This window comes from Grosmannia clavigera (assembly GCF_000143105.1).
Source record: "Grosmannia clavigera kw1407 unplaced genomic scaffold GCSC_156, whole genome shotgun sequence".
NCBI lineage: Eukaryota > Fungi > Ascomycota > Sordariomycetes > Ophiostomatales > Ophiostomataceae > Leptographium > Leptographium clavigerum.
Window position 1 is genome coordinate 842,696 of NW_014040784.1, and position 134,699 is coordinate 977,394.

At 51.4% G+C, this 134,699-nt stretch overlaps 39 protein-coding genes across 39 annotated transcripts; 20 read left to right on the forward strand and 19 right to left on the reverse strand.

Moving 5' to 3' along the window:
* Positions 1-109: 109 nt before the first annotated feature.
* Positions 110-1,914, reverse strand: CMQ_2198 (heat shock protein DNAj; the record flags this gene model as incomplete). Its single annotated transcript, XM_014316156.1, has 3 exons — positions 110-340; positions 400-1,709; positions 1,809-1,914. 3 exons carry the CDS (start codon positions 1,912-1,914, stop codon positions 110-112), a joined length of 1,647 nt encoding a protein of 548 aa, XP_014171631.1.
* Positions 1,915-2,570: 656 nt separating this feature from the next.
* On the reverse strand, positions 2,571-3,464 carry CMQ_2313 (NAD dependent epimerase; the record flags this gene model as incomplete). The annotated part of the gene is made up of 1 exon (XM_014316271.1): positions 2,571-3,464. One exon carries the CDS (start codon positions 3,462-3,464, stop codon positions 2,571-2,573), a length of 894 nt encoding a protein of 297 aa, XP_014171746.1.
* A 1,720-nt stretch (positions 3,465-5,184) lies between these two features.
* Positions 5,185-6,759, forward strand: CMQ_2253 (squalene synthetase; the record flags this gene model as incomplete). The annotated part of the gene is made up of 4 exons (XM_014316211.1): positions 5,185-5,252; positions 5,317-6,376; positions 6,448-6,600; positions 6,655-6,759. 4 exons carry the CDS (start codon positions 5,185-5,187, stop codon positions 6,757-6,759), a joined length of 1,386 nt encoding a protein of 461 aa, XP_014171686.1.
* A 798-nt stretch (positions 6,760-7,557) lies between these two features.
* CMQ_2351 (subtilisin-like protease) lies at positions 7,558-8,862 on the reverse strand (the record flags this gene model as incomplete). Its single annotated transcript, XM_014316309.1, has 1 exon — positions 7,558-8,862. The coding sequence occupies one exon, from the start codon at positions 8,860-8,862 to the stop codon at positions 7,558-7,560; it is 1,305 nt and encodes a 434-aa protein (XP_014171784.1).
* A 1,810-nt stretch (positions 8,863-10,672) lies between these two features.
* Positions 10,673-12,650, forward strand: CMQ_2473 (uncharacterized protein; the record flags this gene model as incomplete). The annotated part of the gene is made up of 2 exons (XM_014316431.1): positions 10,673-12,236; positions 12,394-12,650. 2 exons carry the CDS (start codon positions 10,673-10,675, stop codon positions 12,648-12,650), a joined length of 1,821 nt encoding a protein of 606 aa, XP_014171906.1.
* A 255-nt stretch (positions 12,651-12,905) lies between these two features.
* On the reverse strand, positions 12,906-14,397 carry CMQ_2247 (mannosyltransferase; the record flags this gene model as incomplete). Its single annotated transcript, XM_014316205.1, has 2 exons — positions 12,906-13,467; positions 13,520-14,397. The coding sequence occupies 2 exons, from the start codon at positions 14,395-14,397 to the stop codon at positions 12,906-12,908; spliced, it is 1,440 nt and encodes a 479-aa protein (XP_014171680.1).
* A 325-nt stretch (positions 14,398-14,722) lies between these two features.
* Positions 14,723-15,722, forward strand: CMQ_2318 (translin-associated factor; the record flags this gene model as incomplete). Its single annotated transcript, XM_014316276.1, has 2 exons — positions 14,723-14,940; positions 15,074-15,722. The coding sequence occupies 2 exons, from the start codon at positions 14,723-14,725 to the stop codon at positions 15,720-15,722; spliced, it is 867 nt and encodes a 288-aa protein (XP_014171751.1).
* Positions 15,723-16,229: 507 nt separating this feature from the next.
* Positions 16,230-20,644, reverse strand: CMQ_2287 (ABC a-pheromone efflux pump; the record flags this gene model as incomplete). Its single annotated transcript, XM_014316245.1, has 3 exons — positions 16,230-19,382; positions 19,464-20,084; positions 20,168-20,644. The coding sequence occupies 3 exons, from the start codon at positions 20,642-20,644 to the stop codon at positions 16,230-16,232; spliced, it is 4,251 nt and encodes a 1,416-aa protein (XP_014171720.1).
* Positions 20,645-21,349: 705 nt separating this feature from the next.
* CMQ_2194 (duf757 domain containing protein) lies at positions 21,350-22,142 on the reverse strand (the record flags this gene model as incomplete). The annotated part of the gene is made up of 5 exons (XM_014316152.1): positions 21,350-21,422; positions 21,514-21,550; positions 21,655-21,939; positions 21,996-22,020; positions 22,086-22,142. The coding sequence occupies 5 exons, from the start codon at positions 22,140-22,142 to the stop codon at positions 21,350-21,352; spliced, it is 477 nt and encodes a 158-aa protein (XP_014171627.1).
* A 1,097-nt stretch (positions 22,143-23,239) lies between these two features.
* On the forward strand, positions 23,240-26,007 carry CMQ_2390 (alpha beta hydrolase fold protein; the record flags this gene model as incomplete). Its single annotated transcript, XM_014316348.1, has 3 exons — positions 23,240-24,527; positions 24,759-25,020; positions 25,080-26,007. 3 exons carry the CDS (start codon positions 23,240-23,242, stop codon positions 26,005-26,007), a joined length of 2,478 nt encoding a protein of 825 aa, XP_014171823.1.
* Positions 26,008-26,922: 915 nt separating this feature from the next.
* On the forward strand, positions 26,923-27,520 carry CMQ_2079 (small nuclear ribonucleoprotein; the record flags this gene model as incomplete). The annotated part of the gene is made up of 5 exons (XM_014316037.1): positions 26,923-26,972; positions 27,052-27,079; positions 27,160-27,222; positions 27,295-27,388; positions 27,465-27,520. The coding sequence occupies 5 exons, from the start codon at positions 26,923-26,925 to the stop codon at positions 27,518-27,520; spliced, it is 291 nt and encodes a 96-aa protein (XP_014171512.1).
* A 541-nt stretch (positions 27,521-28,061) lies between these two features.
* CMQ_2143 (phosphatidate cytidylyltransferase) lies at positions 28,062-29,728 on the reverse strand (the record flags this gene model as incomplete). Its single annotated transcript, XM_014316101.1, has 5 exons — positions 28,062-28,103; positions 28,163-28,624; positions 28,684-29,030; positions 29,095-29,473; positions 29,585-29,728. The coding sequence occupies 5 exons, from the start codon at positions 29,726-29,728 to the stop codon at positions 28,062-28,064; spliced, it is 1,374 nt and encodes a 457-aa protein (XP_014171576.1).
* A 955-nt stretch (positions 29,729-30,683) lies between these two features.
* CMQ_2192 (DNA repair protein) lies at positions 30,684-33,354 on the forward strand (the record flags this gene model as incomplete). Its single annotated transcript, XM_014316150.1, has 2 exons — positions 30,684-31,802; positions 31,867-33,354. 2 exons carry the CDS (start codon positions 30,684-30,686, stop codon positions 33,352-33,354), a joined length of 2,607 nt encoding a protein of 868 aa, XP_014171625.1.
* Positions 33,355-33,667: 313 nt separating this feature from the next.
* On the reverse strand, positions 33,668-34,720 carry CMQ_2396 (uncharacterized protein; the record flags this gene model as incomplete). The annotated part of the gene is made up of 1 exon (XM_014316354.1): positions 33,668-34,720. One exon carries the CDS (start codon positions 34,718-34,720, stop codon positions 33,668-33,670), a length of 1,053 nt encoding a protein of 350 aa, XP_014171829.1.
* A 995-nt stretch (positions 34,721-35,715) lies between these two features.
* CMQ_2282 (3-ketoacyl-ketothiolase) lies at positions 35,716-37,134 on the forward strand (the record flags this gene model as incomplete). The annotated part of the gene is made up of 4 exons (XM_014316240.1): positions 35,716-35,780; positions 35,841-36,021; positions 36,076-36,652; positions 36,710-37,134. The coding sequence occupies 4 exons, from the start codon at positions 35,716-35,718 to the stop codon at positions 37,132-37,134; spliced, it is 1,248 nt and encodes a 415-aa protein (XP_014171715.1).
* Positions 37,135-38,693: 1,559 nt separating this feature from the next.
* CMQ_2368 (beta-glucanase) lies at positions 38,694-39,667 on the forward strand (the record flags this gene model as incomplete). The annotated part of the gene is made up of 3 exons (XM_014316326.1): positions 38,694-39,470; positions 39,531-39,578; positions 39,635-39,667. 3 exons carry the CDS (start codon positions 38,694-38,696, stop codon positions 39,665-39,667), a joined length of 858 nt encoding a protein of 285 aa, XP_014171801.1.
* A 1,758-nt stretch (positions 39,668-41,425) lies between these two features.
* Positions 41,426-43,812, reverse strand: CMQ_2251 (transcriptional regulator medusa; the record flags this gene model as incomplete). Its single annotated transcript, XM_014316209.1, has 2 exons — positions 41,426-43,716; positions 43,776-43,812. The coding sequence occupies 2 exons, from the start codon at positions 43,810-43,812 to the stop codon at positions 41,426-41,428; spliced, it is 2,328 nt and encodes a 775-aa protein (XP_014171684.1).
* A 9,950-nt stretch (positions 43,813-53,762) lies between these two features.
* Positions 53,763-61,838, reverse strand: CMQ_2166 (gyf domain containing protein; the record flags this gene model as incomplete). The annotated part of the gene is made up of 6 exons (XM_014316124.1): positions 53,763-55,822; positions 55,978-56,770; positions 57,131-57,408; positions 57,463-61,162; positions 61,250-61,652; positions 61,750-61,838. The coding sequence occupies 6 exons, from the start codon at positions 61,836-61,838 to the stop codon at positions 53,763-53,765; spliced, it is 7,323 nt and encodes a 2,440-aa protein (XP_014171599.1).
* Positions 61,839-62,742: 904 nt separating this feature from the next.
* CMQ_2254 (uncharacterized protein) lies at positions 62,743-63,231 on the forward strand (the record flags this gene model as incomplete). Its single annotated transcript, XM_014316212.1, has 2 exons — positions 62,743-62,883; positions 62,956-63,231. The coding sequence occupies 2 exons, from the start codon at positions 62,743-62,745 to the stop codon at positions 63,229-63,231; spliced, it is 417 nt and encodes a 138-aa protein (XP_014171687.1).
* A 672-nt stretch (positions 63,232-63,903) lies between these two features.
* Positions 63,904-64,164, forward strand: CMQ_2097 (uncharacterized protein; the record flags this gene model as incomplete). The annotated part of the gene is made up of 1 exon (XM_014316055.1): positions 63,904-64,164. The coding sequence occupies one exon, from the start codon at positions 63,904-63,906 to the stop codon at positions 64,162-64,164; it is 261 nt and encodes an 86-aa protein (XP_014171530.1).
* A 582-nt stretch (positions 64,165-64,746) lies between these two features.
* CMQ_2418 (uncharacterized protein) lies at positions 64,747-65,502 on the forward strand (the record flags this gene model as incomplete). Its single annotated transcript, XM_014316376.1, has 2 exons — positions 64,747-64,854; positions 64,915-65,502. 2 exons carry the CDS (start codon positions 64,747-64,749, stop codon positions 65,500-65,502), a joined length of 696 nt encoding a protein of 231 aa, XP_014171851.1.
* Positions 65,503-66,111: 609 nt separating this feature from the next.
* CMQ_2319 (uncharacterized protein) lies at positions 66,112-66,984 on the forward strand (the record flags this gene model as incomplete). The annotated part of the gene is made up of 3 exons (XM_014316277.1): positions 66,112-66,154; positions 66,232-66,718; positions 66,810-66,984. 3 exons carry the CDS (start codon positions 66,112-66,114, stop codon positions 66,982-66,984), a joined length of 705 nt encoding a protein of 234 aa, XP_014171752.1.
* Positions 66,985-67,282: 298 nt separating this feature from the next.
* Positions 67,283-74,675, reverse strand: CMQ_2072 (sulfate transporter; the record flags this gene model as incomplete). Its single annotated transcript, XM_014316030.1, has 9 exons — positions 67,283-68,005; positions 68,067-69,213; positions 69,448-70,029; positions 70,627-71,173; positions 71,233-71,385; positions 71,453-72,723; positions 73,061-74,234; positions 74,293-74,492; positions 74,548-74,675. The coding sequence occupies 9 exons, from the start codon at positions 74,673-74,675 to the stop codon at positions 67,283-67,285; spliced, it is 5,925 nt and encodes a 1,974-aa protein (XP_014171505.1).
* Positions 74,676-76,287: 1,612 nt separating this feature from the next.
* On the forward strand, positions 76,288-76,895 carry CMQ_2376 (gcn5-related n-acetyltransferase; the record flags this gene model as incomplete). Its single annotated transcript, XM_014316334.1, has 2 exons — positions 76,288-76,330; positions 76,384-76,895. 2 exons carry the CDS (start codon positions 76,288-76,290, stop codon positions 76,893-76,895), a joined length of 555 nt encoding a protein of 184 aa, XP_014171809.1.
* A 63-nt stretch (positions 76,896-76,958) lies between these two features.
* On the reverse strand, positions 76,959-78,035 carry CMQ_2422 (uncharacterized protein; the record flags this gene model as incomplete). Its single annotated transcript, XM_014316380.1, has 1 exon — positions 76,959-78,035. The coding sequence occupies one exon, from the start codon at positions 78,033-78,035 to the stop codon at positions 76,959-76,961; it is 1,077 nt and encodes a 358-aa protein (XP_014171855.1).
* Positions 78,036-78,650: 615 nt separating this feature from the next.
* Positions 78,651-81,871, forward strand: CMQ_2428 (alpha-ketoglutarate dehydrogenase complex subunit; the record flags this gene model as incomplete). The annotated part of the gene is made up of 2 exons (XM_014316386.1): positions 78,651-81,261; positions 81,330-81,871. The coding sequence occupies 2 exons, from the start codon at positions 78,651-78,653 to the stop codon at positions 81,869-81,871; spliced, it is 3,153 nt and encodes a 1,050-aa protein (XP_014171861.1).
* A 490-nt stretch (positions 81,872-82,361) lies between these two features.
* Positions 82,362-83,783, reverse strand: CMQ_2152 (WD repeat protein; the record flags this gene model as incomplete). Its single annotated transcript, XM_014316110.1, has 1 exon — positions 82,362-83,783. One exon carries the CDS (start codon positions 83,781-83,783, stop codon positions 82,362-82,364), a length of 1,422 nt encoding a protein of 473 aa, XP_014171585.1.
* Positions 83,784-84,466: 683 nt separating this feature from the next.
* On the forward strand, positions 84,467-87,330 carry CMQ_2162 (apses transcription factor; the record flags this gene model as incomplete). The annotated part of the gene is made up of 3 exons (XM_014316120.1): positions 84,467-84,895; positions 84,958-86,671; positions 86,729-87,330. The coding sequence occupies 3 exons, from the start codon at positions 84,467-84,469 to the stop codon at positions 87,328-87,330; spliced, it is 2,745 nt and encodes a 914-aa protein (XP_014171595.1).
* Positions 87,331-87,748: 418 nt separating this feature from the next.
* CMQ_2484 (vacuolar segregation protein) lies at positions 87,749-89,143 on the reverse strand (the record flags this gene model as incomplete). Its single annotated transcript, XM_014316442.1, has 1 exon — positions 87,749-89,143. The coding sequence occupies one exon, from the start codon at positions 89,141-89,143 to the stop codon at positions 87,749-87,751; it is 1,395 nt and encodes a 464-aa protein (XP_014171917.1).
* Positions 89,144-90,430: 1,287 nt separating this feature from the next.
* CMQ_2214 (siroheme synthase) lies at positions 90,431-92,707 on the forward strand (the record flags this gene model as incomplete). Its single annotated transcript, XM_014316172.1, has 4 exons — positions 90,431-90,526; positions 90,591-91,072; positions 91,138-91,229; positions 91,683-92,707. The coding sequence occupies 4 exons, from the start codon at positions 90,431-90,433 to the stop codon at positions 92,705-92,707; spliced, it is 1,695 nt and encodes a 564-aa protein (XP_014171647.1).
* A 419-nt stretch (positions 92,708-93,126) lies between these two features.
* Positions 93,127-94,769, reverse strand: CMQ_2382 (aminotransferase class 3; the record flags this gene model as incomplete). The annotated part of the gene is made up of 4 exons (XM_014316340.1): positions 93,127-94,273; positions 94,331-94,446; positions 94,503-94,516; positions 94,586-94,769. 4 exons carry the CDS (start codon positions 94,767-94,769, stop codon positions 93,127-93,129), a joined length of 1,461 nt encoding a protein of 486 aa, XP_014171815.1.
* Positions 94,770-96,858: 2,089 nt separating this feature from the next.
* On the forward strand, positions 96,859-97,277 carry CMQ_2310 (uncharacterized protein; the record flags this gene model as incomplete). The annotated part of the gene is made up of 2 exons (XM_014316268.1): positions 96,859-96,980; positions 97,070-97,277. The coding sequence occupies 2 exons, from the start codon at positions 96,859-96,861 to the stop codon at positions 97,275-97,277; spliced, it is 330 nt and encodes a 109-aa protein (XP_014171743.1).
* Positions 97,278-98,915: 1,638 nt separating this feature from the next.
* Positions 98,916-100,433, reverse strand: CMQ_2182 (ribosome biogenesis protein; the record flags this gene model as incomplete). Its single annotated transcript, XM_014316140.1, has 2 exons — positions 98,916-99,914; positions 99,990-100,433. The coding sequence occupies 2 exons, from the start codon at positions 100,431-100,433 to the stop codon at positions 98,916-98,918; spliced, it is 1,443 nt and encodes a 480-aa protein (XP_014171615.1).
* Positions 100,434-100,656: 223 nt separating this feature from the next.
* CMQ_2432 (cell cycle control protein) lies at positions 100,657-102,381 on the reverse strand (the record flags this gene model as incomplete). Its single annotated transcript, XM_014316390.1, has 1 exon — positions 100,657-102,381. The coding sequence occupies one exon, from the start codon at positions 102,379-102,381 to the stop codon at positions 100,657-100,659; it is 1,725 nt and encodes a 574-aa protein (XP_014171865.1).
* Positions 102,382-103,377: 996 nt separating this feature from the next.
* CMQ_2384 (uncharacterized protein) lies at positions 103,378-106,389 on the forward strand (the record flags this gene model as incomplete). Its single annotated transcript, XM_014316342.1, has 7 exons — positions 103,378-103,568; positions 103,641-103,657; positions 103,735-103,824; positions 104,103-104,461; positions 104,568-104,677; positions 105,082-105,164; positions 105,254-106,389. The coding sequence occupies 7 exons, from the start codon at positions 103,378-103,380 to the stop codon at positions 106,387-106,389; spliced, it is 1,986 nt and encodes a 661-aa protein (XP_014171817.1).
* Positions 106,390-106,594: 205 nt separating this feature from the next.
* CMQ_2140 (uncharacterized protein) lies at positions 106,595-107,733 on the reverse strand (the record flags this gene model as incomplete). The annotated part of the gene is made up of 3 exons (XM_014316098.1): positions 106,595-106,619; positions 107,254-107,477; positions 107,539-107,733. 3 exons carry the CDS (start codon positions 107,731-107,733, stop codon positions 106,595-106,597), a joined length of 444 nt encoding a protein of 147 aa, XP_014171573.1.
* Positions 107,734-107,772: 39 nt separating this feature from the next.
* Positions 107,773-108,681, reverse strand: CMQ_2245 (uncharacterized protein; the record flags this gene model as incomplete). Its single annotated transcript, XM_014316203.1, has 3 exons — positions 107,773-107,922; positions 108,006-108,138; positions 108,482-108,681. 3 exons carry the CDS (start codon positions 108,679-108,681, stop codon positions 107,773-107,775), a joined length of 483 nt encoding a protein of 160 aa, XP_014171678.1.
* Positions 108,682-109,572: 891 nt separating this feature from the next.
* On the forward strand, positions 109,573-110,057 carry CMQ_2445 (uncharacterized protein; the record flags this gene model as incomplete). Its single annotated transcript, XM_014316403.1, has 4 exons — positions 109,573-109,580; positions 109,625-109,723; positions 109,811-109,874; positions 109,935-110,057. The coding sequence occupies 4 exons, from the start codon at positions 109,573-109,575 to the stop codon at positions 110,055-110,057; spliced, it is 294 nt and encodes a 97-aa protein (XP_014171878.1).
* Positions 110,058-110,228: 171 nt separating this feature from the next.
* CMQ_2240 (uncharacterized protein) lies at positions 110,229-110,811 on the forward strand (the record flags this gene model as incomplete). The annotated part of the gene is made up of 2 exons (XM_014316198.1): positions 110,229-110,383; positions 110,592-110,811. The coding sequence occupies 2 exons, from the start codon at positions 110,229-110,231 to the stop codon at positions 110,809-110,811; spliced, it is 375 nt and encodes a 124-aa protein (XP_014171673.1).
* Between the last annotated feature and the right edge of the window lie 23,888 nt (positions 110,812-134,699).

Here is a 134,699-nt window from a genome sequence, read left to right on the forward strand (position 1 = left end):
TTTGTGTATGCGCATACTGTCCTAACCATGCTTGCTTTCTCCGCTTCTACCTCCCCCCTTCCTCTCTCGTTCCTCTCCCCCATCTCGACCGCTGGTCTGTCCTCTCCCATTATACTTTCGGCACGTTCGGGAGGTCTGCTGCCGTTTCCGCCGCCGACGCCATATGCGCCTCTGCCCCAGCCTCGCCGCTCGATGTCTCGCCCGCCTTGTGGATCCATGTGCTGCGACGATCTCGGCTCTTCTCCTTCTTCTTCGACTCCTTGTCCTTCTTGATGGCCGCCTCGGCCACGAGCTGCTCAAACGCCATGTAGTCGCCTTCCTCTTCCGGAGTTCGTTGTGCCTGAACAATCAGTTTGTGGTCTCGCGAGGTCAGAAAGTGCACAAAGAAAAAAAACTCACCCTGTTGCAAATGTCACCGATGAGCACCAGAGCCTCCGCCCGCTCCAGCCGCTTCGACAGGTGCACCTTCTTGTCGTTCAACACCGCGTCGCACACGTCGCGCAGCACGCTCTGGATCTCAAACTTGCTGCCGCGCCACGCCGCCGTCAGGATCTTGCCCGTCACCCGCCGCTCGTACTCCGTCTTCTTCTCGTCCGTCCACTCCTCGCCGCCGCGCTCCTCCATCCGCGCCATCTCTTCCATCGTCTGCTGCGCGTCAATAGCCGAGCTGATCGTGTTCCACGTCTCCTTCACAAGCGTGCCCTTGTCGCGGATCCGGCTAAAGAATCCGCCCATGCCGAAGAGCTTCTGGCTACGAAGCACCGCCGTCGCCTTGCTCACGTACGTGTGTCCGATCGCGTGCAGAATGTCCAGTCCAAACGATTCCATCTTGAGCTCCTCCACCTCCAGCCGGATCTTCTCCTGGAATGACCGGGTCACGTCCCGGCCCTTGTCCGTCTCCGTCCACAGCGACACCCGGTCCAGCAGCTTGCGCACCAGCATGTCCACCCGTTCCTGTCGAATCCGCGCCCGCTCGCGCTCGTATGCTGCCAGGTGCTCGCGCTGCTCCTTCGACAAACCCGCCTTCTTCTTGTCCTTCTTCTTCATGTCCTTGCTATCGTCCTCACTGCCGGCCATCGCCGACGGGCCGCCCGTTTCCGAGTGCGGCCGCTCTGGCAGTGCCGGTCGAATCGGAAGCATCTTGCGCCCACCCGGCGTGCTCTGGCCAGAGCCCGTGGGCAGCGGCGATGTCCGGCCCGAGGGAGGTGACGCTTTTGCTGCAGGCGGTTCGGCGACAGGCTTCCTGGGTTCCGACGATGCCGCCGTCGCTCCGCTGTCCTTTTCGTCCTCCACCACCACAGCGGCTGGCTTGGCCGCACCCGCATCGCTATCGGTAGCCGACGCAGCCACCGCTGTGTGCTCTTCCCCGGCCGCGTTCTCACTCTCCTTCATCGCCTCCTCGGTGCCGGGAAACTCGCCGTCCTCGGCGGTGGCGGAGCCCTCTTCGCCCTCCTCAGCTGTCCCAGCAATGTCCATCGTAGCTGTCAGATCCTTCATGAGAGATATCTCGCCAATCCAGTCGGCAAATGCGTCCCCGCCAAAGATGCTGGTAAAAAACTCCGCCGGGTCGACAAACCCCTCACTGGGTTGCGATGCATCCTTGCCGTACTTGTCGTAGGCTTTCCGTAAGTCTGGGTCTGAGAGCACCTGGTACGCTTCGCCGATAGCCTGGAACTTTTCGTGCGCTGTCGGATCGTTTGGATTCTTATCTGCATCAAAAGTGTCAGTGGGGAAAAGAGGAGAAGGCGGAGGAGGCGGCAACAGGGACGATTCCGAGGAAGCAAAAAAAGAAAGATGTGGTTGCTAACCTGGATGGTGAACAATCGCCTGCTTGCGGTATGCCTTCTTGATCTCGAGCTCCGTCGCCGTCGGCGAAACGCCCAGCTGGTCGTAGTATGCCGTGTCGACCACCATGGTTTCGGTTGTTGGCAATCACAATAGGCGCAAAAGTGCTCCGTTTCAGCCGAGATAGAGACTTTCACTGTTTGGAGTCTTTGGGCGAATCGTCTGAGCCCGGAAATGCAAACGGGTAGGAAAAATGGACGGGAAGATGATATACCAAAGAAAATGACAAGGATTGCGGTATTGTGATTGTCCCCTCCAAAATTAAAAAAAAGATGGCAGTATGCCCAAAATCAGGTGCCTAAACAGATCTCCGAGGTCGTTGTGGAGGTCGCTGTGGCTTCGTCATCGCGCAGAAACGAACTTTTCCTAGGTAGGCGGGGCACTGAGCCACAGGGACCTTTTCAAGGGGTCAGCCGGCTATCACGTGATGTCACTTTTTGTGGAGGGGTAGGTACAGTGTCCAGCGTGCTCACATAGTAATTTACAGTGCTCCTTACGGAGTGCATATACCCATATTCTCAATATACACACACGACTTGTCTTGTTGGTATCTTATAATATTCTATCAGCCAATTGGCGCATTAGTCCGCTGATGCCGTGCAACATATATAGATCTAAGCAGCCTAGCTACAAGATGCAAGCATATCTCGGAGAGAACCTAAGAAAGACCGGGAAACATCAAGAGGCATCTGGTATTGGACCAATACGTAACCGCTGCGATGCGCTTACTGCACACCGGCAGCCTTCATGCGCTCGAAGCACTTGCGGTAGGCGACGTGGATCTCAGGGACCTCGTAGCCGTACTCCTTGAGCTTGGTGGTGAGCTTGGTGGTGTCCAGCTCGCAGTTGCTGCGACCGGCCTTGATGACCTTGGCCTGCTCCTCGAGCGAGAAGTTCTTCCAGGTGAACGCGGGCCGGACAATCTCCTTGAACAGGGCCAGGACCTCGTTGTGTGAGATGGCACCGGGGTTGGTGAAGTTGTACACGCCAGTGTCGCCGTGCTCGGCCAGCAGGACCGAGGCGGGCAGCAGATCGGTCAGGATGGTGTTGCTGTTCGGGATGTCGACGACGCAGTCGTACTTGGAGATCTTGGTGACAAAGTTGCGCGGGTTCAGGTCGTCGCTGACCGGCATGCGGAGGCGCAGAATCAGCACGTTCTTGTAGTGCTTCATGACCTGCTCGACGTGGGCCTTGGTCTCCGAGTAGAAGCTGCCGTCAAAGTTGGCCAGGTCGGTCTCCTTGAAGCCGGGGCCGCCCCATGGGTGGGCATCGTCGTACTGGTAGATGCAGCCGGTCGCGTAGACGGTCAGGTGGATGCCCTTGAGGAAGCAAGCATCGGCCAAGTTCAGCGTGCCGATGACGTTGGACCGCATCGTGGCCTCCTTGTTGTCCTCGCACCAGTCGACGTTGGGCCGGCCCGTGCAGCCGGCCGCGTTGAAGACGTGCGTGGGCTTGACACGCTCCAGCTCGGCAATCACGGCCTCGCGGTCCTCCATGCGGATCGTCGTCGTGGACACCTCCTTGCCAGCCTTCTCGAGCAGCGTCTTGAGGTGGCCGGCAACCCAGCCCTTGCCACCCCAGATGAGGTAGCGGTTGGCAGACGAATCGGTGGAAGCCATTTTGTTCTGTTTTGACGTTTATCTGGAGTGGGAGTGGTGGTAGGTTGGAAGGTGTGCGTTTGGTCGTTTTGTGCAAAAAGTGAAGGAGGATGAGGACAGGTTTTGAGAAAGGGTGCTTGCTGTCACTATGGAGGAATAGACGGTGTGGGAGGGGAAGGAAAGTGCCTTAAGTGGAGCCGACCCCCCATCAGACGTCCAGCAATGCTGATGCAAGGAACAGGGGGGCAAAGCGCTAAACCACACCAAGAAAAGGCATTTTGTTCGCACTACGACGTACTTCGTATACAACCAAGTTTGCGGAGTACAAATTATGTCTAATCGAATCGCAGAATATCTCACAGAAACAGCATAGGTTCTTCAATAATTCTGGCTTCGAGTATGCATACCGTAAATTTGAGTGCATAGGGAAGAAACATTTTTTTTTTTATCAACGAGACTGCTACTATTACGACGTGGGTGTAGACAGAGAAGTGGCTTATGTAATATATATATATATATATATATAGTGCGAAGACTCTACTTTCACCGTGCGATTAGCATTCCTCAGCAATTTAGCCACATTCTTCGAGAGGCGGGGCCAAAGCTTGGGGCTAATAGGAGCCAGACCACTCAACTGCAGTGACAATGTCGCCAATGGCAGTCGGCCACAAAATCAAAAACTCACGACCGCAGATAGCAATACGACATATCTTGTGCATGCACTCGTATCCCACGCGAGTACGTGTGATTCTTACGAGTACTCCGCAATCGCAGCCAATGTTTTCAGCCACACTCTAGCAGGCGGTGCAGAAAGGATGTCGCAGAAACTGTACTCTGTATTATGTGCAGAAACTTCAATGTGCTACACGACGTGCGGCGTACGGAGTAGTACGGAGTATAATCACGGAGTTTACCTATAGCTTAGCTTGCTAATCAGCGGCCGATTGCAAATCTTGCAGCAGTCAGGCCTAGATTCGCCGTCTCTAATATGTAGGATACGAAGTACGAGTACTCTGTATATTTTGCAGGAATACCACATACTCTGTAATTACGGCGGCTTCCGACCTCCCTCGCTGCGCTTATCGAACCACTCGAGATATGGCGGCTGCAAAGGCGGCTCGGATAATATGTGCCTCACTCACCAGGCACACCGCTGGTCGCTGCCTGGTTGTGCGATACATCACGTGCCCTGTAGCTGGGCAAAACGTCCGGTCGAAAAGTCCGGTCAGGGGCTCTCACCGCCCGCCATTGGCCAATTGAAACCAGCATTAAGCCCAATCCTCCTCTCGGATCATACAACCTTTTGCGACCTTTATTTATCACTACAACATGCACTCTGCACATTTCATTTCCAGTAGATGCTGTCACTGATACGCGGATGCCTCGATAACAGTATGTAAGATTCTTGAAGATCCTTCACGCTGCATGCAGACATGGCACCACTCTTAGCCGCGTCCCCAATTGGGCGACCACCCTGCTGCTTGGAATCGAAACTGACTGTAAGGAAGCATTAGACAGAAAGAGACACGAAAGTGCCTCAAACATTCTTCGCCCATTGACTATCCTTCAAAGGGCTTACTGTCACTGCTCCCTGCTCCTCAGTCTTCGACTAGTTTCTTGATGTCACCACTTCTTCCGACTCACATCCCACTGCTTCTGATTCTTCATCCGCTTCAATTTCTTTCTCTTCTCTTTCCCTATGCTACTATTCCCATAATTACTCATATTTTCACAATCCACAATGCCTACCACACGCCAGACTCTGTACCTTCTTTGCCACCCCGAAGAGCTGCGAGCGGTACTTCAATGGTATGGTCCTCCCTCTCGCTGCCACTTTGAAACATGTTCAAGCTTTTGCTGACCCTATGCATAGGAAAGTGTGGCATGAGCCTGTCCACCGCCGCGACGCAAGCAAGGAAACGCCAACCGAGAAGGCATGCTTCCAGCACCTTGTGCTGACATCGCGCAGCTTTGCGGCAGTCATCCAGGAGCTGACGCCGGAGCTGCTCATGTCCGTGTGTCTGTTCTACCTGGTGCTGCGCGGCCTCGATACGATTGAGGACGACATGACTATCCCGCTGGAGAAGAAGGTGCCGCTGCTGCGGGGTTTTGACGACCTCATGGAGCAGGACGGCTGGACGTTTACGGAGAACGGGCCGAACGAGAAGGACCGTGAGCTGCTCGTGCACTTTGACGACGTCGTCACTGAGCTGAAGCGGCTCAATCCGGCCTACTATGCCATTATCCGTGACATCACGACCAAGATGGGCAACGGCATGGCCGACTACGCTCTGAACGCGGAGCAGAGCGTGAACGGCATCGCCACGATTGCCGAGTACGAGCTATACTGCCACTACGTGGCCGGCCTGGTGGGCGAGGGCTTGACGCGGCTCTTTGTGGAGTCGAAGCTGGCCAATCCGCAGCTGATGAATCGGCCGCAGCTGACCGAGTCGATGGGCCAGTTTCTGCAAAAGACAAACATCATTCGCGACATCCACGAGGATTTCGAGGACGGGCGCCGCTTCTGGCCCAAGGACATCTGGAGCAAGTACGTGGACCGCTTTGACGACCTGTTCGACCCGGCCCACCTCCAGCAGGCGCTGTATTGCCAGTCGGAGATGGTGCTCAACGCGCTGAAACACGCCGAGGATTGCCTCTTCTACATGGCGGCCATCCGCGAGCAGAGCGTGTTCAACTTTGTGGCTATCCCGCAGACCATGGCCATTGCCACGCTGGAGCTAGTCTTCCAGAACCCAGACGTGTTCAAGCGGAACGTCAAGATCACCAAGGGCACGGCTTGCCGGCTCATGCTAGACTCGACGCAGAACCTGCAGGTGGCCTGCGAGGTCTTCCGGCGCTATGCCCGACGCATACACCAAAGGAACGACCCGCGCGACCCCAACTTTGCGTCTATCAGCCTCCAGTGCGGAAAGGTGGGCGATGCACTTCCACCCCCAATGCGCACATGTATCGACAGAATGAGACTACTGACACTCGTATCTAGATTGAGCAATTCATCGAGTCGCTGTACCCAACGCAGGATGTCAAGCAAATTGTGCCGAAGCCGGGCCCAATGGAGGAGCAGATGCGGGCCTCGGACGCCCTTTTACTTGTGGCCTGCACTTTCGGCATGCTTCTTGTGGTTGGTGGTGTAATGGTACGTCGCCGTGGCACTTGCATGTACATCCTTCTCGAAGCTGACACGACGCAGATTGGATCGGCTTGGATCCTAGGAACGAACTTTGACAAGATCTCGAACATGCTTGGCATTGCCAACCCATCCAATGCAGCAACCCTCGTACACGAGGAGCTTTAAATGAAACAAGACCCAGGGGAGGCTTGTGCGGTATCGTCTTATCCCTTTTCTAACCTGTTGTTTTTATCTATCATCATTTCCTCTGTCTTTTGTTACATACCCCTCCCCATCTTGTTTCATATTCAGCAGAAGCAGCGGTAAGCTTATGATTGCGACAATTCAAGATGCGTGACGTCCTCATTTGAGCAGATATCTTGATCTGCGCTCTGGGAAGACATACAAAAGACGCGCCGTTCTGTTCCCGACGTAACGTGACATGAAGACTCGGAGAGAGCAGCAAGTTGGAGCCAAAACTAGCACGGATGTCAAATTGCAATTCAGTCTACTTTCCCGTGACTGCAGTTGTGCCGAAGATGTGCTGATATCAATGACGAAGAGTCGGTTCTCACTCGAGAGCTGTGTTTTTCTAAAGTAGCAAGCAGCCTGGAATCCGGGCGCGTGGCGAACGGGACATCGTAAGGTTCTCGGCCGCACCGAATTGCGCACATATCTTTTCGTAGTGCTTTGTGTATACCAATATGCAGCAGCAAAACGTTCTTTACTAGTTTAGTCATCGTTCGGTCATGGTGGGCGATTGGATGAGGAAGGAGCCAACCTCGTATTTTCGGTAGCTACTTCTTTCACGTTCAGTCAACGAATAGAGCAGACAGATAGTCCAATACAGTCAATACAGTTGTACGTGAAGACAAGCGCTTTATGACGCCAAATGGTATTATGGGTGCATGATATATTACAGAAGAGGTGTGGAGCGTCGGAGCAATGCCAGGTCTACCAGTCGACATGCCACACACGGCCAGATCACTGATTTCCATTGTTTGCAATTAGGTCGGTGGTGGCGCCTCTGTTGCCGGTGACATCGGCACCAGTGAGGCTGGCCAGGGCCTGGATGCGGGCCTGCACGGCAGACGGGTCAGTGATGTTCTCGAGAGCCATGAGGTAGGCGGCTAGGCCGGCGATGTGCGGGGTGGCCATGCTGGTGCCGGACAGGATCTCGGTGGCGGTGGAGCTGGTGATGCCAACAGAGAGAACTTTGACACCGGGAGCGAAGATGTCGACAGACTGGCCAAAGTTGGAAAAGGACGCGCGCACGTCGGACGTCTGGTCAATGGCGCCGACCGTGATGGCATCGGCGGACGAGGCGGGCGACTCAGTCTTGGCATCGACGTTATCATTGCCGGCGGCGACACAGGCGACAACACCGGCGGCTTTGATGGCAGACACGGCTGCATTGATAGAACGACTGCGGGAACCACCGAGCGACATGTTCATGACAGCTTTGCCGGCGAGGCCGCTGGCGGTAGCGTTGGCAGCCACCCACTCGAGGCCGGCGAGGACGCCGCTATTGGTGCCTCCGCCGTCAGCATCGAGCACCTTGACGGCGACCAGCCGGACATTCTTGGCCACGCCAAAGGTGGTCCCACCAATGGTGCCGGCCACGTGTGACCCATGGCCGTTCTCATCCGTGTTGACGCTGTTGACAAAGTTGGCCCCAAAAGTGGCACGGCCGGCAAACTGGCTGTGAGTCACCAAGATGCCGGTGTCGACGACATAAGCCGTGATGCCCTGGCCGGCCGAGGCGTCAAAGACGTAGCCGCTCGAGCTGTTGCCAGCGGCGGCATGGCTCAGTCGCACCAGTCCTGACGTCGCGTCGGTCTGGGTCGTCAGCGCCTGCGTGCTCACGCGCGCGTCCTGCTCGATATAGTGGACCGTACTCGAGCCGGCAATGTCGACCATAGCGTCGTCTCCGGCCGCCTGCAGCGACAGGGCGCGCCAGCTGCCGATGCGGTGCGTGCTCACGGACATGTCGCTGCTGTTCTCGCTGCTCGTGTTATTGCAGGCTGCCCGTCGTCGCAGGTTGTGCTTGGCCACGGTGGACTTGACGTATTTCTGGTGAGCATCAATATCGGAGTCGCTAGAGTTGGCGTTGTAGACGACAATGTAACAATTCGAGACGCGGTTCAGGGCATTGGAGTTGACTATCGGCACACCGAGCACCCGGTCTGTCCTCTGGCCAGTCCCGTGTCTGGCAGGAATGGGCGAGGGCAGGCCGAGAGTAGCCGTTGCCAGCAGGCCAAGAAGAAGAAGAAATGCTAATGGGCCCATGGTGAAGAGTGACGGAGAAGAGTGGTAGAGAAGAGAAAAGGCCGAAAAGAAATGAATGAGAAAGGGAAAGAAAAAGGAAAAAGACAGAAGACTTGCTTCTGGTATCTGTGATGTGTGCCTGCCACGAAGAGGATGAGAATGAAACAGCAAAGAAGAAGAAGAAGCAGAACAACGTTATAGGGAGAGTGCCAGACTAAGGGGACCAGACTCTCTTTAAAAGGAGCGAAGAAAATCAAAAGCCAAGAGAGAGCCAAGATTCAAACTGATATGCAAGACAGGGGGAGGATCTCATCGCAGTGTTGCCAAGGATTGCTTCTTCGTTTGAGCCTCCTGGCCCGTGGCCGACAGTGCCTTGCAGGCCAAGCCATCCTGAGGAGGACACGCAACGGGGCCCACGATTTCTCTTGCGCGGCCAGGCTTGGCCAGAATGGCAAGGAGCTCTGAGAGCAGAAACGGGCAGCTCTGGCGGCCAGAAACCCGTCTCAATGGACAGAAGGGGAAATGCCAAGCCGCCAAGTCCTCCAGCCTACGTAACTCGTATTAAGACAGCCCCGTGTTCTCTCTTCACTCCCAACGTGCGGAGGCGAGGTGGGATAGCAGAGAACAGAGACGGACTGGGAGTGGACGAGACGACATTTCCAGTCTTCACGAGACGTCTAATACGGCTCATTCGGACATTAGGAGGGCACAACCGCCGCTATTTGCCTGGAGGTAGTTTAGCTGTGTGTCTACAAGAAAGGACTACCCCGTACCTATATATGTGCACGGTTTTCTCGGCTTGGCAATATGCCATTGTAGTGTAACATAAGAACTCGGCTGTAGGAATGGAAAACTGCCTGTGCATCGAGAGTAAGCCATGCACTCCGTATTTTTAGTTGTTTCACCCATTTGTTTCGAAGGCGCTGTGCTCGTTGAGCATCAGCTCCCGGAAAGGCTGTCTGGCTGAAACACGGGGCGATCTAGCGGCTATGTAGGCGGCAGATGGCAGTCTCATGCCAGCACGTGAGCAGGCCTGACAGCCTGTGGCTGACACAACGCTAATTTCAATTAAACGCGTGTCGGCTGCAGAACGGCTGCCATGTTCTCATGCCGTAGCGTCGGATCAGACGAGGAAAGCACGAGTCGGACAAGTGTGGCTTGAATGGACAGCCCGCCCATCTTTTCCCCCCCTTTGGCCTTCAATGTCGTGTCTCGAAATGAGACTCATTTAAACAGAACGGGGCCGGATACTGCGCACCCCCTCTTGGCCCATCTTCGTCTGTCGTCTGTCGCCTGCTCTGCGGCAGCCTCGGCGCTACTTTGCTGTTCTCTTGCACGCTGCCTGGCGCTTCTGGAGCCTGATCTCATCATCGGATCGCTCATCGATCGCTCTTCTCCCTGCTCCATCCTCTCACATCATCCCTCGTGTCTACCCCTTCGCCGGCCCTCTCTCATTTTCTCGTCCTCCTCCGGCCCTGCGTCGTTATCGCTAGCTCGGCCTGCTCCAACCAGACAGCTGCAGCGCTCCAGTCCGCTCGCTCAGCCGAGCCAATCTGCGCTGGCCAAGTCAGGTTCTCACGCGACCATCGCTAAGCTGCCATCGAGTCTGTGAGGCCACTCTCGCCCAGTCAGAAGCTGGAGACGGACCCATTTGCCATTCGCACCCGACCGGAAAAGTCGTTTCTCCCCCAAGCCCAATCGTGCCACGCCACTGCCTGAATTTCCCTCTTCGTCTGCTGTTCTGCCCACACACCGCAATCCTACCTGTCTCCGTCTCCGCCGATCGCCGTGACGCTTTGTCGAAACCAAGGACCCAAGGACCCCAGGAACTATGGACTCTCGTCTGGAGGCATCGGAAGCCGAAGCCGATGGCCGCCTCACCGCCCCCTCGCACCTTGTTGACAGTCGCTCGCTGCGGCCGCCGCGGCTGCCTTCCTCCATCACCGAGCACGATGCCGGTCATGCAGCGGTCGAGCTGGCGTCCATCATGACGGTCACGTCCAATCCGGTATCGGCCGGGCCGTCCAGCCCACCGTTGGAGCAGGACCATCGGCCGCAGGACTTTACGCCGCCAGCGCGGCCCAGCAGCACGCCTTTTCCGCAGCCAGAATACCGCACTGATGACCTGCGGTGTCTGAGCTGTCCGGCCAACGATGACGCTGGCACGGCCGTATTGGACGCCACCGATCCCGACGGCTGCAGCCAGACGGCCGACGAGATGGACGTGGACGTGACCACGCCGGACCTGCAGAGACTGCACCTCGGACCGTCCGAAGCGCCGGCGCCGAGACGACGCTCCGTCTTCCTGCACAGCCTACCGATGGAGCTGCAGGGCCTCATTCTCGACCGGGTCTTTGACGGCCGCGTGACGCCGATGACAAAGAGCTCGCCGGAGAAGCGGCTGACGCGGCTGGCGTGCATCAGCACGGTCTGGCGGGTGCTCATCCAGCAGCGGCTGTACTGCCGGATCAAGCTCAAGGCGACGAGCGCGACGCTGAGCGAGGCGTTGATCCACTTTGCGCAGCATCCGCACCTCAGCGCGTACGTCAAGCACGTGGAGCTCTGGTTCCCGGTGTTTCAGCCAAAGCCGAAGCCGCCGGCCGTGTCGGACACGGCGATGCTGCCGATGGTGACGCACGAGGGCCTGTCGAACGCGTCGTACGTCCTGCCGTCGGACAATTGCTCGCTCGAGGAGGCCTTTTACTTTGTCAGCTCGACGTTTGCCGATGCCAGCGTGCTGACGCTCGAGGGTGGCGAGCGCAAGAAGGCGCCGCAAGTGCGCCACTTTATGCCGGGCATTGCACGCAGCGAGACGGATCCGCCACGGACGATGCCAGCGGTCACGACAGTGCGCACGCTCCTGTGCAAGGGCCAGTGGAACCTGATCCGGTCGGAGGAGGACTTCCACAACATCGCGTCGGCGCTGCCCAACATGACGGAATGGAACGCGTCCTACAGCAAGCCCAAGTCGAAGAGCTACCTGACGATGGCGTCGATCCTGCCGAACCTGCCGGCCAGCCTGACGAGCCTGGACGTCTGTCTGGAGAGCGACTACCGCCAGGAGATCTCGTTCCCGCCCTACTTCCTCAAGGTCTCGGACCGTGTCCACTTCTGCAGCCGTCTGGCCGAGGCCACGCCTTCCCTGCAGCACCTGTCCTATACCGGCCGCGTGTGCCGCTCGTTCTTTGACGTGGCCGCTCGCCTGGCCGATCCGCGCAGCACGCGGCTGCGGTCCATTGACCTGACGGTCAAGAACTGCTGTCGCCATGTCAGCCACTGGCAGGAGTCTGGGTCCGGCATCACGGACCTCAATTTCATCCGTGCCTTTGAGGCCCTGGTGCTGTCGGCCGTCCGGTCTCTGGGACGGCTGTGCAAGCTGGAGCACCTGCGAATCCGTTATGTCGATCTAGGTGGGTTTCTTTTTTCTTTCTTTTTCTTTCTTTCTTTTCTTTTTCTTTTTCTTTTCTTTTTCTTTTCTTTTCTTTTCCTTTTTCTTTTCCTTTTTCTTTTCCTTTTTCTTTTTGTCCTCCTCTATCCCTACTGACCTGCTAGACTTTCCGGTGCCACCGCTGAATCCGTTCTTCCTCCTGCACAACGGCCGTGCCTCGGGCGTGTGGAGCGACACGATTGTGGCGGAGCTCAACCGGGTGCGGCCAGAGAGCCAATGGGAGGAGCTGTCGGAGACGTTTGGCGAGATGACCGTCAGCAAGGACGGCCGCATGGTGATCAACGCGGAGTTCCCCAAGAAGCCGGTGGTCTCGCTGAAGCTGAGCAACTACGACTATCTCGCGGCGCTGGCCACGATGTGAGGCGAGCAAAGAAAGCGTTTTATTTCCTATTTCATCAAGCAAGGCGTTCACCCACTTTCGGTTGGACGCAAGCGGAGACGAGAGGGCGGGAGGGACGTTCTTCTGGTCCTTGTAACGGGAGTCTCGGGATATCGGCGGCGTTGGGGAAAACGATTTGACACATTTCTTGGATACCACTTGATATTGGTTTATATTAGTGCTAGCTAGTTCAGACAATGGCCTTGATAGAGGCACTTTTCCCTTTCCACTGTAGCTCTACGCGACGCCGCCAACAATGAGGCCGAGGATCCAGCTGTTGATGGCGAAAAAGGCTAGCGACGACAGCCAGAGTCCGGGCACAAAGGTGCTCCGGCCCAAAAACTCCAGCTCGTATCCCTGCTGCAGCCAGGCGGCCTGACCGGCCACCCAGAGGGCGAGAGTGGCGATGCCGAGCCGCGGATTCCGGACAAACGGCGAGTGTGGCAGGTAGACGGGCAGCAGCACCATATACCACAAAAAGTACTGGCTAGTGCAGACCTTGTTGAAGGTGACAAAGGCAAAGGTCTGAGCCAGCATGGACGTAGCGAGGTCCTTCTTGGCGACGACGAGGGGGATGAGGACAGACGAGAGCAGCAGCTGCGGCAAGAAGGCGAGGGACTCGACAGGAAGAGCAGGCTGTGACGAGCTGTCCAAGGTGGCGTTGCCGACAGCGGTGCCGCGAGCAGCAGACGCAGCCGAGGAGAGGTACAGCTGCGTGTTGTACGGGCTGAAGTTGTGGCGGTGGTCGATGCGGCTGACGTGATGGAGGAAGGTGTGCTGCAGAAAGGGGAAGCCGTAGCTGGAAGGTCAGCGGGAGGTTGAGCGGGACGGATCTGAAATGGGGGACCTACATCGACAGCATGACCGCGTTGAGCCCGAAGAAGGTGGTGAGGCTGGCGAGAGCCAAGCGCCAGCGGTCGGGCGTGAGAAAGGCGGCGAAGGAGCGTGAGCGTGAGCCGGCTGGACGCTGGCGGACGACGTCTGCGTCGGTTGATCCTGGGTTCATGCGGTCGGCATCCATCCACCAGACGATGGCGGGCGCATAGATGAACGGGTAGATCTTCAGGTGGACGCCAGCGCCGAGAAGGACGCCGGCAAGGCCGGGTCGCCGGGCCACTTGCACGGCCCAGAGCAGCGCGGCCACGAGGGCACCGAGCAGACCCTCGGAGCTGCCACGCGTGCTGATCGTGGCCACCATCGGGTTGAGCAGCCAGACGCTGGCATAGAGGCGAGCGCGCGCCCGGACAGAGATGGACGGAACGTCTTGCTGGTGGGCCGGAGACCCCAGCTGTTCCACTAGCACCCGCTCCAGCAGCCAACCAGCCACGAGATCGGCCGCCGCAAACAGCAGCTTGCCCGAAGCCAAGAGGGCCACATCCGTCCAGAGGCTGCTGCCATCCGAACCAGCTCCTGCTCTTCCGGCTGGCGTCAGCAGCCAGGCCAGCAGCGGCGTGTAGCGGTACGTCTCGCGCGCGTACGGTGACTGGCCGCGCACCACGAAGCGCGCCGCGTCCGTGAAGACGAGATAGTCAATGTCCGTGTACTTGATCGGCGAGCGGGCATCCTGCCAGAGACCATAGACCAGCAGCACCAGCCGCAGAACCGCGGCCGCGCCGTAGACTGCGGTCGCAGAATAAAAAAAGCCAGGCACGCCGCTGGCCGCTGGCCGAGCCCGTCGGTCAGAAGATGACGAGGCTAGTTTTGGTCCTGTCAAGGCTGCGGATGCCATGGCGACAGGTGTGTGATGCTGGAATGGGAATGGGAAATGGCAGCTTCGGGAGAAACAGTCTCGAAAAGGTGCCCACATTTTGTTTCTACAGTGGGACGCGCCTGTGCCACAGCCTGAAAAGGCCACTTCTCACCCTGAAGCTCGCTGGACCGCAGACGGCGACGAATCAGAAACGCCACCCAATACCGGACCTGCTCCAAACGGCAGACTTTTTTCGCTGGCCAGCTCGCTCCTTCCCTCGGTGTAGTATCCAACCAGCTCATCTGCCCGTTTCCCTGTCTGCTCCATTTCCCATCTCTCCTCTTCATCCTCTTCCACACCCGCCATGGCTCCAGAAGCAAAACGCCCGCGGCAGGGCGACGGCGGCCGTGGCGAGCCATCTAAGAGACCTGCTCGCTCGGCCACATCTTCTGCCCCGGCCGGCCCACGCACCGCCTACACGCCCATGTTTGAGCGTTTCCGCGACCACATGGACGCTCAGCAGGATCGTCGTGAACGTGTCGTCAAGGCATCGCGGGACATTACGGCCCTGAGCAAGAAGATGTATGTCGCCCATGTCGCCCGCCGGCCGTTCCTGTCGTCCAGCCGCTGACCAGTCTCAGTATCTTTGCCCTGCAGCGGTAAGCACGGCGTGCGGTGGGACTCGCTCTCAAACGACCATGCTGACCACGAGCAGGGTTCGTCGCATCCATCCGGACCTGCCGGCAGATGTCGACAGGGAGGTGCAGTCGCGCCTCGCCGAGATCAGCCGCCTGCTCGCCTCGATCGCCCCCGAGTTGCAGGGCATCCACCGTGGTCGCTACGGCCGCGTGCTCTTCGGCATGGAAGAGCTGATCGAGGCCCTCACATTTGCCTACTATCTGCGCACCCAGTCGCTCCTCAGCCTGGAGGACGCACAGGCGCAGGTCGCTCAGCTGTGCCGCCACGGCCACGCCGCAGAGGCTGCTAAGGCTGCGGCGCCCGTGCAGCCCAACGCCCACATCCCCGTCATCGGCCCCGACGGCAACGACTACATCATGGGTGTGTTCGACCTGTCTGGTGAGATGATGCGCTTTGCCACCACCACCGCCGCCCTCCGCGGAGAGCTGGCCAGCGACGGCAGCCAGAGTGGCCGCACTATCGTCGGCGACATGCAGGAGCTGGGCAGCTTCTTTGAAATGCTCCCCCAGCGCCACGACAAGTCGTGGAAGACAAAGATGCAGGTCATGCAGACCTCCGTCCAAAAGGTCGAGCGCCTCGGCTACGATCTCCGCGTCCGCGGCAGCGAAAGACCCAAGGGCTGGGTACCCGATGCCACCGAAATCGAGCCCCAGTCGCCGGTCTAAAACGCGCTGCTGGTCCTGTCTTGAAAAGGCAGCCGATTTCACCGCACAGTCCCGCCAACCTACAGGCGTCGGTATCGGGATCTGGTCAGACCAGCCTGCGAGGTGCTGGCATTTGTGCCGAAGGAATGGCCTCCAACGAGGACGAGGGCCCAGCGCTCATGCGCTTGGACGCGAGCAGGACTGAGCTAATTGACGTCGTTCTCGGTACATGAGATTCCCTTTGAACTGCCAGCAGCAGGGAAGTGCTACTCGACAAGGCCAACAACGACTGAAGATGAGACTGGCAGGTACCATGTTCGACGATTTGCGTCCGACATCTGTCGAAGTTTCTCTTATTTTCTGCACCACAGCATTGATACCAGCTCTGAAAACGCTTGAGAAATATACTGCCTTGACTGATCCAATATTTCGCTGATAACCGAAAATCGTGCTGCATGCACAGGACTTCGCCAATACTACCCAACATAAGATGCCTCTCCCGTGCCCATCTCATCCAGCTCCAGCGAGCTAATCGTCATATTCACCCACCAGCCTCGCAAACGTCTCGTCGTGCTGCAACAACTCCGCGTACGGCCCACTGGTCACCACCGTACCATCCTGCACTACCACCACCCTGTCACAAAGACGCATCATCGCTTTGGAGTGCGTAGCGACCACAATGGATCTTCCGCTTCCAAGGTCTGCGAGTCCTCGCAATGCCGTCCGGATGATCTGCGCCGACTCCGCGTCCAGTGAGCTGGTCGGCTCGTCGAGCACCAGCAGTTGTGGCCGTCGCAGCAGCGCTCGAGCAATGCATACTCGCTGGGCCTGGCCGCCGGACAGAGAAGACATCGAACCATTCGTTGAACTGCAAGGGCCGTTGCCAGTCCCACCGGCATTCTCACCGGACGTCTCCTCTCCCACGACGTCGCCCACAACTGTGTCATATCCTTGGGTGAGGGATGACACAAATGTGTCAATGCTGGCGGCTCGTGCAGCATCGGCCACACAAGTTGCCTGGCACAATGGCGATGCTTCATCCAAGCCATAGGTAATATTAGCCCGGACCGACGCCGGGAACAGATAGGGGTGCTGGGGCACATAGGCCATGCGCGAACGAACCGCCTTGGTATCCAGCTGGTCTGCAGGCATTCCGTCAAATGTGAGCTGGTTGCCTTTATCGCTTTCATATAGGCGCAGAAGCAGCGACAGGATGGTGCTCTTCCCACTGCCTGAGGTTCCCACAATGGCCACAAAGTCGTCGACACGTATCTCCAGGTTGATGCCGTGCAGAATGGCTGGCTGCAGGGAATTGAAACTGTCTCCGACAGCTCTCGCCTCCTTTCCAGGGTATCGGAACACAAGGCCATCCATCCGAACGGGGAACAACTTCTTTGGCCGAGCAAGGACTATGCGCGAGTGCTCATGGCTTGCGTGCAGAGATAGGCTGGCATATTCCAATATTTGCGCAGCCACAGCTTTGGAAGCTGCTATTTGGGGGACGTTGCTCAAAAGGGACGCGGCCGAGCCGATACTGAACAGCAGCAGATTGACGACCTGGACGACGTCGGACACCGATATCCGGGCGCCATCGCCAGATGTCAGCAGGCTGACGCCATAGTAGAAAACCAGAGCCGTCAGCCAGTCCGAAAGCGCCTGGTTGAGGCCATACAAAATCCCCGTGCGCCAAGCACGCGACAGGCCCGTTCGAAATGCTTTTTGCACTGTCACAGCCAGTCTTCCAGAGAAATGTGTCTCCAGTGTCAGAGCCCGCACGACTCGGATATCGGGAAACACTTCGCTGAACACCCCGCTGACAGTCTCGGCCGCCCAGTTCGACCGTGACTCCCACTTGTTGCTGACACGGGATGCCAGATGCGTGACACTCACAATGATCGGCCCACTGGCCAGGGCTACGAGCGTGAGCCTCCACGACACAGCGAGCGACCAGCCCACCGATGTGATCACCATTCCCGCAGCCATGGTCAGGATCGGCACAAACACGCTCACGAGCTTGCGCATCTCCTCTCCGCCTCGGTCGAGACACTCCACGATTCGGCTGGGAGAGGGAGACTCACCGTCTTGTCCTGCCTCTGGATCGGAAGCGGACCACCACGACCTGGGCTGCCGCATCAGCCGTGTCAGAGCCTCGCTTCGCAGCGCATTGACCCAGGTCTGGCCTACCCGCTCGGCCAAGTAGAACGACCCAAATACGGCAGAACCGTCGACGATAGAAAGTCCGATGAGAATGAGCGCCCACGGTCTTCCCACGGCCTCCTTGTTGGCTTTGGGAGACCAGAACGATTCGAGCATCCGTGCGAACACAAACGAGAATCCCGGATTGCTGCCGGCCACGACTATGCAACACAAAAGGCCCAGAATGGCCTCGATACGGTTGGCCTTGCCGAGGAGCGGCCATACCGTCCGAAGAACTGTCAGAAGCGTTGGAATCGCGGGCTTTGGTTTCGGGGGACTCGTTTCACGGTCACAACTGGTGGAGCTCAGCGCCCGTTTTCTGGTCAATGCCACCGCTTGTCTTTGCCGCTGCCCAGATTCGTTCCAGCTCTGTCGATTCGCCTGAGCCTGGTGACCCTGGTCACAAACCAGATCGACGCTAGATCGCGATTCGATAGATTTCGGGCTCTCTTTGGCTTTCAAGGTGGGCTCCGGAGCTGGGAGCGGCCAGTTGACAGCATGGCTTGCTTGGGCGGACTGCAATGAAAGCCGGTGTATGAAGTTACCATGTGCAGCTGAAGATGCCAGAAACGGTCCTGCGCCAAAGGAGCTGCCTCGCCATGTTTGTGGTAGCGGCCATGCCATAATGGCCGGCTCATCGGCTTGGTTTCCTCCGACTGCGGCTAGCTGATCGTCAACACCATCTTCTTGGTTGCCATGCCCAAATTGATCATGTCCAATTTTTTCGACAGGGCTCAGACATGCAGTAGCGACATCTCTAGCTCCGCCCACGGCTACCGCATTCAGAAGAGTATCCAGCATGCCTCCGCTATCTTTAGCCAGCTGGAAATATGGCCCCTGTTGCACTAGACTGCCACAATCCATAACATACACATAGTCTTCCATTGCGATATTCGAGATGTCGTGTGTGATGATGACTGTCGTCTTCTCTCGCCGCCAGATGCGCACTGCTTCTAGTACCATCTGTGCACTCTTCGGGTCGAGCCCGCTTGTTGTCTCGTCTAATACTAAGACGGCAGGATCACGGATCTTTGCCCGGGCCACAGCCAGCCTCTGTCGCTGGCCACCGCTTAGGGCGACTCCGCGTGGGCCGACGACAGTGTCCAGTCCCTGTGGTAATCCGGCGATGGTCGACTGCAGCAGAGCAGTCTGGCAGGCCGTCTTAATACTGGACTCGTTTATGGAATCAGGCGTGGAACTGCCCAGAGACACGTTCCAGCCAAACGTGCCATTAAAAACGGTGCTGGATTGTTGAATCAGGGAAACGTTCTCGCGCAGCCAGCGAACATCCAGCTCTTCAATGGGGCTTTTGTCAACAAGAATGCGTCCGGCCGTGGGATGGTAAAACCGCACAAGAAGATCGGCGATGGTGCTTTTTCCGGATCCGCTGCGCCCGACGACAAAGGAAACCTGCCCAGAAGGAAATAGCATAGAGCAGTCCTTTAAGACGGTCTTGTTCGGATTGGAAGGGTACGCAAAGCTGACCTAGATGGAGCGAAGAAAATAAAGTCAGCAACTTGATCAAATCCGCTTCAAAGGGACTAGGAATCGAGCCTGTCAACCTACATTAGAAAGCTCGATGCCTCCTGGGGCTCTGCTGGGTTGTGACTTCGAGAACAGCAGTGCGGATTGAGATCCGGAGAAGATCATGTCTTCCAAGGCCTTTCCTGATACAGTCCCTTTGAGGACGGATACCCATTGGGTGCCCAGCGCCTCAATCGATTGGAATGCAATGAGAACGGCATAGAATGCCGTCAGGACATTGCCAGCAGTGGCTTGGCCCTTGCCAACCAATATCATGCCAAACCAGAACCCGATAACAAACAGGTTGACCATCCAGAGTTTGACGAAGCCCATTTGGAAGCATGCACTCAGGGCCTGCTTTATGTAAAAATGTGCAGCGAGTCGGATGCTGCTGAGGTATTGCCACATCACCGTATCGTGGCCATCATACACCTTGACCAGATCGATGGCTACCAGTGCTGCTGTAGCGTGCTTGGCAGCCTGGTTGAGCATTTCCCGTTGCTTCTCTGCAGCCGGGTTGAGGCCGCGGCCAAGGAAGCTGAGTACGAAGACGGCGATAGGCACGGACGCGAGCAGACCCAAGGTCAGCTTCCATGATTTGACAAGGGCCACGACGAGGCAGGCCACACAGACGACACAGTCGGTGACGAGGACGCCCATTAGCTGCGATGTGGCGACTTGCAAGTCCCGGATTTGGCTGGACGATGCAGGTTAGTACCGAGCTGTCTGCTTTAACTTGTCCACACTGAGGCTAGGACTTGCGTGTTTTGTTCGGTCATCAGACTCGACATGCCGCCGCGTCGTGTATCGAACCACGCCATTTCCTTTTCCAGAAGCGACTGGAAAAGCTGTAGTCGCACGCTTCGTGCACGAGACTCGCCGTGGGTTATCCACATCACCATCATCAAGAAGGAAATCAGGGCCTTGCCAGCCCCTAGCCCGACAAGGCCTAGACACCACGTTGAAATGGTACGCACAGTGTCATGGACACTCACACGACCGCTTCCAAAGTCGCTGATCGTCTGGAATATCTCGCCGAGGATGAGAGCATAGGCAGTCTTTGCACCTGCAACAACAGCCGAAGCTGCAACGGCTGGAACGAGGATCGATAGCTCGCCGCATGTCCATGCTACGAAGAGATGCTGCACGCTGGCCGCATGGTCTCCTGCCGGTCCTGTTGTGTGAAGATTCTCTAGAGGCAACGACTCTGTGACTGGTTCCATGTCGATTATGTTGGACCTTTCCTCTTTTTTTCGCAACTCTGGAAATTTTGTCTCTGCTTGGTCTTGTGGAGATTCCATGGTATTTATTATGCACTCTTTGTTGAGGCTGGCAACATTCAAGTGTGGCATTTCGAACATTCGAAAAGTATAGAAGGGTATGATGCCGTAATTCTAGATAACAAGGAAAACTCGCAGAAGCAGGACCAGCCATCAAATAAGGATGGGCGTTTCTCAAAGAGACGCATGCGGCCGGGACAGAGGGCAGAATTTTCCGGCCTCTGCCAAGACACATCATGAGAACGCCATGGCGAGACGAGATAATCTGAAAGCGCCCATTGCGTCATGACTTGTTAGCGAGGTGCAGTGCTTTCATTGAGGCCGGTGGAGTTTCTTTGGTTCAGTGTTGACATTGTGCCAGAGTACTATTTCCTAATACGGAAGGATAATAGCAAGTCCGTCGACAGGACCGGATTCGGCAGTGCGTCACAACAAAGAAATATTGCGAATCAAAAAAGCAGGTGCGAAACATATAATAACGAGGACAACAAAGAATGTTTTGAAATAAATGTGTATCTCCCCATAGCAAATCTAATCAGCTCATGCAGCCTTTTCCCAAACAGCTCGCAATATATATACTACAGATGTTTTCTCGTACTGAGATCCTTAAGCAGCATTTAGCCATGTGGTATATGGCGCTCTATCCGTTCATTTCTTGTTGCTTCCGGACTTGGCGGCCTGCGCCTTTTCATAAATCCAGTCGTTGAGCCCTTTCCGGTTCCTGGTGATGGTTAGCGAAAACGAGTGAAAGAAGAAGGGGGAGATGCAGGGAGACGGCAAGGAATGCCTTTCACGTTGGTAGAGTCCCTTACCTTGCAATTTCGACGGCATAGAACTGCATTCTCGGAACTGGCGATGTTGGTTAGCACGCGGAACATAAGCACCGTGTTGGGAATCAGTGGCTCGTGCACTTTCTTTGAAAGTACCACACGATTTCGAATGCCATCACTCACCAAAGATGGTTGTGTCCTGGTCGTATTCCCACTTCGGGTTTGACCGGAGCATGGTGCCAAAGTTGTAGTCGTCCACCTTCTTTTCGTAGGCCATCATGAACTTCCGCCACCGTTCCTTGCCTTCCTTGCTCTTCATGTTGTCCTCGTCGACCGTCTCGGATGGGTCAAAATCAGGAAAATCCTTTGCCAGGTGCTCATGAATGTCGTCGTCCATCTTGGTCAAGCGCAGCGTCGAGCCGCGGACACGTTCCAGGATGGCCCAGTATGTCTCCATGTGTTGGACAGCTGGGCTGGTCAGCAGGGAGGTTCACCAATTTGCATAGACTGTCGCTTGCACTTACCCTTGACAGCAAACTGCTTCTCGATCTAGAACGTCTGGTCAGTCTCTGCTGCGGACCAAAGCAAAGGAAGCGGGGCTCATGCGCACTTACATCCTCGAAGTTGTCAGCATTTTCGGCATCGAAGTTTGATGGTATTTTTTGTGCCATGGTTTTTTATTCTTCTTTCGTCTTCGGTGTGCCTTCTGTGCACACGATTTGGTTTCTTGGTCTGTTGGCTACCAGGCTTTCTCGTCGTGAAAAAATTGCCATCATAAGCAGCTTAGAGCTCTCTGGGGTAGATGCGCATTTTTAAGGCTATCGCGGGGCACTTTAGTGGCGACAGACGTGGTCCCGTGACTCGTCCCGACTGTTCTTTGATTGGCTGGAGGCATCTAGAAGAAGCTCACTGTTTCTGTAAGTGACCAGAACCAGCTCTGCCGCGATGCGAATTTGATCAATCGCTTTTCCTCCTCACGAGTCTACCACTCATCTTATCACGCTCAAATTCGACTATTGAGAATCAGCTCTGGTTAAGCCCTTCTATCTCAATTCATTTCTTGGCGCTGTTATTTTCTATTTCTAACAGATGAGAAAGTGACAGTCTTTATGAGTACAAATCTCAGCCTGTCTCAGCCCAATAACTTATTGAGTCCACATATCTGGGCGACAGACAAAAAGAACCTTGAAGGGTAAGACACTTGCTAGAGGCGTCTCCCAGCCTCTGAAAGCACCACTCAACATCCTCGGAGAAAATTAGAGCACTTGCTGCAGGCCTGTCTTGTTTCACCGCAGCTTTTCTCCACTCGTGTTTATCTGAGGCACTGGATAGTATTGACGCCCCTCCGGGACACGAAGTGACACAGCAGCCCGTTTAATGTATCCAAAACAGCAATAATAATGTCTGCAGAGCACAATCTTGCTAGAGCATAAGGGGAACCGACCTGGACCAGATTGTGCTACCTCTGATGTGTGCCTGCAGGAATATGGTATCAGAAGGTATCTCTTCCGTGGCCCCTTCCGGTTGCCCTTGGGAATTGGGTCGGTCAAGGCCCATAAAATCGGTCAGGCACGGGCTGATGAGAAGATGCAGGGAGAACAATGGCTTTTTTCTTTTTTCTTTTCGACCATCTCTTGACCGGTCTTGCCTCCGCTGGTTACATCTTCAAGACGCCTTCGCACGCAGAGGAACATGTCTTTCTCTGATCGTGCTTTTACCAGCAGCTTCCAATCAGTATGTGTCCTGAACGGGTTTATTCTCAGGCTCGATGCTGACATCAGTCTCAGTGCCATCCCCAAGAGCCGTCTTGACGAAGTCGCCGGGCGAGACGAGAGAGCGTCGCCCGACCCTCAAACTATCGACCATACTGGAAAAGAAGCCAGAATTCGATGAGCCATTCATGGCCATTAAGCCTCCGCCATGGGATCGCATCCATGACATTGGATTTTACAGACAATGCGGCGGTCCGGAAAATGTGCGAGACACGCCGTCACGAGTGGATACATTTGCTCGTTCGATCGACCTACTGCACGCACGGTCTGGCCATCGATACAAGCCGACGAAGGGGAAGCTGCCAGATGGCGGGAGCATGTTCAGTCCAAGCCGCCTGTTCCAGCTACCTTTGGCTGTCCGCCTCCAGATCTACCGCCACATCATCGGGACTGTTGGCGCAAACAGCGGCTCTCGGCCGATCCGCTTGAATGCCATGGTGCACAACCGGCTGGCCTGGCCAGAGGATGCTTTCGACTCGCTTTCCGACGTTCTCGCGCCTCTCCGAGACATTCTTATCGCGTCTTCAGCCCTGCGCATCGAGCTGCTGGCCGCCCTCTTCCTCGAACGATCCGTCCACGTGACCTTCTCGCCGTACGTGCGACCAGCGACCTCCCCACTAGCCGTCACCTTTACCAACCAGTATGGATGTCTGATGCAGCGAATAACGCTCGAGCTGGACTGCACGCGGCTTGGTTATGGCATGGATGCAGCGGCCGCTGGGCTCGCGCCGGGTATGCTGCACATGGACAGTCTCGTGCATGGCTTTGTGGCCGGCCAGACAGCACGAGCCGGTTACAGTACGATGGAAAGTCTGGTGGTTCTGTGTCGCCGATTCCATGGCAACCGACCGTCGATCGAGGACCAGACAGCTGTGCCCTACACCGGCCCAGAGTACGAGCAGGTGGCCCAGCAGCTGGCGGGACTGTGTGGCCTCGTGGATTCGGCACGCATCGTCGGCTTCTCGGCAGCGTTCTCGAACGCTTTAGCTCGACGTCTCCATGGCGAAATGTCTGTCTCACCTACGGAACAGCGACAGCTTGGCTACATTTGGTGCCGCACACCGTCGGATGCCTACAAACTCCTGCCAGGACACCGAGCTTATCTGGACTATGGACCGGGCGTCGGCGTGCGTCTCAGCCCCCGGATATCCCTACCACCATCACCTCCGTCGTCTGTGACTTCGCCGTCGATATTGACATCGGTTCTCCCGTTTCGCCCTGCCGCCGACGTCGACATGTCGCCGGCCTCCAGCCGCCCACCATCTCCCGCTTTGTCGACGCCCAGTAAGCGAACCAGCTTTGTCGTGTCTCTTCTGGACAGGGGCCTCTTGGAAGGAAAGCTGTCAGCCAATAGCACATCCGGAGGATCAAAAAGTGTCATCGTGGCAAAGCCAAGAAAGCTGCGGAAGAGGAGGCCAACAAGCGCAGTCTGATCCTACATATGCACATATGTGGTATATGCATAAAAAAGGGCAACGCTACACTTATTACACCAGCTTCTCCTCATCTCCACAGCATCTTACCACTTCTCCTGCCTAAACAACGCAATCATGACGATCCCGTCTTCCCAGGCGCCTTCTCCTGGCTGGAGCAGACTCGACTCGTATCCGAAAGTGCCATGGGGGAGGCAGGTTCTGTATGCCTCTGCCGCATACGCCATTTATGGCCTCAACATTCTGGCCCACCACATCCAGATAATCTGGTACAAGGTTGGGCCGGCCAGGAAAGGCCCAGATGAAGTTCGGTCATATCCGTGCCGGCCGTCACTGTCTGTACGGTACGTATCTGTTTTTCGGGCGACGAACGCCAGTGTGAAGAGGCTCTGACTGCGTTCAGTGTCTTCTTCCCGTCTAAACATGTGTCGGCCTCGGCGAAACTGCCGACCCTGTTCACTATTCATGGCGGTGGTTTTGTTATCGGAAACCCAGAGGACTCGGATGTGTGGAACTATGACTTTGCACACCGCCATTCGATGCTGGTGGTGGCCCTGGACTATCGCAAAGCGCCCGTGTGGCCGTTTCCATGTGCCATCCACGACGTCGAGGCGCTCGCCTTGGCCGTGCTGACTGATACGTCGCTGCCAATAGACGCATCGCGGGTGGCAATGCTAGGCTGGTCGGCCGGCGGCAATCTTGCACTTGCGGTGGCATCTCTGCCTAGCATGAAGGGCAGCATCGATAATGCCAGTCGCCCACGCATTCACGCTGTGGTTCCCATATATCCCGTGATCGACTTCAGTGTCCCTAGAGCGTCCAAACTGCGAGCGCGCCAGTACAAACCGTTACCAGGTATGCGTGGCCACAGGACGGACTTGCTGCGCCCAATGGCACCCGTGTTCGACTGGGCCTATATACGCGGCGTAAAGGACGTGTCCGGGATACTGCGGAATTCGCTTCTGAGCCCCGCCTACTTGTCGCGCGAGGAGCTGCCGCCGTTTGTTTTCTTCATCGCCTGCGAGCTGGATATGCTCTCCATGGAGTCCCTACGCAAGGTGAGCCAGCTTGCCGGCCGGCCACAGCCCGACGACGATGCCGTGGTCGGCTGCGGCGAAATTGGCAAGCCAGATGAACTGATCCTGAATGATGAGCGGTTTTCGTTTGAGACTCGAACGGAGAGCAGCAGCTACCGGTGGCTCCTCGTCCCTGACTCCACACATGGGTTCGACCAGGCCTTCGCAAACTCCACAGATGCGCTGCAGAAATTGGAGCTGAGCCAGGCTGTCATTGCGGAATGGCTGCTTTCTGGCCCGTTTGCCGAGAAGTAGGCGGATTTGAAGGGTGGCTGGTGTTCCTATCTTGGTCGCGATGTGTGTAGATCTTCGGTTCAAACTTTACGATATATGCACTTGATTATCAACTAGGTATGTCACAATTATATCCACGAGGTGTAAACGTAAATGAGTAACAGACGGCAATTCACCATACCCCCATCTTTACTGGGAGAACAGACATGCAATGCGTGATCGCACTATACAATCGCGCAAGAGGTGTGTGAGCTTATCGCCGTCTTTCATCGCTCTAACAAACATGATAGACGACAGTATGTCCATGATTCGTCGACTGGATGGAGACTACACTTTGCGAGATGTGCCAAGCTCCAACTATCGCAGTCTGATCGTCCTCTGGGATGAAAGACGTGACTTATCTTTTCTTCACCAGTTGGCGACTCCCTGCGTAGACATTTACTAGGCAACGCTACTTTTCTGAATATTCTTGACAGGTCTTTCGATAGACAGGGTGACTTTTATGCGTGATATCAATCTTCGTTCCGACTAAATTGGCAGTGGATTGTGGCTGTCTTTATTTTATTTGGGCTTTTGCCTGTTCTATTCTTCTTCTACAATTCGACGGTGAATTCTGTAGTAATATACTAGCTCACTTAGAACAAGGAGAAATTATTTCTATCTTGAGCATAAAAGCTTTGTGATGATGATGGCGATGTTCTGCCAGTCAGCCGTGATGTCATGTGATTACCCACGTGATGTCCGGCTCGGCAGCACATTTCTCCCCTTTCGACAGCGCGGCTCCACAGCCGATTTGGCGCCCGGGTTTTTCTTCCAGCCTGTGGTAGTCTCGCTTCAGACGACGGGTGAACCTGACCGCGGCGATACAGACTCTCTCCGCTGAGGACCCTACACACCTTTCCTCCGTTTTCTCAACCCCCCCCCGCCTACTATACAATGACTGGCCGTGGTGGAGGCGGCGGGCGCCGCGTGTTGCTGCCGCCAATGTGAGTTTTTTTGGCTTCTCCGCCGTTTCGCCCTTGCTGTCGTGTGAAAGCCGCGTTTGACTGACCGGTGGCGATGCAGCAACATGATCTTCAAGCTTCTGCAGTCTGTATGTCTGGTCGCCACCCCCTCCATTCCTCTCGGTCGCCTCTTTTTTCTTGATCGAACCCTGCTAACAGCTCCCTCTAGCACGCGACTGTAAGCGTGTGGCTGTACGAGCAGCTGTCCTTTCGGATCGAGGGCAAGATTCGGGTAGGTCATGACGCGTGTTTCTCTCCGGCTCCCCGCCGCTGCAGCCTGGTCCCAAGTGCTGACACAGAACAGGGCTTTGACGAGTTTCTGAACCTCGTGCTGGACGACGCGGTGGTGGTTGGCCAAATCACAAAGACGCAAGAGGAAGAGACGCGGAAACCGCTCGGTACGTTGCTGCCGGTGAAGCTGCTATCCCAACTCTCACACCCGCGCGCCTGCATTCCGTGCTGACATCGAAACAGGCCGCATCTTGCTGAAGGGCGACAACATCTCGCTCATCCAGGGCGTTTCTTCGTAGACTTGTCCTCGGAAGAGCACAGCGCCGATACCGCACGCCTCTACGCAGGTTGTTCCAGGGCGGATGCAAAAGACGGTTGGGCCGTTGTGGTGGCCCATGGCCTGCGTGGGTACGTCACGAAGTGGCCCCTGAACGGGCGAGGCCGGCATACGGCTGTACAGGGCCGTGTCGCATCACAAAACAGGCCTAGAATTTTGGGGCACAAAGGTCCTTCTGGACACTGTCAGTGCGTGTCTTTTGAGATAAGCTCTGCAAAGAAAAAGCGTCCTGCATCTACTTTCGAACACAAGAAATAGAGAGAAACACATTATACCCATGCCAGCAGAGCTTGCTTTCAATCATTCGAATTAACGAGCCAATCTGCCGCCCACAAAGCCGAAGACAAGCGACTTCGTTGCGGTATCTCTTGCACTCCCAGTGTATAGAGTCCCATTTTGTCCAATCCATAATACATAGAGTGCTCCGGCCCATATTACCGCCGTAAAACTTCCAGGAAAACCGGCGCCTACCCAACAGGACCACCATTCGCGAGATGAGCTCGTCATCTCTTTGCGGGGAGTGTGACTTCCAGACAGGACAGTACCTGCTTCGAGTTAGTATAGAAACGCAAAGCCGGGACCGTTGGAAGCGAGAATCTCGTACCTCTTCGCCGATAATGCCCTGATTCCGCAGATAATGGCCAACGCCACGAAGGAGCTCGACCTGCTCCTTGGGCGTCAGGCCAGTGATGGCCAGCTCCAGGACCCTACCGACGCTGGCCTTGTGCGTGGCAATAAAGGAGTGGTAGTATAGGTAGGCAAAGAAGCCCATGATGAATTGGCAGTCCATGCGGTCGGTCATACCGCCGTGGCCGGGGATGGAGTGACCAAAGTCCTTGATCTTGAACGTGCGCTTCAGGCCAGAGGCGAAGAAGCCACCAAACGGCGCAATCAGGGAGGCAAAGGTGGCCAGGATGGCCGAGTGGAAGTGGATGGGCGCAAAGGTGACGCTGGCCAGGTAGTAGCTGTCGGGCAGGAAGAAGAAATGCGGGAGGGTGTAGGTGTGGGGAAGGAAGACGGGGTTGATGTCGCACTCAAGGCCGGTGAAGAAGCTTGCGCCCAGATCCTGGAGCCGGTCAGCAAAGCGAGACACATACAAGACAGAAGCAACAAGGGAGCACGAACGTTGACGGGGCAGATAAAATATTTGCTCTTAGTAAGGATGGTGGTCAGGATGAAGGAGGAGAAAACAGTCATGATCCAGGCGCCGAGGAAGCCCTCGACGGTCTTCTTGGGCGAAAGCTTGATCAGCTGGGTGCGGCCAAAGGTGATGCCGCAGACGTAGGCAAAGATATCGTTGGTGATGACGAGCGAGGCGGGCAGGAAGAACCAGATCATGCCCTCGAAGATGTTGTTCATGACAAAATGGGCCTGGACGACGATGAGGTAGAGAGCCATGTGGGTCCAGGCAAAGTTTGTGAACTGGAACTTGTAGTGGCCGGCCTGGAGGGACATGACAAAGAAGACGAAGCCTGTGAGGACCCGGCCGGTCAGCCGAGAGGTCAGAGGGGACACGGGATCGGGGGGCGGGCCTACCGATGACATAGAGGACAAAGCTAATGAAGCGATGGTGGGTTGCCAGGGGCAGCAGGACCTTGTCGACCAGGACAATGTGCTTGAAGTAGTAGATGACGCTCTCGCCGTAGAGAAAGTACATGGTGGTGGCCAGCCAGTACCAGTTGAGGCTCTTGGTCGAGTGCAGCTGGCGAGCTCGGCTGGGGACATTGGCAATGGCGATGACTTCGGAGAAGGAGACGACCTGGACGCCGGTGACGATGATGACCATGTAGATGTGGCCCATGAAGAGAGCGGCGAAGAAGCCGCCGATCATGACAAAGGTCCAGAAGGTGCGGGTGATGAAGTTCTGCTTCTTCTTCTCGTACTCGGCCGCCTGTTCCTGTGCGGCAGTCGGTTTCTGTTCGCGAGCCAGCAGGGCCATTGTCAGCATCACATCTGTTCTTGTTCCTTGTTCTAACGGGGGGGCCGACAGGGCACAACGGCCGCTCCGTCAAGCAGGATCGCGCACCTCCACGATGCCGCCAGCGGAAGCGCCGTTCTTGGACTTGGGCGACGAGCCGTCGTCTTCACTGACGTCGCTGAAGCTGGAGCGGCGCTCGGCATGGCCGTTTGCGCGGTTCGGAAACCGGACTCCTCTGCGAGGTTTCGCCATTGTGTTGGATCAGTGGGCGAAAAGAGAGCGAGCGGGAGCGAAGGCGGCAAGGCGTACGGAAAAGGAGTAAGGAGTAAGGAGTGAGGTGGCGAGAAGAGAAGGTAGAATAACGGCGCCGAAAGATGAGGCTATGAATCAGGTACGTTTTTTTTTCTTCGTCGGGGTTGGAGGGGGGCTGTCGGAAAATCGGTTGGTATTATAGCGCGTTAGCGGGTCTGGATGGAGATGAAGTCGGGGGGGCAGACAGCAGACGCAGACAGCCGGGGAACTGCGATAGGGCGTCTGTAGTGCTGACGGTGGCCGGTTTCGTCATGAGAACCCGACGAAGAAATCCGCTTACTCCGTCCTTATTACCGGTTCTGACAGCTGCTGCGCTAGCAGGCTGGACACGCTATAGGATACGTATGCTCCCTACAATTTGCTGAACCGCAATCCAGCACTTTGCTATGTCTCTGCAGCCTGCTGCTGCTGCGGTTTGCCTCGCCCCTCTACGGAGTGTCATGCGAACCAGACTCATGCTCGCAGCTTGCTGATAGCGGTTCGGATGTGCCGGCTAGCTGGCTAGCTGGCTGGCTGGCTGGCTGGCTGACCCGAACCATACGGCTCTCTGCTGGAAAGCTGGCTTTTTCACATGCCAAGAACCGTCAAATTGGACAGCGCTACTATCAAGGCTGAGTCAGCGGGGTCGACGCGGCCGAACGCCGAGACCCCGATTGGCCTGCCCCTCGACCAGCGCGTTGCGGGGCTGCAAACGCGCGCCTGCGAGAGAGTAGCGTGTTCTGAGCCGTTTCTGAGGCCAGAAAAAGAAGACATACAAAAAAGGCGGAATCGTACACAGCACGACGCCTAGCAAAGCGGACATCAAGGCTGAGCAAGCCATCGTCAGCCACATCTTTGCAATGCCTCCACCCGTATCACGCCTGCCGTATATGCCATCTCGTCGTCGCCAATCGCAATGGACGACTTCTCGGACGACGGCTTCGACGAGCTGAACGTGGCCCTGCTGCAGGAGCTTGAGAATAACGCGCTCGAGTCTCTGCAGTCCCAGCGGCCGCGCCAGCCGAATGCCGGCCCCGGCGGCCTCTTTCGCTCACAGCGACTGCCTGGTGGGGCCGAGGTGATTGAGATCGACGACGACGTCGACCAGGCCGATGCAGAGATGCTCCGCGAGCTGGCCCACGTGGCCCATGTGCCAGCCCAGCATTCGCGGTCCAGCCGCCTGGCCGTGGCAGCGGCACCGCCACCCCTGCCGCTGCCAGCCTACTCCCAGCATAGCATCGCCAACATGCCGCTGCCGGCTGCCAGCAGGCAGCCGCCACTGCAGCCGCAGATGCAGACACAGGCACGGACACGACCAGTCCACCCGGTCGTTCCAGCAGGCGGACGAGGGCCGGGGAGGACCATCACAGTAGCGAGGAGGCCATCGGTCGCGGCCGGATTGATGGCCCCGGCTGATTGTGCAACCATTTCGGATCTGCAGACGCGCGTCCGCCTGTTGGAGACGGACCTGTACACTGCCAACGGCAAGGCATCCGTGATCCAGACACTCTACAACAAGGCGCAGGCCGAGCACGAGGCCGAGATCGCCCGCATCCGGAAGCAGAAAGACGACGAGCTGGCAGAGCAGCGTCAGCGGGCCGAGGTTGCCGTGGCTGCCCACCGGACGGCCGCGACCGAGCTCGAGTTCGCCAGACAAGACCTGAAGGAAGAGGTGGAGAAGAGCAGAAAGGGTCGCCGCAGCGAACGTGTCGGCGATGGGGCGCCCACCACGCCGCGCAAGGATAGGTCAGCCCGGTCCAACTGGGACGTGGCCGACGGATTCGACGACGTGGAGCTGCTGCCGAGTCCGAGCAAAGGTGCTGGCCGCAGACTGAAGGATGTCAGCGGCGGGGCCACCATTCCGGCCCTGGAACGCACGCCGACAAAGGGAAAACGCCGCCGGCCGGTGGCAGACAGCCCGACCGGTAAGCCGTTGGAACTGGTCGCAGTCGCTACAGACGACGCGGCTGGCACCACCAGAGATCCACCACTACCAGCACAGCCTGTTGTGCCGCCCGAAAAGCCCCCGCTTCTGGTGAGTATCTGGCCCACAGAACCGGCTACCTGCGGCTCTGCTGACATTGGCTGCCGGCTCCCAGTTCCTCCAGGAAGTCTTGGGCCACCAGAGCCACCCCGACGAGCCTTCGACGATCGAGCTGTTTGCTCAGTACAGCTTCCCGTCCAATCGGAGCCAGTCGCTGGCCTTCTTGATGCTGCAGCGGATCCCGAAGCTCGAGGGAACCCAGGGCACAACGCGTCTGATGCTCGACTTCTGTCAGCTGGTCTTGGGCATCTGGTCCCAGTGTCTTCGCGAAGAATACTACTCGCCTGTCCGGGCCCTGGTGTCGCTCTTGACCTACATCCTGACGGAAAACCCGACCGATCTGGCATCCCACATCCTGCACTCGCTGTTGCCCCTGGCCCAGGAAACCAGCTATCTCGTCGCCGGTCCGGCTTTCAACTGTCCCGGCGGCAGCCTCGCCGACCATCCCGACTATGCCGTGCGCCAGCTTGCCGCCGAGATCGACACTGGTGCCATCATGTCGCTCCTGCGCCTGGCTGCGCTTGGCTGCCTGACCCCATCCACAGCCGACGAGCCGGCACAGCGGCCTTCCCAGCCAGCCACTCAGTATGCTTACCCGGATCTGGCTGCCTCGGCACAGACGCTCTTCTGGAGCTTGATCTCGTTTGAGTTTGTCCTGCTCATGCTGTCGTCCAAGCAGCCGCCCGACGCCTTTCTCGGCATGCTCTCGCTGCTGCGCACGTCGGCCCTGCCAGACTCCATCGGCCCCATCACCAACGATCCGAGCAGGGATGCCGGCGTCGTCGCGTCCATGGTGATCGACCGCATCACCCACCACATTGACGACCCTCCCAGATGGGCGACGCCCTGCAAGTACACCGAATGGGATGTGCGCCTGTCGGCATTGGGCGTGCTCGACTGTTTTGCCCAGAGCTCTTTCGGCAGGCTGAGCCTGGCCGCCAGCAACTGCGCCTTTCCGCGTCTGGTGGCCGTCTTCTTCTCGGCCTATGGGGAGCTTCGCGACAGAGACCTGCTTCGTGAGCCGCTGCATCTTGCCGCTGACGATCTGTCCTTGCCGGACGATCGGCTGAGGGCCTATGGCATCGGCGGCTTCGACCTGGCGCAGACTCTCGGCCGGCCCATCTCCGACACCACGGACAGCAGCGTCGAGCAACCAGGCTCCAGCTGCGATGTTGACCGCAATTTTGTTCCGCTGGTGCTGGCCTACGTCTCTGCCGTCGTCGACCTGCTGCACAGCATCGTGACCGACCCGTACACTGCGGCCGTCGCCAACATCCCGACCAAACTGGCCGAGACTCGGGGCGGAGCCCAGAGCATGTATCTGCTCATCATGGCGAGAATGGGCTTCCGCATTGATCCTGTCTTTTCTGTCGGGCTGCGCGACGAGACGCGCCAGCTTGCACTCGAGCTTTTCAATCTGGCAGCCACGCCAGAAGAACAGAAAGACTACTACGAGTGGGCAGAACAATCGTGCAATTTCTGGCACGACGGCACAGCCGATCCCTTCTCCGAGGCTGCTGATGCAGACTGTATGGTCCCGTGAGGACTCAAGGTGGAGAAGAGGCATCTCGAACGACAAGCCGAGACGGGAAGTGACGTCACCCAGATCAAGTTATGGAGAAGTCGATACACCCCACAGCAAAGACGACCTACATGATCTCACGATGCAGTTCAAATACCGACAAGTTTATCATTTCTATCCTTTCTAAATTATAAGATTCCAGAAACTAGATCTAGTAACAGACGGAAAAGTACAGCGAGACAAAAATCTAAGCAGCCACGGGAACCCAGGAAATGCAATGCCAAACAAATATATACGTGGCCGAAATGGGTAATTGTGAGATGCCAGGCTTTGCCTAACAGCAGGTAACCAGAAGGACAGATAGTGTCGTCACTAGCATGTCCCAGCCAAAGGAGTGGCCGTTCCAAGACCGACTGGCGGCAGATGAAGATGTACTGGTGGGCGACACACCCGTGGCTTCCTCGCCCAGATACCAAGCACCAATGTCTGTCAACTTTCCGCCAGCGCTAAGCATGGCAGCGTTGGGGCCCACATTGGAGGCGGAGGCACGGAAGGCGCCAAAGTAGGAGTAGCGCTCGATGTAGGCCAATCGGTCGAGGTATTCAGCTGAGGTGTTGTAAAAAGATTGGGAGGATGCCAGGTCCTGATTGTCCAAGTTGTATTCGGTGATCCAAAGGGAAGCATTCGGGAAGCTGTCAAGATTAGCATTGGGACGAGCAGGAGGAAAGACGGGAAAAGCAACGGAGATTCCGTACGCGGCAGCATATGTTCCAATGTGGCTGGCAAGGCCCTCAAAGTTGCCGTACCAGTGCAGCGGGATGAAGTCGTAGGTGCAATTGGCCGTCTTGTCGGAGGTGCTGATGAGCTCGCTGCAGTTGGCAAGCATCTGGTTGAGCCACGGGATGGCTTCGGTGCCACCGGTACAAGCCGGCAGGCCAACCTTGACGCCTTGTTTCTGCAGCGGAATGATGTTGGACACCCAGACCTTGGCGGCCACGGTGGGATCGACGTTGCTGCCCCCGTTTTGGGTGGAGCCATCGGGCTCATTGAAGGCCAGGACATGGGAGATGTTGGTGCCACCGGAAATCAGACTCTTGACAGCATCGAGAAAGGTCGTGTCGCTGGTGTCCGAGGGAGCGCCCCAGAGCATGGGGACAAACTCAAAGGCATCCTGGGTCACATTCGAGAAGGCCGGCGACGGCGAGTAGCCGTAGTTGTAGTACCAGGTCAGATCCGACGGCGACAGGGCCCATATGTAGTTGTCCTGTGGGTGTGAGGCATTGGGGGTAAAGACGAGGCCACGCTTGGCCGAAGAGGTGGCGGTAGCACTGGAGAAAAGGCCATACAAAGCAGGCAAAGCAGAGAGAGTGAAGATGGAGGAGCGCATCGTGAACTGAGAATGGATCGAGCCAGAACGGTCGCGAGAGTCGGTGGTGATCAATCGAATTGACTGGGATGAAAACCGGGCGCGATCGAATGCGTTATCCGTGTCGGCAGCTCGTGGCGCTGGTGCGGCTGAAGTGCGTCAAAAGCTCGTATCCGCGTACATACGGGTGTTGACGGCCGGCAGAACGAGTCTCAGGACAGGCGAGACACGGCGCCCAGGACGTGGTGAGATGCAGTGACAGCGAGAGTGTCCGCAGGAAAAGAAGATGAAGATACGGAGGAAGAAAAAAAGAACGGAATGCGACAGCTAAGAAGAGGTCGGACATCCTGGAAGCGCAGCGCTGATGGAGTGAAGGAAGCGACTACGTGGGACCAGGACGTTGCCTCTGTCCTTTTGTTGCAAGGACCTGAAGCTAGCCCAGCATCAATCCGCACAGATCCGCACGAATCCGCACCTGTTGGCCGTGGATGGCCAAAGCATCGGGGAATACGGAGTACGAAGAGTATTGATTGAGCGACGCTACCGGGAACCCCACTCTCGGCTTGACGTTGGTCCAAGGCCTCGAACAGGCAGAGGTGGTGCAAAGGACCGCAGTGATGTGCTGTGTGGAGACATGGCCGGTGCGTCCATCTCGCGATGCATTCTGGAAGTCGTTGTTTTTATCTTGGGCCTCTCGTCAAGCCAGAGCTGTCGGCCGTTGTGTTCTCCATAGTCTCCAAAGGGGAACTGCTCTCCTCGCATCGTTCCTGCCGCTACGGGCGAGGTCTGCGGGGAAGGCACGAGCGGGGAAACCACTGCCGATCACTAATACTGCTGGCAATCGATCCGCCACAACTCAAGCCTCGGCAACGGCTGCGTGTGGCAGCTGCCACTGCAGCTACAGGAAGTAGAAAAGTAGCGCCTGCGCCTCTGCCACACTCTGCTGCTTCCATCTTTCCCGCAAGAACGTCTCTGTCAGACTTTTCCCAATCACCGCACATCAGCCCCCGTTCACCATGGCCGAACGTCTCGGTTCTATCCTCAAGCACCTGTCGCCAGGTGGCAATGCTGTTTCCACCTTGTTCGTCTCGCCCTGATCCTCCCGATCCTTTCCTCTCAATTTTCCTGCTGACACTTCCAGAACATCCAAACACCCCGACGACATTGTCATCACGCTTGCCATCCGCACACCGCTCACCAAAGCTCGCAAGGGCGGCTTCAAGGACTCGTCGCTCGAATACATTGTTTATGCATTGCTCAAAGAAGTTAGGGAGCGTAGCAAGATTGACCCCGGCCTGGTCGAGGATGTCTGCTTGGGCAACGTAAGCGGTGCTCTGCTACAGCTGGCCGTCGTCTGCTGACTTTGTCCCCGACAGGTGTCCGATGGGAAGGCAGCATACAAGCTGCGTACCGCCTCGCTGGCAGCGGGCTTCCCCAACACATCCAGCGCCTCAACGGTGAACCGGTTCTGCTCGTCCGGCCTCAAGGCTACGGCCGACATTGCAAACGCAATCAGCGCGGGCAACATCGAGATCGGCGTGGCCATCGGGGCTGAGTCCATGTCGGCCGGGGGAGATGCGGTGGACCAGCCGTTCGACGAGCTGGTGACGGGCAAGAACCAGGAGGCTGCTGATTGCGTGCAGCCCATGGGCTGGACCAGCGAAAACGTCAGCCGCGACTTTGGCATCCCGCGCGAGGAGATGGACCGGTACGCCACCGAGAGCTTCCGTCGCGCCGAGGAGGCACAAAAGGCCGGACTCTTCGACGACGAGATCGTGCCCATCAAGACACATGTCAAGGATGCCGATGGGGTCTGGCAAGAGGTCACGCTGACCCGTGATGAGGGCATCCGGCCCGGCACCACGTTCGAGGGACTGTCCAAGGTCCGCGCGGCCTTTCCGCAATGGGGCCCGACCACGACTGGCGGCAATGCCAGCCAGGTGACAGACGGAGGTGCGTAAAGACAAATTGAGTGGCAGTGCATGTGCATCCGAGATGCTGACAAATCAGCCGCGGCTGTGCTCCTCATGAAGCGCTCGACAGCTGTTCGCCTGGGCCAGCCCATTCTGGCAAAGTACGTGGGCAGCACGACAGCCGGTGTACCGCCACGGATCATGGGTGTTGGCCCGACGGCGGCCATCCCGAAGCTGCTCGCCCAGCACGGCCTGACCCTGGCAGATATCGACGTCGTCGAGGTGAACGAGGCATTTGCCAGCATGGCCGTCTACACTCGTGACAAGCTCAGCCTCGACTGGGCCAAGATGAACCCGCGGGGCGGTGCCATTGCGCTTGGCCACCCGCTGGGCGCCACAGGAGCGCGCCAGATTGTCACGGGCCTCAGCGAGCTGCGGCGACAAGACAAGAAGGTCCTGCTGACCAGCATGTGCATCGGCACGGGCATGGGCATGGCCGGACTGTTTGTCAACGAGCAATAGGGATGGAGGAACATATAACAATATGTACTTTATGCCATCTCTTGGGCGGCAGATCGAACCAGTGTGCAGCATCTTGCATATATATACAAACAAACCCCTTTCTGGTCTGACTGTCAGCTGGTTGCATATGCAGGTCGCAGCCTGCAGCTGTCATCATTGCAAGGCTGGCGGCATTCAAAACTTCATGTGCAGGGGCCCAGTCCCGTTGAAGTTCTTGCAACAACAGTGTCCTCTGTGCGAGCAATGTACACCTTTGTCTATCGTGAGCCGTCTCAAAGAATGGCCGATCGCAGTGATCCTAGCTACTGCCTGTTTTGGCTGGTTTTATTGGTTTTTGCATTCCGGCGCTCTTTCCTTACTGTTAGACGCCAGGCCTCTCTTTCACCTGAAAGAAGTCCGGATAGGGGTAGAGGCCGCCTTTGTCGGGCAAAAAAAAAACAGCGCCACCAGCGCCAAAACAGGACTAGGCAGCACCCCTGGAATTCCTTAGCCGTTCTGGAACAGGCCGTCTGCAAGCCCTGATTGGTGCCTGCAACTAATACGATGCATTATTTAACCTTTTCAGCACCTGGTTTCGAAATGAGGAGGCAACGTCACCTCTCAACCACGACTTGCCACTGGCCGATCTGTTTTGCTCGTTTCATCGCTCAATCTCCTTGGATGCAACCTTTGTGCGTGTTTCATCCGGCACGGCGGATATCTGGCCGACTTGCTATTCGATTTGGGCAAAAAGGGGACCTTATCCGACTGGTCTGGCCAGGATGACCAGCCCTCTCTGCGCGGCAAGAATTGGATCTCTCTACAGCACGGCCTATGGAGCGGACCCTCTCTTTTTCTGCATGCGCCAACCGCTCCTCTGGAGACCAGCGTGGATGGGAATCGAGAGACAGAGCCCTGCAACCAATTTTCCAACCGTCTTTCTTTTATTGCATCTGCACCAATCATCGCCGGATCCGAGCCTGTTGGACCAAGTCGGCCTCAGCTTTCAGACTTCACCAAGCTCGAAAGGGAATGGTTCTCGTTTGAATCTACGATGCCGGACGCGTATGCTCTTCCGTCTCTCTCGCCTCTCGCCCTTTCTTTCTTCTCGCCCACACCGGCCGCTTCTAGACCATGCCGCTATGTTTCAGGCGTCAAGCTTTGATCTCGGGGTCCACGCATCCCGCACAATGGCGCTTCCAAAGCAGCTTTACCAGTCTTCCAGCAGACGCCCTTACTTGCAACCGTTACATCCAAGAACACCGCATGTGTTGACCAGTCGCTATGAGCTGTATTAAGCTAGGCCATGGCCGGTCTCAAGGACAAGGGGGCACACAGACCCAAGTGGCCATTGTCTTGCTGGAAGTAGTCTTCATCCTGTGCTTACGACGTGCTTCCTCATCCCCTACATAAAGCCGGCCCAGCGCCCCTCATCTTTCCCATAAGCATGGTCGAGTCCTTTGCATCTCGATGTCATAACATCTTACACTCCTTTCCAACCTGGCACCCTGCCCCCCCAGCTTGTTCGTTGGCAAACAGGCACACCGTATCCTTTCATCACACTCCTTTCCATTTTTGAAATGTATCCCTTCGCTTCTGCCGCCTCCCTGTTCCTGGCCAGTCTGCCAGCTCTCGTGCAGGCATGGGACGCTCCGGCTTACTCTGGCTACAGCTTGGTCTGGCAGGAAGCTTTTGCTGGCTATTCCGGCACACTGCCCTCTTCGACTACCTGGAATATCATCACGGACATATCAGTCAACGAAGAGGCAGAGACTTACACCACCTCGACCAGCAACCTTCAGCTGTCGGGCGGAAACACCCTCCAGATCATTCCCATTTGCGATAGCGCCGGCAGCTGGACATCGGGTCGTATCGAGAGCTCATACACGTTTACGCCTGCTGCCGGTAAAATCACCTTTGCCGAGGCAGACATTCGCTTCGGTGGAAACTCCATTGCCAACAAACAGGGCCTGTGGCCCGCCTTTTGGATGTTGGGCGATAGTCTTCGCCACGGAACCTCCTGGCCCCAGTCAGGTGAGGTCGACGCCTTGGAAACCGTCAATGGGCTCCTCACCGGCTATGGTACCTTGCACTGTGGCTCCAACCCCAATGGGCCATGCAACGAGCCCACCGGTGTCCAAAACTACATCACCTTTTCCGACCAGAGCTGGCACGTATGGCGCGTGAAGTGGGATCGGTCGTCGAACGATTGGGAGTCCGAATCGATCACCTGGTATATGGACGACCAACAGTATCATATTGTAACCGGCTCTTCGCTGGGAAATGAGGACGACTGGGCTTCCGTCTGCCATGACCCCTTATACTTTATCCTTAACCTGGCCGTCGGCGGCTCATGGGTAAGTCAAACTTTCGCCGGATCTCTGACGTGCACTCCTGCTAATCGCTGTGGTTCGCAGCCTGGTGACCCAAACTCGTCTACTAAAGATGGCTACGGCAGCATGATGGTATGTTCAACTTCTCAACCAATACACGTATGTGACTCGAGTCTAATCAGAAACAGGAGGTCGCCTACGTCGCCGTTTACTCAAACTAAAAGGCGCACACAATGATTATTTCGTTACTTCTCTTCTTGGATACCTATTGCCATCCGGTCTTTATATACCCGCCATTTTAATGTTCCAGCTAGTCTGGCTGTGTTCTATCTTCTCCCAGTACTTGACTTCTACTTTCGAGGATGTGCGGGTGAGACGTAACAAGTGTGCTATTGCTTCTTTGATCTAAAGCAGTCTAGTCTATCGCGAAGCGCCTTTTTGAGTTCTTCGTCTAGCCACGGATAACGAGTGCAGGTCAGTTGGCCAAAGTAGTCTAGGACCAACTTATCAGACCTAGTCAATACCGGACAATCTCAGGTATTCGTGTAGATTTTCGTGTCAAAATACCATATATATATATCGCCTGTACAAATCACTCGGCTGTAAGAACTTAGATAGACCTGAATATAACAAAACATGCACGCAAACCACAGAGCCATAAACCACAAGTGTAGAAATACAGTACGCGGTTGAATGCAAACAGGTCCCACAACTCGTCCCATGACCAGTCCCAAAGGAGCATAAAACATCGGCGTGTCCAGTTGCTAGGGAATCAAGCAAAGACGAGAAGAAGAAAAAAGGAAAACAGGTGAAGACACAAAGAAATAAGCCAGCTATTCTCGCTATACCAGTCTGCTATACCAGTCTGCTTAAATGAGAAAAACATGTCCGAATCTAAAACAACTTTGGCCGGAATTGAGAAAGGTAAGAAATTAGGAAGAATTGAAGGGATATTTCCAAAATAAGACAACAAGCGAAACACAATATTGGGCTGAACCCGTCTTGTGACCATTGGCGATGTACTCAAACGGCACTCTCCTTAGATAGCCGTCAATATCCGCCAAGGCTGCGATAGCCATGCGGCCCATCCCGTTGAGAAGTACCGAACCGCCAAGTGATGAATTTTCTCCATGCCGAGGTTGGCTAAGAAAGCAACCCAATGCTTGATGCCCAATGACTCTAGGGTCAAATGACCCGCATCATGCAGGTGGCCACCAGCCAGCCGAACGCGGCACTGCAACTCGATTTCGGCAGCCGACAGCGGCCGCCCATCAGGTGATTCGGCCAAGATAGCGTTCAAGGACAAAAAGGCGTGAAGCCAAGTCGTGATAAGCTGATACCGAAGAAAAGCCGGTTCGTATAGCCCTGATGGAGGGGAGTGCGAAAACAAAACGAGGAGGTGTGCGCATATACGGAAAGGTTGCAAGGCTCCAAAGCCAACGTCAACGACTAGTTGCCGTTGATAGGCTGACAGTCATATGCAATCGAGCTCGAATTGCGCCTCGTTGATTTGCCAGATGGTGTTCCGCCTTGTATCGCAATTGGTTGGTTCAAGACACCTGACCAAACGACGCCCACACCACCCATCCGACGTCTCGTGAATGTGTTGCTGCCTGACCCAATCTGATCACCGCTGCCACCACCAAATATAAACTCGGTCCAGAAGGAGCCCTTGCCACGATTGCGCTGCTGCGTCTTTCTTCTTATCTGTCAGTGATCCAGTCACTCTGGTGTGATTCTTCTCTTTCTTTCATGGCTGCAATACTCCCTCCGAGAAGCTGCTCCTTTCCGACTGCGAAATTCATGAAGACCCCCCTTCATGTGAACTTCTATTGCTGTCGTGTTGTTGATCGTGATGGGGCCCCCACGGAAGGAGGCCACCCACGCTAATCGTGATCAGCCTACCACAGACCCTGTTTATCCTAGGTACTCCTCATGGATGATCTCGCCGATCGTGCGCCCATATGGCCAAACGATACCTAAGCACGTTGACCGCCGTCTCCATAGTGCCCGGCGTACAGTTGGGTATGATGACCGTGCTGATGATGGCCATTGGAGTAGGATTGTCCCGAGTTGGTCACATCGTATGTGTCCCAGCGGCCATTACTGTTGTGCACACCGTGGCTAGTGGCAGACGAAGTGGTATGTGTTGCAGTCGAACCGCCAGAGGCTGTGGTCACTGGAAGAGGAGAATTGAAATTGTGTGTTTGGTGGTGGTGCATACCGTAGGCTTGCGAAGCAGGGGGCATCCCATGTGTCACATTCGCCGCTCCCCTGCTGTCATATGCTGTGGGCAAAGCGCTCATTCGCAGACCCACGGTTGATGGGGATTGCGGCTTTGATATTGTCGTTCCAGGAGAGATAGGACGGCCTGATGGTCCCTGGGCATAGGACATCCATGTCGCCGAAGTCCCCGATAGCGATCTTGGACTAGCGAGACTTTCAGACGGCGTTGGACCAGTAGCAACAGTCATGTAGCCGACGTTGGATGTTCCATCTGTTCCCGCTGACACGGATCCCGGTGTAGGGGGTAGACCCGCATACGACGGGCTCATCGTGACCGGGGTCAGCATGTGATGGTTGGAAGCCGACCCCGAGCTAGAGTGCGGTAAAATCGACGAAGGGCTCGCGCTATACTTGGAAATTATCTTTTTGAGCGCCTGACCCAAAATCTTCCATGGGAACACCTTCACATCCTTCTCGATCGTGCGCGGCTTTGGCGCACCAAAACCCATGATCAGCTTGAAAAATTCCTCACTCTCGGTCTTTGCCTTGCTGACAGTCACGGGTTTGAATCCCTCCAGATTGCGGCGAATCCGGTTTTTCTCCTCCACGGAAAAGCGAGAAGGCTGAGCAACAAGCTGCTCCAGTAGGTTTATCGTGTCAACAGACGTGACAAAGCACTCCTGCTTCTCCGCCCAGTAGATGCAGCTGATGCATATGCTGTTGGGTGGGCGCTCGTTGATCGGTACTGCACGGAATGTGGCTTCCAAGTGGCAGCCGTTCTGCTTCTTGTGGAAGAGTACGATTCGTCGCCGGCTATTCCACTCTTCCGGAGTCCACTCCTGTGCCATAGAGTCGAGATTGCCCAAGATAGACAAGACCGCCTTCGTCGAGTAGCTTCCCCAGTGACCATTACCATAGCCGCTAACACCCCCAACTCCCAATCCTGGCGAGCCGCTCTGGATAGTGCTGGTTCGGATTAGTTGAGGCACGTTGGAGCTCCCGGGTGCTGAAAGTGCTCCATGGAGTGACGGCCGAGTGATGGACGCCGTGCTGTGGCCTTGTGTGATGGAGTCATTGCGCGCGATGCTACCGTAGCGGTCGTGGGGATGATGTCCTTGGTGGCTGATGCTGTTGCTGTAGCCATTCCAGATGGAATTCCGCAGCGGAGGCGGACCCGCATGGCGTTGGAATCCGTCCGAGAATGACGCGCTGCGGTATGCTCCGAGCATGTTGCTGTTGTCTTGGCTGTAGCTGGATGCGGCGGCAGCAGCTGCTGCAAAGTTTGTTTGAGCTTGTTGGACCTGTTGTGCTGCGGCGGCGGCAGCAGTAGCGGCGTCGACAGTGTTGTGTGGGTAGGAAAACGTATTAGTATTCGAGTCTGTTGATAGCGGGTTATGTGCCTCGTGTGGGCTGCTTGTTGTCGATGTTCGTGCGGTCAGCTGCGGTGGACTCTCGCCGTGTCCAGGTGACTCGGCTGGCGATTTTCGCGTGATGTCTTCAGGTGCGCCAGCTGTTACATTATCCGCTGTCCCCCCCATGGAAGAAGTCGTGTTGATAGAAGAGTCATGGTAAGAAAATGACTGTGCCACAGGAACACGCGCCACCTCTTCACAATTGGTATTCTCAATGATGAGTGTCAGTAGCACATTACTCTGTGAGGCGCAGTTGGTCATTATAAACTGAGGTGCCTCTGCCGAAACAATATAAGAGACGGAAACGCCATCGTGCGTTATGCCTTCCTTGACGGCTTCTGCGTGACACCTCTGCGAACCGAAGGATAGCCAGATGTATGGTGCCTGTGCCGACATAGCCATGAGGTCATACTGGCTGGTGACCTTGAGCTCCACGCGCGTCCCAGCTGACCCGGCGTTAGGGGAACACGAAATGATGTTCACAGGTGATGAGTTTGTTTCCGAGTTCAGGTACTGCGTAGCAGCTCCATTTGCTGCGAAGGCTAGGCCGTCAAGCTGTGATGCCGTATTGTCTGCTTGTTGTGGCTGAAAGGACTGTGAGCTGTAAGGCGCGTACGCAGCATCTGTGAAGCCTATAGAGAAAGAGTGAGCTTCATCCTGCAAAAATGTAAGCAGTTGTCCTGAGACGTACTATGCAGCTGCGCCGGCTGGGTCTTGTAGGCTGCCATTGTTAAGAGATCTGGTGAATTCTGTTTGCGAAGCTGTCCACCGCTTGCTCGCGCAGCTTCCTCCTCGTATCTGAGGGTGACCGTCTCTGGCGATTCGATGCCTTCGTCAACGATTATTGGTCTTTGAGTATGATAACTTGGCTAGTTTTGGTCAGTGCACGTCTCTTACTTTCAGCTGCATTGCTTTCTGGGTAGACTAGTAGCTGGCCCATGACGGCCAGGATATTGGGCTCACCTCAAACACCTTGTAGAGAGGCTGTTGATACTTTGTGGTCGACATGAAGAAAATACCGTGACTCTGTAAGAAGCCTCTAGTGTAAAAAGGTAAAAAAGGAGGATGGGGAGAAGACAAGGGTCCGGCCTGGGGCCAATATTAGTGGCGTAGAGGACTATTTCAGAGAACTTTGCGACAATGTTTCAACTCTAGAGATGTGTGAGTTGGACGACTACACGTACAAGAAGGGAGGCGAGCGTGGGAGACAACGGGTATTGGCAGGGGAGGAATGTCATGAAACCATGAACTGGTGGTATAACAGTCTCGCGGTTGCCTGGGGAAAGAAGCATATCGCAAGGGATTGGGCTACATACCAAAATCTGTCAAAACTCGGTTGGATCAGAATAGTTGAGCCGGGATTGGGCTCAACAGGGTATGTGGAATGGGCGGTCAGTCAGAATACCGGGAGAGCTGCACTGGAATGATGCAGGAAACCCGGTTGCCTCGGCAGATATGTATAGGGCGTGCGAGTCAGATCCACAGGCAGACGCAAAAGTCGAATGCGTTCTCCGTGATGGCCCGCTATAGGATCAATCCGCTCGCCTAGCTGGGTGATGCAATTGGAATGCACTTTTTGGCTCGGCAAGAGTTGATTAGTGTTCCGTAAGAAGTCCGTAGGAAGAGGAGTGGAAACCGCCTTCGCCATGAAGCCAACATACATCTGCGGATTGAGTTGAACAGAGCGTCACAGTTGCAGCAATGCCGACAAGATGTGTGCCAAGAAAAGATGTCGTCGAACGAATTGGGCGCTGGATTAGGATACCATTCGGGCTACCGCGAGATAAAGGTGTCGAGGATGAAGGCAGAAAAAAAAACGGCGTCTCTCGGGAGTCTGACAGGTTTGTCAATCTAACCGCCTGGCCATGCGACTGGGGGAAGGTAGATCGACCGAGCGGAAGCAAAAACAACCGACAAAGGTCTAGCAATAGGGAAACGGTACAAGCGCAAGGTAGTGAAGCAAATCAGAAGCAAGCCAGTTGGGTAGCTTGTCGTCGATCGAGGCGCTCAAGAGACAGGGGGAGGTGTGCAGTAATTAGAGGTGGCAGTTGATGAGAGATGACACCGAGAATGTATAATAGCTTTCGAAATAAAAGGTGGTCCTAGAGGGAGTGGGCTTCAAATCACGGCGAAGAATGTGAAGCGGGAAGAGAAGGCCAAGAGAAAATAGGAGGGAAGGTGGACATGCGAATAGAAGAGAGACAGGAGATGGCAGACAAGAGAAGGCGATGGACGGAAGAGTAATATGAACAGAGGGAGAAGAGGAGGAAGAGGGCGATGGGGTACGTTTTGTTTGTTGGAGGTAGGAGCTGTTGAACAATGAAATTCCGGGTGGGGAGAAAGTGGTCAAAACCAACGGATTAGGAGGCAATTCCGGGGTTGCAAATGCCCCTCTTGGTGACCCTTCAGCAGAGCAGGGAAGGGTTGGATTTGGAAGAGAAGAGGTCATGTACCTGGCTACTCGATGCTGCCTTCGGCGGTTGAGATGAATTTCATGTCTTCTTCACTTGTCTAATGAAGTCTGCTCCACTCGGCTTCGCTCCTTGGATATTGCTTCTGATTCAGGATTGTACTTGTCGATGGGAAGGTAGTTGGGGGGGTGTAGGTCGAAATGTGGGATTAAGAGAAAAAGAAGATATGCAAGGATATACGAGGGACCAACTAGGAAAGACAGGAACGAATGGGTCCAGCCGTTGAAGGTGGGATACCGATGTCTCTGACTGCACAAGGTTCAAGCAAGTATGGACGTGAAGAGGGAAGAAAAGAGGATCGTTTGGGAAGGAGTGGACATAAAAAAGGCAGAGAGAGATACGGTCCAACGTATGACTGAAAATACAATTTTCACTCCCGAGGAGAGCTGGGGGTGTGGGCGGAAGAGAGGCCTTGGGCGAGAGGGGTGGGTATGTATAGGTGTTCGAAGTAAGGGCGACTCTGTCTTCAGTCTCACCGTTGATTGTCCTCTTTGGGCTATTGTGTAGTGCTGCTTGTACAAACCGGAGCTAGTCATGGCCAACCGACCGAAAGGCAGGTGTCTTCTCCCCCAATACGAGAGGACAAGGCCAACCAGCAGAAGAGAGAGAGAGACCGGAGTGGGAATGAATGGGACCTACGGAACAAACGATCTGATAATAGCCGTCTGCTTCCTGCTGTAGTGCAAACAAGTTGGAGGAGGCGTGTGATATCGAAGGCGATAGGAAAGTGGGGTGTGAGTGTATGAATGTCAATTGCCAGTTGTGATTTGGCAAACGCGGTGGTTGGGTGGGTCCGCTTGGGATTCCTTCCAGGCAAAAAAAATGGGCCCCGGTTTTTTCTCACGCTAATTTCTCGATCGACGGCAAGGAAGGGGGGAGGTAAGCAGCTGTGCAGTTGATCATCGACCAGGGTGGCCTGGGTTTCCCCAGTCAGTATCACACAATTCCATGGTGGTGGCCTGTGTTATGGAGCCCTCCATACGAGCGAGGTGGTTGATTACCCAATGCAGGACTGCCAGATGTAACTCGAGACTCACCAGATGAGATCGAGCACGACGGTGGTCCGTACTCATAGCGTTTCCGCCTATTCGCAGACTGCCGTCGGGAAGGTTGTCAGTTGGCCGAGCCAGTACTTGTCGTGTTGGCTAGGGCTTGTGAGGGTAGGCGGCGCCGCCCGATTATGTCTGTTGGGCAGGCCGTTGGTCTGTATGTCTCCTGTATTGTCGCGTTCGACTCCGATCCGGTTTGATGTTATAGGGATTGTTCGCTGTACCGGCTCCTATTCTTGACTTGGATGGGCCTCGTTTCTGGATCACCCGGACCAGCCTATTCCGGTGGCTTTGCACGGCTCTTAGTATCTCGCTGCGAATAACGCCGATGAGCCGGCCGTTGAGCATGATTTCCCGCAGACGATCATGGAAGCTCACATGTCCGCCACCCCCAGAGGGCTGCAGCAAGCTTCAGGTAGATTGGCTCACGGGAACCAAAGTCAAGCTGCTCGCTTGCATGTCTCACCGGCGTAGTGTAAAAGATGGGGACTCTGGGGCCTGCCATTATTGGTCAGTGAACAGCGTCGCGTGAGCTTTCTATTGGCTGGAAGCTTAAGATTCGGCCTATAACTGGGAATGGGAGGCTATGGAATGTGGAGTCTGGACAACAGTGAGAAGTGCGGAAACTGTGTGAGATGGAAGAGTACGAGCAGGATGAGGTCATGGCGGTTGTCGGCTGTCAATACGGCCAACGCCTTCGTACTCCGTATGTTCTCTGCCCCTTCCGCAATTTCGAGACCCGTCCTTAGTGTCTAAGGCGGATTGCGACTCCACAGGCGTGCACTTGCAAAACTGCAAGGGGTCGGTGTTGGCACATAGTAGATGGGAGGCGTACGGTCCTGGCGAATGGTATTCAGTGTGTGGCTCTGATGTGGCTCTGTATTTGTTTTTGCTATGTTTTGTGGAGGCCATTGTTTCTTTGGTCATCATTCTCTTCCTTTTTAGATTTTTAAATGATCTTTCCATCTCGTTTCTTTTTCTTCGGAGAGGCGAGCAGCTAGAAAGTGGGGTTCCATCATGCCTCTGTTGTATGTGTCCTGATCTTAGTGGTTGGTCTGCTCACTCCCGGGTGTACACACTCCAGGCCTCTACCTCTTGCTTTGGCTGATGTGTATCTAGCCCCGGAAGGAGCCACAATCCAGGCAAGATGAACAACGGTCACGGTGAGAGAAACGGCGGGTGAGAATCGCACGCATGGGCAAAAAGCTAAAGTAATAAAAATAAATAAATAAGGCAAGTACACTTTCGGAGTATCTCTCCCAAACCCACCGCCCCTCCCTTCCCTTGTTAAGGGCCCAGCTTAGGAGGGCCACGGCAGCATGGATCGGGGGAGCTTGGGGCAGTCTAGAGCGCGACCTAGGCACTTATTGGGGGGCATTTGGCGCGCACCTGAAGGGGCTTGGCGGGGACGATGGTGCTATGGCCCGCTAAGGGCGCCACATAAATGGGGCACGGAACGCCCGTCCCCTCTCCCTCGCGTTGCTGCTCACACCCCATCTTTACACAGGGATGGGGAATAGGCAGGATAAAAAACTGAGGGCCGGAAGTCGGAGCTTGGCATACCGAAAGAAAAAAGAAAAGAAGCTGAGTGGACTTGCTCGTACTCCGGCGACAACAAGGGTCTTTTCGCAGTCCACTGCAGCGGCAGATCTGCGCGTCAGCGATGGAGCCCGTCGTGTAATCACAGCAGCAGGTAGTTCGTGAGGCTCATCTTTCGTCCAATTCTTGTGGAGGGGCTGGTGGCGGACAGGGTACATAGGCAAGGGATGCGACAGAGAAGGGGGAAGCAAAGAATAGACAGGAGCTGCTTGCCCAAAGCTGTTTGCTGTTTTTTGATCGGACCTGAATATTCGGTCAGATGCCGATGCAAGGGCGAGGAGAAAGGGTGAGGAATACCGGTAGGGAAGAGGCCGAGAATTGGATCGACGTGGCATGCGACATACTCGGTAATAAACATGAGTGCAAGGGAGTCGGGGGAAATGGAGCAATTGGTACAATGTTCACGATACACACACAGGTGGTAAGAAAGGTGGCAGCATCTTCGGCCGCAGATAGCGACGACAAGAAGCACCACAGTCAGATGGGACGGCATGACGGGAGTTGGTCTTGTGTACGATACAGCGACGAGATGCTCACTGGCAAGCTTCTACGATCCTTCGTTTCCACGTTTTTCCATTCTGGTGTTCTTCCCTTGCGACGTACGTTTCCTACATACATTTCAGGCCGAACGTTAGCGAGGCGACAGATACCTGCTATCTGTAGTGTACCTGTTTGACAAGGATTGGTCTTATGGATTTGACATCATGGTGTTGGGAGGGGGAAACAGGGATGTCGGGTAGCAGAGGCGAGGCCGCGAAGGAGAAGTAGCCTCGCCTTGCATCCCCAAAGCGGATGGGATGGGCCGCAATCTTAGGTACATGCCTATGCACACATTAGATTGCATCGCGTACGTCGTGCGTTCAGTCGAGGCGTGGTCTGACAAGCTGATGGGATATTGGGATCCAAGATAATACGATAAAATCAAGGCGCGTCGCGATGGACGATACATACGTCCGTCGTCTACCATCGCCGAACGTGTATTAGGCGGCTGGCAAATTACCGGTAGCGAGGCTGCACGGGCGCCAGAATGCTGGACGCCGGCGTAAAAGATAACGAGATGGCAGGCGATTGCAGGGGTGGCAGAGACGGCAGACGGCAGACGGCAGATGGCAGAGGAAACAGATACGTAGACAGAACAGCAACCACAAGAGACATGACTATGTAATCTGCAGATGCTGCACAACGGTTAAGTGAGCCCAGTGCAGCGAAGGATGTGCAGGCCGGGCCCAAAGAGGAAGGATGGCTTGCGAAAAAAAGAAAGGAAGTCGCGAAATACGAATGACGAAGCCAGGGCGCGCCAGCCTACTCGACCGGCCTGGAGTGGAGCAGGGCCAGCCAGCCAGCCAGCTGCGTCAGCTCAGCGCAACCCGGCCGCTTAATGCATTTAACAGATGCTACTTCGGCTCTAGGGGGACGCTAGGTGTAACTCGGGATGCAGCCTCCTGCTTAAGCGACATATCGATGAAAAGAATATCGGAGTGTGTATACGTGCAACAGGCCATAACCTGGCAGTGAGATGAGCTCCTGTCGGCATCCACTTTCCGATGGCGAGGCGATGCAGCAGATCGGCCGCGAAAAGGGGGGAAGTGAGTTATTACTAGAAGAAGTAGGTAGCGTAGGACAGCAAACGGGTAACGGGGTATACGAATTGGTGGACGAGAAGCAGCCCTGTCCATCTCCCACAGCTTCCATCGCTAAGCGAGTCCTTACGGCACACAAGAGGCCTCTCGGCGTGTGTGGGGGTGGAAGTGGACAAGAAGGGAGGCACGAGATAAAGGCAGCCTGGCCTAGAAGCATTGCGTACCAACGACCGGGTGAACCAATCCCCCCTCTCCTGTAGGCACTTCTCTGCGTATATTCTGTAGCCAAATATAGCTGCTAGCTATAGCGGAAGATTTAGGGGAAAGACGAGGATGAAGACGGCAGTCAAGCTGACCAGACAACCACATTCGTGTTCGCCTCTCATGACCAATCGTGACCTCGATGCTGGCGGGGGGTCACTTCCAGGAAAAGAATTATTAGAAGCATGATCGGTGAAACCTAGGGTGTGGGAGGTGGTATGATAGAGCGGACTGTCCTGTGGTCGAGGCAAAGACTAGATTGGCCAAGGGCCGGGATACATGCACCAGACTATAGCAGATCATGCATCCACGGCCACCTGGACATGCTGCCTCCTCGTATCTCGGCGTATACACGCGATCGTACACCCAAGAGTCGCCTAGAGCGAGCCACAAGACTCTCGGCCTGATCCGAGAGGCCTGGTCCGATTTGTGTTGCAGTGACTGTTGGTAGGCCGCTATACAACGTAGTCTTCTGTGATCGGCCGCACTTCTCGCCAAAACGGCCACAGTAGAAACAGGAGAAGAGGAAGAAAGTACGAGGTGAATGGGGTATTATTCGCGCCTCTTGTCAGGTATTTTCAGGCGTGTCTTCAGATCTTTGCCACTGTAAACAATCGAGCAGTAAGATACTTGTAACGGTGGAAACGGTCGTTTTCGCACGCCTAAAATCCCCTGTCAAGTAAGGCTGCCAGAGTCGAGCGAGAGTTTGCCACCGTTCAGATCTGGTGAGTGCACCTGTGGCGAGTCCGAATAATATCCCATCCACCTCGTACAGAGAGTGTCGAAATCAAAATTCAAAAAAATGCAGCAAGGGTCCAAGGGTCCACGAGCAAGCAGCTCTTACCAGGAACGGCAACGGGAAACGAATCAGAGGCTACACAGCGTGGCAAGGTTCGAGATCATGCAGTCGGGCGTATGAAAACTGAGGAAGATCTCTCACCTATTCGCCTTTTCGCTCTCGCACACGCCCTTGCCACCTCGTCCTCCTCCTTTCGCTGGTATGAAGCACGACGGACCAGAAATCCGCAGGGTAAGCCCTTGCCCGAGTCCGGCGATATGGAGGCCACCGGACGAACTGTCCACTGAAGCGACACGTAGATGCAGTGTCTTGGCACAAGGACAGAACGAGGACAGAGAACAGCTGAACGGACAGTTAGCTCTGCTAGAAAGGCACTCGCTACGCCGAAAGAGGCCAACGGTTTGTGGCCAACGGTTTGTCTTGGATACTCGATGCTATCCGAATCGGGGTCGCGGAGACTGCTATGCCTTCCGTTCTTTTCGTCCTACAGAGAGGCCATCTGAGATAGCTTAGGTCGTTGCTCTTCCTAGCTGTCTTCGGATGACTCTCAACCCCCTGACGACGGGGACAATAGCTTCGATATCGGTCTCGCAAGCGCTGTGCGTCAGCAGAAACGAGCCAGTACGTTTCAATGTCATGCTGCCTGTGAACTCGCCACGCCTCTGGCATGGCCTGCTGATCGCATTCTCTGGCGCGCCTCTCTATAGTATTTGCAAGCCACGATGAGCTTCCATAGGACAGGCGGTGCACTCTCTCCACTTTTCCCTGCCGTTGCAGCAGAGAGTATAGCTGGACATCAGCATGTCCTGATTACGACGGCCTAGAGGCTGAAACACGCAAAAACGGCAGTCCTGTCGTTTACAACCACGGCATCGTATAGACAGAGCTCATTTTAGGCTCCGACAGGGGTGGCCGGGAGGAGCCTAGCTAACACCTATAGTATAGCGGGTTTAGGGCATTGCGCCATAGAAGCAGAGATTAGCCCGGCCCTGCGACGATGCTATTGGCCGGACGAGACGGGCTAGCCGGCGTGAGAAAGTGTCGGCACCGATGGAAATGAGCAGAGTCGTCGGCTGTTCAAACGGCACGCTGCATGCACCAGGACAGAAGACGGAGCCTGTGATTGCAGCGCACGCGGTTGGAAACGTGCCACGAAGGGCTGCCCCCTTGAAACGGCGTGTGTGTGCAGCCACTGTATTTTACTATGCAACATATATTGCATAGGGCCTTGCCCTTCGCGTCGAAGAAGCCTGCAGATAGCTGCTGGCTGACAGCATCGGTGCACGAATCTCCCCTCGATCCTGCAGCAGGGTGTGCACCCTGTGTGATGGCCTTGAGCCTTACGTCCGTAATTGCAAGGGGGGAAGGAGAATGTTGGAGAAGCATGGATGTGGTGCAACGGCAGCCTCAGCATGCCATGCGTGCGAGTGATACTCTGGCTCCGCGAGGCGTCGCACCAGCCAGTGGCTATACCCGCCGAGGCGTTGCTGGCTGATGGGAGTCAGTCCCCTTCATTCCGGAGGCTCTGTCCGGCCGGATTGCAGGCGGCTCTCGCAATGTTTCCTGTCTCAGCGCGAGGTTGAGGTCACAAGGTCGCGAGAAGGCCATCACTCACGTGGAAGTGCAGAGACAGCGATAAGAGAGACGCAGACAGGCTGAAACCGGTTCAGATAGCAGCCCAGAGAGAGACGTCCAGAGAAACAGGCAGGCCGGCCACATCGCCATCGGGATCCTCATCCGGCACAGCTATGTACGACGTACACAGGGAACTCCTATATTTCCTGGGCCCATGATACAATGCTGCGCGCTGCTCGTCTCCGCTCACGAACAACTACGCGAGGGTGTGGGACTATCCCGTGTGCTGGTCTCTTCGGCCCACAACACATCGCGAGCTCTTCCTGCCGAGCAGTGGGGGGAAGTTGATCTCTTGCACACCGACTTGGAAGCGTGCCGTCAGAGAAGGCCACGACAGAGGAGGGGCTCGATTTTGTTTGCCTCGCTTCGTGTGATGCATCGGCGCTATATTCGTTGCTCATCCAGCAAGCAGGTAAGCGGCATGATCGTTCGTAGTTGATCCTATCATGGTCACCGCACCACAGCTGGGAGAAACGAGCCCAATGATCGACGACAGGGGGGGGGTGCGTTGAATGCCGCAAGCAAGCTGGAGCCCAGGTGCAGGTGAGACGCGACTGTTTGTTTCTGCGCTAGCTCCCCAACAGCTACACAGTAAACCGCCAGAGGGAGCAGGAAGAAGAAAGCAAGTCGCGGTGGGCAACCGCACTGGCCAGCCGGACCACAGGGTAAATGTGCGAGCTTCTCCCTGCAGCAGCCTAGGAACAGAGCAGACCCATCTGTCTCATATGATGATACGAAGGCCAGGTGTACTTCGTACTACATGCGACGTATGTCGGCTCTATATCATATCGCAAACGGGTCAGTTGCGGCCAGTCGCACCCACTCAAACTCTAGCCGCTCACTGTGGAGGCACGGCACCGAGAATGTCTTGCTTGCCCCCTCTTCTGATTGCGTGCATGACTCGGGAGTGGCGAGAAGACTTTGCCCGAGGCGATCACCAGCTTCGACCTCTAGCCGTGTATAATCGCCGCCCTGCAAGCCATACGAGCCTAATTTCCTCTTCTGGTGGCAACACTGCACCAAAGAGGCAAGTCTGTGTGTTGGTGGGTCAAAAGAAAAACATGTAGAACGTGTCTTGCGTTGTAAGCTGTATCTATGTGTGCTGTCCACATTCCAGTCGGCTTCCATCCGAGGCCAACGGCCAGCAATTGGACCCATCCAAGGACGGCTTCTCGTTTCTCTGAACGTTGCATGCTTCCGCTCTATAGTCCGCCGATTGTCGTCCCGCTTTGGCCCTCGTGTTGAGATGTCGTAGGTTCCCTCGGCCTCGCGCGTAGAATCCCCCTACTTCAGTCCTTCTAGCAGCCCCTCAAGCGTAGACCATCCAGAACTGCCCTCCCACTGGTCCTTTCCCTTGCTCATGACGCTTCGTAGGGCACTCCGTGCCTTGATCTTCCACCGACTGCCGACTGTCGGTACATCTGGGCCGTAGTTCTCCAGAATCGACACCAGTTCGTCTGTCCGAGCCACGACACTGTCCCAGGCCTCTGCGTTCTCGAGCCAGTTCCTGGCCTCATCGCTGCTGCTGCCACCACCGCCTCCTGTGCGTACAGCTGCTGCTCCCAGACTGCTGCCGACGCTGACTCCTCCCGTTGCTGCCCGCCAGCCCTTCTCGGCCGCATCGATGGCTCCGGCTAGGTCGCCTCGCCACACCCTCTCGCGTGTCACCAGCTCCCACAGCTCGCTGCGTGTCGTGATCAGAGGCACAATCTCGATCTCCACCAGTTCGCATACGGCCTTCTCCATCGTCCCCCGTCCAGGCACGCCGCCCGCTGGCTTTGGCTTCGGCAGCACCGCTTCGTGTAGCAGAAGCCGCACCACATCTGCATCCACTGCCTCCTCCGTTGCCCGGATCGATAGTATGTTCCGCACTGCGATCACAATGTCGCCCACTGCTGGCGGCCGCACCCGCGATGCCAGCGTCACTACATTGTCCCAGATCCGCCAGTTTTCACGCGCGATCGCCGCTCCTCTCTTGTATGCCGAAAGCGCCTGCAGCAAGAAGATGGCCGGATCTCTCTTGCCCTTTGCCGCTTCTCCGTTGCCCGTGTCCTCCTCTTCGTCGTCTCGCTTTGCTTCCGGCTGCTCCTTGATTCCTTCCGTATACAAGCTGTACAGAGCACTGCCCAGATTGCTCCACGTCCTCGCATCCTCGCCGCCGACAGCCTCTCCTGCAGCTGCAATCGCCCGGTTAAACGCCTCTGCTGCTTCCGAGAACACGCCCATCCGGAGATGGATGTCGCCCAGACGGCTCCACATCTGCGGGTTCAGCCGGTTGACAGACACCGCATCTTTGTACGCATCTCGTGCCCTCTCCCAGTCATGCTGCTGCAGGTAGTGCTCGCCCAGCGACCTCTTGGCCCGCGAGTAGTGATGCTTCGACAACTCCCACCCCCGTTCGTAGTGTTTTGGCTCCGCCTCGATGTCGCCCAGGATGCAGAACAGCCGCGGTGCGTTGGCCGGTGCCGGGTCGCGCTCTGGTCCGTAGAAGTCTGTTGCCCGTAGGGCTAGAACATCAACATCCTTGCCGTCTTCTCCCCCGGCCGGCTCTCGGGCTGCATCAGACGCCTTGAACAGCTGCCACCGAATCAGCGCCCTCGCTTTCTCCTCGCCCCCGGAGCCCCTGCCGCCCTCGTCGTCAAAGGCACTGTTGCTCGCCAGACAGAGCGCAACCTCGGCCCATAGCCGCAGCCGTTTGAAGATCTCGAGTGCAGACACCAGAGAGCCCACGCCAGCCCAAGAAAACGCCAGCTCAGACTCGAGATGCCATCGTGGTGGCGTGGACAGCATGCTGATGTACCGTAACCGTTCCTGTGGGGGAGCCTGCTCAGACTGCTTCGCTGCCGGGAAGAAGCTCGTCGGCTTGTTGCTGTGTGTATCTCCAGCTGGTGTGCTGATTTCGATGGCAGGAATAGTCACGGTACTGTCGTCGTTCGTCGTCTCGGCTTCGGCGCTCGTGTCAACAACCACCTGGTCGACCACCGCCTGCATCTGGAGCACACCTCGTTCGACCGTTCGGCTGCGGTGCATCTCGATGCGAGACCGCACAATGAGGGCCTGCGAGTAGATCTGCCAGTTTGTAGCCTTGTCCAGAAGTACTCGAGTTGCATACGGCAGGATTTCCTCCAGCGTAAGAGAGTCTGCTGGAGAAAAGGCATCCTTCAGAGTGGCGGCTGAAAGCAGGATGATCTGGTCGAGAGGCGACAGTGGCGGCTGGTTGTCGGGGAACAGATCGCGCAGGGAACCCGGGATGTCAGCTGCTGCCTCTCCATTGCTAACTTTAGCCCCAGAGAAGTCAATGGTCTCTAGGAGAGTGTCGTTGTTGAGCTGCAGCGCCTGCGGAACTGATTTGGTGTCCTCTGTGTCATTGACTGCTTTTGCACCCCTCGCTCGTTTGCACTCGATTCACAGCTCCGTGCAAGAATGACCAGCTGGCTGGTACTTTCGTTTTGAAACCGTGTCCGCTTTCCCAACGCTCCGGTCAGGACATATTCAAAACGGTGCCGTTTCGCCGCCGCATCCAACGCTTCCTGCGCCTGTGCATCCAGCCCTATCATGGCGTATACGTTCATCTTCTCCAGCAGAAACTGCACCTGGGACTTCCTGCTCCAGGTAGCGTTGTCGCCTGCCTGTTCGTCTCCGTCCAGAACCTCTTTTTCGACCGCATCCAAACACTCCAGAATCTGCTCCTGCAGGCTCGGCAGCTCACTCCACTGTGTCATCTTGTTGAACACGGACCCCGGTCCCTGGTTCGGCTCGGTGAGTAGCTTGTAGTGCCACGTATGAATGCGCAGCCTCATCCACGCCAAGCTTTGTCCTGCCGGATCAGAATCGATATCCTGTCTTGGCCCGCTTAGGGTGGAGGCGTTATCGTCCGACATGTGTGCAACGAATACCCATCTGGCCAGACAGAAAAGCTCAATATGTTGTATGTATTGGTACACGGAGATGCCGTCCACATCTAGAGAGGACAGACATGATCGTCGCAGAGACGTCGCTGCTCCATCCACCGTGCCGTTGGTGCTATCTTGCAGCGCACCCAACAGCTTCTCGACCTTCTGCGCAGATTCGAGCACGGGGCCCGTGACATTTGACTGCAAGAATGCATTCAGAGCAGCAATACCGACGTACAAAGCTGCTGAGCCAGCGTCTAGGTTGTGCTTTTTCGGTGCCTCGCCCTTCCCAACAGAGTTCAGCTGCGAATTGACAAAATCCTGAAGTAGAGCCCTTGCGTCCTCGTGAACAAGGACTTCGGCGTACCGGCCGTTCGAGACGAGCGCTTCAAGCTCCATCTGTGCAGAGCGCTCGTTATTTTCTGTGAGCAATTTCGTATGCTCCTCTTCCCTTTCAAACGTCCTGTTCTCTGATGCGAAATCTTTTTTTTTGGTAGATGTCGGCGATTAGATAAGGCAATAGAACCCCTCCATAGCTTTAAAAAGAAATTTCGTCGCAGTAGTTGCCAGCGCAATGATGAGCAAGCGTCACTGTTAGCTCAGAAAGAACGGCCGTCTTACATATATTTTCGTAGCTTTATGATACATAGCAACAGTGGATTGTGACAGAAAATAGCAGCTATGTCTTACAGCACCCTGCTCATGCTTGGAGATGTGCCAACATCTCTATTTCTTGCCCTTCTTCCGGCTTGGGACTACCTTAAAGCCAGCTGGCATGCTTTCCTCCTTTTGGTGGCTGCTGCTGCTGCTGCTTCCCTTCTTCGCCACCTCGTTCCAGCCACCGCTGCTCTTGCTGTCGCCAGATGTCAACGGCACCGCCTGCTTTTCCACCACGCCCTTCTCGGCAAGCTTCTTCCGACGGATAAACTCCTCTGCAAAATGGCGCCCATCCATCGTCTTCGAGCTGGCATACACGGCCTCGGAAATAATGGTCAGGTCCAGGGGCAGCTGCAGGAGACTATCCACAAAGCCATCGACTGTGCACCGGGTTAGCTATCCGCACGGATACGGAACAGGAAGCTCCTACTTACGGTCAATCCCGCTCGTGATTCCGCGGCCCAGCTCGCGATGTAGCCACTTGTTGAACTCCTCCATAGCCACGCCACCGATGTCCAGCTTCGCTGTCGCTGCGCCAGACACCTGCTTGGAGGCGGCTCGGGGCATTGGTGGTAATGTGGGAGCAGTTTTCACAGCCGGAGACGACGTGCTTGCTGAGCGGCTAACCGAGGGCCCAGAGGGCGTCTTCACCTTGCCACCTGCACCGACTGTCGCCCAACCGCTGCCGACAGGGGCAGCAGGAACAGGCGAGGCACTGGCAGAAGTCTGGCTGGTTGGCGTCGAGGCCTGGACTTTACTGGCAAGGTCGGCATAGCGCTTGCCTGTTCCGCTGTGTGCTGGGGACGCGGGGGATAGAGATGCGAGCTCCTTGCTCTTCTGCTTGCGCGCCTCTTCTTCGCGCTGGATGTCTGCCAAGGTCTTCTTCTTTTCGGCCGCGCTGTGCGTGGAGCTTCCGCTGGCCACGCCATGTACAGTAGGCTTGCTGGCTGCGCCGGGTTTCGACCACGGGCTGCTGGACCCCGCAACAGTCGGCGAGCTGGCCGCCCAGGTCGATGAGGTCGGCAGTCCAGGTGCGACTGTGGCCGCGGCCTTCTCGCGTTCGCGCAAAAGAGCGGCCTCCTGTTCGGCCATAGCCTTGCGGGCAGCCAGAGCAACCTCCTCGGCCTTGGCGGCCTTCTTCGCCTCGACTTCTTGAATTTCCTTCAGGCTCGGGCCCTTGTGGCTCTCAGACACGTGGTCACGGGCCCATGGCGCCAGAGGTGGCGGCTGGACGGTTGAGCTCTCCGGCGTCTCTGACTGGGAACGGCTGGTAGCATACTGGTCAGGCAGTGTAGAGCGCGACCGCTGCGCCGTGGGCGCCGCAATCGGCGTTCCAGCCTGGCCCTGTGGCGGGGGAAAAGGCATCGGCAGGTCGAGATGTGGTTCCGCCGGCTGGACGATCTCGTCCACCTCTTCCTGTTCGGCAAGACGTTTGGCAGCCTGGGCCTTCTGCACTTGCTGCGTCAGGGAGAGGCCAGCCATTATCGACGCGGCCGACTCGGCTGACGAGGCGGCTTTTCTTGAGTGTTCCAGTGGTGCATCATCCACAGCTGCGGCTGTCGGTGCTTGCTGGGGGTCATGGTGTGCCACGGCCTCCCGCGCGATGTCGATCGCATCAGACGACGGGGCACCCGGACCAGTCAAGCCGTCTTCCGCATCAATGTTCTCGCGGAGCTTCTGGAACTCTTTCAGGCGTTCGCTAAACCCTTGCGGGTCCTTTTTCAGCTGGTCCATGGTCGGCAGGTTGCTGCGGGTTGTCATCTCATTCGTGATCGAAGTCGATTGTTGGGTTGCAAAGGGTCCTGGCACTGCTCCTGTCGGCTGCAGGCCAGACAGCATCTGCCGGTCTTGTGCGCCGATGTCGTCCCGAAGAAGGTCCGAGCCGGACGAGACGCCAGGCAGGCTAGTCGGTGGAAGCATGCCTGGATGGTCGAAAAAGACCTGTCCACCGCTCAATCCACCTGGGATGGCAGGCGGGCCGGCACCAATCGGAGCGGTCATGCTGCCAAAGCTAGGTTGGCTCTGCAGGCTGTGGACACTAGAGTGGTGGTGGAGAGCGCTGGTCGCAGATGTGGGAGGCACACGGCCGCCAGGGAAGGGGTGGTGCTGCACAGACAGCATCTCCCGCTGGCGTGCCAGCATGTACTGCTCCTCCTGCTTCCGCCGCTCCAAATTGTTCTGCTCCTCGGCAGTCAGGGTTCTCCCGTAGCTCGGGAACGCACCCACCAGAGGAGGAATAACGGTACCGCGGTCGCCATGAGCAAATGTGCCGCTCAGGGACGGCTGTCCGTGAGCGACACCCATCTGAGGAACAAGAAACGGTTCACGGGAGTTACCAATTCGCCGGATAAGCTGGCCCAGAGGCTCGAACTCGGTGTCCTCGACCTTTTTGACCCGAAGGTCAGCCGTGAAGAAGTTGGCCTTGTACCAATCGTTCATCTCCAGACCCGTGAAGGGGCCCTGTGTCTGGCCTTGGGGGTCGAGGTACACCCAACGCATCCGGTCAGGCATGACCATGATCCGAGGTTGATTCAAGGGGGTGTCGGAGCTTGGACGCCCCGACATCGAATCGTACACCTGCGACTGCAGCATAGGCGATGACGTCGAGGCGAGCATCTGTCCTCCTTGCTCGCCGCTCGCAAAAACACTGCCTCCAGCCCGAGTCGGGTCCATGAGATCGTCGAAAAAGCCGCCACGGCCTGGCCTGGCCGATGCCATATCAGCATCTCGCCCTTGTATTCCAATGGCCTCCCGGCCAATTGCTCCGAGTGGGTTTGTTTGGCGAAGATCAGGGACAGAATCATTCAGGCTCCCATCCTGATCCTGGCTACCAACCATCTGAGCCTGCATGCTTGGCGGGAACAGCGATCCCAGCTTGCTTGTACCACGCAGGGACCCAGTTGCACCGATTCCACCCCCTCCAGTAGGAGGCCCAAACACACCAGGGACGCCGCCGCCGAAGCCAGGCGACTGAAGCTCGCCCGTGACCGGACTGAACAATGAGCTTCCGAATGCGCTAGAAAAAACGGTACGCTCCCGGTCCGGGGTGCTCGTGTTCAAGGCGTTGCCCCAGCCAGCAATGCTGCCGAGCCCGGTAAACCCCTTCGCACCCACACTCGAAGTCTGGCTGCGATCGCTGCCGTCAAAGGCGTTGCCGGGATATCCACGAATGGAGCCAAAATTGGACGAGTGGTCATGCACGCCGCCGCCAATCGCGCCCATGCCCTTCTCGAGCCCGCTCGACATAGCCGCTGTCTGGTAGTGATCGTTATCACCACGTTCGGCAGGCGGGCTGCGGAACGGATTCGTCTCCGGACTTGCCGCGCCATCGTTGTCCATCGACGAGCCCATATTCAGTCCCGACACGCCAATGTCGCCACCTGTGCTCTTCATCGGGGTGCCGAAGGACTGGTACGTCTGCGAGTCCGCATTTGCGTTCTGCTGGCTGCTGTCCAAAGAAGCGCCGCCCGCCGGGGCAGTGTCCTCGCCAAACGGATCGGTGTCAGTTCTCGGGCGCAGCCGCCAAGATTCCTTGGCATTCGCGCTGCCAGCTGCGCTGCTGCTTGGCTTCGCCCCGGGGCCACCGGTCTCGGAGGTATCCTGCTTGGGAAGCAGATGAGCAAGCCGGCTCTCGCCGCGCGTGCTGCCAAAACGCTTGTCGCCAACGGTAGGCAGCGCAAAACTGCCAAAAGCACCAACAGCGGCGGTAGAAGCAGCAGCCGTTGTCGAAGTGCCCCACATCGAAGACGTTCCACCAACCGTATTGCTTCGTCCACCGGTGCCTAAGCCCGAGGCCTTAGCCGCCGAGGGGCTGGTATCCTCTTCGGGCTCTTCAAATTGTTGTGGTTCTTTTTGATCGGTTCCTTTTCGTCCGAACCACGAGGAATCGTCGCGGGGCGCTCGATTGGTCAGTGGAGAAATCAGGCCCGCACCACTCGGGAATGGATTCGTGTCGGACGTCTCCCTTCGCCGTGCGGTCGGGCGGGAAGCAGACAGAGGGGATGACACGTTGAAGCCGCTTCCGTTCCCGTGGGACACGGAGGTAGAGGTCTTTCTTCCGTTGACGCCGCCAGGTCCTTGACCGCCATCTTTCTGCGGCTGTGGCTTCAGGGTCGAATTGATATCAGCAAACATCTGCCGAAGTCAGCCATGAGCGTACATGTAGAGACACGGAACTCAACACGGGCATTGGCGCGCGTGGAGGCTTGTTACGGCACGTACCTCGCTGTCCTCTGCAGACATATCTTGAAGACCGATCGGCTTAATACTGCCGGCAGCATCCCAACAGACAGTAGGATCCTGGGGTACAGTGCCATCTAAGCTCTTACCCCAACCTCTGGCCGTCCCGTTGACCTGTGTCGGGTTCCACCCGCTGACGAATAAATTTGACGCGTCAGCGGACTCGTTTCCGTTGGCCTGGAACAGGTCCAGCAAATGATCGCGCGAATAGCGGAGTGATCGGTCAGTCGGGTGGGAGGGGCTTTGCGCCGGCAAGGTCTCGGTCACGAGCGGTGGGAGGGCAGATGACACATCGGAGGCTGTCTGTGGTGCCTGGTTTGAAGGAGTGGTGATAGGGCGGCGAAATGTCAAGGTCCCATTTGTGGAGCGGCCCTCTCGTCGCGACCTGCGAATGCATGACAAGTCAGCAGGAGTCTCCAACGCTGTGATTCGTCTCGTTGAAGGAGGCGGGCAGAGCGGTGATCAAGGGAGAGAGGCCATACCAGTCACCAGTACCATCGCCAGACCGTGACCCTCGAGACTGGCCTGCTGCGGCAGACGCGAAGCTGGTGGGTGTCAAATTGGAAGACATGATTTATATGTGTTTCTCGGCACAGTGCGTGCTGCTGGTATGGATATACGGCTGGTGGGCTGGCTGGTTGCAACACAAGGCTGGCTGCACCGCTGGGACGTGGGCGTGGAAGAGAGCGTAAGGACTCGGTGTGGGCTAGGGCTCGGAAAGTTCGTTGGGCTCCTGGTCGATTTTCGTCTTCGAATGACTGGCGACGCACAATCCGACACGCGATTACAACAAGATGCGAGGAGCAAAATAGACCGAGGGGTGGGCGCAGATGGTTCGGGAAAGAACGCGAGCGGAGCAGGCTGTTGTGTTCGAGGCGGCAGAAACGCTTTTTGGAGGCACGGATGATTGTTGATGGCTGACGTCGGCAGCTGAAATCTGGTTTGTATCTTTGTTTGTGGTTGAAGAAAAGAGGGAGGAAGCTTCGGCTGCTTGAATTTTTCCTTCTCGACCGCTTTAGCGCGGAGCTTCCCCATCCCACATATTCATAACTTTAAGGGCCCATGTGCCTGGCACATGACTAGTCCCGTGACCGTAACTATGGGCGTTAGCCAGCGCGCATTTGCCCGCTGTGCAGTGCAACGGTTGCAAGGCTGCCAATTGAATGAATTCTTGCGCCTCCTCGCGTATTCTCGTGTTTATCTTGATCTCGTCCCATTGATTATTCTCAATAAATGTTCTGCCCACCCATCTCAGGGCACTATATACGAATTAATTATCTCTGATGCAAACAAATAAACAAACATAAATCTGCTCTCTCAAACAAGAAAAAGCTTGCGCTCCAACCGACTAATTCATGCGAGATCACATAACTTGCACATTATTTGTGGTTGTCATCATCCAAGACTTCACTTTTTTATATAATCCGTCTCATTCCTGCCAACCCCTATATTGACAACTAAGTCGCCAGCTCATCATGGCTTCACCAAAAGTTGAAGACCAGGACGTGCCCGCCGTCGGCCCATCCCTGAATGCCACGGAAAGTCTGAGTCTCAAGCAGCGAGAGCAAGAGGTTCTCATGGCCGCATGGCTCTCTATCAAGGGAGCTGAACCACAAGTGTGTCGCCTCCAATCGCAGCTCTGCTCGGCTTATGTACATTCGAAAACTAACAATGTCATCTCACCACAGGTGGACTATGATAGTATGGCCAACATTCTGGGACTCAAAAACGGCCATACAGCTAGCACTGTGTTCTACAATCTGAAGAAAAAGATGAAGCAGTTCCGCAGCCAGGCGGGTGGGGCTGGCGAGTTGCCGGCATCCCCCATACACAAAAAACCCTCTACGCCCCGCAAGCGTGCGTCTGGGAATGCAAACACTCCCAAGTCGGGCAGATCTGCCAAGCGAGTCAAATTTGAGGCTTCTACTCCACAAACTCCGGATCTGGCTGAGGGCGAAATCTAAGTGTGCAGAGTTGGTAGAGGATCACTGGACTTCTGTATGGCCACAATGGTTGAATTATCCCAAAGTGGCATGTTCGAACCAAAACAAACTTAGTAGTTGTTATTAGCATCCTCGTTGGTATCTAAAGAAGAAGAAAAACCCCGACTTCCGCTCCCTGGTTTGAAAGTTGTCTCAATTGTTATCTTCCATCTCACGAAGCTATTTGGGGGCTTATCGAGCTCGAATTTCCGACTCCAAGTGACACGAAAGTGAATGCAATCTCACAGCTGTCTGATTTCTGGCCCCAGGCTCTAACCCAATATTCACTTGAAAATTCCGTATTACGCCGAGGACAGAGCGCCCGGTTTTCGTCTCGGCATTTCTTGCTCTGCCATCCTGACCAAGAAGACAACTCAACCTTTTCCCCTAACTGTACACCAGTCACGACATAGAAACTACAAGACAATACCTTCAATACAGAATTCGATCCTTCAAGATGGAAGGCTCGTCGTCTATCAAGCCATTGGCAGAAGTCAATCTCACAGAAAGAGAACTGCGTCATCTTGCAGCGGCTTGGCTGTCGTGCTCGACCAAAGACAATGCTAGTATTCCCTCTTTCGCTTCCCACGCTCAGCCATCTCTGGTCCCCTTATCGCACTCTAGGCTAAAAAATAGCACTAGATCGACTTTGATATGTTCACAATCCTGACTGGGCACCCCAACTCGGCCAACGCTCGCAAGCGTTTTGGAGAAATCAAAAAGAGAGTACGGGAGCAGGTTTTCAGCGAGGGTGATGGGATCCCAATCTCTGTCCCATCCACGCCTCGCAAGAGGAAGACCAAAGCAAATGACGACTCCACCTCACCGACGAAGAAAACCAAGGCTGGAAAAAAGAAGGCCGAGGACCCGGGGGAGTTGGGTGATTCTGTGAAGACCGAACCTAGCGACGCTTGAAGGAGACGGGACAGAAAAGCGCACGATGGCGTTCTGTTGTTAACGACATATATATCGTGTGCACTTAGGACTCAAGCAGCGGGCAGGAAGAATTAGCACCAGACACGGCGAGAGCAAAGGTCATGTAAAGAATCTGTATTCAAGATGCGCAATTTTATCGGCGCTATATCTCTCAAATTAAAGCTCTATCTTTACTCTTCACTTCTCTTGCTAGCTCTTAACTCTCAGCATATTACAGCATCACCCCGTCTGCTCTGCAGCCGCTGGTCCTGTTCTCAACTCCCTTGGCGAATATTCATTTTAGTTATCAAAACGACATCCTTTTCTGCTTACCCTTTGAAACTTTACGCCGCATGCACTCTATTCTCGGTTTGCGTGTAACGTTGGATAGGGCAGCGCTCGGCGGCTTTCTCACCTAGTCAACGTCACTTACTTTCTTTGTTTACCCGATTGTCTCTCAACTCTCACTTCACTTCTTGCAATCATTTCTCCGGAAAGTCTCCGCTGCAATCAGAAAAGAGTCGGGACTCCCATCAGAATTTGGCACAGCACTGCCATATAGAGATTTACATACTCGGCAAAATGTCGTCAAGACTGCAGTCCATCCCTGTTCTGAAGGCAGGACTTACGGAGCGCGAGCTTCTGTCCGTTGTCGCAGCATACATGTCTCTCAGAGAGGGAGAAGGCGCGGTAAGTTGCCACATACTTGCCTACTGTCGCTCGAGAAGCCAAACTGATTTGGGGTAAAAGATCGACTGGGAGAAATTTATCCAGCTGGCCGGATATTCGAGCGTCCAGTCGGCTCGCATCTGCTTCCGCCCTGTGCAAAAGAAACTCAGGGCATTTGCTGAGAGTGGAAGCGGCCTTGCAGGCCGTGCCGATGATCCTACTGACGGAGATGACGGCGGCGGAGGCACTGCCTCGCCGTTTGGGACACCCAAAACACCGAAGATGAACAAGACTCTGAAGACGCCCAAGATGCCCGGCAGCAAGCCCAGGGGCCGACCCAAGAAGAGAAAGGCGGAGGACGATGAAGTAGACCCTGCAGGTACCTTTGATTTCGCTGGGACCATGATGGGGCGCCCGGTAGATATGCAAAACAGCGAGGTCAAAGTGGAAATGGGAACGAATGTGGCAGCCAAGATGGAACCGTCAGCATACATTGATGAGAATCTCGGAGCTTCTGCTGGTGTTCAAGGCGACCATCGCGCAGGCGACGAAATATATTATGGGCTCGAGACGGGCTTTGAGACGTGTTTGGGGCAGGAGGATGTGGTGGCCTTCAGAACGGACCCTTATGAGGAGCTAGACGTTGTGTCGTTGTTGGATGGCAACTAAGACGTTGTTCGGATTGGGTCGCTCCGAGTTTGTCGCAGTTGGCATCAGCCTAGAAAGAGGTTTCTATCAAGCATAGAATCAGGTAACGAGGTCAGCCACAGAGGGCCCATTGTTGGTTGTCTGGACCCGCCCAATATATGACATGAAAAAGCAAATATGCTGATGTCTCTGCATCTTCCTGTTTACCATGGCTAAAACGCGGTTTTCTCGCTACTAACTCCCGAATCGTGCATCTATCAGCCGCTTCTCGTGAAACGCCGTTGCTGCTCTCTTGCCAATCTGTCTGAAAGGAGAAGGTGCTGTCCACTCTTAGCCCAATTTAATTTCGCGCTTCCCCTTTTTTATGTATGTGTTTACTTATTTTCATTATCTCTCGTTCCTTATTTCTCTACCTCTACTTTGCTCCACGTTTCTCCATTCTGACAGCTTCGTGCCGACCCATGGCATTGTCTTATACCAATAAATATCTTGCTTCTAGCAGCAACTTTCCAAATACGGTCTCGAGTTGCATAGTTTAATTGCGTTCCATTTTCAGCTGGAACGTCAATATTGAAACGCGCACGCCTGTCTTACCTGAGCGTGTATTGACATGTATTTTACCATATAAATATGGCGGTTCTCGTCTTCTGCGAGAACAACAGATTGCACCTTAGTCTTGCTGATTTGTCTCCTTTTTCAGACGTCTTTCCAAGCTTCCATTACAAGGCTGTGCTCGTTCCCCACTCTCAGCTACATTGTCTGTATCCTTTGTGAAGTCGGTCAAGTCAGCCCTGGGCCTTCTCTTGGCCAGTGCAGCTATTGCCTCGGCCGACTGTGAGCCAAGCTCGGTTAAGTTCTGCCAAGGCACCGCACAAACCCAGAATCTGTCCTCGACATATGTCTGCGGAGACTACCGTCTTGGTCCTGTCCAGCTTCCAAGCCACCCTCCATCCGACTCTCTTCTTGAGGTCTACGATCGCTTTGGCGGCTTGTGTCCCGGCCAGTTTCTGGCCACGTATTACGACTCGACTGCCAAGAGCTGGAAGTATCCCGACTTCGAGGGTTTCCAGCTGGACACGGCTGGCGAGACAATCTCAGCTGAAATGACATTGCAGGTCGGCTTGCTGATCGATCGTTCTGGGTCCGAGTACGGCAGCTACGCAAGTCCTGCATCCGCGCCTTACATGCAGAGGGCTCTGCCTCCTAGCAACCTTGATACACCGGCGAGCAACCCTGTGTAAGTGACGACGCCCTTGTGCTTGCACTCTGGATGCTGTCCTATGATGTGCATGTGCAAATATTTCCTATCCGACTAACCCGCCCCGAAGTTTCCCGTACAACTACCACGTATACCGCGTCATACAGTCCTTCGAGGTGGAGGCAGGGCCCATCGCTCCATGGTTCGGACAACCTGGCCAGGGTGTGCAGTACAAGTTAAATGGGACCATTCTCTCACTGATCAACGACGGCTTTGTGGAGAGGGTAAACATTACCTTGGGTTAAGCTGAGAAATGATGTCAAATAGAAACGGCTGAGATGTGAATTGGCGTTGGGCTGAAAGACGTGATCACCTCCTAGAGGGCAGTTGGTACACCAGTCAAGTGTCTATAATTTTTGATAAAATCGAACGCCTCCTATCGCAGAAACATATAGTATTCCAAATATACCTTTACAGAGGTAATGCCCGGCTGCTTGTTAGAGAAACACGCCAATCCATGCAGAACAGATTCAGGTCACGCACAAAGCGCTTTTTTCGATGGGGTACACACCGATGGTATATATAGATACGAACAGCAGAGGCCTACCGGGCCGAGCCTTCACGAACTCCCAACTCGCTTCCCTCCTCGACTTCCGTCATTTTCAGGGCCAGATCCACATCGTCGACAAAATGGCCATCTCCACCGACAAGAGCAGTGATCCCGGACAGGTCCATGAGCTGCATAACCTTATGGCCCCGAGGAGGGCCGCGGCTAAAGAAGACCCGAACACCACGTTCACGGTAGCTTCGGACGATCTCCTCGAGTACCTGTATGCCTGAGCCGTCCATGCTGCTGACTCCGTGAATGTCGAAGATAACATTCTTGTTGAGCTCCTCCCCTCTGAGTCGTGGCAAGGCGGGATGGGCCCTGCTGGTGCCGTACAGCTCTAGCCGACGCAACCTCGTCTTCAGCTCTCCGGTGTTGGCAAAGGTCAAAGGCTCTGGGATTTTGACAATCAGACAGCCCTCGATAAATTCCAGACGCTCCGGGTGATCCTCAGCGTTCTCGAACCTGTTCGTGCCTGGAATGCGCCCAAGGATCTGGATGCGAGGTCTCGTGGCGTGTCGGATCACCTGCAACAGAGACAGGCCGATGCCAATGGCAATGCCCAAATTAAGCGAGTAAAAGATGGTGGCAAGGACAATGACCAGCATGAGGCCCAGTTCGGGCCAGGCGTGGATGCGAATGAAGAACGATATGTCGGAAGGGGCCTCTTCGATCAGAGACCAAGCCACCACGCTGATCATGGAGCAAAGCACCGGTTTCTCACAAAGTTAGCTTTCCAGATACAACTGCTTCAGCGCCCAAGATGAGTGGGCTACTTACAGGAAGGTAGTAAAAGTATGGGAGGAGGAACAAGATGGATATCAGGGTGATCAGGCTCAGAAAGACAGAGCTCATGGGGCTCTTCCCGCCGGTGGACTTGTTCACCTTGCTCCTCCCATAGCCGCCAAAGGCCGGAAGCGACATGAAACAGCCGCCAATGAAGTTGGCAACGCCTAGGGCGACGAGCTCCCGGTTGGCACTGAGCTGGACGCCTGGGAAGGTCTCCTGTCCGCCAAGGCTCTTTGCAGCGACGGACGACTCGAAGAAGCCGAGGAGGGCAATGAGGAACGAGGTGCTCATGGCGTCTCGGATGTGGAGCATGTGGGACGACCGGAAAGGCCAACGGAAGGCGAAGATGTGGCCAGAGGCGGCCTTGACGGTGCCCAGGACCTCCACGCCCTGGTTCTCCCAGTCGAGACGCCAGGCCAGGTACGCCGACAGGATGACCACGACCAGCCGGTCAGGCACGTAGGCCACACTCGGGTAGCGAGGCTGCAGCCGGCGCTTGATCTCCCTGCAGACCATGATGACGGTAAAGCTGACGGCGGCAATGACCAGCGTGAGTGTATGGGCCTTGTCGATGTTGTTGCCCAGAAAGCGGAGCTTGTCGACGGTGCTTCCATGCATGACGCCAGGTGTCTCGCCGGCCAGTTTGGAGAGGCCGAGCTCGGGCACGAGCTGATCGACAAAGATGACGAAGCCGATGGCTGAGATGAAGCCACGGAGAAAAGGACGCGACAGGACGCTGTCGAGAAAGCCGAGTCGGGCGAGGCCGGCCAGCAGAACGGTAGCGCCGGCGATACCTGCAATAACACCGCAGATCTTGGCATGCAGAAGATCGTCGTCCTCCCCTCCATGGCCTTGGTCCACGGTTGAGCGGACAACAGTGCCGACGAGGAGAGATCCGGCTGCCTCGGGTCCCAAGACCATCTGCGGACAGCTGCCCAAGAAGGCATAGACAAGGGGCGCAAAGAAGAATGAGTACAGGCCATTGATGGCCGGGACGTGGGCCAGATTGCTGGCGAGGGACAGAGCCATGGGGAGGTAGATACCGGCAACGGTTACGGCGGCAATGAAGTCGCCCTTGAGGTACGACAGCTTGTACTGGCTGATCCAGGTCACGGATGGGATATAGTAGGCGACATACCTAAACAGAGGCATTAGTATGGGAGAGAGAGAGGGAAAGAAAGAGAGAAAGAGAAAGAGAAAGAGAAAGAGAAAGAGAAAGAGAAAGAGAAAGAGAAAGAGAAAGAGAAAGAGAAAGAGAAAGAGAAAGAGAAAGAGAAAGAGAAAGAGAAAGAGAAAGAGAAAGAGAAAGAGAAAGAGAAAGAGAAAGAAAGAAAAATAAAGAAAGAGAGATAAAGAAAGAGAGAAAACATACATCAGCCCAGTATCTGACACCCCGTGCCTCTCGGCGAGCTCGCTAGATGTGCTCATCTTCTTGCTGCGCATGATCTGCACAAAGCTTCGCCGCCAGCCGGTGCTGTCACGGCTTCCGGTGGGCCCGGTCGAGCTGCCAGCCATTGAGTCGGGACCGGAGCCAGAACTGTTCATGCTGGCTGCAGGGCTGCAGGACCGGGGCGAGAAGGTGCCGTGGTTGCAGCGGCCCGGATGCACGCATTGGCCGTCGCTAAAGGCATTCCGCAAAAGCGAGGCTCTCTCTGTCGACTGGAGGAGCGGGTCCTGCTCACTGGGACCGGCGTGGGCGAGATCCAGGTCGTCGACCGTGTCGCTGTCAAAACGGACGGCAGGTTGCGAGTGGGGCGAGTGCTGGGGACTCGTAGATCGGCTGTGCTGTGGCGCCTCGATCTCGTGTGGCGGGGAAGGCGACCCGAGCGTGAAGCTCTGCCGCAGGCCGCTGGGATTCACCGGCACATGCGCGTTGCGGGCGCTTCCTCCGGCCATGGCTGATGGTCCCGGGTGTCGGGTGGACGCTCCGTCACGCGTCGTAAAGTACTGCTTTCTGACGCGAGCATGCGTTTGGGGTGTCGAGTCGTTGGGCGAGGCTCGGGCAAAAGAGAGAAAAGAGGAGCAACAGCGAAATGGAAGACAGAAACAGAAACAGAAACACAAAAAGAGAATTTGACAGCTCAGCCAGGCAAGCTGGAAGAGAGTGGGCCAAACGAGGAAGACCGGCGGGGAAGACTCGAGAATTATCGGCGAAGCAGAGGTTGGAGGACGTGGTATCGCGGGTTCGAACAGCGAGACGCGGTCACCGAATTCCCGATACTGAATCAGCACGTGCTTTGCTTTGGTGCGGACTGCCGTTAGCAGGGAGACCGAGCACTAATCTCCACTGGTGGCTTATATATTCTCGGTGCTAAGTATTAGCCTCGGACAAGCCGCTAGTCCTTTATGGAGCAAAGTCAATCAATGCGAAACACGAAATTCTATAAAGCCAATGCACATCAATTGTCTTGCTTTTTCTATGCCAAAGCGACCCGTCGTATGACCGTCGTTTGAAAAGAAGAGCCAGGGAGAGGATGCAGATCGTATGCAGTATGTACATGGTACGAAGTAGGTAGTAGCGAGATCGTGATGCAATCGCTCTCGGCCTCACTCTCCCACAATCCGGATGCGTCCCTCAATGCGCGGCGCAATGGCCTTCGTCCACTTTGCGTGGTACTCGTCCTCCGTCAGGGTGTCGCACTGGTGGCTCTGAACGCCGGCCAGACGACACCACTTGCGGGCAATACGCCGCATCACCTGCAGCTGTCGATCGATCCGATGAACTTCGTCAGCATCTGGCTGGCTGCTCGCCCCGTCCACGACGCACTCGTCAAACGGCGCCACGCTGGCCCACCACTGGCGAAGCTCGGCTGCCGACCTCCGGGCTGCTCCGCCCGCACGATCGCCGTCACCGTGTCCGGGCGAGGGCGGTGTCGACGCGCTGGGCAACAGGTGTGGATGACGGCGATCGATGCTTGACACCACGCTGCCCCAGCGCTTCTGCATGTTCTCGTTCCAGTCCCCTCCCCACTGGTCGAGCACCTTCAGGGCCATAAAGTACTGCCGAAGCATCATGGAGATGAGTATCCCGCTTTCCTCATCTATGATTTCCTCGACGGTCCCGCCTTCGGATTTGGCCAAAAGGCTTTTATATCCGTCTGAAAGGTTGTGTGTCAGTGCTATGAAAGGGAGACAGAGAATGGGAGGGCCCTCGTACCCTTTCCGCGGACCATGTATCCTCTAGTGCACAAGATGTACACCTTCTCCGGATCCGCCGGCTTCCCGTCGATCTGCACCGTTGTGATGCGAGAGTTCGGTGGCCGGCTTGGATCAAACTCGTACTTGATGTTGGACACTTGCGGGAATCGCCCTGCAGCACATCCGTTGTCAGCAAATCCTAATTTTGTTTCTTGCATCTTCACCTCCACCTCGTTCACCTTCGAGCGCCGGGTACAGCGACACCCCGTTCTCCAGAGCCTCCGTGATCGCCTTTCCGGTGGCCCGCACCACGACAACCGGGTCCTCGAATGGGAAGCAGTCCGTGATGTCCTTGACACGCAACGGCCCTGGCGGATAGATCTGGTCGCCGCGCACAGTGCCGGCAGCCATGATCACGCAGTCGGCCTGGTGGTAGTGGCGCATAATGTCACACACAAAGTTGCCCAGATTGCTCTCCCTTGTCCGCACCGTGGTGAAACGGGCATCGAGAGGCGCTGCCGTCCACCCGACGGGCTTTTCCAGGCTCTGCTTGAGCTTGGATGTCAGCTGGTCGACTAGTTCTGTCGTCGGCTCGTCCGGTTCGATCCACGATCCGATATCACGCCTCTTGATGGAAAAATCCCATTTGGGGCTAGCCCCTGCCGCGTCATCGGCCTCAGGCCGTCGCCACGCCTCGATGTAGCTGAGCTGCTTGAAGTCGCTGCCGGACCGGAGCACATGGGTCCCCTGGATCAGGCTATGCGAGTAGTAGTGATCGTGGCCACCGAGAATGAGGTCCGCCTCGCCCGCCAGGTTCTCGGCAAGCTTATTGTCGTTTGGCTCGCGGGCATGTGACAAGATGATGACTATATCGGCACCAGCACTGCGCATCTGCGGGATCAGCGCCTTTGCCGTCTCTGTCGCCGACTTGTACACAATGTTCGGCGGCAAAACGTTGACCGTCTCTAGCCACTCGCGCTCGCCCAGGCCGATTAGGCCTATCTTTATGCCGTTGGATGCCGTCAGCATGTGCGTGGGCAGGCAGTGGCCGATAGATACACCCTCACCGGCTGCCGGGTCAAGGACGTTGGCGACTAGCCACGGAAATGTGCACTTGGCTGTGAGATTCTGGAACTGCGCTACCCCAAAGTCCAGGTCGTGGTTTCCGACGCACGCACAGTCCGTGCCAAAGCCGTTGAGCACTGGGACCATATGGCTGCCCTTGGTCACCGAGCTCTCCAGACTCGGGTTGAAAGCATCACCCGAGAAGAGAGTAATGAGGTCAGGCTGGTCGTTGTACTTCGGAGACGAGCGGTACTCATTGAGGACAGTCTGAAACCGAGCAGCGCCGCCCACCGGCTCAGCCGATGAGGGATCCAGATGATAGACGTCATTGAAATGCACAATACGCAGAGCTGGGGACGAGGACGGGAGCGCCTCTGGCTGAAAGGTGACAGTTTCTGCGTCCGCCGGTGGCGTGGCTCTCGGCGCCATCTTTGTTGACCGCCTCCTTCCGACGTTCGTGTCGAGCCGGTAGAATATAGAGAACAGAGCGGAAAGGAGAGCAGGGGCAAGTGTTGAAGTGCAAAGGTTTTATGCCACCGTTGAGTTCGCACCAGTACCCTTTTCAAGCCTTTGATTTGGGAGCGTGACTTAAGTTCTTGCACAAGCTCAATCTGTTTCTCTTCTGGTCTTCTTTTGTACTTCTGCATCTGCTGTCCAATGTGGATTCGGGCATTACGGACATCTGTAACAAGTGCTTGTGTGCCAAGTGTTGGTCATGTGATCTGGCATGCGTATTTACTCCCAACCAAGAGGGGTTAGCCCCGCGTTTTCTATTTCCTTACAACCGACTACCCAAGTTCACATGAACTGCCTTGATCTGAGAATACGCCTCCAGGCCAGCCTCTCCGAGCTCCCGGCCAATTCCGCTCTGCTTAACGCCTCCAAATGGTATCCTTGGGTCGCAGTCCTGGCTACTGTTGATCCACACCATGCCGGCCTCGATCTCGCTAGCAACACGATGTGCCCGCTCAATGTTCATGGTAAAAACGGATGCAGCGAGCCCGTAGACGGTGTCGTTGGCTCTGCGCACTGCCTCCTCCTCGTCGGAGAACTTGCTGATAACAACGACCGGGCCGAAGATCTCCTCCTGCCAGATGCGCATATCGCTGGTGACATTCGTGAAGACGGTAGGGGCGATGAAGTACCCCTTCCCGTTGCCAATGTTCTTGACCGCATGGCCGCCTGTAGCGACAGTTGCACCAGAAGTGCGGCCGGCTTCGATGTGCGCGAGCACGCTGTCGTATTGGTTCTTGGACACCTGCGGTCCCTGGAACGTGTCGGCATCCCATGGGCTGCCAATCTTGCTGGTCTTCTGGACCTCCTCGACAAAGAGCTTCACGAACTTGTCGTGGACGGCATCCTGCACCAGGATGCGCGACGTGGCTGTGCAGATCTGGCCCTGGTTGGACATGATGCCGAGGTGCGACCACTTGACCGCCTGCTCCAGGTCGCAGTCGTCAAACACCAGCAGGGGCGACTTGCCACCAGTCTCGAGCGTAATGTTCTTTAGCGTGCCAGCTGCCATCTTCATAATTTGCGTGGCGGTGGCAGTAGAGCCGGTGAAGGCGATCTTGTCGACGAGCTTGTGCTGCACAAGAGCAGCGCCTGCCACCTTGCCCAGACCGTTGACGATGTTGATGACACCAGGCGGGAAGCCCACATCCTTGGCCAGCTTGGCCAGTACCAGGATGCTGAGGGGCGTCTGCTCGGCAGGCTTCAGCACCACCGTGTTGCCGCAGGCGAGCGCCGGTCCGAGCTTCCATGTCGCCATAGACAGGGGGTAGTTCCACGGGATGATCTGTCCGACAACGCCGATTGGCTGCCGAAGAGTGTAGGCGAGCTTGTTTGGCACGGGGATGGTCTGCCCGTGGACCTTATCGCACCAGCCAGCGTAGTAGCGAATGACTCCAGCGGCCTCAACCAGGTCGACGCTGAGAGCGTCGCTGTATGTCTTGCCTGTGCCCGCGTTAGTCATCTGGGGCACCGGTGCCCTTTCAGTCATGGCGAGTCTCACCATTGTCCCAAGCATCAACGGTGGCAAGAAGCTCCTTGTTAGCCTCGATTTCATCAGCCAGCTTCGCCATCAGGATGCCCCTGTCTGATGCTGCCATCTTCTTCCATGCAGGGTTGCGGAGAGCAGCATGCGCAGCTTGAACAGCCAAATCCACATCTTCAGCCGAACCTGACTGGATGGTCACAATGTCCTCCTCGGTCCTGGAGTCGGGGTCAGCACAATGAGACATTTCATTTTCGTCTGACCGGAACATACGCTGGGTCGATCGCGGTGATGGTTTCACCGGACCGAGACTTGACGAATTCATTGTTGATGAATAGGCCGATCGGCTGAGAGTACTTGAAGCCGTTTGGCGCCGTGAGCGTAACAGTGAGGTCGCCCATCTTTTTGATTGCGCCTGCGTTAAGCAACGATATAAAGCCGGTGCGTTTGTAGAGATGGCTCGCCTGGACCTGTCGTGAGCGTAGCAGTGCAGGGATGGCGGAAGCTTTGCAGAGAGGTAAACGATAGAACATGGCGGCACCGATTTTGTCGGGTATGCGCATTTAAATCGGAAACGCGGACAGTCCGACAAATTGCAATGGCGGCGATAACGCTGCACTTTTTTGCCGAATTAGGGAGCCATAGCCGGCTTTAATTCATGTCGAGGAGGGCGGCTGCTGGGGTGGAAAAGATATGCTACGTAATAAGCTGCATCTCAGATAATGTCATGATTTGCCCGTGCGGGGCCACGACCAATTATATTCGTTAGACATACGGAGTATACAGAGTGTAAAGCTTCGGGCGGCGGTCGTCGTTCGACTATAAAATAATTGCGACAGGCCCTATCGTCACAGCATACGTACCGTGTAGCTTATCTTTTATAGATCCGTCTTTGTGTATCTATAGAGTAACCACTACATGACAGCGGTGCATAATCTGCTGGCGGCTATCGCGGTAGTAGAAGGCAAAGCGTCGTATCGTGAGACCTACTGTATAATTAACAGTTCGCCGCTTACAAAGGCTTCCTATTCAAGTTCGACTATCACGCACTTGGCCTACTAGTCGCGACGTAGTTGTGCTTTATTGGGCAAGGCAGTTGTTGCCCGCGTGGCGATCCGGGGGCTTATAGTACTGCGGATGTATCCGTTGAGCATCACTAATTATGTAATGCCGTACTGCTGATGAGGTTATGTTCAATGGGAGGCGAAGCAACCGTTATTCACACTACATAAAGCCAGTGCCCTTTGCATCACACTGTCGCTCGAACATCCGAGTAGACACGATCTGTCGTTGTTAGCCCGTGTATTTCGTGTCATATATCTTTCATTGCCGCCCCAGTATAATACCCCGGGAAAATGGTCAAGAACGAGAAGAAATGCTGGGGATATGCATATTTCGGCAGGGGAAACCGCCCACACATATTTTCGCTAAGCATGCTGGCAACATGTGATATGCGCATTTCGCGGCGTGTTTATGACTGCATTGTCGACGATTCTCCACCTAGTAACCTTTTTTGTCTATACGAGTTCTCGTCGTGCATAAGCTTTTTCGTCAATCAGGGACGGCATCCGTATTCATAATTATATAGGAACCGCCCTTCCCGAAGCTTTTCCGGGTTCTTATACATATCTCCTCGTCGGCCTTCCGCATTGCGTACAAACACTGTCTTAAAGCCACAAGCACCTACCTTCCAAGCCTACTTACCCATTTATCAAACAAGCTCCTTGAATATTCCCACGACACTCCTTCTTCAGCTAGTCGCCTTGTTTAGCCTCCTTGAGCCCATAGTGTTCCCTTCCTCCGTCATATCGCCAAGTCGTGACTTCCAACCATTAAGATACTACAAAAGGAAGGTGGGGGCGCTTACCGAGTTTGGCAACTTTGTCCCGTCTTGCCCATCATTTGTCATCAAAGCGCGGGGGACCTGACGATACATGGGAACTCTGCAACGGCAATCTTCGCACCTCCGTTCGTCAGCCTCATTGACATTGTTGTTTCTAAAAGTCTGCAACCATGGCACTTGAGAAACCAATAGTCCGCTTTGCACGGCGGGAAGGTTCGCTTTTGTGTCTCTGCCAGCGAGGGACCGGGCTGACCCAGTCTTTACAGACGTACCGACCGTCCTGCAGCTGATCTTCGAGCTCGCTGAATACGAACACGAGGTCGACAGCGTGAAGGCTACAGAAGAAAAGCTTCTCCAGACAATCGCATTTGCTCCTTCTGTGGCCGAGGCCACCGCTGGCCACCAGGAGCCCACGGAACCCACGACTTCCAGCCGGCCAGCGCGTTGTCTACTGGTGGTCGCGCCTGACGGAGATGTTGCAGGGCTTGCGCTGTACTATTACAATTACAGCACATGGCACGCGCGCCCGGGAATCTACCTCGAAGACCTGTTTGTGCGGCCGGCACACCGCAAGAAGGGCTACGGCCACGTGCTGCTCGAGACGCTAGCCAAGGAGGTCGTGGCCATGGGTGGTGGGCGGCTGGAGTGGAGCGTGCTCAAGTGGAATGCACCGAGCATCAAGTTCTACGAGAGTCTCGGCGCCAAGACGATGAGCGAGTGGTCGGTGATGCGCGTGGACGGGGACAGCTTATTGAAGCTGGCTGGTGACGGCAGCTGAGTGCGCAGACCCAATTTTAGGTGAGATGGTTTCAGTGGTGTTCATGGTATTCCCGCTTGATATTCAGCTCGTGGCTTCTCGGGGTGGTGCCTTGCCCTCCGGCTTTGGCACATTGCCCTTGCTATCGACGCCTTCAAAGAAGGCGAGATCGGCCGCCGTCGGCTGAAGCAGCTTCGGCGCCACTCCGCCCCATGTGATAGTCCAGCCGCCTCCCGCACGCGGCTCCATTGTCGCGCTCATCTGCCAAATCTCTGCGTAAAGCCTTCGCCAGAGCCGTGGGGTGTAGCGGTGGATGCCAATGGCCGGGCCGTCGTAGGGACCGGGCGCATCCTGGGCAACCCCAAAGGAGACTCGGAAGCGCCTTGAGCGTGGGCGTTCGACAACCCGGATAGGACGCGTGGCATATTTCTCCCAATCCCAGCCAGAAAACGTGTCATTTTCCGGCTCTGTGCTGGTTTTTACCACGGTTCGCCGGGAGGGTGCCATCCACTCAGCACCAGCCTGGCCCGTGGCAAGCTTGCGCAGCAGCTCCCAGTCCCCTCGAGGCAGGGGTGGCAGGATGCGGTGGGCAAGGCTTTTCCACCACTTCTTCAGCTTGGTGCGAGCCACTTTCGGCACAAACGGTCGTCCCCAGGCATTTACCGGAGGCACGGCTTCCGCGGGGTTGAGCCTTTTCGGATTGACCTGCGGCCGTGGAGAGTTGTGTACGGTGTGCTGGCTCTGGCTCTTGGCAAAAGCGAGCAGCTTTTCCGTGTTCCATTTGTCCAGCCAGTCGGTTTCTGGCCTGACATCTGCCAGCCTCTGTTCCAGCTCAGCCGAGCTGTTGGGCTGGTCGAGGAGGCGCAGTCCAGACATCAGCTCCTGGCGTCTCCAGCCGATGCGCCCAAAGGCCATCATCATTATTCGGCGCATGCGCACGAGGTCGCCACAGTTTGCAGCGCGGAGGTAGCGGAGGTCGTGGCTGGCCCGTTTGAGACGCATGCCTGAATTCGGATCATGTCGGTGGTGGTCGAACCGGAGGCGAATGCGCGCCTCAACTTGCTTCCTGCATGTGGGGGGCAGATACGTCGCTTCCCGGAGGATGCTTCTGTACAGATGAATAGGGTTGGCGGTCTTTGCAAGACCTGGTGGAGGAGGCATGGCAGCGTTGGCAGATGTTCACATCGCAATAGCGAAGCTGCTCGCCAGAGAACTTTCGTGGCGAAATGCGGCATGCGTATGCTTAGTCAGCGCAAGACGGCATGGTCGGCAGAATCAGACTTTCACTGTTCAGCCAATTGCTATCCTCCGCAGGCGTGCTACAAGGCTGACAGGTGTTGGCAGCTGCCCATTACTAATGATACGCGCTACCTACCGGAAAGGCTCTGCGGAAAGCGCTGTCCAATCATAGTTCTACACGACGGAGCTTGGCTTGCCGGCCTGCGCACGGTAATACGCGTACTGTACATACAGAAGACACGTTCGGGTGGGTGCAGCGAGCCGCTACTCCGATGTACTCCGTGCGCCAGGCGACTCGCCCCCAACGACGCTGCGTTGCCGACGTCCAGCCGAAGCACCCGCAAAACGAAGCAATACATATTCCAGTTTGTTTTGTGCCCCGTTTTTTCCTCACATATTAACATTGCCTGGATCGAAAAGTTGGGAGGTTCCGTCTCCAATCCTTCCTGCGGTTTTCATCTCAGACCTCCCCAGCTCTCTTTTCATGATTTGACCCTATTCAGACGCTCCAATTCGATCCTGCGGATAAAGTGCACAATGTTGCGGTCATTCTCCAAGGCCAGCGGCCTGGCCGGCCGGGCCGCCTCGCCTGCATCGCGGTGTGCCATAGCCGGGCTGTCGCGGTCGTTTGCCTCCAAAGCTCTCGCGGCCGGCCGTCAACCATTGGCGCTGACGACATACCAGCAGCAGCAGCAGCGGCTGTATGCCAGCGCGGCTTCATCGGCCCCAGATCCGAATGACAGCTTTCTCTCAGGCAATACGGCCAACTACATCGACGAGATGTACCTGCAGTGGAAGCAGGACCCCAAGAGCGTGCACGTGTCGTGGCAGGTGTACTTTCGGAACATAGAGAGCGGCGAGATGCCCATTTCACAAGCCTTCATCCCGCCACCGTCGCTGGTGCCGAGCTCAACTGCCGGCGTGCCCGGACTGGGTGCCGGCACTGGGCTCGGGCTTGCGGACGACTCGGCCGTCACCAACCATCTGAAGGTGCAGCTGCTGGTGCGCGCATACCAGGCCCGCGGCCATCTCAAGGCCGACCTCGATCCGCTCGGCATCCGCAACGAGTCCAAGGCACTCGAACACGGCACGCCCAAGGAGCTCACGCTTGAGCACTACCAGTTCAGCGAAAAGGACCTGGACACCGAGTACAGCCTTGGCCCCGGTATCCTGCCACGCTTCAAGAAGGACGGCCGCGAGAAGATGACGCTGCGCGAGATCGTGGCTGCCTGCGAGAACATCTACTGCGGCTCGTACGGTGTCGAGTTCATTCACATTCCCGACCGCGAGAAGTGCGACTGGTTGCGCGAGCGCATCGAGGTGCCCCAGCCCTTCAAGTACTCGATTGACGAGAAGCGCCGGATTCTCGATCGCCTCATCTGGAGTTCCAGCTTCGAGAGCTTCCTCGCGACCAAGTACCCCAACGACAAGCGTTTCGGCCTCGAGGGCTGCGAGACTCTCGTTCCCGGCATGAAGGCCCTGATCGACCGCAGCGTCGACTACGGCGTCAAGGATATTGTCATCGGCATGCCCCACCGTGGCCGTCTCAACGTGCTGAGCAACGTGGTGCGCAAGCCGAACGAGTCCATCTTCAGCGAGTTTGCCGGCACGGCCGCAGCCGAAGACGAGGGTTCCGGCGATGTCAAGTACCATCTGGGTATGAACTTTGAGCGCCCTACGCCGTCGGGAAAGCGTGTGCAGCTCTCGCTCGTGGCCAACCCGTCTCACCTCGAGGCCGAGGACCCCGTCGTCCTTGGCAAGACTCGCGCTATCCAGCACTACAACAACGACGAGGCGACCCACAACACCGCCATGGCCGTGCTGCTCCACGGTGACGCCGCTCTGGCTGCCCAGGGCGTCGTGTACGAGTGCCTGGGCTTCCGCTCGCTGCCCGCTTTCTCCACCGGCGGCACCATCCACCTGGTCGTCAACAACCAGATCGGCTTCACCACTGACCCGCGCTTTGCCCGCTCCACGCCCTACTGCACCGACATCGCCAAGGCCAACGACGCACCCGTGTTCCACGTGAACGCCGACGACGTCGAGGCCGTCAACTTCGTCTCGCAGCTCGCGGCCGATTGGCGCGCCGAGTTCAAGCAGGACGTCATCATCGACCTCGTGTGCTACCGCAAGTACGGCCACAACGAGACGGACCAGCCGTCCTTCACCCAGCCGCTGATGTACAAGCGCATCCAGGTCCACGAGCCGCAGATCGACATCTACGTGGACCAGCTGCTCAAGGAGGGCACCTTCACCAAGGAGGACATTGACGAGCACAAGAAGTGGGTCTGGGGCATGCTGGAGGACAGCTTCTCGCAGTCCAAGGAGTACCAGCCGCACTCCAAGGAGTGGACCACGTCTGCCTGGAACGGCTTCAAGTCGCCCAAGGAGTTGGCCACCGAGATTCTCCCCCACAACCCCACTGGCGTTGACCAGAAGACGCTTGAGCACATCGGCGAGGTCATTGGCAGCGCCCCCGAGGGCTTCAACCTGCACCGCAATCTGAAGCGCATCCTGAACGCCCGCACCAAGTCTGTCGTCGAGGGCAACAACATCGACTGGTCCACCGCCGAGGCTCTGGCTTTTGGCTCTCTCGTCACTGAGGGCCACCATGTTCGCGTTTCCGGCCAGGATGTCGAGCGCGGCACCTTTTCGCAGCGTCACTCCGTCTTCCACGACCAGGAGACTGAGGACACCTACACCCCGCTGCAGCACATCAGCAAGGACCAGGGCAAGTTTGTCATTTCCAACTCGTCGCTGAGCGAGTTTGGCGCCCTCGGCTTCGAGTATGGCTACTCGCTCACCTCGCCCAACGCCCTCGTCATGTGGGAGGCCCAGTTTGGTGACTTTGCCAACAATGCCCAGTGCATCATCGACCAGTTCATCGCCTCTGGTGAGGTCAAGTGGATGCAGCGCACCGGCCTCGTCATGTCTCTGCCGCACGGCTACGACGGCCAGGGCCCCGAGCATTCGTCTGGCCGCCTCGAGCGCTACCTGCAGCTCTGCAACGAGGACCCGCGCCAGTTCCCCACCCCAGACAAGCTGGACCGCCAGCACCAGGACTGCAACATCCAGATCGCCTACATGACCAGCCCGTCCAACCTCTTCCACATCCTGCGTCGCCAGATGAACCGCCAGTTCCGCAAGCGTGCGTGTCCCCCATTCCCCATCCCTGCTGGTCTTGCCTGCCTTGCTAACCAGACTTGACACTTGCAGCCTTGATCATCTTCTTCTCCAAGTCGCTCCTGCGTCACCCGCTCGCTCGCTCGAGCATTGAGGAGTTCACCGGCGAGTCTCAGTTCCACTGGATCATCCCAGACACTGCTCACCAGGACGGCTCCATCAAGGCGCCTGAAGAGATCAGCCGCGTCATTCTGTGTTCTGGCCAGGTGTATGCCGCTCTGCAGAAGTACCGTGTCGACAACCAGATCACCGACGTGGCCATCACGCGTGTCGAGCAGCTGCACCCCTTCCCGTGGCAGCAGCTGAAGGAGAACCTGGACCAGTACCCGAACGCCCAGACGATCGTCTGGGCCCAGGAAGAGCCGTTGAATGCAGGCGCCTGGACCTTCACGCAGCCCCGCATCGAGACCATCCTGAACCAGACCCAGTACCACGACCACAAGCACGTCATGTATGCTGGCCGGAACCCCAGCGCCTCCGTGGCCACCGGCACCAAGGCGACACACAACAAGGAGGAGCATGACCTGCTGGAGATGGCCTTTACCGTGAGGCAGAGCAAGCTCAAGGGGGAGTAAGGCAGCAACAAGCTGGTAGATGGGATCGGTCTGGCTGCTCTGGGGAAAAGGTGGCCGTATGAGCCTCTTTATCGTGTATAGAACGGATTTGTTGGGGGGATATCTCAGGTGCTTCTTTTTTTCTTGTACTAGCCTTTCCATCATGTCCCATCTTTGTTTTGTCGTATTTCCTTGGCCACTCGAAAAGACTTCAGCCATGCAGTGAGGCATGGAGCGTCAAGCCTGTTGTACAAGTATAGCGGTAGAGAGCGGGTGACGCAAGGCATGACGGCTGCACGGAGAGGACAGCAACAGGACGGGCAGCTTGGAGGCAAAGGGGAAGGGTGGCACACCTGCACATAGACGGAGCACAGTTTTAATAATCGCTGTTGAGTCGTCCTGACCCAGTGCATTCGTAAAGAGAAAGAGCAATCCTACGCTCTTCCCCATGCTTTCCTCTTACGCTGGTTCAAGCAGATTACTCTATAGCCTCTAGTCCAAAGTATCGTAGTCATGTGACGATCTGCCACGGCCTGACCACGCCGTCGTCACCGGTGGTGACCAACATCTCTTCCAGGCCGCCTAGCTTTGCGCCCGCATCATAACGGCGGCACCAAGTGATGTTGTTTATCTCGTAGGGCCCGTGGGCATTTGTGACGCTGGCCAAGACACGCCACTGCTTCGCCGTACCCGACGTAGCGTTGTGGCCATGTCCTCTGGGCATGGGGATGTCGCCATCGAGTTCTTCTGCCGCCTCGTCCTCGGTCACGACCGGCTTGTCTGACCCGTCCGTCCGGTCCTGTTCCGCATACAAAACGACGACACCGTCGCTGCCAGTGCTGGCCACCAGGCCCGTGGCACCACTCCACGCGGCCGAGTAGATGTCGCGCGAATGTGCCCGGGGCAGAACGGCAGTGCACGACCATTCTTCGTGCAGCGAACAGCGCATGGTGTTGGGAACTCCGCCCAGGCTGTTGTGGAACTGGTGGATGCCGTGACTGCCCTCTGAGGACCCGGTAGCCCCTGCATCCGCGACATCGTCTTCTCGCAGCGTCCAGATCCGCAGGGTCTGGTCGGCCGACCAGGTCAGGAGACGAGGGAAGCGTTCCCGCCGGGGATCAGCCTCCCACTGCACGCCCCATACTGTTCCCTCGTGGCCCTCTAGCACGGCCACACATACCCACTCGCCATCGCCGTCTTCGCGCCATATCCGGACGGTGTTGTCGTAGCTGGTGCTGGCCAGCACGTCGAGGCCGTAATGGCTGCCGCTGCCGCTGCGCCGGCCTGGAACGTCGGGACACCAGGCCACACACTTGACGTCGCCGTCGTGCTCGTTTAGCACAGCAACGGTCTCCCACTCGTCCTCGTCATCGCCGCCAACGTCCTCCCAGATCCAGACGGACTTGTCGCGACTGCATGTAGCCAGATACTGACCGGATGGCGAAAAGGCGACACTCTTGATCTCGTGCTCCTGGCCCTCGAGCACAAGCGTAAACTCCCAACCCTCGTCGGTTTCCCCGTCACTCTTCTCACCAGCGCGAATCTCCACCTCCGAGACACCTCCGTCCGGACCGGAGCCGCTGCCGACCAAGGGCGTTTCCTGCTCCCATCGCCACAAGCCGGCAGTCGAATCGAAGCTCCCGGAGACGAGACAGAGTTTGTGAGAAGGCAAGTCTGGCCTCCACGTGACAGAGCGGACGGAGCGGCTGTGCCCGCCGGTCAAGGAGCTGTGTGAAGTGAAATCGACGAGCGAAAAGATGGTCACAGACTTGTTGTGGGCTGTGGCCAGAAATGGTAGGGTGGGGTGGGGGGTAGACGACCAGCCTCGTTGATACAGATCAGGCTGGAAGGGAGGAAGGGGTTCAATTGCTCTGGGTAGCAGCGGCAGAGAAGCGGCCAGAGCCTTCCCGGAGTACGGTACCGCGGACGCCATTCTTTCAGACAGCAGGTGGGAGAAGTCGCAAGAACGCAAAATGTTGTTAGCAGCGCATTTTTAGCTTACGAGCAGCAGCCGTGTTACTGGCCCAATCATTGTTCGTCTCTCAGGCGCACGCTAATAGAGCCCTCTGTCCAGTTCGGCATCCTGCGCCACACTGCAAGTACACTGCACAATCTCCACATTTTTTGGCCCAGTTCGTGACACCTTCTTCTCCACTAATTCGCCAGGCGCGTCGTGTGGCGCACAGAGCACCACGCAGTCACGAAAGCGACACGTCTTCAGCGCCTCCAACTTTAATTGGGTTTTCTCGTCACGTCGAGATCCATTCGCTCGCAGCTCGCAAATCCACGCCGAAACCTCCAAGTGCCGGCTTCCTTCCTTGCCCTTTCAGCCTCCCGGCTTGCCTGACATTTTCGTGCCCGTCCGCCTTTGACGCGACCAGGGTCCAGCTATCCCGATCTTGATTGCCAAGACCTCTTTTCCTCTCCTCTTTCCTCTTTCCTCCTTTTTCGGCCATTCTCCCACTCCCACTCACACTCACTCTATCAAGCCTCATCGACATCTATGCCTGGCTTTGATTCTGCACTGTTCGTCACTAGCTAGCACGGGCCAGGCCTCGTTGATTTCTTACCCCTACTCTTCCCTGCCCCTCCGACTCCGACTCAGCGCTGCCCTGCATGGCGTCGTCTACAGTCACGACAGCCTTGCATTCCCACCGCGCATCCTTTTCTGCTGCGGCTCCCCTCTCGCCGTCACCCGCGCCTCCTCCGTCCCAGCTGCCGCCCGCTCCGTCTGCAACGCTGCCGTCGGTAACGCTGCATGCGCCCGCGGCAACGTCGACTTCCACATCGACATCACTGCTGCCTCATCCGCCGTCCTCTCAACTCGGCCACGGTGCTGCCGGTCATCCCTCCTTCGATCACGTAACCGGCAACATCCATATGCCGTCCGCATCGCAACCAGCTCAGCCGTCGTCTCAGCAGTCGTTCGTCATGAATCAGCCATCGTCCCAGCCAAATCCCACTCTCTCGGCCTCTGCCTATCACCCGTTCTCGGAGTCGTCCCAGCCCAAGCTGGAGCATGACGATCCGATGAAGATTTACTCGGTGAGCCGGCCAGCCGTCTTCTTTCCTTCTCTTGCTCCGTTGCTGACCAGGCCTTCTTCCAGGCCGTGTATTCGGGCACCAACGTCTACGAAATGGACGTGAATGGCATTGCGGTTATGCGTCGGCGCCACGACTCGTGGCTCAATGCCACCCAGATACTGAAAGTCGCCGGTGTTGACAAAGGCAAGCGTACCAAGATTCTGGAGAAGGAGATCCAGACCGGAGAACACGAGAAGATCCAGGGCGGCTACGGCAAATACCAGGGCACGTGGATCGGCTTCGAGCGGGGTGTCGAGGTGTGCCGGCAGTACGGCGTCGAGGAGATTCTGCGCCCGCTTCTGACGTATGACATGGGCCAGGACGGCGGCATTGCCGGTCAGGGCAACTTCAACACGCCGACAAAAGAACAGGCCATGGCCGCTCAGCGCAAGCGCATGTACAATGCCAGCAACGACAACCGCGCAAACGGTGCATCCGGGACCTTCTTCCGGGGCATCTCCAACACTGCGTCCAATATGGTGGGCATCATAAGCAAGGCCCGATTCGATTCGCCCGGCCCACGAAACCGAGCTGCCGGCGGACAGGCAGACAGGAGTGGTCTTGCCCGGGCCCCAAGCTTCACGCGACAGCCATCGATACAGGCCGACGAGCTGCCCAACTCGCAGCAGAGCTTTGCGTCCGACTATGGCCGCGACAGCGAAACACCCGTATATCTCTCGCAGCAGCAGAGCACGCAGCAGTCCGTTGGCGACGGTGCTGAGCCTCCACGCAAACGAGCTAGAATGGGCGCCACGTCCGGAGACAGCTTTGCCTTTGCCGGTTCTGCTGACGCCTATGCCAATGCGAGTGCATTTCCTGGTTCACCGACGGAACCAAACGAGTCGTTCATCTACAACCAGGCCGGCCTCAACGCTCACCTGGTGGCGTCCAATGACGGCCATGTTCCGCTGCCTCCGCTGCCGTTTGAGGTCTCGCCCGACGCCGAGGCCAAGCGCAACACGCTCATGTCCCTCTTCATGGACGCCAATGGCGACGATCACTCTCGCCACGACACCCTACGCCGCATGACCCCTGGGGAGCTGGACATGCCCATCGATGCCCAGAGCCACACCGCGCTGCACTGGGCTGCCACCTTGTCACGCATGCCGCTTCTGCGAGCCTTGATAGCCAGTGGGGCAAACCCGTTCCGGGTCAACGCCGTCGGTGAGACTGCACTGATGCGGGCATGTCTCGTCACCAACTCCCACGAGCACAGCTCCATGCCGGATCTTCTCGACGTGCTCGGCAGTACCATTGAGGTGCGGGACGCCAAGGGTCGAACGGTCCTGCATCACATTGCCGTCACCAGCTCGGTCAAGGGCCGGAGTGCCGCCAGCCGATACTATCTGCAATGTCTCCTGGAATGGGTTGTCCGCCAGGGCAGCGCACCGAACAGCCAAACCATGCAGCCAGGCATGAATGGTAGCGCTCCTTCTGCGCCTGCCAAGCTTGGCCTGGCACGCTTCATGAGCGAGATTGTGAATGCGCAGGACAAGGCTGGCGACACGGCGCTCAACATTGCAGCCAAGATTGGCAACCGCAGCATCATCTCCCAGCTCCTAGAGGTATGCGCCGATCCCAACCTGCCGAACCGGCAAGGATTGCGGCCGCTGGACTTTGGTGTGGGTGCCGACTCTGTGGTCAATGCTACCGGCGGCGAGGCGGCAGACGGCGATCATAGCGGAACCGTTGGCAGCAGCCAGAAGAGTCGAGAGAGTAGCGACGATATTGTTTCATGTAAGTCATCCTCTGTGTGGATCGCCCCAGCCTCAGGCAATGCTGACAAATACGCAGCGATAACACACCTCCTCACCGAGACCGCATCGGTCTTTCAGGCCGAGATGAAGGCAAAGCAACAAGCCGTAGAGGCTCTGCACAGCCAACTGCGCACCACGTCAGCCCAGCTCGGCGATGCCCGGAGAACACTGGACGCGCTGCAGGAAAAGGTCAAGAACCAGCAGCAAGCCCGCCAGCGGGTTCTCAACCTGTCGCGGGCACGAGATGAGGAACAGTACCGTCTCGTGGATCTGGAACGGGCACACGGTCGAACCATCGCGGAGCTCGACAGCATGGCAAGCTGGGCGGTCGAACCGGACGCCTCTGCAGACTCGGCAGATGCCGCAACATTGCCGTCAGCCGCCGTGATGCGAGCTCGAATTCGCGCGCTGCACCAGCGCACAGCCGAGACACGGCGGGCCGAACAGGCGCTCAAGAGCCGCAGCCGAGACATCGAGCTCAAATTTCGCCGTCTCGTGGCCTTGGCAACCCGCTGCTCCGACGCCGATGTGGACAGCCATCTGGACGGTCTGATGCGTGCCGTGGAAAGCGAAAAAGGCGACCTGGAGATCGGACGGGTGCGTCGCTTCTTGGGCGGCGTGGAAGGGCTAGTGCATTGAGCTGTTGGCCCTCGCCAACGTTCGCCTGCATGTCTTTCTCCTTGTACTCATGGTGTTCTTTCGTCTGGTGCCGGTTGGGTTCTTGTCTCTGTTTATATAGTACCAAGGGAGCATATGGGTGGGTCTTTAGTCTGGCTGCTGCTGCTTGCACGCCTTATCACGTTGGCGTCTCTGGTTGTTCGAGTGTGGTTGGCTGTATCGTCCAGCTGCCGGTGTGCCGTTCGGCTGCATGTAAGATACGTTTCGACTATGTGCGAATGTGTTGCGATGCAATACGAGGCTCAATATACGTGACTGTCACACTGAACTGAGCCGTCCGGTCCCAAGCGCCTTGCACCATGCCTGCTGTCATGCTGTCTCTTTCCGTCTCTTTTCTCCTGTCTCCTGTCCTTGCCTCTCGTCTGCCAGCTCTGCCTTGTCACGGTGCACCGATTGCATAAAGGCCCTCCCATCTCTCTTCCACGCCGCCGACCTGATGCTTCAGCCGTGCAATCTCCCGGTCCAGCTCTTCGACATTGCGGCTCAGGGCGCCCACCTCCTCAAACCGCCGCGAGCCGCGGGCGTTGTCCACCATCTGCTGCACCAGGAACCGCTGCTCTTCCAGCACAACCAGCTTCTCCCGCAGCTCCTTCTCCTCCGTCTCCAGTGCCGAGACCGCCGTGCTCACCTCGCTGCCAGCCAGGCTGGCCGTGTCTCCATCGCCGAGCAGCTCGCCATTGCGCAGAGGCGAGAGGTGCAGGCCGCTGCCATTCAGCGGAGAGAGCGCCTTCCGGTGCGGGCTCAAGGCGTTGGCAGCGCCGGGCTGCTTCGCGCGCAGCATCTTCGGCAAATGCTTCAGCGGCACCATGTTGGCATGCAGAAACGTAGACGCCGCTGTGTACACAGCCCTTTGCAGCCGCTTCTGTGACGGGTTCTGTGTGCTCAGGTCGCGTAGCCTCACCGCCGCCAAATTGTACTTGGCGAAGCTGTCCATCAATCGCTTGCGAATCTTGGCCGCCTCCTGGATCTGGCCGTGAGTCGGTGGCGGCTTGCCCGGCCCATCAGCCTGTAGCGACTGCAGGGCCCGTTGAAATAGCGGCATCATCTGCCGGATGCCCCACTCGAATTGCCTCAGTGTCTCGTAGGCACGCTGATCTGGTGGCTTCCGTGACATCTCCTCTTCAAAGTCTCGCTTGGAAAAGATGGTAGCCTTGCAGTCTCGGCACATTCGGATGTCGACACTGACCTGCCCAGCAGCCGTACTCGCCGTCCGAGTGCTGCCGCTCTCGGCCGTGTGCGCATGCGTCTTCTCTGACGCTGCCGGACTTATCATCCGGTCGGCGGCGATATCCCTGTGGGCAGCCACACTCAGTCCGACCTCGGTCGAGCACTCTGTCTGCGGGTCCGCACACACAACCCTGCCACATATCCGACAGTGGTGTCTCCGAAACGTCCAGGTTCCAAACTCTTGCTGGCAAAAGGGACATCGGACCACTGCCGCGTCATCCTCCCACGTCACCACAGACTGCTCAATGGCCTTCCTCGCTTTATTGTGGCCCGCCAGAGTGCCCCCTGCCGTTATCGCCAGATCTGGTGCGGCGTCTGCGATTAGCTGTGTCAGCTTAGTCAGCCGCTTTTCCAGCCTTCCGATCTCCAGGTTTTGCCGCTCGATTCGCTGTTGGCGTGTCGCCATGAACTTTCTCGTAAGGTCAATCTCCGCTCCTCGGTGTTCGTTGTAGCCCGGTCGTGATTTGTAGCACGTCTCACACACACGAACCCAGTAGCCACGTATCGGGTCGTATTTCGCTGCCCTTGATAGCTTCGTTTGGTACATCGTATGCGTTTCGCAGAACAATTTGCCGCAACTCCGACAGTGGACACTTCCGTTCAGGGGTCCCAGGCCCTTGGCACAGGTTGGATCCGTGCATACATCGTGTCCAGTCGGCCTCTGCCAATGATTTCGTGTGATCAGCTCATCCGGGTCAACGGACGCCTCGGTAGGTCGTTGAATTCCAAAGCCTTCGCTCGATCCGGAAGGAAGGAGGGGGGGGATTCATTCGACTCGAACACGTCCAGACCACGCAACTTCTGATTGATCAAAGAAAGAGGCTGGAACTTTTTGGCCTTTAGGACCTGCTTGTCGAACCAGGTCTTCACCTCGTCCTGCTGGATCTCGGGGAGTTCTTGATGTAGATCGTCGATGTGTCTACAACATACCGGTCCATTAGTTTCGTACAGGTGACTTTGCCAAAGCAAGATACTTGCCTGTTTAGCTGAAGCAGTGTAACCTAATTATCGAGTTTCATGTCAGCGATACATGACGACTTTAAGAGAAACCCCGGCGTTGTACACACCATTTCCTCGCCGCATATTGGACAAACAAGCCCGGTCCTTGCATTTCTAGTAGATGGCTGTCCGAGGCTAATGTTCGAGGTAAGATCTTGTCTAGTATCTGCTAGTGTTGAAGGTGGTGATATTCCGGGAGCATTACGGGAGCCCCGCGACACGGAGCTGGCGTCTGACGCTGCAAAAGGGCTAGAGGACCTGGCAGTCCTGACGAGTGTGCCCCGTGCCTCCGGCGCGGCGAGCCCCTTTCCGTTTCCCAAGATTCTGCCTCCTCCGAGCTTTCGTGCGGACATCGAAGGCTATCGGCGGCGACTCCGGCCGTAGCTAGTGTGGTCGAATCGGAGTCGCCACAGCGACAGGGCCGATGACCCGCGATGAAAAGCGTGGCCGTGAGTAGAATCGCCGGTATACAGTCCAAGCCCTAGATCGTTCATACGGCTGGTGTTCCGAGGAAGCCGCTAAAGCGAATGTTCGTTGTGCTATGCCTACCAGAGAAAACGGTTGGAACAAAGGAGGTTTGGGTTTCTTGTGTCGTGAAATGTTATGTAATTCGCTATGGGTCCGGCTGAAGCACGGCTAGCCAATGATGCATGGCTATGTACTCCGTACATGACCCACTATAGCTCCTATCGAGCCCGTTTAAGTGGTTGGCGCCAGTGACTGACGTCTTTCGTCATGCTTAGATCGGCGCATAGAGGAAAAAATCGCCGGCCAGCAATGCGACTGCCGGCAATCCCCAGCTAGCATTTCATACCTCTCGCCAGCAGCCATAGTAATGGGTTCCAAGTTTCCCGAAGTTCAGGGTGGCGGCAGCCTAATGGTTGCTTGGCAGGTAAAAGGCAAGAGAGTTCTTGTTGTCGGCGGTGGCGAGGTAAAGCGGCCCTCTTTTCGCCCTCCTCTCCCCTCTCTATAGGTTGCTAATTCAACAGCTTTAGGTTGCAGCTGGTCGCATTCTCCACTGCCTCAATGCCGACGCCACAGTCACTGTCGTCGCGCCAAGCTCGGGGCTCAACCCCGAGGTAGCCTACCGTGTACACCAGAAGCAGGTTGTCTACATCGATCGCACGTTCGAGCCAGATGATCTCGATGGCGTCGACATGGTTCTCACGGCCGTGGACGATCCAGAAGCCTCTACACGAGTATGGAAGCTATGCAAGGAGAGGCGAATTCCCGTCAATGTAGCCGATGTGCCGCCAGAGTGTGATTTCTACTTTGGCAGCGTCCATCGCGATGGGCCGCTACAAATCATGGTCAGCACAAACGGTAAGGGCCCACGGCTGGCCCAAACCATCCGGAAGTACATCGCCAAACTGCTACCAAAGGAGGCCGGCAAGGCCATCAACTCTGTGGGTGAGTTGAGGGTGAAGCTACGCCGGATGGCACCGAACCCAGAGGATGGGCCCAAGAGGATGGCATGGTAAGCCCCCTTTCCCATCCAGCTTTCCATCTGTCATTTTCGGGACGTGCACCTGACCACAACAGGATGACCAAAGTCAGCGATGCCTACTCTTTCGAGGAACTTTGCAGCCTGAACGACGAAGACGTCAACAATCTGTTGCGGTTTTACATGTCAGGTACAGTGCCGGCTCTCGATATATTGTTCTCTATGCGAGGCAACGGCGACATTGGCAAAATTGATGTATTTGATGGTTCGTTTGGCTTCAGCGTAGGCGTGTGACCGCTATAGCGTGTGGGAAAGTCGAGTATGGGGTGAACAGACGTTCTAAGTATTCAAGGCGCCAGTTTGGTTGATTGCCGGCTTTTCGAATACGTATGAACTGTAAGAACACAAAGGATATTTTCCTGCTTTCCTGTAATGCTAGGCCGCATGCGAGGCCTATGGAGTACTTCCCACTTTACACGTACAGTGTATTTGTCTGGTTATATTTATATGCACTGTGTTGTGATATCGATCGCGTATTGGCGGCGCGTACATCCCGGCAACGGGGCGCAGAACAAGACAAAAGACTGCGGCCAGCTCCATCACAGCATGGCCAGACTGAATGGCAATAATGGTCATGCCATAGGCGTCTCCTCAGGCACTGAGGATGGTTCCACAGCTGACACCTCACAGCCGCAATGCGACATCTTCAACACAACGTTTTCCTTGTATCGAGCTTCGCCGCTGTTTCTAGGTCCAGACCCACTCTCATATGCGCGACTTGCGACTCTCAGCCAACGGCTTCGAGATGTGCTTGTGGGCGATTTCGTGCGAGGCGTGGAGGTTGGCCTCGACAACACATCCGGCGCCTCAATGGGCAGCGCAGGTAGTTTAGAGGGTGTGACGACCGAATGGGCCGCTTCTGATGATGCTCTGGGTATATCTGATCGAGCTCTTCAGATCACTTTACAGTATGAGAACGCCATCTGCTCCGCGTTGCTTCTACCGGCACCACCAGCGAACGCTGCTAGAGACGACAGTACCAAGGGTCAATTTTTGCACCTACCCCTTCTTCTTCTCCGGATGCCCACCCCGTTGAAATCCGCCATCATCTCTTTCATTTCGACCACATTTGACTGCCGGATTGGTCCCTTGCGCCTGAGCAGCGAATACATGTACCAGAGGTGGGAAGCTTGGGCACAAGGCACAGCACTTCCGACGACTGGTCCTCTAGCAAAAGACGTCGTTCTCACGCTCGGGTTTCGTCTTCCTGGAGAGCCGAGTGAGACGGCCTTTAGCATAGACGAGGGCGAAGCACAAAGTGGGACAGTGGTTAATGCCACGTCAGGCCTCAAGGCAGTCGATGTTATTGTTCCCTTTCAGGATCTGCCGCAATTTTCCAAGGCCGGTAAAACCTTCACTAAAGGCGGGGACGGGGTCGACAAGCCGCTCACGAGAGCTTTAATTCACTACGTGAAGCACCACCTTGCCCTAGACATGTCGCATCCGGCCGTCAGTTTGGTGCGCATTGCCTGTGGAGGTTTTGTGCTCGCAGAAAGCCGCATCAAGATATTCAGCCCGTCTGACGCCATCACAGGCGCTGCACCTCATGCAGCCGCAGTGCAAGAGCTCCTTTCACAACTCGCAACGAGGGCCGCAACAATAATGTAGATCTCTGTAGCGAGTCTGGCTTGATTCGCTCTCAACGACTGTACCGGCAGATCAGCTGAAGGCCCAGACTCAGCCGAGCTTGACATCCCTAGTATATGAAGCCAGTTGGGACTTTTAGCACGATGATCAAGACGAGTTCTTTTACTCTCCTTCGTCTCTGAGCCTTCGTGGAGGATCTGGCAAACAGCTGCCATTCTTGCTCCGTGAAAATATCCTGGGTTTCGCGAGTACTATTATGTATGTGTCTGTGTATATGTATAAATTTATTTGAATATCATTACTAACCCAGGGAGGGTGAACTTTTTAGACATAATATAAAGAAACGTACTCCGTACTATGCACACGATATGTTCTCTGCTGGGGGTATTTAGGACCTGGACGTAAAGCATAAATCATAGCATCACTCCAGAGGCCGACATCTACTCGCACTGAGCCCACCAGACACTCAAAATAACACAGCTATAGGGGCTTGCACATGTGGTCGAGCCGGTGTAGCCGGTGCCTCCGCACTGACCCCATTGCGATACTGGTTTTGCAGTCTGGGTGGCCGATGTAGTTTTGGTTGTAAATGTAGTATTGGTGGGAATAGTTGGGGTTGTGGCACTGTCGCCCGTCACGGTGACTGTGACTGTCGTTGTCGAAACGATGGTGGACTGGGTGCAGAGCCCGGTCGCGGCGGCTGTCTGAGTTACTGCTATCTGTGTCGATTCGGTCGTTAAGGCTTCTGTCGGTGTCATCTCTGCCGGGATCGTTCCCGTTGGTGTAATCGCAGCTCTCGGTGAGCTCGGGGGTGTTTCACTCGTCGGTTTCGTCGGACTGGTCGTTGGTGTGGCCAAAGGGACGGTTGTCGCAGTTGTTGTGGAGGCTGCCGATTTCAGATCGGCCACAACGGCGTCCAGAAGCCCCGAGTTGGCGTAGACCTGAGACATATCCCAGATCATGATGCCTCCGAAAGTGGGAAACTGCTTCAAATACGTCACAATGGACGCCAGGGTACTTCCAGACTCGTACCCAGAGCCAGCAGCAGTAGAGCTTCCTGGAATTCCGACAAGAATGCGCACGTCGGGATTTTTGCTGACGGATTGCGCCCAAGTGTCCCATGTGCTGAAGTCGAAGTTGTTCTGCGATGACGAGCCGGAGACAAAGGACTGGAGTCCGCAGTAGTTGTTGTAAAACTGCACCATAATGAAGTCAAAATACACGGCACCAGACAGCATGTCGTTGTCTGCAACATCTGGATACGGACACTGAGGCGCTGCCGACAAGTAATACTCCTTTCCACCCGCAGCGGTAGCGGCGTCCATGCTGGCACGAAGCTGTTCTGCAAAGGCGGCCATATTCGACGTGGAAGACTCGAAGTCGAAATCAAAACCATCAACCACAGCGTTTCCAAATGGCCGGTTCACGCTGCTGGAGGTCTGGACAGGGCCAAACATGGCCCAGATGTTGTCCGCAGCTGCTGTAGCCGCTGTCGATGTGCTGAAGCCACCCTCTGTGTACGTTGCTCCACCGACGGAGAGAAGAATTGTCTTGCCATATGTGGACTGGCAAGTCTGAATATCCTCCCTGCAGGTAGCGGTCGTTAGCAGCACGATACAATAGGAGATACGTCGAACACCTTACTCTAACTGTGAGCAGCTCAGCAGGGTAGTCCCCGAAAAGGCGGTACAGTTGTCGCCAGCATTCGCAAAATTGACAACGGGTGTTGAAATAGCGTCCAGGAAAGCAAGAGGAATTATCTGTGTTATGATGTTAGCTAGAAAAGGCAACGCGGCTTTCTCCCTCAGTGGCATACATCTATATTAGTGTCTGGACGAGACCGGTCAGCAACTGCCAATCACTGCATAGTAACAGAGCAACGAGTTCAGCTTGGCTTACCAGAGCAGTAGTACGAGAGCCTTTGTTGAGAGTATAGGCTTCCTGTAGGCTGTTGGTACGAGTTCTGCCCCCAGTAGACTGCCACATTGTCGGCAGTCGAGGAGCTGAAGCCAGCATTGGCCAGAACCGCGAAGCCGACGGAGGCTCCCACAGCCGTGGCAATGATTCTCGGAGTAGCAAGCATGATGAAGCGAGCGGCAAGTGAGCACAAGCCTGAAAAGGGCCGTTATTGTATATATATGAGTGACTGGAACTCTGGTGAGACGTAGAAGACATGAAGACGGAAACCATTGAGGGCAAAGCCTAAGGGCCATCTCAACCATATTATATACAAGAGACAAAGGCAGTTCACGCTCGAACAGCTGCCAGCCTGCCGAACACATGTGCCTCCACCTCCCAGCTCAAGTGATCGGGTCTGGCCCTCGAAAGAGACAGGAAGGCTAGTGGGAGGCAAGCTACCAAACACACAAGGACTGGATGTAGGGATATTCCGGTATAGGGCACGCGTAATATGGTACGCGAGCAAGAAAGGGTGTGGCGGCTGTCTATCCATGATTGGCGGAGGCTTCGATTCTCCAAGCAACAGAGAGCAGGCACAGAGGTGAGCAGAGGAAAATAAGTGGATTTGACGGTAGTCATAGTGCATTCACTATAAGACGATACTGGAATGGGAGTTCTAGCAGGGCTGGATGACAGTATTTCATAGGCATTCGTGGAGAAAGAAAAACGGGCAAATAAAAAGGCGCAACATGTATTTGTGATACATAGTCAAGACATATAGAGAGACAAGTTAAGGGATACTCCATAGATCGATCGGCAAGCGCCATCTGCTGGCATGGCATGTCGATGACATTCCAGCTAGATCCCATTCCACGAATAGAGGCACGTGGGTCTACTTGCAAGACTTGAAGCAGTGCATTGTACCTGCAAGGTCTTGATGCGCCACTAAGATCACGAGCCTGTCGGTAACGGGGGGGGGGGGGGGAACACGGGAATCACAGTGATGGTAGTCACTCCTGTTTTTCTCCAGGGCTGGAATGTTGCAGCGTGAAATACAACTAGGCGCATGCCTGTGAGGGGAGGCGGCGATAGGAAAATTTAAGACAGGAAGCATCACAAGACACGGGCTAGTTGTCTGCGCACCCACGCAACATGCCAGACATAAAAGAGATGGCTTCTGCACTAGAGCAGATTCTTCGACATGCCATGCTGAAACCCACAACGAAGCAGTCGTAACGCGGCCAGAGCCACATAGCATCGACTTGAATCAGACCTTGGCTCATCTGTTTTTTTGCAAGGCCGGCCTCGGGATATCATATAGAGTCCCCTGGTTAAGCTAAGCGAGTTGTTGACGAAGCTTACAATTGGCTTTCTCACCTTTCCCCGTTCCAACTTCTACCGCTAGGGCAGGGTACGGCGTCACGATAAAGTGCGATTGGAGCAACTAAGCGCCAGAAACCGACGGAACTATCTTAAGTCAAAGCCCCATTAATGGCGTCACGCCCATTCGTCTTCAGGGTCGAACCAGAGATCTGGTAATAGCATTCAAACCGACAAGAGACAAGTCAGTGCCCATGTTCAGATCTTGATCGTCCGAAATATAGACGAGCCATCTTCTGATGTGCAGCCGTGGGGTGGCCATCGGCAATGGTGGCAACATGGAAATCCGAGACGTCAACGTCCACTCCATCCAGTATCACGATATGTCTCTATGCCCTTCCGGTTCTATCGTACCCCTGGCCATCGCTCGAACGGATGATCGTCGGCACAGTTTGCCGGGCGGATCTGATGAACTGGTTCCTCTGAGCCAATCGGATATTTTATTTGACAGTTCGACTGTACTCGTACTCGGGAGTACGAAGAAGCGATGCTGTGTCGAATCGTATCGAACTGGAACCGCAAAGTCAAACGAGGACGAAAGGCCAGATCAGGCAGTCCTTACTTTCGGCTGGCCATTGAGCCCCACAATCGACTCTTGAGTGGAGCACAATCACGCGGCGGCGCCCGAAAAGCACCCCACCCCCGCTAAATCCCCCCAGTCGGCACCCCATAATGAAGCCATTGCCGGCTCATAAATCCAGTCCCTCACGTGTTAGCCGTTCCATACCCGACCTGGCCGGCTTGCCTCGGAACTGCGCTCTTCCCCTGCCATATAATCAAGCATTCCCTTCCCGTAGATGTGTTTGTCGACTGCACACGCTTTGGCTCTTCGACTTCGCTCTCCAAAAAACGCCCCATCAAAAGATCGCAAAAGTCTCGCCAGTATCGTCACAATGCCTGTGTCAGCTCGTCCGATATTTGCCAGGCGCCTGACCACGTCGGCTCAAGTCCATCCACGCTTCCTTCCATACATGCACGGCAGCAAGCCCCTACTCCGGGGCCCCCCAATGCGCCGGTGAGTTTAGCTGCACCCCCACGGTTGTAATATCAGAAACATAATTAAAGCGTCCGATGGCTGACATTCCATTCCCCCCCCCTGGACAGGTTGCCTGCTTATATGGCCGTTGCTTGTATTGGATATGCTGCTGTTAAATACGGTAACAAGGGGTCAGAAACTGCGGCGACCCAAGACACTCGTCTATCCGAAGATCGCGTCGCCCTCTTGGATGCGTATGGCGGTCGTGAAAGTCTCGAGGAGCTAGAAATGGCTTCTCGTATTTACAGCATGCAACAACAACAAGGCCGTAAATAGTCGTTGGGTACTGATGATTGATGACATGGGATTTGCTCCCTGTAACACACGGCGCACTGGTGGTTTGATTTGTATAGCATTCAAGCGTTTTGTCTCGTCGCATTTCCAAAGCCACGATTGACTGGATTAGTCTCAAATAAGCATAAATATTCCTTTTGTTTTGACGTATGTGAACCGATTTAAGGTACCCAATGAAGTCTGCTTTGAGTATTGGGGCGCCGGAATGTGTGGACAGCGACTGAGACAAGCTCTCGTAGCTTCGCATCGCAGACTTTATCAATGGCCGACGAAATCCGTAACCGGCATGTTGGCGCAGTGGTCTCAGCTGCCTAGATTTTGGCTCTGTCATCTTTCTCCTTCCTCAAAAGCAATGAAATGTTGTCACGAACCCTCTCTGCTAGTTTCACGGCATCTTGCTCGTCCAAATCCGTTCGCTGGCCACGCCCAAACATCGTAAATTTCTCGGCCCATCGTCCTTGTCTGCGAATATCTGGCCGAGGAATGATATGGAAGTGCGTATGCGGCACAACTTGTGCAGCAGCCGCTCCATTGTTCTGTACTATGTTCCAGTCATGCACGCCTGTGGCATGCACAAGCGCTGCAGAGAGAACACGAAGCCAACATCCCAGCGCACTAGCCTCCGTCTCACTAACTGCCGACATCTTCTCTCGGTGTTGTCTTGGACAGAGAAGCAAATGACCTTCTGCCAGAGGTGCGATGTCGAGAAAGGCTACCACAAGCGGCGTTGAGAGCACTACAAATGTCTCAGTGTGTGGGTGGGTTCGTGTCGAGTCTAGTGCTGAATGCGATGCAGGAGGTGGCTGCAGAGGATCGAACGGCGGGAAGCACCGTGCTATGTTGCAGAAAGGACAACCATCTCCACCTCCTGGCGGGGCTTCGGCGGACGGTTGGGCCATAATTTGATGAACTGAATTGCAAGAATTGACTATAGCTGTGACGAGCGTGGAAATCTGGCACGACGAAATCGGATTCTGCCTCCTCTATAAGACAGGCCTCACGTCAAGGCGGTGAGGAGATGTCGCAGGACACCAATAGCAATGAGAGTACTCCGTATCTGGCTACATTCCGCTTCGATAATCCATATGTGCGTCGAGATACCACTGTAAGGTTCACATGCCAGTATTGTAACCTTAAAACCTCTTGACTTCAAAGGTGGCTGACGAAAGACCCGTAGCATCATCGGTCGGAAAGACAAGAAAGAAAACCCCCGAATTGCGGAGCGTTTTACGAGTATATGCATGGATGGGACTCCTTAGAGACCAATCTAGGCTTAATTCAGTATAACCCTTGATGCAACCTATAGGTGCTCATTGTTCCGGGTTTGAGACTGGATGCCGAAATGGGACTTCGTAGGTTCATGGCTAGCACCGGAAGACTTATTGCTGACATCGATTCCTACGAACAACGACGTTCCAGATAAGTGTAGACCCGTCTTATATGATCCTACTTGCTGGTTTAACTGTGTTGATCTGATGACCTCTAGATCAGTCACGACAACAAAGTAGCAAGATACGTGTATAATAAATACCACGATCCCATACATCCAAACCCCCCCAATAACTAGAACTGCCATACAGTGGCAGGCAACATGCCATTGAAACCCCATCAAAGCGCTTCTCATCTACCGGCGATCTCTTCCTTCTCATCTTCCCAATCTCCAGCATCCTCCATGATCTCGTTTGCCTGCATCTCGGCGTCCCCCTCAAGACCCTCGCTGTCAAAACTCTCGTAACCATCGCTATCGTATGCGTCATCCACATCCATCTCACCATGTTCGTCACTCTCATTATCGCCGCTGCCGTCTTTATCGGCGTCCCTTGTTTTCCGCCCACCTCTTTCGTTTGTGGCGTTCGCTTTCTTTTTTTCGACATTGTCCTTCTGCTCCTTCTTCCTCGCTTCCTTCTCCCGCCTGCGCGTCTCCCAGCGGGCCTTCATATCCTTTATCTCCGTCTGCGACTTATGAATATGCTCATGCCACATAACTTGGCCCTGACACAACCCTTCTTCAACCTTGATGAGTCTCAGCCTCATGCGAGGACCAAGTTCAATCAGCTTCACAGCCCGTCGTTCCACATGATCATCAGCGACGTCTGCCCGACCGTCATCTGAATCATCTTGACCGTCTGACGTTGCTGTGGTTGCACGGGACTTCGTAGACGTCACCTTGCGGGCTGTCGTTTCTAACACCTCGACTTCGGCGTCGGTCTCCGCCTCACTGCCACTCGTGCCCCCGTCGGTCACATAACCCTCCCCGTTTTCACCACCCACCATGTAGTCAGAGATATCCTGCAGCTTTCCTAAATTGGGTAACCCGCCCTTTTTTGTCTTTTTTGAATAAAGAAGCTTTTCGGCAGCGTTCAGCCTCTTGAGAGCCTTTGAGATACCGGTTGCTTTCGTAGTGATCGCATAGTGACGAAAATTGAGAACAAACGAGTCGGGGTCGGAACTGTTTCTCTCTCGGTTGAGCAAAAGTACTCTCCGAATTGACGTAAGAGGGGTTGCTTGAGGATTGATGGGTGGAAATAGAGACTGAAAGCTGGTGGTGATTAGTGACTCGAGATGTTTTGGTATTTTGGCATTCGAATCTTCTGCAATACTAAAATTGTTCATAACCAGCTGATTTTTTTGTTAGTTCGATAATATAATGTAAAGACAAGAACAAGAGCAACCACAATGAGAGAGCTTCCATACCAACGGTGGATTGATGTACTCTTTGCCTCCACCTTTCGGGTGCTTTTGCGCCCTCTGAACATCTTTACTCAGCGAGTATTTCTCTACTCTGAAATGTAGTGTAGGGCCGCGCGGAGCAGAAGAAATGCGCAGATTGACATTGCCAGAGGTTGACCTTGAAAATAGAAGCAGCTGCGTGACGCCAAGAGGGCCGCACATAGTCACGTAGTCCCTTAAGCGATTGGCTCTTCTTTCTTTCAACCGGCTTGCAGTTCCAGGTTCCATAACCCTGCGAACATCCGAAGCCAACTGGCTCACGCTGGAGCCAACTTCGCCAGCTCCAATGCGGATGACCATGCTTTTGGGGTTACGAGCAGATGCAATCCCCGTGCTGGCCGGTATAGAGCCATTGTTTCCGCTTGTCGGAGCTGCATGTGTTCTCCTCTTACTGCGCCGTCTAGCCATTTTGAAGTTTGCCTGAAAGGTGGAAAACGCTGTGCTGTTTTCCAGAAGCAGATATATGATGGGGGATAATATGCAAGACAGAAAGAACGATACAAGAAACTTTTTTTTAACAATTCTTTATCTATAAGAAGGTTTTCCCATATCGAGCCTAGCTTGCTACGCGATAGTGCGATAAGCTAGATACGATAAAACTGCCTGCTATGTACTCCGTACATAGTCAACTTTATATCTGCTGTTCCTCAGTCAAAATCCTCGTCCAGTCAAATTTTCTCCATCGCTTCTGGAAATCTCCCAACCGCGCATCATCTCTAGTCCAACGGCCTTGCCGCCTGATGATGCTCGCATCGACATCTAGCATGCCTCCTATTATCTCTCTGGCAAAAAGGTCGCCCTTGGGCCAACGCCCTGCATCCTCCACGATATGCCCGAGGCCCCCGTCAACAGTGAACCAAACATGGAAATACGGCATCTCCTTTGCAATGCTCTTTCTGAAGGCTTGCTTTCCTAAGCCCTCGCGAGCTCGCTTCCCTGTGTCAATGAGCTTCTTGTGCTGGCTCCACTCTTCGTCGGCAGAAAGCATGGCATCCTTGAAGAATGCTGGCGCTGTGGCACCCAGGTCGTATGGGATAGGCACTGCAATCAAAGCTGCATGCATTCGGCGGTGAGGACTGGCTGCATTTTCGTAGAATACAATATCACGGCCCTGGTCGTGGTAGAGCCGCGTCAAAGACTTCATGAAGTTGCGAATCTCCTCCCACTCGTCGTTGTCACAGTCCAGGAGGTTGGTATGATGTTCGACTGGCACAATCACAGCTCCACCGTCCGCGCCAGTCAGCTCTGGTTCCGTTGGTAATGTAAGGAAGACACGTGTAGCGAGAGAAACAATCGGTGCAGTGGGAAGGTTTTGTGGTGGGCGGCGGTCTTCGTGGTGGCACAATGGACACGAGTCCAAAATTTTGTTCATTTTTGTGAAATCATTCACGGCAATGTTTTTCAAGGTTGCCTCCGATTTGTGTGTCCGACTGGCAAGCTTTTCAGCATTATCGTCCATATATTCGAGGTCATTTTTAAACTTGGCGTCCTTCGTAATGCGCTCAGCAAGCCTGAGGCCTTCCCCACCTGCCGCTCCACGCGTGCGGCGCTCCTCACGCATCATGTCGTCGATGCTCATGTCGTCGTTTGCCACAACCTGGCCTCGTTCTCTTCCCCTCCTCGTTTCTACCGCCTTGACTTCGTTCCGTGTACTGGCTAGCATACGGTTGTATGCCGGGTCTATAACAACGGCATGCTCGACCCCATTCTTATTAGCTGCAGATGATGTCGCCATAGCTTGATTGAACTCCGTTTCAAGTCTTTCAACATTTGGTGAGTTTTTCAATTTCGCCTTCATTAGTTGCGCACGCAGCCGGTTGAGAGTTGTCTGGTCCACAATTTCGGGTGGACGCTGGACTTCCACCTCATCAGGTCGACGCGGTGACGGCGATCTGCCGGCGTTTTCGTCTCTGATCGTAGGCTTCGGGCTCCGTTCCATCCTCTCTTGGTATAAATCTCCGGTCGGCTTCTCCTTGACAACGTATCCCTTTCCATAAAGCCTCCTTCTCTCCAGTTCTTTCTCTTCTTCTCGAGCCTCATCGAACTCCCGTAAGCTGCCGTACCGTTCGATAGCCACTTCGTCAACTGGCCGATCACTTTGCCCGGCCACTGTGTAAACCGCACGAAGTTTCGTCATTCTCCACTGGGAAGCTTCGTCCCCGAAACAGTAGCTTTCTGCACTATTTGCTGGCGTCCGAAGCTCGTCGATCACTTTGCCGTCATTGAGTTGTTGCAGGGTCTCTTTGTTTAGCTCCCTTTCAGAGACCTGATACTGGGCGTCCTTCTTTTGGGACGGGAGTTGCTCCTTTGTCCGGCGGTGAATATAGTCGATTCTGAGCGCGGAAGGATTCGACATCCAATCGTCTCTTTCAAACGTTCGAGTGTCCTGATCCTTCTTCCGAGATGGAAGCTCTTCGTTCTCGATATGCTTTGACGCGTAAGCGATGTCATCGGTCGCGTTCAGAGGGTTCGACTGTCGCTGGCGTTTTCTTCCATGGCTACCATCATCTTCAGAGTCAGACTCGCGAGAGCTTCCATGTCGGTGCCGATGTCGGTGCTTATGCCTATCTGAGACTCTACTACTGCTGTGTCTGCTAGTATGTTCATGTTTGCGGTGGTGTTCTCGGTGATGATGTCGATGGGATCTTTCTTTGCTTCGGGACCCTGACGTCTCCCTTTCAGCCTTTTCCCGGGCCAGCTCCCTTTCAAACTCTGCAAGTCCATCCATTGTGGCGGCTGGCTGCAAAATGACCGATTTGTATGAAATAAGGTGTGCTCATTTCGACTGCCCTTTTTTGTTCGTTGTCACGTCACGTGCTTCGGTATCCGCTCTCGAAAGACAACTGAATACCGACACAGCATCCGCCGTCGGAAAAGTAAGTCGCGAGCGAACGAGTGTAATAGGCAACTAGTTAAACACATGCTACTTTGCACACTTTGCAATATTATCTGAACTTAACTTGTTAATGTGCTTATTGAGACTTTAGAGACAAGGCTGCGAATGAAAAGCACCAGCAACCAAATTAGGTTGTGTAGCATTGACGCTTTTATCTCAATGTTTGTAAGCAATGGACCCCTGTCGCTTGGACTTTAATTGCTCCATCAGGCACCCCAGGTTCAATACAGGCTTAAACGGAGTGAAGTCGGTAACCCCTCAATGGCGAAATGGCCGGCCCCGCCGTCGGACTGTGATTAGTGAGAGATAAATTTTAATAATCGGCTAATAGTAATGCTGATGGTAGTCGTCATCGCTTCGTTGCTCTAACAAACCGTTTTAAGGACTCAAGTATCGACTTTGCAGCATTACCATTAATCGGCATCTCCTATCTCATTGCGTTACATATCAAAAGCAATGACGTTTGATAGCGGATCACAGCAGTCTGTACTGCAACACCACCTGTCACAAGAGTCAGTGGACCAGTCAGCAGCACACGGCGGCGATGCCTTTCTCCCTGAAACATACCACTTTCCGACGCATCAGTTGCGAGCTTTGCAGGACTCAAAGAAGAAGCCTCTGGTACTAGTTGTTTGTGGTTCTTTTAGGTACGCCAATCCTGTGCATTTTTCGATTAGCTGGGATAGATCGAGGCATATACTGACATTCGGCCTCTGCAGTCCCATTACCATTATGCGTAAGAGCGGCTCTTTTTCTTGGGGGATTGACTCATTGTGAGGTTTTGTGGAACGGCTTCTGACATCGTCTGGATAGATCTCCGCATGTGCGAGATGGCCTTTGACTGGGTGCGCATGGTGGAGGACGCCTATGAGGTGGTAGGCATGTACTTGTCCCCTGTGTCCGGTAAGCTTTTTGGAATTAATCCCTTGCTCGTATATCGGTGCGAATAGCCCCTTTTGTTAGTATAACGCTTACCATGTTTTTACCAGATGCCTATAAGAAAGCAAACCTCGCGGAGGCAAAGCATAGGTGGGATACTCTCTCCTTTATTGAGACGGGGTAAAAATTTCTTTGCTGACGGTATATCAGAGTTCGCATGTGTGAGTTGGCTGTGGAAGACTCTACAAACTGCGTTATGGTAGACCAGTGGGAAGCCACCCAACCCCGATATGTGCCTACAGCTCAGGTTCTCGATCATTTCCGCTCGGAAATCAACGAGGTCTTAGGCGGCATCACAGATGCAGAAGGCCAGTCGAAGAAGGCCGCACGCGTGGCCCTTTTATGTGGTGCCGACCTAATGCAGTCGATGAGTACACCGGGTCTGTGGAGCCCTAATGATCTAGACCGCATATTAGGCGAAGGTGGTCTGTATGTTGTAGAGCGGCATGGCACCGATCTGGAGGAGGCTAAGGAAGCGCTCAGCAGGTGGACAGACAATATCTCTGTGATCCCACAGGGTGTGCCAATAGATTTGTCATCCACCAAAGTGCGCCTGTTTTTGCACAAACAGATGAGCGTACGCTACTTCGTACCAAATCCAGTGAGTCAAATCAGAGAGCTTTTATATTTCTACTCTGCAGAACACTAACAAACTTAGGTTATACAGTATATCACTGACAACGGGCTCTATGGAACGAGTAAAACAGAGCTGGCTAATGAGGCGCATCCGGATGCTGGAAGAACTGCTGGTGGCGCCAATCTATTCAAACGCGCCTGAGCTGAAGCGATCAAACATCGCTTTATTCGGCGAGTGGATGTATGAGATACCTGTCGGGATACTCTTCTTTACGAAAGCATACTTGCGGTCGCATATTTTCAGCGTTAATGGGGGGTTTAGGGGTGAACTGGATACCTTTATGTGTTGCTTTTTGGCTTTGTCTTTTGGAAACTCGTCGTATATTCTTGGGCGACAAGCATACATAGCATTGTCGTATCCTCATAACTTACTTATACGAAATTGATGCAATCAAGTCTATCCTCCAAGTTGATATGAAAAAGGTATCTACATCGTTATGTGCGATGATACGGGGCGCGTCCGGTCAGCTGCCAGCTAGCCCATCACGTGACACATGACATTGCTAACAAAATATTCTCACCTCTGAAGAAGACATTCGTATAAATCGAATTTACAACAAACTCATTCGCGAATTTTTCTTAAAGCAATACAGAAGACTCTTCTGTAGCCATGGAATCATCTACTCCGCCGAAACAGCCCGTTTCCATTGTCTGCGTTGGAATGGCAGGTGGGTTGAGCTCCTCAAGACAGACGAGGGTGGTCTGTAGCCAGACCCCTGCCCAAGTTATAGCATGCCTGACAAGACGATGTACATAGGCTCTGGAAAGACAACATTTATGCAACGCGCGAACGCATATCTACACAGCCAGAAGGAACCTCCATATGTGATCAACCTCGATCCTGCCGTTCTGAACGTGCCGTTCGATAGTAATATCGACATCCGTGACAGCGTCAACTATAAAGAGGTCATGAAGCAGTATAATCTAGGGCCAAACGGAGGCATTCTGACGGCTTTGAATCTGTTTTCTACAAAAATCGACCAGATTCTCAATCTGCTTGAGAAGCGCGCATCGCCTGATGCATCCGAGCCAGGAAAGCAGCCCATAAAGCACATATTGGTCGACACACCCGGACAGATCGAGGCATTTGTGTGGTCTGCCTCTGGAACAATTCTGCTTGAATCACTTGCCTCCTCTTTCCCGACAGTCATCGCATACATAATCGACACACCACGTACAGCCAGCACCAGCACTTTTATGAGCAATATGCTGTATGCGTGCAGCATCCTTTACAAGACGAAACTCCCTATGATATTAGTGTTCAATAAGACAGACGTCAAAGATGCTGGTTTTGCTAAAGAATGGATGACGGACTACGATTCGTTCCAGGCTGCACTGCGTGAGGAAGAGGACAGAAACGCATTTGGTGGCGGGGAGGGTGGCGATAGCATGGGCGGCAGTGGATACATGGGCAGTTTGCTGAACAGCATGAGCATGATGCTAGAAGAGTTTTATGCCCACCTCAGTGTTGTCGGAGTGAGCTCGATGACGGGGCATGGAGTGGAGGAGTTCTTCCAGGCCGTTGAGGAGAAGGCAGATGAATTCAAGAGGGACTACCAGCCCGAGCTGGAGCGACGTAGGCGGGAGAGAGATGGCCTGAAAAAGGCGGCACGCCAGAAGGAGTTGGACAAAATGATGAAGGGACTGAACGTCAAGTCGGATGAGGATGGTTTGCGAAACAGCAGGACCGAGAACGGCGACGACGACGACGGCGGTGCGGGTAGCCTCGGGAGCGACAATGACGGAGAGGAGTCGGATGATGACGATGCTGATCCCGACGAGGAATATGACCGAGAGGGGCTCCAGTCGAGGTATGAAGCAACTTTTTCGGAGCAGAATGACCTGACTGCGGACAACGCCAGCTTCGCCAAGTATCTGCATTCGCAAAGGTAGCATACAGATAGATACATCATAACATAAGGCGGTTATCGTGGTTTCACGACCCAAGCATGGTATACCCAGTGTAGTATTTGAAATACAGCAAATTTGGACACCAGACTCTCTAGGTTTGAATGCTTTCAACTCCATGACCAACGGGAAATTTCAAACACAAATACGAGTCGTACACGGCGCAGCTTGGGGTTCTAGCCGAACATTGCTATCTTGCCTCGAACTGGACCATCCTGTAATACCACATGGGCGTCATCAGCATGCATAGTGCGCTGCCTGCGTCACATCTAGCTTGCGTACCTCTTAGTGCGCTGCTTGTAGAGCACGCGTCCTCCACACTCCTTGCATCGTACTGGGTCCGTGTGCCGCAGTGTGTTCTTGATGCCGCAGTCTGCACAGAGGTAGTTCATTTGAGCACCTTCTGAGTTGGAGTCTTGACCGTAAGCCTTGGGCGCGGAAAAAGACTGGTTTTGGGTGGATGACGTGGGCACCACGTATTGCTCGCGTGAAGCCATCGTTTTCTGGGCGTCTTCGCTGTTGTGCGTTCTTGATGGTGACCGTTATTTACTCAATGGAGGCGGTCGCGGTCAGGCGCTGTCACGACAGAGTAAGAGAGGTATTGAGCGGCGAACTTCGAAAATTTGTATTGTCGCGATATGGCCGGTGGGCCCTGTTTTGTTCGGGTTTACTCCGTACACCGCCTTTATTTAGCGTACAATCACGGGATCACTCTCACCGCCTCTGTCCTACGAGCGTTTAGAACATGGAATTTCACCTCTCTTCTTTCGTTTGTTCATGTTCGATTCCTCCTTTCGTCTATCAGTTATAATGTGAAATCAGATGGAAAAATACAGTCCAATACATTACGTCTCTATACGGGGCTGCCCTAGTTGGGGCACGATGTTGCAGTCCTCATCCGTATCAAACTTCTCATATCGCGCCAGAAACTGTCCGCCGCACCACGTCTCGGCGCGGCGCAACGTCCCTGGGGCAACGGTTGGTCCTGAGGCCCCCAAAAGTCCTCGGCCATCTCCAGCTTCCGGTAGCGCTTCTGTCCAGTGGCCGGATTGCACAGCCTTCAAGTGGGCGCCCTATAGGGGGCCGCGGTCGATCGGAGTCCCGCGGCTGCTGGCCTCATTGTGTTCTGTGCACCGAGTAGGACGGTGGCCACGTAAACGCCGCCGGCACCTCCATTTTTGGTTTTTTCTTCATCTTTGGTGGCGCTTCAGCCTGCGGCACAAAGTACAACTTGCGCAGGCCGACTAAGTTGGGCATATGCATGTCGCCGGTATTGGCAGTGTTCGTGAGCAGGCTGTCCGGCAGGCCTGTGTACAGCAGCACGCGCATGACGCGTAGGGTGTGCTTGTTCTGGGCGATGTACAGGTGCTACAGCGTCCAGGACAGGGTTCTTGGCAGCTGCGAGAGGCAGAGGCGGACACCGGGCGAGAGGAACATGTCAAGGTCGATGGCGAGGCGGTACGTCGACAGCTGCATGCGCAGGCCCAATCTGGCAGTCGTGTCGCCGTCAGTGTCGGGCTGGCACACCGTTTAGCTGTGCAGGGCCGCAAGGTGCAGGTAGTGGCCGCAGTTGGAGAAACTGGCCTGCACGGAGATCTCACAATTGACCGGGCATTGGAGCCGAGGATGCGCAAGAAGTAGGTCTTGTGGGTGTAGTGCACAAATAGGATCTCGTTGCCGCATAGCGGCCACACCAGCAGCGGACGAGCCGGGTGGAAGCCGTCAAGCGATGTCCTGCGAGTGGCTCCAAAAGACATATTGGCTTTAATGACAGCGGCTAGGTCAACACGGGGCAAGTCCAGAGAAGAAGGCCTCGGGAAAAAACAAAGGGATATCCAAAACATGCCACTGACCGGCCGGCAGATCGACTCTGTCCAGCAGCTTCCATACCTCCTCAAGGAGCAGCGGCCGCTTGGCATAGATGAGGCAAGAGAAGGCCTTATTGTAGTGTGAGCAGTCAGCCTAAAACCAGGGAGCCGTGCTGGTCTTGAGGCTGCGGAAAGCAGCATGGCAATGGTCTGGTTTTTGGACGCGGCTGTTAGCTGGATCTGCTCGGCCCCGGCCAGCAGTCACGCACCTTGCGGTGGTCCTGCGAGCTGCACTGCAGCTTGAGGCTCGAGCCGGACTGTCGTGCCGCCTCAGATCAAAAACAACGACGTCGCTGGCCGCTTGCCACCGCTCGCTGCTGGCATATTTCTCGTCGAAGCTGAAGTACTGCACTGCCACCGCCGCCGCCTGGTGCTGCTCTCCCCGATTTTCCCCCTGTTCTCTCAGCATCCGCGTTGCGTTTGCGCAGGCCGGTAGCTTACCCACGCCATTCCGGCGTGCAGCCAGAACACGTTTGACCCCGAGCCCGGGTCCCGCCAGCGTTGGACGTGCGGGTCGTGCGGCGGCCAAGTTCCCGTTTCGGCCAGCAGTGCGTTCTCATGCTAGTACTAGCACTGGTTGTTTCTCTCGTTCAGCTCCACGCCTCCCATGGTCCAGTGGCACACCTCTCATTTTCCTGCTTTCGATGCACTGCTTAGTCCGCAATACCCCTAGAGACCGCCTCGTCAAACATATGCTAGCTTTCACGCTCCTCCTTCTGGTCGGCCAAATCTGTGCAAGGACCAGGCCGGTCTTGCATTGCTCTGTTACCGCGTCCCCATACTCTCTTTGGCGGATGTGCTCTCTCACAATTGAAACCGGCTTGGCAATACAAATAGAACCTCATCGAGCTTGGACATGGCGAACGAATATATCAAGGCTGCTGCCAGCACAGGCCCGAACGCTTTTCACTGCGTCTAAACTCGCACCGAGACCGGATTACGACCAGGTACGCTTGCTTCAGAAGCTGCTGTATGTCCGTCGACGACATAAAGAGCTGTTCGTATTTCTTCATCCGCCACGGCTTTCGGCCCAGGCGCTTGACAGCTCTCCAGTCTTGTTCATCAGGATGGATTATCGGCGGAAGCACTGCTCTGCCAGGGAGGTATAATCAGCGTTTACATGTCCAACGATGCTATGCATATCATCAAAATACCTTGCGTCCAGAGCAAAACGACCGGCCGAGACCAGATGTACTCTGTGCTATTTGTCATTTCCCCTATCAGACCGATCCTTCGGTTGCATTGCAGCTTTTCATAGTACACTCAGGTTGTGTGAATCACGCGTCTTATACAGAGCACAATGGGGAAGTCAGCTTAATCCCGTGGATTCTCATAATTAAACACGTGGTCAGAGCCACTGAGGTGGACATCAAGTCACTGAAGCTGGCCGAAGTACTGCTGGGGATGTTTGGTGGCATCGAGGACATCTGGCTGACCAAAGCCCACAGAGAGTGAGCGAGTGCAGGACAGGCAGATGGTAGAGCTCATAACTAACCAGAAATTTAGACAGCAACTCGCTTTTCCACGCCTACGAACAGCTCGGCCAGCGGCTCCAGGATCCAAGAGGTCAAGGCCACGCCCGACAAGGACTTTATTGAAATTGTTAGAACGGCCCGATAATTTGTGGGGGAAGAATTCGGCGGCACGCTCCTTGAGTTCTAGTCACTGCTCGCACACGGCATCATCAAGTGTGGCCTCCTTCAAGCCCTCATCCAGACCTGGGACGAGGTCTTCATGAGCCACAGGCGCTGCAATTCAGCGGGCGCAAATACCACGAGACTTTAAGAGGCGACTTCTTCATTGTCACCAGCAATACGATCTCGCACGACGGCGTTGACTTCTGCTGAACCAAGTTGAACGTCTGCATCCCCGAATTTGACGGCACCAAAAAAAATCGTCAACCCAGCCGTGTTTCCCCTATCCAGACACATCTTTGTCAGCCTTATAAATCAGCCCATGTACCGCGAGTACCATATCGTCACAGGCTGCCAGCCCTCCCCAAAACTTTCGCAGCCCGTCGAGGAGCGCTTTTTCACCTCTGGCCGCATCATATTCGACTCAGCACCTGCTGCTCCCAGAGCCTTAACGGCACGTTCATGCTCCTACCCTAGGTGCCTTCCACCCTCTTCACCATGCTTCTCACCGACGACGGCTTATCTTCTGCAACTACCGTGCCCTCAGCTTCTCCTTTGCCGCCTAGAAACAATAGGACTGTCTTCGCCGTCTCTGCCATAGCCGAAGTCACCTAGCACCACTACGCCTTCAACCACCTCATACAAGACGAAAAGAGTTGCCACCTATCGTTCTATCTCGTTACAGTATTGACGGCGCCATAGCAGAAGTCGTCGCCGGCAAGAGCAAGGGGCTCGTCAGTCTGTCAAGCAGCAATTCTAGTGTTGGCAAGACGCTAACCGTTAAGGCTACAGCCGAGCTCTTTATCCGTCCGCTATACACCGTTTCGGCCGGCGAGCTGAAACCGTCAACGAGCGCCTCGGCACAGTGCTATATATTACCCGGCACTGGCGTTGCGTCTTGCTAATCGAATAATCCGACGTCTTCCTTTACGAGCGCAGCTAAAACCGGCCAGAACGCAATACTGTTATAGTCTTTACGCAAGCTTTAGTAAGATATATCTAGGCCTACCTTTTTCCATTTACAACCGTCTATCTTGCCGGCCAACGGCACTTAAAGGGTATTTCCCACACACACCCTATGCACCGGTTCGGCGACCCACTGCTTACTAAGCTCCTAACTTAACGAACTACCATAACACGTGCATAAGTCTTAAAAACTTATTAACTTTATTTAATAGTAAAGTAAGAAATATTTAAAATTTATAAAAGAGACGTCTTAGTAGTAGACTACCTTTATTGGTTAGTTAATAATAGTCTTATAATTAGTAAGTAATAAATAGCTATTACTACTTTTATTTTACTTTTACTATTAGTTAAAACCTTAACTTTATACTACTATTTTTAGTTAGCGTATACTACACCCTTATACAACTATTATCTAAGGCTAGCCTTCTTATAACACCTTTATTAGCAGCAAATTTAGTATTTTTTTAACTAGGATCTAAGCGTTACACCTTTTAAAAAGCGCCTTTATAGGACAGTCTTTGTATCTAGCTAGATCCGTATAAGGGTTAGTGTGCAATGTGTAATTTTAAAGGCTTTAAACGTGTTTGTACTTGTGTATTAAAACTTTAACTTAACGAACTATAGTAGACTAGTAGGCGACGGCCTGCTAGCTAATTTATACGTGACTAGAAAATGCAGTGTAGCGCAACCTTAGTAGGGCATAGCATAGCTAAGTGGCTGTGCCGGTCCTGTGCAACGTGTTAAGATAATTCGCTAAGTCTGCCGCTTAGTAAGCGACGGGTTGCCGAACCGGTGCGTAGGGACGCGTGTGTAGAATACCCTTATACTATTATCCCCTCCCTCCCTAAGTAACAACCTTGTTAGCCTAGAGGTGCATACGCGGCAGCCACTTGCTTATTAAAAAACCTTTTTATATAGAGTTAGGAAAAAGAGTTAAGTGCTTTAAGTTATTAGCGGTTGCTAAGCGGTTGCAGACCGCTTGCTTGTGTAACTATATTTAAGTATATAAAAGCGTATACGTACTACTTAGTTTATAGCGGTAGTAAACGCTAGATCCTACTTAATATAAGGGTTATCTTATGCGTAAGAGCTTTTTAAGAGGCGTGCGGCTTAAATCCTAGTTAAGGAACGCTTAGGTTGCTACTAATAGGTGTTGTAAGAAAGCTAGCCTTAAATACTAGGTATATAAGGCTATAGTATATGCTAACTAAAAATAGTAGCGTAAAGCTTAAGACTTTTAATTACTAGCAAGGTAAGATAAAGGCATTAGCAGCTATTTATTGCTTATTAATTATAGAACTATTGCTAACTAGATAGTAAAGGTAGTCTACTATTAAGACGTCTTTTTATTTAATTTTAAACGTTTCTTACTTTATTATTAAAGTAAGGTTAAGTAAGTTTTTAAGACGCATTTAAACGTTTAATAATATAGCTTTATTAAAGAACCTAGCGCGCTATATTAGCTATATAGCTAATAATATATTATACTTACTAGTAAGTACGTTAACTTATATACGCTAGTAGCTAATTGCTAACTAATAGTTCTTTAATAAAATTAAAGGCTTAGCTTAATATATTTAGGAGTTTTTATCTAGTATAAATAAGTTGCTACTTTAATAAATAATAGTTAATAATATTATTGTAACGCTAAGTAATTATATAGTAATTACCTAAAAGTTAATAGCTTTAATAGTAGTAACTAAGAAACTTAACCATGCCTTATAAACAAATAAGTTAAAGCCTTTAGTAACTAACTAGCGCTTTTAGTATAAATGTTTTAAGATAGTATAATAGGCTATATTACGCCTTAATATCTTTTACTAGTACTAGCAAAGGTAGCCTAGCTTTTACTACTAACGTTCCTAGACATAGGTATACTATTATAAGCGTAGACTTAAGTTGCTACTACTTTTAAAGTAATAGTAAGTTTTTTAATTCTTATTATTAAGTTATTACTAATTTATTACTTAAGCAAATCTTTATTCTATTATACTTAGCCTAGCCTAGCGCGCTATAGCTATTTAAGCTAGCTATAATAGTATGCTTTACTATACTATAAGAGTAAAGAGGCTACTTAAGTAAATTTTATAGACTATAGCAGCCTTAGTTAAGCTAGCTTAAACTAACTAAGTAGTAGTCTTTCTTTAGCCGCTACCTTTAATAGCGCTTAGTAAGTAATAGTCTTATACTAAGTTACTAACTTTAGCTAAGCGCTAGCATAGCGCTAAAACTATTCTTAGTACTATAGCTAGTAGTAGTAGTATAGTAGTATTTAATAAGAGTACGCTAGTAAGCACCTAGTTAGTAACTAGTAGTAGCTATATACTAGCTAGTAAAAGCTTGCTTAGTAGTAAGAAAGAAAATAAAAAAGATAGTATTAAAAAGAAAGATAAAAGAGTAAAGAAAACGTTTATAAAGAAGAATAGTAATAAGTAGCTAGTAGCTAAGTAATAGCTTACTAATAGTATATTTTAAGTTTATAGCTTTAAAGAATGCCTTTAAAGCTAGAATAAATAGTTTATAGTGTATAATTATATAAAAATAGTAAAAGTAGTTAATTAATAATTAGCTTATATATAGCTAGCTATTACTTTATAGTCTTTTTCTTTTTTATAAGTATATTTTATAGTCTTTTAGTAAGACTATAACTTATAGCTAGTATACGCTAAATACTTTTCTAGTTCTTAAGTATTATACTTAGCTAGCTAGCTTTTTTTATTTTACTAGAAACTAAGTTTATAACCTTTTACTAAGGTAAGTAATAATATTTTTGTAAGGGGGTAGTGTGCAATGCGTGGTCACAAAGGCTTAACCGGTTTGTACTATTGTATTAAGACTTCAACTTAACAAACTATAAGAGACTAGTAGGCGAAGGCCTGCCAGCTAATATATACGTAACTAGAAGATGCGGTGTAGCGCAAACCTAGTAGGGCGTGGCATAGCTAAGTGGCTGTGCTAGTTCCGTGCAACGTGTTAAGATAGTTCGTTAAGTCTGTCGCTTAGTAAGCGACTAGTTGCCGAACCGGTGCGTAGGGACGCGTGTATAGAATACCCTTACACTATCCCCCCCTCCCTAGGTAACGCCCCTGTCAGCCTAGAGGTGCACACGCGGCAGCCACTTGCTCGTTAAAAAACCTCCCCTTGTAGAGTTAGGAAAAAGAGTTAAGCGCTCTAGGTTATTGGCTGTCGCTGAGCGGTCGCGGACCGCTTGCTTGTGCGACTGCATTTGGGTAACGTGGAAGCGCACACGTACTGCTTAGTCTATAGCGGCAGTAAACGCTGGATCCTGCTTAATGCACGGGTTGTCTTGTTTGTTAGAGCTTCTTAGGAGGCGTGTAGCTTGGATCCTAGTTAGGGAACGCTTAGGTTGCTGCTAATAGGTGTTGTAAGAGGGCTAGCCTTAGACACTAGGTGTATAGGGGTGTAGTGTACGCTAACTAAAAACGGCGGCGTAGGGCTTATAACTTCCGACTACTAGCAGGGTAGGATAAAGGTAATAGCGGCCGTTTATTGCTTGCTAATTATAGAACTATTGCTTACTAGATAGTAAAGGCGGTCTGCTACTAAGACGTCTCTTTATTTAATTTTAAACGTTTTTACCTTACTATTAAAGTAAGGTTAAGCAAGTTTTTAAGATGTATTTAAACGTCTAATAACGCAGCTTCTTTATTACTTTAAGGTATAAAAGAGCAAGTGTATTCTATAATTTAAGACAAATTTGTCTATACTTATAAGACTACTCTTACCTTTTTAGCCCTTTTTTCTTTAATCTTACTTATATAGTAAGTTAATATAATAGTTTGCAACTTTATATAGTAGCTAGCTAATAATTGCTTATAAATAATGTTTAACTAAAGCTGCTTTTAAGTCTTAATAGACTTTTTTATAAATGCAAACCTTATAAAACGCTCTTCTTAGGCATACGCACTGTCTTTTAAGAGCGTAGGTCTTTGCTAGCATAGCGTCCGCTAAGCGATAGCTAACCCTATAGTAGGTAGGCTCTATGTCTAAACTACGTCCTTAAGGCTTATCTAGACGTTTACTACGAATTCTTATATATAGCTATGCTAAAGAACCTAGCGCGCTGCGTTAGTTATGTAGCTAATAATACGTTGTGCTTGCTAGTAAGTACGTTAACTTGTATGCGCTAGTAGCTAATTACTAACTAACAGCTCTTTAAAGAGATTAAAGGCTTAGCCTAATACATTTAAGAATTTCTAGCTAGTATAAACAAGTTACTACTTTAGCAGATAATAGTTAACTATATTGTTGTAGCGCTAGGCGATTACTGCGTAATCGCTTAAAGGTTAATAACCTTAATAGCGGTAACTAAGGAACTTAGCCGCGCCTTATAAGAAGACAAGTTAAAGCCTCTAGCAACTAACTAGCGCTTCTAGCGCGAACGTTTTAAGATAGCATAATAGGCTGCATTGCGCCTTAGTGTCCTCTACTAGTACTAGTAAAAGCCAGAGCTTACCTTAACGCTTGCGTAGCGGTTAGTAGAGGTAGCCTAGCTCTTACTGCTAACGTCCTTAAACGTAGGCATACCGTTATAAGCGTAGACCTAAGTTGCTACTACCTTTAAAGTAATAGCAAGTCCCTTAATCCTTATTGTTAAGTTATTACTAACTTATTACTTAGGCTAATCTTTATTCTATTATGCTTAGCCCGGCCTAGCGCGCTGCGGCTATCTAAGCTAGCCATAGCAGCACGCTTTACTATATTATAAGAGTAGAGGGGCCGCCTAAGCAGATCCCGCAGACTATAGCAGCCCTAGTTAAGCTAGCCTAGATTAACTAAGTAGTAGTCTTTCCTTAGCCGCTGCCTCCGGCGGCGCCTAGCAAGTAATAGTCTTACGCTAAGTTGCTAACCTTAGCTAAGCGCTAGCATAGCGCTAAGACTATTCCTAGTGCTGTAGCTAGCGGTAGTAAGGTAGTTATAGTAGCTAGTAGTAGTAGTAAAGTAGCATTTAGTAGAAGTGCGCTAGCAGGCGGCTAGTTAGCGGCTAGTAGTAGCTATATGCTAGCTAGTAAAGGCTTGCTTAGTAGTAAAGAGAGGAATAAAAAAGATAGTATTAAGAAGAGGGATAAAAAGGTAGAGAGGACGTCTATAGAAAAGGATAGTAATAAGTAGCTAGTAGCTAAGTAATAGCCTACTAATAGTGTGTTTTAGGTTTATAGCTTTAGGGAGCGCCTTTAAAGCTAGAATAAGTAGTTTATAGTACGTAATTATATAGAAATAGTAAGAGTAGTTAACTAACGATTAGCTTGTATACAGCTAGCTATTGCCTTATAGTCTTTCTATTTCTTATAAGTGCGCTTTATAGTCTTTTAGTAAGACTGCAACTTGCAGCTAGCGTACGCTAAGTGCCTTTCTAGTTTCTAGGTATTATACTTAGCCGGCTAGCCTTTTTATTTTACTAGGAACTAGGTCTACAACCTTTTACTAAGGTAAGTAATAATGTCTTTAACCTTATACTCCTCTTAGTCTTCTACTATTTTTAAGAATAAAAGCTCTTCCTTATCTTTTACTATAGCAGTTTATAGCTTAAGGCAAGAGACGTAAAACATGTTATATTAGCGTGCGTACTATAATAGCAAAGCGACTTAATATATAACTAAGCCTAGCCTCTTTATAATGCAAACGTGTAGGAAGGTTAGGTTTAGCTTCTTTAAGCTAGCTAGGTTTAAGTGCTTTGTCGACAAACTTACAAATTTGCCTTTAATAAAGTCTTTATATAAGCGTCGCTTATTATAGCTCTTCTTCTATTAACGAATTACTTTTTCTTACAACACTTCTAGCTTTTGCTAGACGGCCTATAGCCAACTAACACGCTCTTATACGCTCTTTACTATAGCCTTAGTAAAGAGGAAGTTGTCTATAAAATAAAGGTAGTATGCGTACAACGCATAGATTAAGAAGGTCCTTATTATAGTGTAGCAGGCGTTATTATACGCAAACTCCGCTATACTTAACACTTGCGTCTACTAGTGTTATAAACAACTATAAAACGTTTGTAAGAAGCGCTTTAAAGTCTAGTTTAGGATCTTAGTGCTACCGTCTATCTATAGGTAGTACGCTATCGACATTATTAGCTAGACCTCTTAAAGTTGCATTAGTTTCTACTAAAATTAGCTAGTAAATAGGCTATCCCTATTACTAACAATTACTTCTAAGATACTAAACTTAGTCTTTATATAGTTATAGATAAGTTAGGCGACCTTAGCAGCCGTAACTATCTTTTAGGTAAGGATAAACATGCTATGCTTTATATAGCAATCGACTACTACTAAGATAGTATTATATAAACGGCCGACTAAGCTTAGGCTTAACCTAAGACTAGTTATAAAATCTATACTAATATGCTAGAATAGCTAAATAGGCATAGGTAGGGACTAAAGGTATCTATACAGCTTATACTATAAAACTTTGTTGCTTATGCATAATAAATAGTTAGCAATAAACGTGTAAACGTTAGTAGCTATATTTAGCTAGTAGTACTTCCTAGTAAGGAGTTCTATAGTCTTATAAACTTCTATATAGCCTGCTATAAAGGAGTTATAGTATAGACTAATTAGCCTTGCCTATAGCTTATCCGCTAATAAGATAACAATGCAATCCTTATAAAACAAGGTGTTCTTTTCTTATAGATAATAAGTATTATTCCCTTAGCTTTATCTAGCCTTTATAAATAGGTTGTTTAGTAATTAGTCTTAGCCTTAAGCGTTGCAAATAGTATTATATAGTTTAAAGGAGTACTAGGGTTATAACGGCTATTCTTAGCTAGTAGCAACCCGCGCCTCTTATACTAATAATAATAAAGCTCTTAGTATAGAGAGCCTTAACAACTAGTCTGCAATCTATAGTTTACTAAGAAGCAAGGGGAGCATGTTATTATATATATTGTTACCTTTTATATAGTCTAGTTAGCGGGATAGACTATCTGCTAGGTTAGTAACCCCTAGGCAGTGCTTAATCTTAAAGTTAAACACTAAGAGGCAGAATACTTATTAAGCAATTTAGTTCTAGAGATCTTTTACTAATGCCTTAACAACGCCTTTTAGCGCTTAGTAGTTAGTTAGGACTATAAATAGGTCCTTTAAACCTTCTAAATAGTAACGCTAGTGCTCTAAGCTCTTAATAATAGCTAGAAGCTCCTACTATCCTACTCCTTACTACATCTTGCAAGCTGTTAGCTTGCGTAAGTAGTAAGTAACCGGTTGCTACTTACCGTCTATAAGCTAAGAGATAATGCTAGAGATAGCGTAGCTTAACGCATCCGTTTCTACCCGCGTAGGCTTTATGTTATTATAGTAGCAAAGAATTATTACTATTATAAATGCTATCTTTAGTAATTTAAAAGCAACCTTTACCTCTTTAGTTAATATAAACGGTTGTATAGCGACGGCTTTACGCTTATATAGCAGGCTAAAGCTTGTCTTTGTTAATTCTATTAAGGCCTATACAATATAAGAGTAGTAGGAAATAAAGCGTCTATAAAAGTTTGCAAACCCTAAGAAGGATTATACGTCTTGTACGCATTTAAAGGCCTTTTATTTAGCAATAGCTTTAACTAGCTTAAGGTTTATAGCTAGCCCCTTTATAGTAACGATAAACCTTAAGAAATTAATTTCCTTTTTAAAGAATTTATACTTCTTAAGATTTGCATATAGCTACGTAGCCTTTAGCTGCTTAAAAACTAATTAAAGGTGCTTCTTATACTTCTCCTTAGTCTAGGAGTAGATTAAGATGTTATCTAGGTATACCTTATAGACTATGCTTACTAGCCCTACTAATGCACGGTAGATATATGCTTAAAATGTAGCCGGCGCGTTAGTTAGTCTAAAGGGTATAATACAAAACTTAAAAAGCTTGTATTTTGTTTAAAAAGCAATCTTCTACTAATTAAAGGCCTTAACTTAAATTCTATAGTACGCTTTCTTTATATTTACTTTAAAGAACACCTTTATGCCGTCTAAGCAATTTAACAGCTTACTAATTAATAAAAGAGGGTAGTAGTCCTTCTTAGTTACTTAATTTAAACCCTAGTAGTTAATGTATATATATAAAGTACCGTCCTTTTTTAGGACGAAAATCACTAAGGCTCTAGCTAGACTATTGCTATAAGCAATCTGCCTATTTGCTAACAACTTATTAATAAAGCAGTAAAGCTCCTCTTGCTAGGTAAGAGATAGCGGGTATAAAGGGCTATATAGCACTTTTACGCCGTTTTCTAGCTTAATTAAGTGCTCTGCGTCCGCTAATAAAGGCAGTTCCTTTACCTTATTAGTATTAAACATTTTAGCAAACAGTTATATATAAAACGGTAGTTACTAGCTAAGGTTTAGTAAAGCTAGATTATTGTTTATAGTAAGGACGTCTAGTTTATAAAGACTTAAATCTAATTATATTAAGTAGATAGCAAACAACTCCTTACTATTATATAAGCGTTAGCTTATTTTCTTAAAGGTTTTAAAAACTATAATAGCAAAGGTAGTGGCTTATTAAATAGTATTAATAATAACGCCTAGAAACCTTAGTCCCTTATAACTTAGGATAATGTCTTTATAGTTAGCGCCTACTTAGCAAACGGCTATAAAGACTTATGTTAACGCGTAAAAGACCTTATCCTTTATTAGTATAATAGTTAGCTTATATAAGCTATAGGCCTGTAGTGCTTTCTTATTAATAAAGTCTAGGTTTAAGTTTAAGTGCTACTAAAGCAGCTTTAAACTAAGCCGTTAAATAACCTTTAGGTTAACTATGTTTAAGTTAGCATAAGAATCTAGGTTTATAATAACGGCAGCCTAGCAATTACTAGGCGTCTATGCCTTAGCTAGGGTATAGCAGCAAGGAATTATATTCTTAGTTAGCTATACTAGTAGGGTTAATAAAGAATAAGGCTCCTTTATTAACCTTGCTAGTTTTCTTAGTTAAAGTAGGTCGCCTTCTAGTTGTTAAGCTCTTAAAGACTATCTTTTAGTTTTGCTTAAAGCTCCTTAACCTATGCGCAGGTTTTAGGCTTAAAGCACTCCTAAGAGGTATGCCTGCTCTTACTACAATTCTAGCACTTTAACGTAACGTTAATGTTGTTTAAACTGCTAAGGTTAGCAGGTTAAGAAGTAGACTAGCCTTAGCTAGCGACTAGTTGCAAGCTTAGGTTACTCTTTATAGAACCGTAGTTTCTTATCTTATTATTGTCGCGGCGCTATTTCTTTGTTAGCTTGCTAACTAGCATGCTATCGACTATAACCGCCCGCTTCTAGTCGTCCTATCTTTTCTTTTGTTCTTAGCCCTAAGACTAATACTCTTTATAAGTATTAGCAATCTCTATTGCTATACTAAAAGACTTGCTAATAGTCTTATTCTAATACTACTTTGCTAAGTAGTCGTTAAGCCCTTGCTAATACCTCTAGGCAATCTTGCCTGCTTAGTTGAAGGTATTGCTAATCTTTTGTTATAAGTGGTCCTATTTCCGCTAGTACGCTATCGGCGACTCGCTGCCCTGCTAAAGCGTCTAGCTTTCCTTATAAATGCGGTGTATTTAGAATTTAAGGTTTAAGTGTTCCTAACAAATAAACGCGACAAAGTGCGTTTATATAAGGCGTGTAATTAAAAGTTTACTAGCGCAGAGTCGGTCGCGGTGCTTTCGCTAATTAGCCGCTAGTATAGTAGTTAGCTAACTACCTACTTAAATAATCTTTATATCTTTTAACGCGTTGCTGCGTACATTAGTATTATAAGCGTCTTTTATTGTTGCTAACTACTCTTTTATCTCTATAGTAAAGGTACTAATTTCTAGCCTTCTAATGCTATATTATAGTAGCTTATTATTATAGTAGCGACTGCTAGGCGGTAGCCTTATAACCCTTGCAGCTATAATGTTAGTTAATGCTTCTAGTGTCTATATAATGCAAGTATATTTATTGCTTTGTAGCTGCTTTTTAGCTAGCAAGGTGTTGTTAAGCAGCATATATACTAGTCTTGTTTCTAACTTAATAGATAGGGTTAGAGTGCCTATAGATGCTGCGCGCAAGGTATAGCTGCCGTGCATTAGCGTAAAGGGTGGCATTAGCACGTCCTTAGCTTCTAATAGTTCGCGTGCTAATTGCAAAGTAGCCGCCTTATAATTAGACATTGCTCCTTATAGAATAAAAGTTAAAGAATGTAAGAGGGTAGTATACAATGCGTAGTTATAAAGGCTTAACCGGTTTATACTATTATATTAAGACTTTAACTTAACAAACTATAGAAGACTAGTAGGTAAAGGCCTGCTAGCTAATATATACGTAGCTAAAAGATGCAGTGTAGCGTAAACTTAGTAGGGCGTAGTATAGCTAAGTGGCTATACTAGTCTTATACAACGTATTAAGATAGTTTGTTAAGTTTATTACTTAGTAAGCAACTAGTTGCTAAACTAGTGTATAAAGACGCGTGTATAGAATACCTTTATAAAAGTATTACTAGCTAGACCTAGCTACTAACGTTTACGCGTTTATTACTAACTATTTATTATATATAAGTAATAAGGTTTTATAGTATAAGCTATATAAATACCTTTAGTTGCTACTTATACTAGTTTAGCTATTTTAGCATATTAGTATAGATTTTATAACTAGTCTTAGGCTAAGCTTAGGTTTAAACAGCTATCTATATAATACTATCTTAGTAGTAGTTAATTACTATATAAAGTATAGTATGTTTATCCTTACTTAAAATATAGTTATAGCTACTAAGGTTGCCTAACTTATTTACAACTATATAAAGACTAAGTTTAGTATCTTAAAAAGTAATTATTAGTAATAAAGATAGCTTAATTACTAGCTAATTTTAGTAAGAACTAATATAACTTTAAAAGGTTTAGCTAATACTATTAATAGCGTACTACTTATAAATAGATAGTAGTACTAAGATCTTAAACTAAACTTTAAAACAATTCTTATAAACGTTTTATAGTTGCTTATAATACTAGTAAACATAGGTATTAAGTACTATAGAATTTATATATAATAACGCTTACTATACTATAATAAAAACTTCTTTATTTTATACATTATATACATACTACCTTTATTTTATAGATAACTTTTCTTTTATAAAAGCTATTATAAAGAGTGTATAAAAGCATATTAGTTAGCTATAAGCTATTAAGTAAAAGCTAAAAATGTTATAAGAAAAAGCAATTTATTAATAAAAGAAAGGCTATAATAAGCAACGTTTATATAAGGAATTTATTAAAGGCGAATTTATAAGCTTATTAATAAAGCACTTAAACTTAGTTAGCTTAAAAAAGCTAAACCTAACCTTTTTACGCGTTTGCATTATAAAGAAGCTAAGCTTAGTTATATATTAAGTTGCTTTGCCTTTATAGTATACTTACTAATATAACGTATTTTACATTTCTTACCTTAAACTATAAACTACCTTAATAAAAGAAGAAGAAAAGCTTTTATTCTTAGAAATAATAGAAGACTAAGAAGAGTATAAGGTTAAAAATTATAAGAGTATTCTATATACGCGTTCTTACGCACCGGTTTAGCAACTAGTCGCTTACTAAGCAACAAACTTTACAAACTATCTTAATACGTTGCATAAGACTAGCATAGCTACTTAGCTATGCTACGCCTTACTAGGTTTACGCTACACCGCATCTTCTAGCTACGTATATATTAGCTAGCAAGCCTTCGCCTACTAGTCTCCTATAGTTCGTTAAGTTAAAGTCTTAATATAATAGTATAAACCGGTTAAGCCTTTATAACCACGCATTATACACCACCCCCTTACATTCTTTAACTTCTATTCTACAAAGAGCAATGTTTAATTATAAGGCGGCCACTCTACAATTAGCACGCAAACTATTAAAAGCTAAGGACGTGCCAATGCTACCCTTTACGCTAATGCACAGCAGCTACACCTTACGCGCAGCATTTACAAGCACCCTAACCCTATCCGTTAAGTTAGAAACAAGACTAGTATACATGCCGCTTAATAACACCTTACCGGCTAAAAAGCAGCTGTAAAGCAATAAATACACTTGCATTATATAGACGCTAAAGGTATTAACTAACATTATAGCTGCAAGGGTTATAGGGCCACCGCCTAGCAGTCGCTACTATAACGATAAGCTACTATAATATAGCATTAGAAGGCTAGAAATTAGTGCCTTTACTATAAAGATAAAAGAGTAGTTAATAACATTAAAGGACGCCTATAATACTAATGTACATAGCAACGCGTTAAAAGACATAAAGATTATTTAAGTAAGTAGTTAGCTAACTACTATACTAGCAGCTAATTAGTAAAAGCACCGCAACCGACTCTGCGCTAGTAAACCTTTAGTTACACGCCTTATATAAACGCACTTCGTTGCGTTTATCCGTTAAAAACACTTAAACCTTAAATTCTAAATGCACTATATCTATAAAGAAAGCTAAATGCTTTAGCAAAGCAGCAAGTCGCCGATAGCGTACTAGCGAAAATAAAACTACTTATAACAAAAGATTAGCAACACCTTTAACTAAGTAGGCAAGATTGCTTAAAGGTATTAGTAAGGGCTTAACGACTACTTAGCAAAGTAGTATTAGAATAAAACTATCGGCAAGTCTTTTAGTACAGCAATAAAGATTGCTAATGCTTATAAAGAGTATTAGTCTTAAGGCTAAGAATAAAAAAAAAGATAGGATAACTAGAAGCAGGCGGTTATAGTTAATAGCGTACTAGCTAGCAAGTTAATAAAGAAATAGCGCTGCGATAATAATAAGACAAAGAACTATAGTTCTATAGAGAGTAACCTAAGCTTATAACCGGTCTCCGGCTAAGGTTAGTCTACTTTCTAACCTGCTAACCTTAGTAGTTTAGATAATATTAACGTTGCGTTAAAGTGCTAGAATTATAGTAAGAGTAAGCATACCTCTTAGGAGTGCTCTAAGCCTAAAACCTACGTATAAGTTAAGGAGCTCTAAGCAAAACTAGAAGATAGTCTCTAAAAGCTTAATAACTAAGAGGCGACTTACTTTAACTAGGAAAACTAGCAAGGTTAATAAAGAAGCCTTGTCCTTTATTAACCTTACTAGCATAGCTAACTAAGGATATAATTCCTTGCTACTATACCCTAGCTAAGGCATAGACGCCTAGTAATTGCCGGGCTGCCGTTGTTATAAACCTAGATTCCTATGCTAACTTAAACGTAGTTAACTTAAAGGTTGTTTAACGGCTTAGTCTAAAGCTGCTTTAGTAGTACTTAAACTTAAACCTAGTCTTTATTAATAGGAAAGCACTATAGGCCTATAGCTTATATAAGCTAACTATTATGCTAATAAAGGATAGGGTCTCTTACGCGTTAATATAGGTCTTTATAGCTGTTTGCCAAGTAAGCGCCGACTATAGAGATATTATCTTAAGTTATAAGGGACTAGGGTTTCTAGGCGTTATTATTAATACTATCTAACAAGCCTAGTCTTTTACTATTATAGTTTTTAAGACCTTTAAGCAAATAAGCTAACGCTTATATAATAGTAAGGAGTTGTTTGCTATTTACTTAATATAGTTAGATTTAAGTCCTTATAAACTAAACATCCTTACTATAGATAATAATCTAGCTCTACTAGACCCTAGCTAGCAACTACTATTCTATATATAACCGTTTACTAAAGTGTTTAACACTAATAAGGTAAAGAAACTGCCTTTATTAGCAGATGCAAAGTACTTAATTAAGTTAGAAGACGGCGTAAAGGTGCTATATAGCCTTTTATACCTACTATCTCTTGCCTAGCAAGAGGAGCTTTGCCGCTTTATTAACAAGTTGTTAGCAAACAAGCAGATTTCCTATAGCAATAGTCTAGCTAAAGCCCTAGTAATTTTCGTCTTAAAGAAGGACGGTACTCTATATTTATACGTTAACTACTAGGGTTTAAATTAAGTAACTAAGAAGGACCGCTACCCTCTCTTATTAATTAATAAGCTATTAAATTGCTTAGATAGCGCGAAGGTGTTCTTTAAGGTAGATATAAAGGAAGCGTACTATAGAATCTAGGTTAAGGCCTTTAATTAGTAGAAGACTGCTTTTTAAACAAAATATAGGCTTTTTAAGTTTTATATTATACTCTTTAGACTAACTAACGCGCTAGCTATATTTTAAGTATATATCTACTGCGCACTAGCAAGGCTAGTAGGCATAGTCTACAAGGTATACCTAAATAACATCTTAATTTACTCCTAGACTAAAAAGGAGTATAAGAAGCACCTTTAATTAGTTTTTAAGCGGCTAAAGGCTGCGTAGCTATATGCAAATCCTAAGAAGTATAAATTCTTTAAAAAAGAAATTAATTTCTTAAGGTTTATTGTTACTATAAAGGGGCTAGCTATAGACCTTAAGCAGGTTAAAGCTATTGCTAAATAAAAGGCCCTTAAGTATATATAAAACGTGTAATCCTTCCTAAGGTTTGCAAACTTCTATAAACGCTTTATTTCCTACTACTCTTACATTGTATAGGCCTTAATAGAATTAATAAAGATAGGCCCTAGCCTGCTACGCAAGCGCAAAGCTGTCGCTACACAACCGTTTGTGTTAACTAAAGAGGTAAAGGTTGCTTTTAAATCGCTAAAGATAGCATTTATAATAGCAACAATTCTCTGCTACTATAATAATATAAAGCTTACGCAGGTAAAAACAAATACGTTAGGCTATGCTATCTTTAGCATTATCTCTTAGCTTGCAAACAGCAAGTAGCAACCGGTCGCTTACTACTTGTGTAAGCTAACGGCCTATAAGATGCAGTAAAGAGTAAGACAGCAAGAGCTTCTAGCTATTATTAAGAGCTTAAAGCACTAGCGTTACTATTTAAAAGGTTTAAAGAACTTATTTATAGTTTTAACTAACTACTAGGCGCTAAAAGGCGTTGTTAAGGCATTAGCAAAGGATCTCTAGAATTAAATTGCCTAATAAGTGTTCTGCCTTTTAGCGTTTAACTTTAAGATTAAACACTACTTAGGGTCTACCAACCTAGCAAATAGTCTATCCCGCCAACTAAACTATATAAAAGGTAACATTGTATATAATAACGTACTCCCCTTGCTTCTTAGTAAACTATAGATTGCAGACTAGTTGTTAAGGCTCCCTATGCTAAGAGCTTTGTTATTATTAGTATAAGAGGCGTAGGTTGCTACTAGCTAAGAACAGCCGTTGCAACCTTAGTGCTCCCTTAAACTATACAATACTATTTGCAACGCTTAAGGCTAAGACTAATTACTAGACAACCTGTTTATAAAGGCTAGATAAAGCTAAAGGAACAATACTTATTATCTATAAAAAAGAAACACCTTATTTTATAAGGATTATATTATTATCTTATTAGCAGACAAGCTACAAGTAAGGCTAATTAGTCTATACTATAACTCCTTTATAGTAGGCTATATAAAAGTCTATAAGACTATAAAACTCCTTACTAGGAAGTACTACTAGCTAGACATAGCTACTAACGTTTGCGCGTTCGTTGCTAACTATTTATTATACATAAGCAACAAGGTCCTATAGCACTAGCTAATAGTACTTCTTAGTAAAGAGAAGTATAGTCTTATAAACTCTTATATAGCTTACTATAAAGGAGTTATAGTATAGACTAATTAGCCTTGCTTACAGCTTATCTACTAATAGAATAACAATGTAATCCTTATAGAATAAAGTATTCCCTTCCTATAGATAATAAGTGTTATTCCCCTAGCTTTATCTAGCCTTTACAAATAGGTTATCTAGTAATTAGTCTTAGCCTTAAGCGTTGCGAATAGTATTGTATAGTTTAAAGAAGCACTAAGGTTATAATAGCCATTCTTAGCTAGTAGCAACCTACGCCTCTTATATTAATAATAATAGAGCTCTTAGTATAAGAAGCCTTAACAACTAGTCTGCAATCTATAGCTTGCTAAGAAGTAAAAAAAGCATGTTATTATATACAATATTACTTTTTATATAGTCTAGTTAGCAGGATAGACTATTTACTAGGTTAGTAGACCCTAGGCAGTGCTTAATCTTAAAGTTAAACGCTAAGAGGCGGAACACCTATTAGGCAATTCGGTTTTAAAGATCCTTTGCCAATGCCTTAACGACGCCTTTTAGCGCTTAATAGTCGGTTAAGACTATAAATAGGTCCTTTAAACCTTTTAAATAGTAACGTTAGTACTCTAAGCTTTTAATAATAGCTAAGAGCTTTTACTATCCTACTCTTTACTGCATCTTGCAGGCTGTTAGCTTGCATAAGTAGTAAGCGACTAGTTGCTACTTGCTGTTTACAAGCTAAGAGATAATGCTAGAAATAGCGTAGCTTAACGCATTCGTTTCTACTTGCGTAGGCTTTATATTATTATAGTAGCAAAGAATTGTTACTATTATAAATACGGTCTTTAGCGATTTAAAAGCAACCTTTGCCTCTTTAGTTAATATAAACGGTTGTATAGCAACGGCTTTACGCTTGCGCGGCAAGCTAAGGCCTATCTTTATTAATTTTATTAGGGCCTATATAATGTAAGAGTAGTAGGAAATAAAGCGTCTATAAAAGTTTACAAACCCTAGAATGGATTACACGTCTTATACGCACTTAAAGGCCTTTTATTTAGCGATAACTTTAACCTGCTTAGAGTTTATAGCTAGCCCCTTTATAGTAATAACAAACCTTAAGAAATTAATTTTCTCTTTAAAGAATTCGCACTTCTTAGGATTTGTATATAGCTGCGTAGCCTTTAGCTGCTTAAAAACTAATTAAAGGTGCTTTTTATACTCCTCTTTAGTCTAAGAGTAGATTAAGATATTATCTAGGTATACCTTATAGACTATACCTACTAGCCCTACTAGTACGTAGTAAATATATACTTAAAATATAACCGCCGCGTTAGTTAGTTTAAAGAGTATAATATAAAACTTAAAGAGCCTATATTTTGTTTAAAAAGCAGTCTTTTACTAATTAAAGGCCTTAACTTAAATCTTATAGTACGCTTTCTTTATATTTACCTTAAAGAATACCTTTACGCTATTTAAGCGATTTAATAGCTTACTAATTAATAAAAGAGAGTAGTAGTCCTTTTTAGTTACTTAATTTAAACCTTAGTAGTTAACGCATATACGTAGAGTACTATCCTTTTTTAAGACGAAAATTACTAGGGCTTTAGCTAGACTATTACTATAAGCAATTTGCTTATTTAGTAATAACTTGTTAATAAAGCAGTAAAGCTCCTCTTACTAGGCAAAAGATAGTAGGTATAAAGAGCTATATAGCACCTTTACGCCGTCTTCTAGCTTAATTAAGTACTTTGTGTCCGCTAATAAAAGTAGTTTCTTTACTTTATTAATATTAAGTACTTTAGTAAACGGTTGTATATAAAACGGTAGTTACTAGCTAAGGTTTATTAAAGCTAGATTATTGTTTATAGTAAAGATGTCTAGTTTATAAGGACTTAAATCTAACTACGTTAAGTAGATAGCAAACAACTCCTTACTATTATATAAGCGTTAGCTTATTTTCTTAAAGGTCTTAAAAACTATAATAGCAAAAGACTAGGCCTATTAAATAGTATTAATAACAACGCCTAGAAACCTTAGTCCCTTATAACTTAAAATAATGTCTTTATAGTTAGCGCCTACTTAGCAAACAGCTATAAAGACTTATATTAACGCGTAAAAGACTTTATCCTTTATTAGTATAATAGTTAGCTTATATAGGCCGTAGGCTTGCAGTGCTTTTCTATTAATAAAGACTAGGTTTAAGTTTAAGTGCTACTAAAGCAGCTTTAGACTAAGCTATTAAATAACTTTTAGGTTAACTATATTTAGGTTAGTATAGGAATCTAGGTTTGCAACGACGGCAGCCTAGCGATTGCTAGGCGTCCGTGCCTTAGCTAAGGTATAGTAGTAAGGAATTACATCCCTAGTTAGCTATACTAGTAGGGCTAATAAAGAATAAGGCTTCTTTGTTAACCCTGCTAGTTTTCTTAGTTAAAGTAGGTTGCCTCTTAGTTGTTAAGCTTTTAAAGACTATCTTTTAGTTCTACTTAAAGCTCTTTAACCTATGCGTAGGTTTTAGGCTTAGAGTACTCCTAGAAGGTGTACTTGCTCTTACTATAATTCTAGCACTTTAACGCAACGTTAATGTTATTTAAACTACTAAGGTTAGTAGGTTAGAAAGTAGACTAACCTTAGCCGGCGACCGGTTATAGGCTTAGGTTGCTCTTTATAAAACTATAGTTCTTTGTCTTATTATTATTACAGCGCTGTTTCTTTATTAGCTTGCTAGCTAGCACGCTATTAACTATAACCGCTTACTTTTAGTTGTTTTATCTTTTTTTTCGTTCTTAGCCCTAGGACTAATACTCTTTATAAGCATTAGTAATCTTTATTACTATACTAAAAGACTTACTAATAGTTTTATTCTAATACTACTTTGCTAAGTAGTTGTTAAGCCTTTATTAATACCTTTAGGCAATCTTACCTGCCTATTAAAAGTATTGCTAATCTTTTATTATAAATAGTCTTATTTCTACTAGTACGCTATTAGCAACTTGCCGCCCTACTAAAGCGTCTAGCTTTTCTTATAAATATAGTATATTTAGAATTTAAGGTTTAAGTGTTCTTAACGGATAAACGCAATAAAGTGCGTTTATACAAGGCGTATAACTAAAGGTTTACTAGCGTAAAGTTAGTTATAGTGCTTTTACTAATTAGCTGCTAATATAGTAGTTAGCTAACTACCTGCCTAAATAATCTTTATATCTTTTAACACGTTACTACATACATTAGTGTTATAAGCGTCCTTTATTATTGCTAACTACTCTTTTGTCTTTATAGTAAAGGCATTAATTTCTAGCCTTTTAATGCTATATTACAGTAGCTTGTTATTATAGTAGCAACTGCTAGGCGGTAGCCCTATAACCCTTGCAGCTATAATGTTAGTTAATGCCTCTAGCGTTTGCATAATGCAAGTGTATTTATTGCTTTACAGCTGCTTTTTAGCCAGCAAGGTGTCGTTAAGCGGCACGTGTACCGGTCTTGTTTCTAACTTAACAGACGGGGTTAGGGTGCTTGCAGATGCTGCGCGCAAGGTGTAGCTGCCGTGCATTAGCGTAGAGGGTAGCATTAGCACGTCCTTAGCTTCTAACAGTTCGCGTGCTAATCGCGGAGTGGCCGCCCTATGATCGGACATTGCTCCTTGTAGAATGGAAGTTAAAGAATATAAGGGTTGGTGTGCAATGCGTGGTTACGAAGGCTTAACTAGTTTGTACTGTTGTATTAAGACTTTAACTTAACGAACTATAGGAGACTGGTAGGCGAAGGCCTGCCAGCTAATATATACGTGGCTAGAAGATGCGGTGTAGCGCAACCCTAGTAGGGCGTAGCACAGCTAAGTGACTGTGCTAGTCCCGTGCAACGTGTTAAGATAGTTCGTTAAGTCCGTTGCTTAGTAAGCGACTGGTTGCCGAACCGGTGCGTAGGGACGCGTGTGTGGAATACCCTTATATGTTTTCGGCGTCTAATATAAAGAAGAAGAGGAGAAGACAGTTAATAGTAGTAGTAATAGTGTTAAATACGCAGCCCTTTTTTATACCTTTATAATAATAATAGTAGGATTTAGTAGTAATATACTAGTCTTTTTAAAATATACTAAGAATAGTTGTTTGCTTTATTGTTTTTTATTATATATCTTTAATAATAGATAAAAAGTTAAGCTTAGTAAAATCTATAATACTATCTTTAGCTAATACGTTAAAAGCTTGCGTATAGTAGTGCTTTATTAGCTAAAAAACAATAACGTTAAAAAGTTAAAGGATATGCAAAAGATAAGAAGGTAGACTAATTAAGTAATATTATAATTATAGTAAAAGGTAATAAACTCTTTTATATAGTAGTTTTTATAGCTATTAAGGATTAAAAGCTGCTTCTTTATAACTACTATAAACTTTAAATAAAGCTTAAAGTGCTATAGCTATTATAAACTAATTTTATTATTTATATATCTAGATTCTATAACGCTAATAATAGTATTTTAGTATAATTAAGGCAAAGTAGACTATCTACTTATATAATTCTTACTAGACAAAATTGCTTTAATTGCTATAGCAAACTCTTTATTTTCTAGCATAGTAAGATATTATGCTTAAGGTTGTTTTGTTATTACTAGTTGTTCTTTGCCTACTTTAATTTAAAAACTAGTTTTATTTATATTGTAAATATTCTTTAATATAATACTATTGTTAATAATAACCTTTATAAGCTTATTAAAGTAACCTTTAACTTTAGTAATATCTTTTTATGCTTTGCGCTTTATATTAATTAACTTTTAGCGTATAAGTATAAACTTATGCCTTTATAAAAAGTGTAAAGTCTATCGATCGTTAATAAGCGTATATATAGTAAAAAGTAGTTAGTTAGCAAGAAGGTTATTTACTACGTTAGTAGCAAATTGCTTTTAAATAGTAAGGTTTAATAGCCTTTAGCCGTTTAATATATTAATAAATAGCCGTCTCTTTTAGGCTAGTAAGCCTGCGTATTATTAAAGCAAACTGTTTTTTAATCTAAAGTCGTAGTAATAAGGTAGAGTTTAAGACGCTATATTCTTTCGCTACTTAGCGCACTATTATACTAAGCGTTTTCTAGTAATAAGCAATTGCTTTATCTAGTCGCGCTTAACGTGCCTCTTTTATTAATTTATTTATAAATTTTCTTTGTAGTAACAAAGCTAGAGGGTAATTAAAAATCTATCTAATTTAAAATCTATCTAGCACCACCTATAGTGATTCGCGTTTTCGCAGCTAATTTAGGTGGGGCGTGGCACGGGTAGTAGGGTGTGGCATAGCTAAGTAGCTGTGTTAGTCCTATGCAACGTGTTAAGATAGTTCGTTAAGTCCAACGCTTAGTAAGCGACTAGTTGCTAAACCGGTGCGTAGGGACGCGTATATAAAATACCTTTATATAAAAACTAAGTTTATAAACTTTTATTAAAATAAGTGAGAATGTCTTTAACCTTATACTCCTCTTAGTCTTTTACTATTTCTAAGAATAAAGTTTTTCCTTCTTTTTTACTATAATAGTTTTTATCTTAAGGTAAAAGATTTAAAAGATATTATATTAGTACGCGTACTATAATAGTAAAGCAATATAGTATATAACTAAGCTTAGCTTCTTTATAATATAAACGTATAAAGATATTAAGTTAAGCTTTTTTAAGCCTACTAAGTTTAAGTACTTTATTAATAAACTTATAAATTTACCTTTAATAAATTCCTTATATAAGTGTTGCTTATTATAGTCTTTCTTTTATTAGTAAAATACTTTCTTTTATAATACTTCTAGCTTTTACTTAATAGCTTATAGCTAACTAATATACTTTTATATACCTTTAACTATTACTTTAATAAAGAAGAAGTTGTTTATAAAATAAGAGTAGTATATATATAATATATAAAATAAAAACGTGCTTATTATAGTATAATAAGTATTTTATATATAACTTCTATAGTACTTAATACTTATATATACTAATATTATAAGCAACTATAAAACGTTTATAAATATTACTTTAAAGTTTAGTTTAGAATCTTTATATTTAGCTTATAGCTTATTTACTAAAAGAATAATAATATAATCATTATAAAATAAAGTATTACTATTTACTAGATAGTAAGTATTATTCTTTTAACTTTATTTAGCTTTAATAATTAAGTTGTTTAATAATTAGTCTTAGCTTTAAGCTTTATACATAATATTATATAGTTTAAAGAAATATTAAGGTTATAATAGCTCCTTTTAGCTAGTAATAACCTATAGTAAGGTAGGTAAAAGTAGTAATAGCTGTTTATTACTTACTAAATATAGGATTATTGTTAATTAGTTAATAAAGATAGTTTAGTACTAAGACATCTTTTTACTTATTTTTTAGATAAAGCAGTGCGTACTAACTAAAAACAGCTGTATAAGGTTAAGGCCTTTAACTAATAGTAAGGTAAGATAAAAGTAGTACTCATTATAAGACTATTATTAACTAATTAATAAAGGTAGTCTACTACTAAGATATTTCTTTACTTATTTTTAATAGAATAGTACGCGCTAATTAAAAACGGCTACGTATAGTTAAGGTTTTTAACTAATAGTAAGGTAAGATAAAGGTAGTAATAGCTATTTATTACTTACTTATTATAAGATTATTATTAACTAATTAATAAAGGTAGTTTACTACTAAGACGTTTTTTTATTTAACTTTTAAGCGTTTCTTACCTTACTATTAAAGTAAAGTTAATAGGTTTTTAAGACGCATTTAAACGTTTAGTTTTATAGTTTTTATATTGCCTTAAAGTATACAAAGATTAGATAATTTTTATAATTTAAAATATAATTTACTTAAGTTTATAAAACTACTTTTCCTTTTTTAGCCTTTTTTTTAATCTTACTTAGTAGTAGGTTAATAAAATTATTTATATAATAAGGTAGTAACTAGCTAATAATTATTTTTAAAATAATAATAATTAAAGTTATTCTTAAGTCTTTATAAAAAATTTAGTAAACGTAAATCCTATAAAACGCTTAGTATAAGCGTACGCGCTATTCTTTAATAGTATAAGTTTTTAACTATATAGCATTTATTAAGTAATAGCTAACTTATTAGTAGTCTTTATTCTTTAACTATATACTAAAAGCATACTTAAATATCTACTATAAGTTGTTATATATAGCAATCTTAAAAAACCTAAAGTATTACTTTAGTTATAAAACTAATAATACATTATACTTTCTTATAAGTATATTAACTTTTATATACTAGTAGGTAACTACTAACTAATAGCTTCTTAAGAAGCTTAATAGCTTAGCTAAGTATATTTAGCAGTTTTATATAAATATAAATAAGCTATTTCTTTAAAGTAAGATAGTTAATAGCATTATAGTAGTGCTAGTAAATTACGTAGCAATTATATAGTAGTTGCTAGCAATAATAGCAATAATTAAAGAGCTTAGCTATGCCTTATAGAAAAATAAGCTAGATTTACTAGCAACTAACTAGCAATCTTACTATAAATGCTTTAAGATAGCGTAGTAGGCTGCACTATAGCTTAATGTTCTTTACTAGTTTTAGTAAAAGTTAGAGCTAACTTTAACGACTGCTTAGTAGTTAGCAAAGATCTTTTAGCTTTTACTGCTTATATTCTAAAATATTAGTACGCTTTTTAAGCATAGACTTAAGTTGTTACTACTTTAAAAGCAATAGTAAGTCTTTTTAGCCCTAAGTTGTTACTAACTTTTTACCTAGGCTAATCTTTATTTTATTATAGTATTTATAAAATAATATAATATAATATAGCTGTTAAAGCTAGCTGCGCTAGCACGCTTTATTTTACGCTAAAAGTAAAAGACTTGCTTAAATAAGTCTTATAAATTATAAAGGCTTTAGCTATACTAGCTTAGGCTAACTAAGTAGTAGTCTTTCTTTAACCTTTGCCTTTAGTAGCGCTTAGTAAAGCTTATATACTAGCTAGTAAAGGCTTATTTAAAAGTAAAAAGATAGTAAAGAATAAAGATAATAATAACAATAAAGAAGAGAAGTTGTTTATAAAAAAGAATAGTAATAAGTAGCTAGTAGCTAGGTAATAGCCAGCTAATCCTAAGTTTTAAGTTTATAGCTTAAGAGGGCGCCCTTTAAGTTAAATAGTTAGTTTATAGTATATACTTATATAAAATAAGAGAAGTAACTGTTTAATAGTTAGCTTATATATAGCTAGTAGTTGTCTTATAGTCTTTTTATTTCTTATAAAAACGTTTTATAGTTTTTTAGTAAAACTATAATTTATAGCTAACGTA